At 45.8% G+C, this 144179-nt stretch overlaps 1 protein-coding gene, 3 long non-coding RNA genes and 2 pseudogenes across 7 annotated transcripts; 3 read left to right on the top strand and 3 right to left on the bottom strand.

Moving 5' to 3' along the window:
• Window positions 1-7561: 7561 nt before the first annotated feature.
• Window positions 7562-32948, top strand: LOC140847051 (uncharacterized). Its single transcript, XR_012126652.1, has 3 exons — window positions 7562-7791; window positions 32019-32084; window positions 32382-32948. It is a non-coding gene; the product is annotated as an uncharacterized lncRNA (long non-coding RNA).
• A 16652-nt stretch (window positions 32949-49600) lies between these two features.
• On the bottom strand, window positions 49601-76757 carry LOC140847043 (zinc finger protein 541-like). The gene is given in 16 exon segments (XM_073225828.1): window positions 49601-49863; window positions 54558-54697; window positions 57345-57450; window positions 57562-57740; window positions 57903-58046; window positions 60141-60229; window positions 60785-60860; window positions 62053-62156; window positions 62534-62676; window positions 63268-63331; window positions 69287-69611; window positions 70936-71095; window positions 71374-71432; window positions 73083-73444; window positions 73447-74879; window positions 76515-76757. Coding segments are annotated over 15 exon segments (3570 nt in total). The 5' UTR covers window positions 76745-76757; the 3' UTR covers window positions 49601-49863; window positions 54558-54601.
• Window positions 76758-79141: 2384 nt separating this feature from the next.
• Window positions 79142-79742, bottom strand: LOC140847170 (uncharacterized). Its single transcript, XR_012126863.1, has 2 exons — window positions 79609-79742; window positions 79142-79422 (listed from the first exon to the last, which is right to left on the bottom strand). It is a non-coding gene; the product is annotated as an uncharacterized lncRNA (long non-coding RNA).
• LOC108388089 (uncharacterized) lies at window positions 79549-110404 on the top strand. Of its 4 annotated transcripts, none has more exons than XR_012126861.1 (3): window positions 79549-80355; window positions 82750-82846; window positions 108594-110404. It is a non-coding gene; the product is annotated as an uncharacterized lncRNA (long non-coding RNA). The 4 variants fall into 4 exon arrangements; XR_012126862.1 differs by lacking the exon at window positions 108594-110404 and adding an exon at window positions 92969-94427; XR_012126859.1 differs by lacking the exon at window positions 108594-110404 and adding an exon at window positions 92501-92868.
• On the top strand, window positions 94433-101992 carry LOC108387434 (CD177 antigen-like; annotated as a pseudogene).
• Window positions 103908-105635, bottom strand: LOC140847040 (ras-related protein R-Ras2 pseudogene; annotated as a pseudogene).
• Window positions 110405-144179: the final 33775 nt, after the last annotated feature.

A 144179-nucleotide genomic window follows, 5' to 3' on the forward strand; every position in this document is an offset into this window, starting at 1 on the left:
TCCAGGAATGAAACAACACTAAGAGAAATATGTGACCAATACAAAAGGAATAACATTCGTATTATAGGGATACCAGAAGAGGAAGAAAGAGGAAAAGGGATAGAAAGTGTCTTTGAAGAAATAATTGCTGAAAACTTCCCCAAACTGGGGGAGGAAATAATCGAACAGACCATGGAATTACACAGAATCCCCAACAGAAAGGATCCAAGGAGGACAACACCAAGACACATAGTAATTAAAATGGCAAGGATCAAGGACAAGGAAAGAGTTTTAAAGGCAGCTAGAGACAAAAAGGTCACCTATAAAGGAAAACCAATCAGGCTAACATCAGACTTCTCAACAGAAACCCTACAGGCCAGAAGAGAATGGCATGATATACTTAATGCAATGAAACAGAAGGGCCTTGAACCAAGGATACTGTATCCAGCACGACTATCATTTAAATATGATGGTGGGATTAAACAATTCCCAGACAAGCAAAAGCTGAGGGAATTTGCTTCCCACAAACCACCTCTACAGGGCATCCTACAGGGACTGCTCTAGATGGGAGCACCCCTAAAAAGAGCACAGAACAAAACACACAACATATGAAGAATGGAGGAGGAGGAATAAGGGAGAGAAGAAAAGAATCTCCAGACAGTGTATATAACAGCTCAATAAACGAGCTAAGTTAGGCAGTAAGATACTAAAGAAGCTAACCTTGAACCTTTGGTAACCACGAATCTAAAGCCTGAAATGGCAATAAGTACATATCTCTCAATAGTCACCCTAAATGTAAATGGACTTAATGCACCAATCAAAAGACACAGAGTAATAGAATGGATAAAAAAGCAAGACCCATCTATATGCTGCTTACAAGAAACTCATCTTAAACCCAAAGATAAGCATAGACTAAAAGTCAAGGGATGGAAAAACATATTTCAGGCAAACAACAGGGAGAAGAAAGCAGGGGTTGCAGTACTAATATCAGACAAAATAGACTTCAAAACAAAGAAAGTAACAAGAGATAAAGAAGGCCACTACATAATGATAAAGGGCTCAGTCCAACAAGAGGATATAACCATTCTAAATATATATGCACCCAATACAGGAGCACCAGCATATGTGAAGCAAATACTAACAGAACTAAAGAGGGAAATAGACTGCAATGCATTCATTGTAGGAGACTTCAACACACCACTCACCCCAAAGGATAGATCCACCGGGCAGAAAATAAGTAAAGACACACAGGCACTGAACAACACACTAGAACAGATGGACCTAATAGACATCTATAGAACTCTACATCCAAAAGCAACAGGATATACATTCTTCTCAAGTGCACATGGAACATTCTCCAGAATAGACCACATACTAGCTCACAAAAACAGCCTCAGTAAATTCCAAAATATTGAAATTCTACCAACCAATTTTTCAGACCACAAAGGTATGAAAGTAGAAATAAATTCTACAAAGAAAACAAAAAGGCTCACAAACACATGGAGGCTTAACAACATGCTACTAAATAATCAATGGATCAATGAACAAATCAAAATAGAGATCAAGGAATATATAGAAACAAATGACAACAACAACACTAAGCCCCAACTTCTGTGGGATGCAGCGAAAGCAGTCTTAAGAGGAAAGTATATAGCAATCCAGGCACACTTGAAGAAGGAAGAACAATCCCAAATGAATAGTCTAACATCACAATTATCGAAACTGGGAAAAGAAGAACAAAGGAGGCCTAAAGTCAGCAGAAGGAGGGACATAATAAAGATCAGAGAAGAAATAAACAAAATTGAGAAGAATAAAACAATAGCAAAAATCAACGAAACCAAGAGCTGGTTCTTTGAGAAAATAAACAAAATAGATAAGCCTCTAGCCCAACTTATTAAGAGAAAAAGAGAGTCAACACAAATCAACATAATCAGAAATGAGAATGGAAAAATCATGACAGACTCCACAGAAATACAAAGAATTATTAAAGACTACTATGAAAACCTATATGCCAACAAGCTGGAAAACCTAGAAGAAATGGACAACTTCCTAGAAAACAACAACCTCCCAAGACTGACCAAGGAAGAAACACAAAAGTTAAACAAACCAATTACAAGCAAAGAAATTGAAATAGTAATCAAAAAACTACACAAGAACAAAACCCCGGGGCCGGACGGATTTACCTCGGAATTTTATCAGACACACAGAGAAGACATAATACCCATTCTCCTTAAAGTGTTCCACAAAATAGAAGAAGAGGGAATACTCCCAAACTCAATCTATGAGGCCAACATCACCCTAATACCAAAACCAGGCAAAGACCCCACCAAAAAAGAAAATTACAGACCAATATCCCTGATGAATGTAGACGCAAAAATACTCAATAAAATATTAGCAAACAGAATTCAACAGTATATGAAAAGGATCATACACCATGACCAAGTGGGGTTCATCCCAGGGATGCAAGGATGGTACAACATTCGAAAATCCATCAACATCATCCACCACATCAACAAAAAGAAAGACAAAAACCACATGATCATCTCCATAGATGCTGAAAAAGCATTTGACAAAATTCAACATCCATTCATGATAAAAACTCTCAGCAAAATGGGAATAGAGGGCAAGTACCTCAACATAATAAAGGCCATATATGATAAACCCACAGCCAGCATTATACTGAACAGCGAGAAGCTGAAAGCATTTCCACTGAGATCGGGAACCAGACAGGGATGCCCACTCTCCCCACTGTTATTTAACATAGTACTGGAGGTCCTAGCCACGGCAATCAGACAAAACAAAGAAATACAAGGAATCCAGATTGGTAAAGAAGAAGTTAAACTGTCACTATTTGCAGATGATATGATACTGTACATAAAAAACCCTAAAGACTCCACTCCAAAACTACTAGAACTGATATCGGAATACAGCAAAGTTGCAGGATACAAAATTAACACACAGAAATCTGTAGCTTTCCTATACACTAACAACGAATCAATAGAAAGAGAAATCAGGAAAACAATTCCATTCACCATTGCATCAAAAAGAATAAAATACCTAGGAATAAACCTAACCAAAGAAGTGAAAGACTTATACTCTGAAAACTACAAGTCACTCTTAAGAGAAATTAAAGGGGACACTAATAAATGGAAACTCATCCCATGCTCATGGCTAGGAAGAATTAATATCGTCAAAATGGCCATCCTGCCCAAAGCAATATAGAGATTTGATGCAATCCCTCTCAAATTACCAGCAACATTCGTCAATGAATTGGAACAAATAATTCAAAAATTCATATGGAAACACCAAAGACCCCGAATAGCCAAAGCAATCCTGAAAAAGAAGAATAAAGTAGGGGGGATCTTACTCCCCAACTTCAAGCTCTACTACAAAGCCATAGTAATCCAGACAATTTGGTACTGGCACAAGAACAGAGCCACAGACCAGTGGAACAGATTAGAGACCCCAGAAATTAACCCAAACATATATGGTCAATTAATATTTGATAAAGGAGCCATGGACATACAATGGCAAAATGACAGTCTCTTCAACAGATGGTGCTGGCAAAACTGGACAGCTACATGTAGGAGAATGAAACTGGACCATTGTCTAACCCCATATACAAAGGTAAACTCAAAATGGATCAAAGACCTGAAGGTAAGTCATGAAACCATTAAACTCTTGGAAAAAAACATAGGCAAAAACTTCATAGACATAAACATGAGTGATCTCTTCTTGAACATATCTCCCTGGGCAAGGAAAACAACAGCAAAAATGAGCAAGTGGGACTACATTAAGCTGAAAAGCTTCTGTACAGCGAAAGATACCATCAATAGAACAAAAAGGAACCCTACAGTATGGGAGAATATATTTGAAAATGACAGATCCGATAAAGGCTTGACGTCCAGAATATATAAAGAGCTCACACGCCTCAACAAACAAAAATCAAATAACCCAATTAAAAAATGGGCAGAGGAACTGAACAGACAGTTCTCCAAAAAAGAAATACAGATGGCCAAGAGACACATGAAAAGATGCTCCACATCGCTAATTATCAGAGAAATGCAAATTAAAACTACAATGAGGTATCACCTCACACCAGTAAGGATAGCTGCCATCCAAAAGACAAACAACAACAAATGTTGGCGAGGCTGTGGAGAAAGGGGAACCCTCCTACACTGCTGATGGGAATGTAAATTAGTTCAGCCATTGTGGAAAGCAGTATGGAGGTGCATCAAAATGCTCAAAACAGACCTACCATTTGACCCAGGAATTCCACTCCTAGGAATTTACCCTAAGAACGCAGCAATCAAGTTTGAGAAAGACAGATGCACTCCTATGTTTATCGCAGCACTATTTACAATAGCCAAGAATTAGAAGCAACCTGAATGTCCATCGGTAGATGAATGGATAAAGAAGATGTGGTACATATACACAATGGAATACTACTCAGCCATAAGAAGTGGAAAAATCCAACCATTTGCAGTAACATGGATGGAGCTGGAGAGTATAATGCTCAGTGAAATAAGCCAAGCGGAGAAAGAGAAATACCAAATGATTTCACTCATCTGAGGAGTATAGGAACAAAGGAAAAACTGAAGGAACAAAACAGCAGCGGAATTACAGAACCCAAAAATGGACTAACAGGTACCAAAGGGAAAGGAACTGGGGAGGATGGGTGGGCAGGGAGGGATAAGGGGGAGGGAGAATAAGGGGGGTATTAAGATTGCCATGCATGGGGGGAGGGAGAAAGGGGAGGGTGGGCTGCACAACACAGAGAGGACAAGTAGTGACTCTACAACATTTTGCTAAGCTGATGGACAGTAACCGTAATGTGGTTGTTAGGGGGGACCTGATATAGGGGAGAGCATAGTAAACACAGTATTCTTCATGTAAGTGTAGATTAAAAATTAAAAATTAAAAAAAAAAAAAAGAAAGAAAGAAAGAAAAGGGGGATTACTCCTTAACAGGATAAAACTATTGGTAAATCAAAGATCAACGCATGCTTTAAATATCCTTAATGTTGATCACTTAAAGGGTGTCAGATGATCAGCTATGGAGGTACTCTTTTCTGATAATATTCCTTTCTCTTAATTAAAAAAAAAAAAAAAAAAAGCAGTTACTGTGTGCTGACCTCCAATGAGTTCTGCACAGTGGTATAGAGGGCATGTCAAAGTGTGGGCAAAGGGTCTGTTTGTTTCTATGCAGAAGATCAAGGCCTAGCTTGGATACTCAGAAAATGAACTAAGATACGATATGAGGAGGAGCTTCCGGCATCAGCACTCTCTGGAGGACTCGTGCCGGGGGATGATCATCAAAAAGCCTCCACAGGGATCCGGACGATGCTGCGGTTGTGGCTGCATCCAGCCCACCGTCTCCTGGACTTGCCATAGGAATGAGGAGGGAGATGTCTAGGCTGGCATGTGCATACAGTGAGACAACAAATTTGACCGGATCTGTACTGTTGGAACTCAACCAGGAGTTGGGAGGGGTACAAGTTGTAGCACTCCAAAATCTCATGACTATAGACTATCTATGGTTAAAAGAACATATGGGATGTGAACAGATCCCAGAAATGGGCTGCTTTAATTTGTCTGATGGTTCAAGTACAGTTGGACAATATCCATCATATCATAGATAAATTTTCACAAATGCCTAGGGTGCCTAAATGGTTTTCTTGGCTTCACTGGAGATGGATGGTAATTATAGATTTGCTTTGTTTATGTCACCGTATTCCTATTATGTTAATATGTGTGGGCAAATTAGTTAGTAGTTTAAAACCTATACATACTTAAGGTACTATACAAGAAGATATGTCAAAGAAATAATCAATCCTCCCATGTTTCCTTCATATGCTACATCTATAGCTTTTCTTCTTCCTTCCTAATTACAACCCTTTAATAGAATTCGTGCCTCATATCGAATTTACCGAGTATCATAATTCCTCCAGGTGGTAAAGATACCTCGAGACAAGTGCTGGGCATAGAAGCCACAAGGCATAAATCTGCAAAGAAGTAAAAAAGCTAACCTTTGCAAACAATATGGCTTCTCTCTCACTTACCAACTTTACATTTCCCTGTATGGCCCCAGAAGATGACTGGTTAGCCAGAGACGGGTAAGATTCCTCAAGGGAGGAACAACCTAAGACAGGCACAGTCGCAGGGGGCCATCAGGTGAGAATTTGGGGATCAACAGAGGTGAGGCTCAGAACCTCACCCCCCCTGCTTTGAGAGAAATCTTCTGCATCCGTGGATGTCTTGCTGCCCTTGTCTAGCCTGGATTAATACTTGGTCCATAGGCACACACCTGATCATCTGATCATCTACATTTGCCTTCTTACAGCACTAAACTATGTTTTCTACCTTTATCTTGCATCTACCTACCACTTCAGCATTTTATTAAAAATAAAAATAATAATAACAATAGGAGAAATGTGGGATCAACATATAAATCAAGTACAAAAATCAAACGAATATTCATATTTGACCTGATTTTTTATAGGTCATATTGCATGATCAAAACCGAAAGTTTCTGTGATGAATGCGCTTGTACTGTTCACCATGTAAGAATTTATTCACTATGTAAGAATTCGTTCACCATGTAAGAACTTGTTCGTTATGCTTCAGAAGATTGGAGACTGCCGAGAATTAGGCTTGAGATGGATTAATGATTGTACATTGAGCGTTGACCCCCCATACTGAATTTTATTGTTGTTAACAACCATTTGATCAATAAATATGAGAGATGCCCTCTCAAAAAAAAAAAAAAAAAAGTGATCATGGTGTGCAGCCAGGTTTGGGAATCCCTGCTGTGGCTGACCTTGTCTTGGGAGTCACATGCTCACCACGTTCTCCCTGGGACATCGCTGGGTGAAGCTGCCCCCTTCGTCTTCTGTGCCTCCCACCACTGCCTCGCCTGCAGGCAGACCACCCGATCTTCTCCATAGGTTGGGACAGGGCTTCTCACGCTGGGATCAAGGCTTCTGGGAATCCCAACAGCGCGGCCCGAGAGGCGTCGGGAGGCAGAATGGCCCCGTCCACGGCGCCCTCTCTGGGGTCGTCGCCGCTTGGCAAAGACAGGCTGGGGTGGGTGATCAAACCACGCTGGGTGTCCGGGCCGGTGGCCCCAAGGCCCCCCACCGCCTTTCACCTTCTTGGCTCCTACTCCGGCTCCTCGGCGGTCCCACCTGCGAAGCCTCCCCTCTTTTCCATCCTCGCCTCCGTCTACCTTTTCGAACATTCGGCGCTCGCCCTGGGGACGTTCTCCCGCCCGGCGACCATCCCCTGCGTCAGGGCCGCACCCGGGGCGCATGGCGCCCCGTCCCCTGCAGGGCCTGGCGCCCGGGTCCGAGAACGCGAAGCCCTTTGGCCCCCTTCGCAAGCCACAGCACCGCTCCACGCAGCCAGCAGACTGCCTCGGAGCCTGGTAGGCGCTCCCCCAAAGCCCCGGGACTGGGGCTGGAGCGGCGCGCGGGGCGGGGCCTCCCCCAAGCCCGTCCTCCCGGCGAGGGCGGAGAGAGGAGGAGGAGGAGGGGGCGGTGGCGGAAGGGGGTCGCGGAACACAAACCCTGCAAGGTTTTTTTTTTTTCTTTTGCATTTAATTTAAAAATAATTTTTTTTTCTTCCCAAACCCGAGGGGTTCCCCCCGGAGCGGGCGCGGGTCTGGGGCCCTGGCGGAGGCTGCCGGGCGGCCCCCATGCGACCAGGCAGTGCGCTGAGCGGCCCGGCCGGTCGGCCCCTTCTGGGTCCCCCGTCTGCAGCCCGTGCGGGGCCATCTCCGAGACGCCGCGCCGACGGCTGCTCGAACATCAGGGTGAGTTTCTCACAATGTAGCAATTTCTCTTTAAATCTCTTAACTCTCTCTACCTGCGAGTCGGGACTGTGACAGGGCGCAAAAGTGAGGGTGTGGGGGGGGGAACCGGAGCCGGGGCCGAAACCCCCCAACACTCACACACTCAGCCCCCCAATCGGGGAGCAGCGACCGCTGCCTCCTTTTTCGCTCGGCGTCCACCACCCCCGGCAGCCCCCCACCTCCCGCGTCTCTCCCGCCACCACCACCGCTCCGATCCTCCGCGGACACCCCACCCCTGCTCCCCTGCCGAAAACCGGCGCCCGGGGCCTCCCCGGCCCTCCCGCCGGCTGCCGGGGATACAATGGAGCGGCGGAAAAACGAGACCTAACGTTCCACGGGGGGAGGGGCGAAAGACCCCCTTACCCCGATCGGGGACCCCTCCCCTGGCGTGCTCCCTGCCTTTCGGTGGAGAAGAGGGCAGTGGGGCCGAGGATGGTGATTTCCCGGCTGGAGGCGGCGAGCCTACATCTCCCCTTCTCACCCGTCCCTTGCGCCCCCCTCCCCAAATCCTTCCAGGGGTTCCCGGGGAGAAACGGCGCCTCGGGCAGGCTGGGCAGGGATGGATGCGGAAGGAGGCCCCTGGGTCTCCCCCTCCCCACCGCCCCTAAACAATGAAAGGAGCTGACTTGGTCCCCCACTCCCCAGCACTAAAAGGAGTTGAGCCCCCTCCCCCGCTTGCTGGCCAGTCCCAGAGGGGGGCGTTACGCGGGGGGGAGTGTGGGGGTAAAAGGACGGAGGTGAGCCTTACCCCTGTCACCTCCCGAGATTTGGGGCGGCCCCCCATCTCCGCCCCCTCGGCCTGGGAATGGGAGGTACCAGGCCCCGCCCGGGCACCGCGCTCGGGTGGTGACCTTTAGACAAAGGCAACCCTTTCCCTGGTGTGAGCCCGGACGAGCCGGGCCCGCGGCCTCCCCAGGCCCCTGCGGAGGGCGGCCAGGCCGCGGGCTCCCGGAGGGAGAGATGGAGGAGGAGGGAGGCGGGATGGAGCCATCTGGTTTCCCATCCCTGGCTGCCCTTTGGCTGCTTCCCCGGTTCCTGTCACGGGCGGCCGCGGGAAGACAAGGGAGCGGGGGCTGCCCAGGCCTTGTTCCGCGGCCAGCAGAGAGGGGCGAGCAGCCGCGGGGGGGCCGGCTCTGGGTCCGCAGCCAGCCGTGATTGGAAGGCACTGCGGCCCCCTTCCCCTCTGCGCCCCTTTGTTTTGCTTTGTGGTTCTGAGCAGCTGAACTTCCTTGGAGGTGGGGTCAGAGGCCACCGTGTCGGCTGTCGGGGTGGCGGGGATGACAGGTCACAGCCCTCTGGTGTTCCCAGCCCGTGGGCTGCTGTCTTTGCCCAGCCTTCTGTCCTGACAATTAGCCGCTTTTGTCGCACAGCCCTCCAGCAGAGCAGTAGCAGTCTGGGGAGGTGCTGTTTCTGCACTGGGGGATGTGTTGGCCTTGTGCTCACACCTCCTTTCCGAGGGTGCTTGTTGAGGAACAGTTTGTGGGACCACCCAAGACTCCAAGACCTGAGATTTATGATAAGCCCTGTCTGGGTCTTTCAGTCTCTTCTCTCACCTGGGCTGGGGATGGGGGGTGCAGTCACCTCTGACGTACCGGGTGGTGGGAATCGGGGACAGTGGACAGCTCAGAAACCATCCCTTCCCTTGTGCCCTTGTCCAGTGGGACTTGAGGAGCACGTTTACCTACCCCACCCTCCTCCCTGGCTCCCCAATTCCTACAAGCCGGAAATAACAACATCTGTCTACCCTGGGAGCTTTATGGATTGGCTGATTCTACCTGCATTATGAGTGGCCCCAGCCCAAGTTGGAAACAGTTATTCCCATTTTTCATACAGGCTACTGGAGGCTCAGAGAGGCTATATGACTTGCCTGGGGTCACACAGCCCCCATTTATACCTTCTCAAGTTTCTCCAGCTCAGCTCAAACTGTCAGGTTCTCCTCTACCCCCTCTGTGGCATTTTGTCCCTTTTGATTTTGTTGACATGGGTCTCAAATAGGGATAATACCTGGAAAAGGTGTTGGATTTTTTTTTCCCCCCTGAGTGCTGGTTTTGGAAGGGGTAAGAAGGACCTGGAAGCTTGGCTGAGGGCAGGATCGTTGCCCCTGGGGTGGGAGCAGAGTGTTTGCCTACAGAACCTGGGAGCTGGAGTTGGGTAGTCAGGGGAAGGAGGGCCCCAGGCTTGGCTGAGCAGGGCACGGGGGGCACCTGGGAGCGGCCCCAGTGTCACCCTCCTCCTTTTCCCTGCCCGGCTTGCTGCTGCTGGGAGGGCAGCTGAACTGTTGGGGACATTTGCGGTCACTCTGCCCTGTCAGCCTCCACGGTGACCTGATGCAGGTGGCAGGGAGCTTTCTGCCCTTGGCCCGGGTGTCAGACCCCCTGTCCCACTCTGTGACCTTAGGCAGGCCATTGACCTCACTGGTCCTCAGGTTCCTCTGCAGTTGGGCGTAATTAGAGTTCCTTTAATGGACCTTGAGGTGGGGGAAGTATTATCCAAGCATGTTAACTTTATTTCTCATTCAGCAGAGGGGATATGGCCTGCGTGTAGGGGCGGGGAGCAGTGTTGAGTGCTGGGCATTTAAGGGGGAGTAGCCTCCTCACCCTGGAGGAATTCCCTGTGCTTTGGGGTGGGAGTGGGGGGCAAAGGGGAGACTGTGAATAAATCCACTTTGGTGATACACCGCCTTCCAGCTCTCTGAATGGGCTCCTACCCCTTCAGCACTTCTGGTGCTAAATAAACATTTGCGGGGGTGGCTGGGGATGGCCCAGTGAGGGAGGTGGCACAGGTGATCTTGCCATTGTGCAGATGTGGAAACTGAGTCCAGGGCTGAGAGGGGACTCCAACCCAGACAGCAGGGGCCGGGCATGGTAGGACAGGGACTCAGTATTTGTCAGCAGAGCTGGAGAGGCAGTGTTTTGAGGGAGCCCCTGTGCCGCCTCTCCCCTGCTGCCCTCTTCTTGACGTGCACCCTCCTGAGAAGACAGGCTTAAGTAATAACAATTCCTAGGGGTGGAGTGGGGGGGGGTGGGGGGGCAGGAGAAGATGGGCATTAGGAAACACACAGATCTCGAGGGTGAGTGTTTCCTGAAAGTAGAAATTGGTTTTTTTGAGCGGGGAAGCATGAGTAAGGCCCACAGGGGACAGGCCTATAGGATCCCCACCCCCTCCTGCTGACTTCCTTCCCAGAGGCCTCCTGGGCCTTCCCAACCTTCCCTGGGGATGTGGGGTCTTCTCACCCCACCTGCCCTGAGGCTGTGGAAGGGCCAGGGGCTCCTGGGGCTGGGGTGAGGGGGTCTCCCTCCCAGGGTCCTGAGGGCCACCTTCTAGCCCCCAGCCCAGCCACCAGGGAGTTCGCACCAGCGGTCCCGGCTTTCCCCTGTGTGTTCTGACTCCTGGTCTCAAGAATGCAGGCTACTGGTGGGGGGAAGTTAATTGGAAACAGGAAAACGTGGCATTCCTTTCTAGCTGGCCCTGGCTTGGAAGGGCTGCCTTTCTCCCTGTCCCACAGCAGGGGAGAGGGTGAGGGCTGCGGTGGTCTTGCCCTGCCCCTTTGGGCCTTCCGCCCAGGCACCCTCCCTCTTGGTGGAAACAGCAGTTCCCTGAGCTACTGGTCCACGGATGTAAGCCGCCCCCCTCATCAGAGTGATCCCGCCCCACCCCACTTACTCTTCTGTTCATATCTGAGTTTTTCTTCTCTCTTTAAGGTCGGAGGGCCTGTCTGAGGCAGCTCCCAGAGTAGAATCTGTCACACTAGAGACACATGGGAAATGTTTGGTTGAATTGTCCCCAAGGATTCCCTCCTCATTCCTTCCATAGAAGTCCCTACCACCATTAGAGTTTTGTCCCCTCAAACTGAAGCCTTCATGACATGCAAGATCCCCCAATGGAGTTTTCTAAGATATTCCTAGTTTGGTGGCAATTAGTTTTGTGTACAAGTTTGTGTATTCACAGTGGCAGGGAATTTTTTCTTTCTGTCGTTCCCACCTAAACTTCCTGAGGGCCTACTGTGTGCCAGGGCCCTGGGGCTCAGTTAGGATACTGGGAACCAGTCCAGGAGGAGGTTAGAGATAAATTGTCCGCAGGGCTGGATTAGCTGCTGGGGGATTTGATTAATTCTGTCTGGGTAGTCTGGAAGGCTCCAAGGAGGAAGCAGCTTCTTTCTCTCTGCCTCATTCTTGTTTTCCAAGCCATACTTGCACGTGGGATAAATTAAAAACCCAAGCATAGTAAGTCTCTCCTTCCACCCCCTTGGCCTCCCTGGCCCCCCCAGTTTGCCTCCCGAGGGGCAGCACCTCAGTCCTGATGTTCTGTGCACACACATTTATATACCGTGTATGTCTTCAGAAACAGTTCACACGGGCCAGCTCACTCTGCCCATCATGCTGCACCTCGCTTTTGTCAGGTCATCTCTCTGGGAGACCCTATCGCACACCCTGTCTTCTTCTTGCCTGCATGATATTCTGCAGGGTGGGCGAACCCTCTCTTACTTAACGTGGGTGTGGAGGCATTTCCTTGCATGCAGAGCTGGAAGGTACACATCCAATCTTATCGGGAAGTGGGTATGTCTGTGAGATAAACTCCTGGAAGTGGCATTGCTGGATCAAGAGCCTGCATTGTGTCATTTGGTCTTTCTTGGTACCTTTGCAGCTGCACCTTGAAGGAAGCTGCTCCCCTCCTGTTCTGCACAGCCAACCTGTCAGTCCCACTGTCTTTACCGTCTTGTGATTTCCTTGCCCTCCTCCTTCCTGCCTGTGGCCTGGGTCATGTGCTTGCCCTTTGGCGTGGAGGTCAAGAGCATGGGCTCTGGAAGCCAACTATTCGTTGGTCCAAATCCTGGCTATGTCACTGCTGATTGAGTGGCTGCAGGCCAAGGGCTTGCAAGCTCTGGGTCTCAGTTTTCCTCTCAACTAGATGGGTTCATCTCACTACCTACTTTTGGAAGGCTGTTGTGAGGCATAAATAACACCCATAATGTGCACCGGCAGCCTTGCGAAGGTTGGTGTTATCTGTTTAACAGTTCAGGGGGTCAGGAACCCCTGTTTCAGGGCTGTGAACCCCTAATTGGCAGACATGGGAGGTAATGCTGGCTTTTCCACCTAATTGCAGTGTGACCCTGATAAGTGATCCCTTTTCTGGGTCTTGGTTCCTTCTCTGTGAAATGGGCTCATGATGGCTCCCTTGTAGGGTCTGGAATGAGATGGTGCTGTCTCCCCCATGCCAGGCTTGCAGTAGGCTTTTGGGAACTTGCAAGCAACTGATGTTGCTGTTGTTTTCATTGCAATGACTGTTCTCCGAGGAACCCATGCTGACTCCTCCACTCCGAAAGGTCCCCACTGCCTTCCCGAAAGGCACATGGGGAACAGTGTTGGCATTCTGAACCACAGGGCAGCAGAGGGCATACAGCAGACTGCTCTGGCATCAAGCGCGATGGTGTGACCCTGGGAACAGACAGGGCTTCCCCACTCTGTGCCTAAGTTTCCTCAACTGGGGGAATGAGAATGACAGGAAGCCCACTTCAGACGTGCTCATGGATGTTCAGTGCTTAATATGTGCCTAGCATATAGCAGGTGCTCAGGAAAATGTTAGTGGCCGTGGTGATGGTGGCTGTGCTGATGGTGGCCATGCTGGTGGTCACAGTGGCTCTGGTGGGGGAGTGGGGGCGTGATGCTGAGGGTGGTGGTGATTATCAGCGAATTAGCGAAGGCTCCCATGGGCTCACATCCCCAAGCCCTTACTGCCTTCCCCCAAACCCTGGGCAATTAATGTTGGCATTGTAAACAGAGGACATCCCCTCTTCTCACCCACTCCGTCCTTCTCTACTAACCCTTCGAAGTGCTTCTTGTGCTTGGAGGGGCAGGCGGGGGCTGACTTCTTGGTGACCCCCATCCCGCCTCCTGTGTCCCCTCTGTCCCAGCCTGGCAGCCTTGGCAGCACTGTGAGGGGGAATTCTGCAGCTGCAGGACCCTTGTTAATGACCCCTGGGGCCCTGGAAGGAGCTCCCAGTGGCCTCTGTAGCTTGGAGGTGGAGGGGGACTCATTCCTCCAGGATGCCCCCTGACGAGAGCTCCCTGGAGTCCCCTTTCCAGAGGGTGGGTGCTGCCTCTTGTCCACTGTGTGGTGCCGGGCAGGTGGATGCCCACCGCCCCTACCTCACAGGGTGGTGGTGACAGTTTGCTGGACTCTAACTTCCCTCCTGCCCTTCATGGCACCTCTGCCATCTTCACACACAGCGCCCTCAGGCTAGGTGGGGGTGGGGACCGCCTGGAAGAGTTCTTAGCTCTTTACCCTCCCCTGCTGGGCTCCCTTCAGCCTCGCAAGCTCTTGCCAGGCATGTCTACTCATTGCAGAGTGTGCCCAGTGACCTCTCACTTGTGCACAGTGCCCCTAATTTCACGGAATGTGTGTATGTGATTCCCCACATCATCTTACTGAAGTGTAACTTACGTACAATGAAGTGCACAGAGTTCTAAGTGTGCATTTTGATGAGTCTTGACAAACATGGCCACCTGCATAACCCACACCCCTATCAAGATCCAGAATGTTCACCTCACAGCCAGAGGTGCCCCTTCTAACCTTGTGATGTGGAGGCAAGTTATTGCCCCTCTCTAATCCCAGGTTAGAGAACCAGCAGTACAAGAATAATAACAGGTGTTTCTTTCGAGAGCCTTTGTGTCAATCATGTGAGGTGCTGCGTGGACAAGTGTACCTGGGTCAGCCTCCCAGTTTCCAGTCTTCTTTCTGCCCCTGAGCCAGGCATTGGGACAGAGGGGACACAGGAGGCGGGATGGGAGTCACCAAGAAGTGAGGTCCCGGCTGCTTCACTGGATTCTAAACCGTGGGAGAGAAAGTGCACCACATGTTCTCAGCTCCTGGGGTGCAGCAGGAGCCCTGTGGATGATTGTTGACTGGCTGGGGTAGTACTGGGTTGGGCTCAGGAGTAAAGTTCCCTCACGGGTCAGGAGGCCAGGAGGAGAAGGTGTGAAGGCAGAGGAAAGATTTTGTGCAGTTGGGAAGGAGCTCTGGAGGGCGGCCTGGGGGTGGGGGTGCCCCATGGTACTACCAGCTGGTGGGGGGGTGTCTCCCCGCCTCATCCCACCTGGGAGAGGTGCCTTTTACCTCTTTGGGCCCAAGATCTTAAAAGCATGGAGTGGTTCTTAATTTGGAGGAAGGAGCTTTGAATGCTTTTGGGAACCTGCTCAGAACCACAGACTTTTTCCCCTAGAAACACGCCCTTGGCTCTCCATCCCCAGATTTGGCAGAGGGTTTCAGAAGGGCTGTGGACCCATTAAGAGCTTTACACAGTTCCCTCGTTCCCCCTGCCAGTCAGCACCTGCCCATTCCATGATCCAGCTTCTGGCTCAGCATCACTGTTAAGTCCAGCTATGTTGCTGAGGGTACCAGGAGGACCTTCCCTTCTGGCGTCAAGCAGCCCCTGAGAACGTTTTTCTGCCTTTCTCTCAGGAGAGAAAGATCTTCTCCCCACTGCCACCCTGTGAAGTCTCATCCTCTTAACACCCTCCTGGGCCCGCTTTGGCCCAGGGATGCACTCCCAGCTCGCTGTCCAACCCTCGTAGACCTGCTGGGATATAGTAGGTCTCCTGTGAGCTCCTCTTCAGTCCTGGCTGCTTCACTGGGTTCTAAACCGCGGAAGAGAAACAGTGTACCCATATTCTCAGCTCCGTGTGCAGCAGGAGCCCTGTGGATGGTTGTTGACTGGCTGATGGACTGACAGATGGACATATCATAGGGATGGAGAAAGGGGAGTGCAGCCGATGCTGTTCACCTGTTGTTTTTGAGAAAGTGTCCTGCCTGTTTCCATCTCACCAGAGGTTAAAAATGCCAGTCCCCAGGTTCTCCTGGGAGTCTTGGTTGGTGGGGCCCGTGAGGGTCCCAGCCAGGCTCAGCTGCCTTCCTCCTTCCCCTGCGCCCATCCCCTCAGCATTTTTATCAAACCGTGCCTCTGAGCTATTCCTTTGCTCAGGAAGCCCACCCCCCAAATGCACAGCTCTGCCTGCAGGCCCCTCATTGGGCTGCACTTGACCCCCCACCCCGTGGACATTACCCATCCTGCCCTCTTTGCCTCCCCTGCACCCAGTATGCGCTCGGCAGAGGGACTGGGTCAGCCTGTGGGGCAAGACTGGCATGCCAGCTGCTCACTGGGGAAACTGAGGTTCAGTGGGGCTCAGGTGCTGCCTTCACCACTCAGCCAGCAGTGAAGCCAAACTGTATTCTGTCAGCTCTACACAGCTGTTGGTTGTAATGCACTCCCCTTTACAGAAATGGAAAAGTGAGGGAAAACGCGTGTCTCAGAGTTGATAAAAATGTGGGAAAGCCCCCATCCAGTCCTTGCCTGTGGTTTCAGGGGCCATTCCGGCAGCCTGTTTGCCGCCTCCTCTCAAAGCTGTCGTGTGAGGGGCTGTTTCTCCTTGTCAGACTTCTGTCTCTCTAGCTGGATGAGCAGAGGTCCCCAGCCTGTACCCTTCCCTCAGGACCACCCCTTCCCCAGTCCTGTTTTGCCGTTTAGACCTGTCAGCAGCCGGGAGCTCTCCATTTGCCACAGCGGGACACCGAGCCAGCCTCCGGGCCTGCTGAGCCCCTAGCCAGGCTCGGTAGCAGACTTGGGAGTTTTATTTAACCAGTTTCTAACATAAGTCATATTTTTTATTAACAAAAAATAAAACAGATACACACGTACATTACTAGGTATTATATGATGATTTTAAGTTGAGTAATATAATAGAAATATAATAAATGCATATATATATATATATATATATATATATATATATATATATATATATATATATATATATATACAGAGACAAACATGTATTTAAACACATGTGTATAAAACTCCCTTTTATTCCTATTCACGATCCCCTGGGCCTCCTGTATCCAGTGTGTATCCTTTTGTCCTCCTGTCCTGGCAGGTTGGTTGTTCTGTGTGTTGTTTTATTTCATACAGAGGATCTTGCTTTATTTGTCCTGTTTCTGCCCCCCACCATCAGTGCCACTTGTCCCTCTTGTCGCTTCCCCGGCTGTGGTGCTCCCTGGGGTGCCGTCATCACAGTTTGCTTAAACTTCTCCCCAGGGCCAGTGCCCGGGTTCACAACCTCCCTGTCATAGGAAGCAGGAGGTAAAGTGACTTGTCCATGGTCACACAGCTAGCTGCTGGCAGAGTAGGGGTTTGAATCCAGGAGCTTCTTTCTGGTTCATTCAGACCCACACAGGAGGGCCGTGGTGTGCCTGGCCTCAGAGCTCTGCCCTCACGGACAGTGGGGGGAGGGATGCCAGAAACACCCCCATCATCCCTGCCGTGAGACAGTATCTCGGGCATGCCAGTTGGGCTGGTGGAGGTCAGGAGGAAGCATTGCTTTTGGGGTGTGGTGGGGCATCAGGGCATCTTCCTGCAGGAGGGGGCTTCTGGGGACAGGCTTTTGGCTCAAGGCCGTTCCCAGCAGAGGGATGGCCTGGTGTCTGCTAGAGGCTGGGATACTTTGCTCAAAGGCCAGTTAAAGGTTCATGGGGAAGGAGGGCCCAGGACGTTCGATGTGGGGTGCCTTGGTTTTGTAGGTGGGAGGTAAGAGAAAGAGGAGCCCAGGGTGATCCAAGGTCATTGGCCTGAGCAGCTGGGTGGAGGCAGGTGTCCTTGAGACCAAGTGGAGGTGTCTCTGGCTTGGGGAATGTAAACCCCCTAGAGCAAAGCTCTGACCCCCTCATGGCTGGCTGAGGGATGCAGGGGGAGAGAGGTGGAAAATGAGTGAACTGAATAGGTCATGAGTGAGAGATGATGACGCTGAGTGGGAGCTGAAGCCCAGGGTGGGGCCGTTTCCTGAGAGAGGACCGGGGAGGGTGGAGAATCAGCCTGGGTGGCTGCCCACGTGTAGTGGCAGAATCTTTGGCTGAAGTAGAAAGAGGGGAGGAGGATTAGGAGGATTAGCCAAGATGGACCTGGTGGGGGGGGGGGGTCTTCCTGGCTTGGATGCAGCTGTTCTGGAAGCAGAGATCTGGGTTTGATGGCCAGACTGAAATGTGTGAGGAACTTGAGAAGGAGAAGGATGGCTTTGCGGATGGCAGGAAGGAAGTCAGAGAGCTTGGCAGCTAGAGATTTAAAGAAATCTTGCTACACTTGATGCCACCCTAGTGCCCTCAAGTGAAAGTCTGACCTCGCCTCCTGCAAAGCCCCACTAGTCAGGTGCCTGCGCTCCTCTCCCCGCCATCCTCTCCTGCGCTTTCACCCCACCTTCTCAGCCCCAGGCCTGTTCCTGCCTCCCCCGCCCGCCTGCACCGTGCTTGTCCTCTGCCTGCAGTGATCTGCCCACACTCCTTCCTGCCTCCTGCCTCCCTCTGCTTGGCTTCGGGCCTCCACACAAACACCCGCTCCTCGGGAAGCCTCCTTGACAGCCCTGGCCAACCCCCGTCTCCTCACTGTGTATTTCCGTGTTAGGTTTCATCCCCAGGCCGACTTGGAATAACCCCATAGTGGGTATTTACTGCACAAATGTAGGGCCAGGGAGACTTTACCCAGATCGTGAAGAGAAGAGCACATAAGACCTTTTTTGAAGGATCTGAGTAGGCTTAGAGGCTTCGTAGAGAAAGGAACGAAGGAAGATTCTAGAAGAGGCAGGAGGGGTTAGTACTGGGTTGGGCTCAGGAGTAAAGTTCCCTCTCAGGTCAGCAGGCCAGGAGGAAAAGGTGTGAAGGCAGAGGAAAGATTTTGTGTGGTTGGGAAGGAGCTCGGGAGGGTGGCCTGGGGGTGGGGACGCCCTATGGTACTACCAGCTGATGGGGGGTGCATCTCCCCACCTCATCCCACCTGGGACCTCTCCGGTGCCTTTTACCTCTTTGGGCCCATGGTCTTAAAAGCATGAAGTGGTTCTTAGTTTGGAGGAATGAGATTTGAATGTTTTTGGGAACCTCTTTCTCTTACCTCCCACCAACAAAACCAAGGCACCCCATGTCCAATGTCCTGGGCCCTCCTTCCCCATGAACCTTTAACTGGCCTTTGAGCAAAGTATCCCAGCCTCTAGGAGCCACCAGGCCATCTCTCTGCTGGGAACGGCCTTGAGCCCAAAGCCTCAGAACCACAGACGGGCTTGGCTCTCCACCCCCAGATTTGGCAGAGGGTTTCAGAAGGGCTGTGGATCCATGAAGAGCTTTACACAGACTGTGGCCCCAGCAGCACTGATGACAGCCAACCCTGCCCCGGGCACTGGTCTAGGCCCTTTGCAAGTACTGACTCATTTACTCACAGAAAGACCTTCTGAGGTAGGTGAGAGCACCCCCATTTCACAAATGAGGAAACCGAGGCACAGAGCAGTTAAGTGACTTTCCAAGAGTCACAAGAATCACACAGCTGCTGAATGGCTGAGCGGGGAATCCCTCCAGGCAGTCTGCTCCCCCACAGCCCAGGCTTTTAGCCATCAGGCCTCACTGCCACTTCCTTGCAGAGGCCAAAGTGAGAAGGCCCGCAGTCCAGAAGCCGCCTCCCCCTCTTTGCCCTGGGGTCCAGCTTGAGTCTCAGCTGAGAGATTGGAGGCCGGGCTCAGCAGGGTGACACCCCTCCCTCTTTCCTTTCTTACCCTCCTTTGTGTCTTCATTAACATAACTCTGGTGCCCCAGCTTCCTCCAGACAGCAGCTGTGTTGGTGAGCTTGTGAGCAAACTGGGTGAGTGATGGGTGGGTGACAGGTGGGTGATGAGCTGATGTGAGTCAGCAAGACCTGCAAGGGTGGGGGCAGGACTCCAAGGGCCAGTCTGGCTTGAAGCCAGCAGTGAGGCTTGGAATAAACAAGCACCCCCTCCTCTCTCAGCCTCAGTTTCCCCATCAGTGGGGAGGGGCCTAGTGCCCTCCTCCTGGAGGTTCAGTAGATGACCTCACCTGTCAACAGAAGTGCTGCATTTATGGCAACACCTGCCATTGTAGGTGTTTGGAAATTCAGAATATTTCAGACCAGAGCTCACACTGGATGAACCGTGAAACCCCCAAGCAGGGTGGGCAGCCCCGATCCCCAGACAGGCCGAGTAATATTACTGCTGCTTATACATCTGTGGCTGTGATGCTAAGAATATTAGTCATTGTAGGCCAGCTTTGCCCCCCAAATTAGTCAGAAAAAAAAAAGAAGGATGGTTTTTAGAAATTTAGGGAGGATGGAACTATAGCCTTGGGGTCACAGACCTAAATATCAGCTACCTGGTGGGACTGTTGTGGAGTTTAATTGAGATGGTGACTGGCACATGATAGGCATGTTGTACATGCTGGTTGCTATTGCCACCGTGGTTGTCACAGTTGTCACCACTAACCAGCCTGTAATGTGTACCTACTGGTGTGGAGAGATTGGACCGTGCTGTGGATCAGCAGTTTCCCAAACTTGAATGAATGTGCACGCGAATTCCTTGGAAATCCTGTGAAAACGCAGGTCCTCTTTCTGTAGGGCTGGGGCAGGCCCAAGACTCTGCATTTCTGAGAAGCTCCCAGGTGAGGCTGCCCGCTGCCCCCAGCAGGGGGCCCACACGTCTGAGTAGCAAGGTGCAGAGGGGGTGTTCGTTGGTTTCTGAGTTGCTTTAAGGGCTCTGCAAGTGGAATGGAGGGCATTGGACGCATATAGGTTAAGTTTCTTCAAGTTGTGGCTTTTGGGGTTCCCAAATTGAGGGCAGGTCTGTATTCATTATTATACAAGCAAAAAAGTCAAGTAACACTACAGAGGTCTGTTCACGGTCCCTACCTCTCCCCCCGTGAGGAGTTTGGGGTTGATTTTTCCAGCTCCCTTTCCTATGCGTGCGTTTTCCCCTTTGATCACACACACAAGCTCTCTACACCTTACTCTTTTTTTTTTTGGGTATCTACAATTAATCTACAATTACATGAGGAACATTATGTTTACTAGACTCCCCCCTCCACCAAGTCCCCCGCACATACCCCTTAGTCACTGTCAATCAGCGTAGTAAGATGCTGTAGAATCACTACTTGTCTTCTCTGTGTTGCACAGCCCTCCCTGCCCCCCCCACATTATACATGCTAATCGTATGGGCCCCTTTCTTCTTTCCCCCTTCTCCCCCCCTTCCCACCCACCCTCCCCAGTCCCTTTCTCTTTGGTAACTGTTAGTCCGTTCTTGGGTTCTGTGATTCTGCTGCTGTTTTGTTCCTTCAGTGTTTGCTTTGTTCTTATACTCCACATATGAGTGAAATCATTTGGTACTTGTCTTTCTCCACCTGGCTTATTTCACTGAGCATAACACCCTCTAGCTCCATCCATGTTGTTGCAAATGGTAGGATTTGTTTTCTTCTTATGGCTGAGTAATATTCCATTGTGTATGTGTACCACATCTTCTTTATCCATTCATCTACTGATGGACACTTAGGTTGCTTCCATTTTCTTGGCTATTATAAATAGTGCTGTGATAAACATAGGGGTGCACCTGTCTTTTTCAAATTGGGCTGCTGCATTCTTAGGGTAAATTCCTAGGAGTGGAATTCCTGGGTCAAATGGTATTTCTATTTTGAGCTTTTTGAGGAACCTCCATACTGCTTTCCACAATGGTTGAATTAATTTACATTCCCACCAGCAGTGTAGGAGGGTTCCCCTTTCTCCATCTACACCTTACTTTTAACAGTGAGCAAGTGTATTAGAATTGTTTCCGTGTCAACAATCTAGAACCCCAAGTATCTTTGATGAGACATTAAATTTCTTACCAGTCTTCTAGGTTATTCTGCAAAATTAGCCTAACATAAGAAATTTACTGCTTTAGTCCCCTCCCAGGATAGCAGCTTCCTGGTTTGGGAGCATATCAGGACTGGCTGCCCTTCTTCCAAAAAGCAGGGCCTGTATGATTAATATAATAATTCCTGGGTCAAATGGTATTTCTATTTTGAGCTTTTTGAGGAACCTCCATACTGCTTTCCACAATGGTTGAATTAATTTACATTCCCACCAGCAGTGTAGGAGGGTTCCCCTTTCTCCATCTACACCTTACTTTTAACAGTGAGCAAGTGTATTAGAATTGTTTCCGTGTCAACAATCTAGAACCCCAAGTATCTTTGATGAGACATTAAATTTCTTACCAGTCTTCTAGGTTATTCTGCAAAATTAGCCTAACATAAGAAATTTACTGCTTTAGTCCCCTCCCAGGATAGCAGCTTCCTGGTTTGGGAGCATATCAGGACTGGCTGCCCTTCTTCCAAGGGGGGCAGAGTTATTGTCTGTTTGCTAATGAGTAAATTAAGAGTCTGGCTTCTTGACCTCCTGGGTATTAAAATGCAATCTTTAGGATGGAATCCTTCCTGCCCTTTGCTAGGTTGTTTAGGGCAGCATCTGCATGCTGACTTGATTACCTGGGTTGCAGACGACTTGATTGAGGTCTGAGGGAAAAAAAAGAAAGAAAGAAAAGAAAAAAAAAGCATATAGGTAAAGTTAAAAAAAAGAAGAGGAAGAAAAAGCAGGGCCTGTATGATTAATATAATAAAGACAGGCTATGCTGAGTTACCCTCCTTTATCTGAGGAATATTCAAACAATCCAGGCCAAGTTGCTCCTGTCTTTTTGAGCTTTAATTAATTAAGTCTGGGTCTTTTTAGCGGACTTTCGTGGCCTTTTTCTCTTTCCACCCCACTCATCTCATATCAACAGGTGTTCAGAGGTGGAAAGAAGTCTGGCTTTAGAGCATTTGCATCTTTCCTCAGGGGTGGGGAGAAGTTCATCTCCATATCAATGGGCAATTACCTGGGTCACGGAGGGCTTATCTGTACCTGAGAGGGGAGGGGAGGGCTGGTTTTTGGCTTCTGCTGGAGCAGGAAAGAGAGAAACGGCGCAGACTGCAGCTTTTGAGCACTTAAAACAGATTTTACTTTATTTCTCCCTTTGAATGATTTCAGTTTTTAGAGGTATTTTGCCCTGGGATTTCCTTTCCTCAGACTTAAAATATCCAGGTTAACATTTTAAGTCCTCCTTGGGTTCCCTTTTTTATTTTATGTTCCTAATGTTTATTTTATGCCAGTTAGGTCAGCAGACAGCCATCATCTTGTGTACAATTCTGTTTTCTCCTGTAAGGAAATAATTTGGAACTAGCTAAATATGAGTATGAATATGCAAAGTCTGTCAACTGGAAAAAATATATTTTGAAAAATTTCATTCATCTTCGATGCTGGTAGGTACATGAGAATTACCAAACTCTCAATGATATAAAATTGGCTGTGTGTGATAAATCTTGTTACATCATTTCTGGGCATGAATTCAATTTACTAAATCACTATTTACTATTTATTAAAGTTAAATTTACAGAATTTATTAAATTCAGCCTAAGTACCGGGAATTTATAAGTGAATACAAGCACCCTCCGTCACTCCCCTCCTTCCCTGGAAGTCTGCTCTCTTCCCTTTCAGGCCCACTGTTTGAAAGCGAGTGATTCCTTTGGGTTATCAAAGGATTTTATTGAACAGATGGAAAGACTAGAAATCAAAGAACTCGGGGTCCTGGCCCTAACTCTGCCACTAACTAGGTGAGGCCTTGGACATGCCAACTAAACTCTCTAGATAAACCTGTCATCGTGCAAGCACACAGGATCTGCCTGAGCCTCACTGCTTTTCTGTGAAATGGGGAGAGGGATTTTACTGATACAGTCTCAGAAATCCTTGCTCCAAATGCCAGAGATCTCACTGCACTATGGCTGTTGGTGTTAGAACTGGTGTTATGGGGACTTGATTTAACCAGCAAATACTTTTGTCTATAATGTTCCAGTCCCTGATCTAAGTACTGGGGATACTACAGTGAACCAAACCAAGAAAATTCATTCCTTCTTGGAGTTCACATTCAAGGATAAAGAACAATTAACAAATACTTTTGAGCACCTACCATATGCTGAACATTACTTTAAATGCTGTATATATATTAATTATTTTGCAATAATCCCATGAAGTGGGTACTACTGTAATCAGTATTTCACAGTTGAGGGAACTGAAGCACAGAGAGATTAAATACTATGCTCAAGGTTATGTAACCAGTACATGGTGAATCTGGGATCAGAATGGAGTGTTTTGGTTGTAGAGTCTGCGGTCGTATCTACTATGGTGTACTGCCTCTGTCAATTACCCGTTTAATTTAATCAGTATTCAAGCTAGCTGGTGCTCCAGTAGGAAAAAAGGAACTGTAGCTTTGGTTGGAAGTCTGGGAGCTCACTTGGTCCTCCTCCTGGGGACTCCAGGTTCTGGTGGGATGGCAGGAGCACTGAGCAACTGTGGTGCATTTTACTCCTGGGTTCCCAGCCACGTGGCTGGCTGTGTCTGCTTGATTTGAGGTCACACTCTTCTCTGGCTCCATTGTTAAACCGAAGGCCTTCACCATCCCTGTAACTCCAAGTTACTATCAACATCGGCCTTTTGTAGAGAAGTTAGTAGTGGTGGACCTGGATTCAAAATATTCAAAATCCTACCTCTAACCACGGACTATTGCTGTTGCTTTGATCAACTTTGAATAATAGTGCCAGCAGCACCAGCAATAGCGGTGGCCTTTCTTTATTGAGCATCATTGTGCATTGTGCTAACTGCCTTATGCGTGTTGTTTCTGATCTCAGAGCAGCCCTCCTAGAGGTTTCTTCACTACAGCCTGGTCTTGGATGCTGCCTCTACCACATACTGGGCAACCTTGGTCAGATTGCTTAATTCTCTGAAGCCTTAGCTTCATCATCTGAAGATTGGGGGATAGTAATATCTATTACCTGTGGTTGCTCTAAAGGATTAAATATGAAAATAGGCCATTGTCTATCCCAGAGACAGTGATAACGACCACTATAGTTTAGGTTCTTGCAACTGTTAATCTGAAAAGCCAGATTTCATATCTCATGCTGAAGGCTGCCTTTGTGAGGGCGGGTTGTAGCTGCAGAGTCCCGAGTGAGGCTGGGATTTGTAGGACCCTGCTTCACTGCCAGTGGCTGTTTAGTAGCAGGTAGAACTAAACAGCCAGCAAACTGAACGGGAGGTGTGTTCTCCTTGTGCCGAGGGCGGGCAGGTGTTCCTTGAGGTGTGGCTGGGCCCATGCCCTGACACTCACAGGAGCTAGCATTGGTAAAGGGGCACGGATACTATCTATCCAGGGGTGGCCTGCCCTCAGGACCACCCTCCCCAAAGGACGGTGCCTGAGGAGCTGGGAAGGTGCTGAGCATGTTCATATGCAGGAGGCAACCTTGTCAGGAATGCGGGCCAAGTGGGATTATCCCATTTTACAAGTGGGAAAACCAGAATAGTGAGATCACGTAACTCTAGCATGGAGTAGAAGCCTGACTTGAACCCAATTAGTTTGCACCAAACCTCGGATAGGTCTAAATAGGTCCGTTTATTCTATACAGATGATCAAGTGAGCAATCAGCGTTTTAGCTTTACATTATTTTATGTGTCTTTTTACTTGAATTATGTGTTCCATTTGAGATGTGTGGTTTGGGCAGTATGCTAATGAAGATGAGTCTGGGCTATATTGTAGCTCTCCCAAGTGTATCTTGTATTTTTCCTGCTTGTCACTTGTCATTGTAATTTAATGACTGTGTACATGTAGTTATGTGCTCGTGTCGATCCCTTCATTAGACTGGAAGCACCAGGAGGCAGGGCCAGTGGACACCCCCTGCTTCAGCTTCAGACAGTAGGTGGATGCGGAGAGGGCAGTTAACACCCAGGGACTGAGTGGACCCCATTGTAAAAGTGAGACCTTTGGCTCTTCAGCGCCCCACACTGGAGGGAAGACAGTCAGAAATGAAGTTTGTGGGACCTTGCCTGGCTGTGAGTGCAGCACGGATGGGGGACGCTGCGTGGTACAGTGTGTGCTAGCAGTGTACTTCCTTGGAAGATGGACGGTGTGGAAAAGCCTGAAGGCTCAAGATAAATATGGAGAGTTCTCCTACTGTTCTGCTTTGCTTTTGTAAGCATATGCTTGTCAGTTAGGGCTGAAACTGAAGAAAACAGCTGCTGAGTATGGTTCTAAGAGAAATAACATTTTGGTTTTTTTAAGGCCCCTAAATTTAGAGTAAGCACAGCCATTTGGCAGATGTTGGTAGGAAATCTGCGATAGGCAGCCATTCTGGGAGCTGTATCAGCCATCCATCATCTATTGGGATTTGTTTCACCCTGTCAGAAGGCTGGTGGCCCAAGTGAAAGATCAGTCATAAAATGACTATGTCTTTAAGAGGAGTCTGGGCGAAGGGGTGTTTAGAGTCTATTTAAGCCATTGGTCATGATCCCTCCCAGCCCCTCTCTTAATTTCGTTTTCACAGAAGGAGGGGTTGGGAACATGTATCATTTTTTTAGGATGCTAGGGAAGTAGTCATGCCAGTTATATATTTAGGTTTGCTGTTCTCAGTCTTAGTCTGGAGATATTACTTAGTATTCTGGTAAATCAGGTATCATTCAGGGGACCTGGAGGAATTAAATTTTAACTCAGTCACTGGAATTAACTCCTGAGTTTTCATCAGCTGCTAGAAGAGAGGATTTGTTCCAAATTCCCAGGAGCCCAAAGAAGTGAATGTGTCTCACTAATTCCGAAAGAGACATCTGTCTGTCCATAAGTATCTGACCCTGCTTGCCAGGCATGTGATGATATTGGCTAAAAAACAATAGCTTTCTTTTGCTGAAATAATAAGTTAAAAATACACAAAATAAAGACTGAATTTTTCTGTGGCATATTCCTTGTCTATTAAATGAATTCTTTTTGAAAGAGAAAAAAAGAAAAGGGATGAAGGAAGTTGGTATTTTTTGAAGTCCTATTATGTGTCAGGCCCTGAGGTAGTCTGGGCATTTCCACAGTCCGCCCTCTAACACTGCAAGGTAAACTGTCCCCATTTGAAAGATGAAGAAATGAGACTCAGGGCAATGATGAAACTTGCCCAAGACTGAAGAGCTAGCAGGTGGTGAATCAAGGGCTGGGAATTCTGATTCCCTGAAACTGATGGAGTAGCAGGTGGCTAAGGGCACAGGATTTGGAGTGTGACCAGGCAGGTACCTGTCCTGGCTCAGCCACTCATCAGTGGTGTGTGTGATCTTGACCAAGTGCTTAATCTCTGTGCCTCATTTCCCACACCTGTAAAACAAAGACAGCAATAACATCCACTTGATAGAGTCGTGATAACTAAATGCCCTATTCATGTAAAATGTTTAGAATAGTCCCTGGTGTGTAAATGCTCAAGAAATGGTAGCTATTTTTGTGATTTTTGTTACAATGACTAACCAAACACCTTTATCACTCCTTGCTGAAAAGTTATATTTTCATTCATGGAACAGCTTGCTTTTGGATATGGAGTTATATTTCATTATGAAGTAATGTAAACTACTCTATCTTAGAATTAAATTTTCTTCTCAGCTTCCCAGCAAAGGTTAAGATCTGAATAAAGGTATGTGTAGCCAACAGGGATTCCTGATTTTGTCAGTGATTTGCTCTTTTCTCCTTGGTGTATGTAACCTTCTTCTATGCTGCCCATCCTGGCTTTAGGAGCAGCTAAACAAACATGAGAGGGAGAATTAAGCTGATTCTTGTCTTTTAGCTTTCCTGACTTTGTAACATGGTGATTAGGTACAGCAAATTCTCCTTGTTGCACTCATGGCTCGTGGCCACATCCTGACAGCCTGTCTTCTCAGTACACCTGTGGCACAGCTTACACCAATGGGCTTTATGGATTTTCTTTAGAGCTAATAATACCATAGGAGCTTATGCTTTGACAGGTCTGTGCAGATGGGAGCCTGGTTAGGGGGTGGAAGGGGCAGTGCTTGACTAGATTGAAAAAGAAGTAACCTAAGTTTGCTAGACCTTTGGCTCTGCATTCTCATCCCATTTTTTGTGACTTCCTCTACACATGTGGTGGAGAACTGGGAGTGGGACGTCAGCCTTATTCAGTTAATAGTGATGTGAAGGGGAGAGCTTGACTAGATTGAAAAAGAAGTAACCTAAGTTTGCTAGACCTTTGGCTCTGCATTCTCATCCCATTTTTTGTGACTTCCTCTACACATGTGGTGGAGAACTGGGAGTGGGACGTCAGCCTTATTCAGTTAATAGTGATGTGTAGCAGTTGTATGTTGGACACCGTGCTAAGCACTGGGAAATACTAAGATAAATATTTTACAGCCCCAGCTCTCAGGGCATTAGTAATTAATCAAGGGAGAGAAATGGAAGAGAGGATAGTGGTGTGAAAGCATTTATCATCGAGCTATATGCAGCATGCTGTGGGTGCAGAGAGGCAGTGGTACTAATCTGAGAGGCTTCACAGAGGAGGTGGCAAACTGGGTTTCCAAGGATAGGTTTTCCTGGGAGAAAATCGTGTAAGGAATAATCTTGGCAGACAGACATGATGAACCAAGGAACAGAGACGTGGCCGAGCGTGGTGGGTTAGGTCAACGATGGGCAGTTTGAGGTGGCTGGTTGAAGCACAGAATGATGGAACAGGAGGCTGGGGATGAAGGCTGGGCCTGAGAATGATAGGACCTTGACTTTGAATTTGAACCACGTTGTGCTGTATTTTAAAGCTTGGTGTTTAGACATGTCTATTTTAGAAAGATTGGTGTGAGGAAGGATAGAAAGTTCAGAAGAAGTGATGGTAAGTAAATAGTCCCAGCAAGAGATAGTGAGGCCTGTTGCATGAACGGAGTGGAATAGATGGAGATGTTGGGCATTTGGGGATAAAGGCATTAGTACTTAGTGAGCAGCATGAGGATGGACCCTTGCGGTCAGCCCACCTTTAGGACACGGGGAGAAGGAACAGAATCTCCGTGAGAGACTGAGCGGTGTGATGAAGACAAAGGGGAGGGTATATTTCAGCAAGTAATGGTGCTCAGCAGTGTAAATGCCTCAGAGGGACGACTGGGACAGGACTGAGAAGGGATTGTTGGTGACCCTCCTCCTGTTGGTGGAGAAGTCCTGCAAGGGTGGAGCAAACCCTGCATGCTTAACATGTTCAAGCTCCATGGCTTCACAAGCGTGTAACTAACAGTGACGTGCATGGGTGTAAGGGGATGTTCACAGACATCCAGCTCTCCAGGGATTTGGGTTGAGGATAGGGGAGAGGGAAGTTGGCAGTGCTAAGTTCAGGTGTCCCTGGCAGTACCTCTGCTTTCTACTTTCTACATTCTCAGGCAGCCCGCTCCTAATCCTGGACTCCAATCATGCCATTTTGTCTTATTACTGTCAGCTGACCATAGAAGGCAGCTGCTACAGCCTTCTCTTCAAGTTCCAAACTGGTACTCATTTCTAGCCATGGTGCTCGTAGAGGATGCTCTGGCATGTCACTCAGATCCCCTCTGCATTACTGAGGCTCTCATTGTCCCCCTGCTGGAAGTGTAGGCAGCTAGAAATACTCATCACCTGAAAATTATGCTTGGCTGAAGTCATTTCTTCAAGATCATAAACTCTGGGACAGGGACAGCGATTGTCGTAATGTAGAACGGTTCTACATTCTGACCCCATTTGTGCGATGACTGGTCAGTGGAGGTGGGGTGCAGAGGCATCCATGCCCCCAGGTAGGATAATGTTAGAGAGTCACCCAGCTCCAGACCTCCTGTGCGATCTGCTGGAGCTTTTGCTCTACTGCCCCGCTGCTGAACTCTTCATCTCGGTCCAGCCCCTCCATCACTCCCATCCTCCGCGGTGTGGATTCCCAGGCCCCTCCCCGCCCCGTCCATAAACTGCTTCTGGGTAAATCTCAGCGATGCTCAGTCTGTTTCTTGGGGAAGCGCCCTAATTCAATGAGCTTTTGCAGTATGGTTGCCTCCCAGGGCAGGTCGTCAAACTCCAGTCCCGCCGAACGTTGCTTCGGAGCCCCTGGGATGCGTCCCGCGGCAAGTGCCTCTTTCCCAGCGGCTGGAACGGAAGCCTTGGCTCTGGGCCTCCTTGGTTCTTGTGCCCATGCGGACCATCCACGGAGTGGAAAGTTCCTGGAAGCCAGCTGCCCAGCTCCTCCTGAGACCGCCCGGTAAAGCCCAGGGCTGAGGGAGGGGTCCGTGAGGGGGGATGCCCTCTGGGTGCAGAAGGTGGTCGAGCTCTGCCCCTAACCCCCACCCCTCAGATGCCGCCTGGGCTCCTGAAAGCTAGCAGTCACCATCCTGCCTCTCATGTCTTCCGTTTATATATATATATTTTTTAGTCAAGAGAAATGAATGTGAAAACACAATTGGATGCTTCAAGCAAACGTAGAACCTCTCTCAAAACTTGTTGCAGAAAGACCACCCAGCAAACAAACTACTGGGAAACACAGCTTGGAAAGAACAGCAGCTGCCACCATTTGTGGGCTTTTTAAATTTTTTACCCTTTTCCACATTTCTTTCTGATGGTATTTGTAATAAAACCTGCTGCTCTGATGGCCTAGTAGTTTAACAGACACAAAGTTTCTTTCCTATCCCGACTCCCAGGGGGCGGTGACTTCTATCTTGGTTGACAGCTCCGCGCTCTCCTGTTCCCGGGGTTCCGTGTGGGACGTCATTCACGCTCCTGGGCCAGGCCAGCCGGGGCAGAGCCGGAACTTCTGGCCTTTAGGCCTGCCGTCCCCAAGTGTGGAGTGCGGTTACCTGCCCGCGGCTGTGTGACAGTGGATGATGCTGATTCCAGTCTTTCTCAGTGACTTTAGTGCTTCAGCTGTTGGTTTTCTGTTTTTGTTTCGCTTTCTATGTGGCGTCTTTGAAAGCACATAGCAAAGGGCTCTTCTTGGGCCCGATTTACTAACAACCTTAACTTTAAAGAGCTCTCACCTGTCACACCAAACTCATTTGTCTCCTCTGTGATAAGTAGACCTGAAGCAGCCATTCTCCCTTTAAATGCTATGCGTGAAATTTGAAATTCCTCCCACTAAAATGGTTGTATTAGATGTTACCGGGTTGCTGACTATGTGTGAGGTAGGTGCTGGGCCCTCACTACTCATCAGAACTCTGCTAGGCAGACCTTTTATCTGCTCAGAGACTAAGTTGCTCTCCCAGGGCCTTGTAGAATCACACAGCCAATCAAGGCAAAGCTAGTGCAACCAGGTCTGTCTGACGCCTGAGCATAGACTGCCCCCCCGCCCCTGCCTCTCCTCCTTCATAATATTGGTAAAAGTGTTAACTAGAAATAGTAAATTCTTTTTAGGACAGAGGTTGCAGTCTTTTTAATTTGTTCCTTCGAGTATTGTTTAAAGTGAATTAGTATTTAACATTTAAATATTAGGAGATCTCACATTAAACAAAATGTTCAGTTTTTCTTCAAAAAAGTCTTTAGACCTGGCGATACTGTGCTCACAGTTTGAGGACAACTGGTTCCAGCTGGGTGACCCTCCCCGAAGGAGACATGACATCTTCAGTGTGTCACAGGCTTCAGCTGGCCCACTTCACTCTTTTACTTCCCTGACCTCTGTGGGTGTCTTAAGTTTGTGATTCTTGATTTAGGCCCGTAAGAAATAAGTTTCTGTCCAGTTAGGAATCAGGAGAGGTCAAAATTTCTGCCTCTGAGCTGAATTTTATAGGCTTTGATTTTTCTTTTCCATGTTTTGGGATAGTAATTCAGTACTAATCACAGCAATTACTGGCCATTTATTGACCACTCTCACATGCAGCTGACTCTGAGGGTTAGCAGACACCTCTTTGGTGGTAAGAACCTGCATAATTCTCCAATTTACTTTATATTTTAAATCCTGCAGGTGCTCTACAGGTACAGAGGAACTGGAGGCCCTGTGTGAAAGCAGATTTTAAAGGGGCAGTATTGTAGAGAGCGAGCATGAATCAAAGAAAAACATTCTGAGAGGGGAAGTTATTTTGATCCCATTTTCTCTTGGAAACCGTTGACTACCTTGCCCCACAATACAGGAATACTGCTTTTTAAACTGATGAGCAACTGAGAAATTTCAAAGAGAAAGATCTGAAGAACCAGAACCCCCAGGATGATGAGTCTTTCTCTTTATCCTGATGTACCTGCAAAAAAAGTATATTTCCATTTGAAAGTGAGAAATGTGTTAATTCTTTCTCACTGTTTCAGTGGAAGTCATGTCATGTCTCCTTTTGTCTGATTTAAGCACATTTCATAGAAATGTAAAGTAGAAACAAAATGGATTTTGACTAATTTCATGGCTGCAACTGAATTAAAATTTAATATTAATTAATACTAACACATGAGAGCCCACAAAGCTAAAGTTCTTATTTATTTGCTTTTGATTAAGACAATGCCTGGAATATTGTTTTGAATTTTTATTGTTTGTTTATTTTCTTTCAGCACCCTGCAGGGATCTTTGAGTTGGTGGAATTTGTTGGAAATGGAACATATGGACAAGTTTCTAAGGTAAGTTGACTGAGTTTGAACGTGGCTTATGCATGGTTTTGTTTCATAAGTGTTGAATAGTGGGGCTGTCTATTCTTGCTCATATATGCCCCATACAGATTTAAAATGAAATAATGTGTTTGTTAGTTAACTTCATCTTTTTAAATATATCTGTAGTTCCATTTCCTAACCTGGATTCTGGGGTTTGGGTATTTTCCTTCATTATGTTATCATGTTGATATCTGACAGTGAACTCTGATGTTGCATGTTTGAAGCTCTTTAAAGTGTTTCCTTTCCTTCACTTTTCATCACTGCCAGAACTGGTTTTCAAAGGAGCAGAAGATGCCATTTACTTGAGAAATCTAAGCTATTAAAGTCCTCACAGTGGAAGAAGGAGCTTTGGTATCGTCCTAGAGCGCGAGCTCAGTGGGTTCGGTGAGCAGTGCCAGGAGGAGACTGGCTGCCTGACTGAGCAGAGACCTAGTGGCAGTGATGCTTTTGGAAAAGAGGAAACCAAACTAGCCTCAAGAGAGAACTGAGCCGAGCAGTAAGACGTCTTTCCTGCCCATTTACTAGTTTTTGCTTACAGATTCACCTGGAAAATGCTTTTAAAAGGTATTTTCCCCCAGTAAATGGCCTAAAAAAAATGGTGGTTTGGAAGTGTGAGTTGATTCTCCTTCTGATTATCAAAAGGAAATGGAAATGAACTGTTTTTTGGACTAAAACTCAGGGGTGTTTAGTGAATGATCTATTGTAATATAAATACCTTCAGAACAAACAGTATCCTCATGATTATTTCGTGGGAAATATCCATCGTTTTCCTCAGTGGTTGTGATCTGGGATAGCAGTTCTGTTAGAAATTCTCTCTCTTGTTCTATTTTTTAAAAATCCTCCTGTGAGCCCTAAATTTCTATTAGGTAATTAAAATTATTGTACATAATATCTGCAATTATAGATACTAATAAAATTATTATCATCCAGATAATAATATTTCCAGTTCTACAGAATGTCAAGTGTATGTGTGTGCACTCATGTACACACCCAGTGTTCTTGAGAATTTAGTTTTTAAAGCACAATTATAAACAGGTACACATTTAAACCTTTATTTACCAGGTGTACTTTGGTGTCCACTCCAGGGGAAAATTTCTTCCTTGTGAGAAGCAATTTATTCCTAAAATGTCAACCCCCTGTAATTAGACAGAATGTAGTCTACGCAAGCTGTTCACTTGACATTGATCCTGTCTGACACAAGAAAGAAATGTGTCTCAGCAAATGCCTTTAAATACCTCCAATGCAGATAATTAGGTTGAAAGATTGTGTTACTGCACTTTGAGAAATTGGATTGAACTTGTGAATTAATGTGAGCTAATGAATTAGGGTCTGATTTAGGGAGAAAATTACTTCTGATTTGTTGTTGATAAGGAGGAGCAACTTTGTAGCAAGCTCTTGGTTTATGGTGTCATTTCTTAGAGCCATTCTGTTGGTCGTGCGCCTCTCACCTATAGAATACTTATCTGGGAGATGACTGGCAGCTTTGTGCACTAATCTTGGAGGTGGACTGTACACTTGTAGGAGAAGATACCGAGGAGATTCAGTTAAGGATGAGAATATTAAGGAGGAAAATCCAGAATTAACCCTAATTCTCTGTTACCTGAAGAAAAGAAAACAAGGTCTCCGATCTTTTTAGGGAGGAAAAATATTTACCAATTGTTAACATTATTATTTGAAAGGGTGCCGCTTTCTTAGTGGTTGATACAAAATTTTGGTAGTTCTCAGGCTGAAGGGAGACTGCAAAGAATGTTTGTGGTGAACACATGGGAGTTGGGGCTTGTTCTCTTTTCTCAGCCCTATGTACCATTTTGTAGCATGACAACTTTTCTGTGCATTAGTCAAGCAGAAGTGTAGTTAGAAATTCTTTGGGGACTCGTGTGCTTTATCTAAAGATAAATTAAATTAAAACGCCCTACTCAGTGAAGAGTTCAGTTTCTAAGCAGCCTAGGTAGTAGTATTAGGTGTTTCTTGCTCATGAACAGAGACACCTGGGTTTCCTGAGCCACTGATTCAGTCCTGCTGTTACCTGAGTTCTGAAGGATTAAAGCTTAATAAAATAGCAAAAGCTGAACTAAAATATATGTGAACCTGAAGGAAAATTAAAGAGCCTAAATAAATCTATAGAAAGTGATTATGCACATTGCAGGTTATGTTTAACTTTCATGGAATAGGTATATTTCTAAAATACTTTAGACATAAATAGAAATTTTATAGCCCTACAAAGAAATTTTTATACAAAATTCTGTGACATGTACTTTCTTTATATTAAGTATTAAACCTTTTATTTTATTGTAAGTCCATTTTGGTATTCCTTGATTCCATAAAATGTAGGAACAATTATATAGCCATTGTCTTTATTATATGGAAAGATTCATCATGAATTTTTTATAAGCTATCCTAAGAAAGTCATAATATAATTATCTACAAGTGGTTTTTAAAAAACATAATAAGACAATAAACCAAAAAAATATGTGATCTCAGGAGAATATTTCTTACACTGTATCTGCATATAAGCTATATACATTTGGATGTGGAAATATAAACATTTTATATAAAGGTCATTGAGTAATGTTTAGCTTTTCAAAGTTTCTTCTTGCCTTACTTCCGAGTCTAGCTTGGTCTGTCTGTCCTTGGAGGGCTAGATTTGTTTTCCTTTAGCATTTTTGTCCCAGGTGGTCAAGTGGCAATTCAGTATCTGTTTTTTACTGTATTTACTGGACAGAATATATAAATAATAAAGAGTAGTGATTTTTTGACAGGACTTTTGATGAGGAAACCATCTTCCTGGGCCCATGGCTCCCATTAAAAAACAAATCAACAAAAGGCCACGTACTTGTGAAACCTTCTGGCTGTTTACTGGTGTGCCACCTATGGGCATCTAATGGAACCAGACACGCTTTTGCTATAATAGGGTAATCACCTTAATGCATGTTTAATGTTTACTGCTAAAACACCATGAAATCTTAGCCATAGATTCCATGAATGAATATTAGTCTATCCTGTTTCTTAATTTGCCCTTTGAAGCATGTATTGGTTACTATAGACATGGAGACATACTTCATTCCAGGGTAACAATGTGAATTGGGAATTGGTGGATTCCTTGATATCTCCCAGGCTTCTCTTGAAAGGTTTCCTTAAGGTTGTAAAGCGTGAAGTAAAGAGGCCATGTTGGCGGCTGTAGTGCCTGTGAGAGCTCTCTGAGTGTGTGCATGCTCCTGTGCATGCCTGCATGTGTGTGTGTTTTCGAAGGGTTGCAAAAGTCTGTGTACGTCATCTGGTCCAATCTTTCCTCTGCCAGCTGTCTGCTCAGCCCATCCTCAGTCACCTGTGGTTGTGTGGAATGCATTGTCTCCCAGTCAGTTCATTTCCCTACAACTTTTTGAATATTCATTGTCATATTGTTCCATGATTCTACCTTCCTAAAATATTTACCATTCCAAACTGGTTCTATATCCTCAGAGCTTTTGAGAAAAATAATTTTTTTCTGCAAGAACATAGTCCTTCAGGTATTTGAAGGCAACTTCTCCCTCCTTCCCCCAAACACATACTTATGTCTTCTGTTCTCCAGGCAAAATAGCCTCAGTTGCTTAATTAATTCCATATATGACATAGACCTGAGGCCTTCATTATCCCAGCTTCTGTCCTGAAACTCTTCTAGTGCTAGTAGAGTGCTAAAAATAATGCTTTATACTTTTAAATAGTTTCCTACTTCATAAAACATTTTGTGTAGATTATTGGATTTCTGATTTAATACCTATTTAATGAGAACTTTGTTCTCACCTCAGGGTCTTTGTGGCAACAATTCTGTCTCTAGAACACATTCCCCCCACCCTGTTCTGACTGCCTCCCTCTGCTTCAGGTCTCAGCTCAGATGGTTGCTCCTCATGGAAACCGCTTTTGTCCTTACATCTCACACAGTCAGCCACTGCCTCTGCCTCCTTCACCCACAGACCTTCTCCATCACACCAACCTGTTTTGTTGTCTTCAAATCTTCATTATGACCTGAAATCATCTTACTTCTTTGTTTATGTATATATTAAATAATTCAAATGCACAAATAAGAGAAAAATAAGAATGGAGACTAGCCATTACTGTATTCCCAGTTTGGCACATAGTAGGTATTGACCATTGCAGGGCCCATGATTGAACTTTGTTTTCTTTAATAATTCTTTCATATTCAGTTTCAGTTTTTTCAGTGTTTCCCGTAAGATGTCAGGCTGCTTACTTAGAAATTCCTATTTGCGCAAAAGTCATCAGCAAAATGCTCTAGCTATTTTTTATGATGGGAGGTGGATGTGGATTTTATATTAAAGGAATAATTGATAGTTTGTAGAAGCAAGACCCATGCTGGATATGCACAAAATCAGGCAAATTGACTTTGGGGGGTTTGGTTTCCTGGAAGAGGCTCTCAAATTTCACTGTACAACATGAGTATTTGGGAAGCTATTAAAAAGGTATAGTTAAACTGAAAAAAATTTAAAGTACTGTTAAAAATGTAAAAACTCTATAAAAACAGATTTCCAGGCCCAACACCTGAAAGTTTGATTCAGTACATCTGGGGTGGGGTCCAGGAATCTGCACCTTTAATAAGTGTGTGGGTTCATTCTGAAGTTCAGGGTTTGGGGGCTGCACCTTCTGAAGTGCAGCAGAAATGATAGCAGAGTATCCTGTTGTAGGGCCACTATGAGTAAAGGCTAGTTCTAGTGCTGTTTGTAATCATTTACTTAGTATTTCCATGCTGACTCCAACTCACATGAACTGAGAAAAGTAAAAGAAGTAAAGATCATCACCTGAGATGTTATGTCAAGCAATTTTGACGTACTCATTAAGAGATTTGACTTTTGATGTCTAATTTGATGTATTTGTGATTGCAGTTTAAGGGTGCTCCTGAATAATTCAGCTCAAGACCTGAGAATCGATATGGTCAGAACTGATCTGATAGAGAAGAGAATCTGAGCCTGTTGCATGAGATTGTCTCATGTCTGTATATTGTGATCTCAGTATCTTCTGTTAAAGTAAGATGAAGCATTTTAATAATAAATGTATTAATAGTCTTGATATGGAGGTGATTGGGTGACATACTCAAGATACATTGTAGCTTTTCGTGGTCTGTTCTAATGAAACGTGATTTATACTATTCAGTTCTTGTTTGGTAAGGGGTATAGGAGTCTGTGTTCCTTAGATAATAGGATAATAGTGGCATTTTAAAAATCAAGAATTTGCAGTATAAAGAACACATTATTTCACATTCATTGACTGCCAATGGAAAAATAAAGGCTCTGTGCTTTGTGTGGGAGAATGCAGAGCCCACCAAGGTGGCTCCTACTCTACACCAGTGTGCAATTGTGCAACCAGATGACCTAATTAGGACTCAGTGCTTGCTGTGTGCTAAAGATTTTCATATATATTGTCTTACTCCTCATGATTTTATAGGGCAGGAAATGAATGCACATTTATTAAATCACATTATCACTTCAAGGCAGGGCTTTTTCAGCCTTGGCCCTGTTGACATCTAGGGTCAGGTAGGCCTTTGTTGTGGGAGGCTCCCCTGGATGTTACAGGGTGTTTTGTAGTTTCCCCAGCCACTACCTGTGAGGGGCCAGTAGCATCCGAAGTCATGATGATTCAGTCTCTCCTGACGGTGCCAAGTGCCTCTTGGGAAGCAAAATTGTCCCCAGCTGAGAACCACTTCTGTAAGAATAAGACAAAATAGCACAATTCTTAAAACTGGAATGTAAACAGAGACAGTGGAAGTATAGAATATGGAGAAATGAATGCTGCTCAGACAGAGTAGGGGTATGAATGGACTGGAAGGGGGATTTGGGCAAAGCTTAGAGGCCTTGGCATTTGCATCTTGGAGTGTAATTTAACATTTTCATAAGTGGAACATAATGTAGTAAAAATGACGTTAGAGCAGGACTGAGGGGGATTCCTGTCTGCTTCCATCTCAGTCTAGTTGTTGGTCTAGCTGTTTGAAGATAGCCAGCTTATTCCCAGGGTCAGGATTTCTTCATCTGTCAGTAATAGTACAGGGTAGAGTTGTTGTGAAAACTGAAGTGCGATGTGTGTGGAAGCCCTTGGTCCAGCACCTGACACCTAGCAGGCCTCCAGTAACCTTTTCTTCTTCCCCAACACATGTGCCAGTGGGAGCCTGGCTTACTAGTTCTTTCCAAGGTCATATTTTTGCAGATTTTATGGTCTGAAAGAAGCGTTCATGGAAGATAAAGTCAGAAACACAGAGATTTTTGTGCTTCACCTTCTATCTTTGATTTCTTGGTATTTCTGCATGCTCAGAATTGCATTATTCCTATAAATCCCATTGTTGATGTATCTTATATAGCACTTGATGTAATTGCCATTTGGGTAATGTAGTTGGTTTTTACTGCTTAAAAAATGCCAACTTCTCAATAATTTGTAAAGAAAAGTTAGATTATTAGGAGGAAATAAGAATTGGTTGTAGCATTCGGAAACTTAAGTGGGGTGAGAGTGGCTTTAAAATAACTGTGTTTTACAAACCTTGGGGGAGAATTGACAGTATTTACTCTTAACATAGTACATAGTCCAAGTAGAAAGCCTTTATTGTGAGGTTTGTAAAGAGCGTGGGCACTGAGGACCTCACAGAGGACCTGGGGGCCTGTCATGGATGGGGTTCTACCTCTAACTCGCCTAGGTTGTGCTCACCATAAACCACTTACAGCTTCAGTTTCTCTCATATGTGAAATGAGAATAAAATACTTCTGATTGCACCCCACCAGGTTACAGGTAAGGTTGGAACAAACTAAGGCCTATGAGAGTACTTTGGTAAGTGTAAACTGCTGTGTACACTTAAGTTTTGATGATTGCAATTGCGGTTCATTACAAGGTAGGTGGCAGAGTCCTGTATACCAGAGTCTAGGGAAGTTTATTTATATGTTGTTCTTTCTCTTCTTCATCCCTATGCTGTGTTTTACCAAGTAAGTGATATTCCCCTCTGGGTAGCCTGACTTTGCTATAGATTCATTCTCACATCCTCCCTCCCCCCCTTTCCTCTCCTGTAACTGTTAGAGCGAACAAGGGCCACTGGGTGGAGTGGAATTCTCTCTGGCTTTGCCTTTGCCTGAGCTTCGTGTCATTGATACTTGTTTAACCAGTTAGTCACATTTCCCAAAGTGTGTAATCAGCGGAACCCCAAGATCAGCTCTATGGAAGAAGAGTAGAGTGATTGAAGAAGTTTCATGGCCCCCTGACCAATCCTTCCTCTTGAACATTAGCATTTGTATTACTTTGCTTTACCCGGTATTTTCCCAATTTACTTAACTGTGGAATCTCCCCTTTCCTCTCAAGTAACCCTTACGAATGCCTCTTGGAAGTATTTCATCAAACGCTGAAAATCTGGATGGCTAACGTCCCCCTGGACCGTAGCCGAGTGCCCGTCTTCCCATTGCCGCGGCCTCCGTGTCATCCTATCCCTTCGGATCAGGGGACGTTTCATGTGAGGTGCGGCTTCAGGCCTGTCTCTCTTACTGCCTTATAAACCAGGCTCTTGGGCCAAGTCTAATGTGTCAATTGCCTCTAAAATGAATTTTTGTTCTTTTTATAGTAACACATTTCATCATTACAGTAAATTAATGATATGGGCAAGGGTACTAGTGGGTTTCATTCAATTAAAAATGTTGTAACTGCCAAAATACCCAAGTACTATTTTTCTAGAGGTGCAGAAACTGATTTTTAACATCAAGTGAATATTTAAAAAACACCTCTGAGGTGCTATAACTCATCCAAAGCGTTGTTCTGAGTCATAGGTTCCTTTGTATATAGCCAAGACTTTAATATTATTTAGTTATTATTTTTTAGTCTCAGAGAGCACTTTAATTGCAGTTGGCCAGAATTATAGGTAACAATTTTACTTCTCCCCAATAAGTAGGAGAAGCATTTAACCTTGAAACGCATTGGCTTGGTGAGCTTTCCATCCTTATAGATCACAATCTCTGCATCTAATTTGGCCCAAGACTGTACTACCTTCTTCTGCTATGATCTGTCCGATGTAATGAATTAGACGATTTCCATGTGAGCACAGAGGAAAGACCATTATGAGAGCCTGTGGGCCAAAAGCCATATGGAAGGGTCACTTTCTCTGCCAGGTGGCAGGGACCTCCAGAGCTGCTACCAAGACTTGCTGCAGGGGACTGACTGTGTAGGATTTCTTATTGCTACTAGTCACTGTTTTTAGAAATCATTTGGATAGCTTTGAGAAACTATATATTCTGGGCCCTTCTCCCGATTTGGTTTTGCTTGGTCTGGTGTAGGGCTGGGCAATGTTGGTTTCTAAAATTTTCAAGATGCATTTAATGCACAGCCAGAATTGAGAGCCCCTGGGCTAATGTATTGTCTTTCTGGTGGTCTAAGGACTCTTTTTGGTGTCTCTGCTTTGAGGGGGAGTCTCTGCTCTCATCTCTATCCTGGGGTTTTGTTTACCTCATTTAATCATTTATTCGGCATCAACCTTTATAATAAGCATCTGTTATCAGCTTGGCATATGTACACTTTCATTTGAAGTGTTTAGATTGCTTTAGTTCAAAATACTGTCATTCCATCTGATATTAGTGTGTTGCCAAAATGACTAGATGGGTAACACCCTGGTGACTTCTGGTTTTTAGATCTCATAACACCCTTAATGACTTAATGATTATAACGCAGTCTTAAGTAATTGAACAATGAATAGTTACCATGAAATTATCATTTCTTGAGGTTATTTATAACTTGTAAGTTAAAACTCTGCCAAGATTATAGGCATGGGATTTAGGGCTTTGCACAGTTTTTACTGTTTTGTACATGGGGAACATTTGAGACTCTTGAAAAGAATAACCAATTAATTGGGGTCCTGAGATTGAATTTCTTATCTCTGTGGTTTAACCTCAAATGTAATTTTACTGCATCCACCTGGATATTTTGTGCAAAAATAACTATCTGCTGTTGGGAGGAAATGCTCAGTCTACTAAGTAGGAGCCCTATTGGTGGTGAGGATCCCGAATGGAAGAATGGAGCATTGCCAGGCCCTCTGGATCAGCCAAGTACAACCTCTCCTGCTGAGCGCCGCGGCCCTGGGCACTGCTTCTCATGTGACCCTGTGGATTACTTTCCAAGGCGATGCACAGAACTGCTGTCTATGTTCCTGCCATCTGCAGGACGGGAAGAAAGAGTATCAGCTGGCTCACTGAGAACTCCTACTAAATACAAAACAGCTACCATAATAATAATGATAATAACACCAGTATCACCTTTCTATATTGGGAAGAGTTATGAACTAAATTATGTGAAGACCTCAGTTGGTCTCCTTTAAGGGGAAGGTGCTCTGTTGTTTTAGAACATTTGTTCCTAATTGCATAATACAGGCCATTGGGACATACAGCCTTTGGCAGGTTCCAGTTGATGCTTCTCTTCAAAATGTTTCTTGAGAAATTCAGTTTTGGTCTGTGCATCATAGAAGGCAGTAGAGAATCGACCCCCTAGCCCCAAGGGACATGTTCTAAGACCCGCAGCACATGTCTGACCCCCAGATTGTACTGCATCCTATAAAGGCTAGGTATTTTCCTGTACATACACCTATGATAAAGTTTAGTTTATAAATCAGGCACAGTAAGAGATTAACAACAGTAACTAGTAATAAAAACAATTATAACAATATACTGTAAATAAATTTGTGTGAATATGGTCTCTCAAAATATCTTACTGTGCTGGATGCACCCTTCTGTGATGATGTGAGAGTGACAACATGCTTATGTGACTAAATGAAGTGAAGTAAATGACGTGGCATCGTTGTGTAGCATCAGGTTACTGTTGACCTTCTGATGATGCATCCGAAGGTGCATCATTGGCCTCCAGACCACAGTAGACTGGGGGTCACTGAGACAGTGGAAAGCAAAATTGTGAATAAGGGGTGCCTGCTGTGTGAGTCTCCTAGCTGGATTTACTAGGAATGATACTATTTTCAGTTTTGCCTGTGTCATGTTCTCTCTCTCTCACTGTGGTACAGTATGCCCACCATAAAATACTGTGCAGTGTCAGGAAGAACCCTGACATTGCTGTGGAGTCACCACCACCGTCCAAATCCAGAACTTTTCCATCATCCTAAACTGAAAGTCTATACCCATCAAGCAGTAACTCCCCATCCACCATTCCCTGACCTCTGCCCAGCCCCGTTCTTTCTTTTAAGAAATATTCCCCACAAACTTAACGATAGAGGTGCTGGTTTCTGGAAGGTTTCCTGCAGCACCAGGTGCCCTGGAATGGCCTTACCTGTGTGTCCGCCTGCCGGCGGTCCTGTTCCCTAGGGCGGCTCTCCAGCAGCCGCGTCACCCGCCAGGTGGCTGGTCGCCCGGTGCCTGTGGGGCTGCAGCTCATTCTTGAAAGCTGAAGCAGGCTGAGGCTCTTGACTTTTCTGCCCTGTTTATACTAAATACAATGATCCTTCTCGGGTAGCGGTAGAGGTCGGTAAGACATCTGCAGGCGTTCTGTGTGGATCCTGAGTGTATTCATTTTTTCAAGAAAAATGTTCAGGGCCTTGGTTATTTTTATTACAATTATAAATGAGATTCCTCTTCTCCTTATACATGTATCAACTGTTTTCTGTTTTAGCTGAAAAATGGTGTTTTTGTTATTGTTTCCCCATAGGGAACTCCAGTATTTTAAACAATAACAGAATGATCTGGGTGGAGGATAGTTGGGGTGACCCTCATGCCCATCTCCCTGATACTCCCTCCACTCACCGACCCCCCAGAACTTAGGTCCTACGTCCCCAGTCCCAGGTTCCTCATGACAAGATCTGTGCCTCCCGCTCCAGCCTCATCTTCGGCCCATCCTGTCACCGAGCACTCTGCAGTGTCATGTTGCCCAGTACTCGTGTGCATGGCACACAGTTCCTGTTTACCCGTGCTAGCTACCCTGTGCCCTCTACACTTGGCACAGGCAGCTGCCCCCCTTCTCTGCACCCTGGAACACATGCTGATCTCTCAGTGCACCCACATCACTGCTTTTGTAATGTTCGGTCTGGCTGTTCCCATTCTAAAGTCTGAGCTCCTTGAGGTCTGGAATGTTACCTTCAGTTTTCTCTAGTGCCCCAAAGAGTAAATGGTTAAAAATATCAACTTAAAATATGCCACTCCTCTGTTTTGCTGAGTTGGGAGCACCCTGTCTCAGTGGAATTTGTGTCCTTTTCTCAACTGTCTAAGCATATTAACTAGGAGACTGACACTAAATAGAATATTTAATAGCCAACAGCCACTAAACACTGATAAGCTAAATAAAAAGTATCCACCTACCATACAGTTTAACAGAAAACAATAGGATGAGGCAAAAATGTTGGCCCTTCTTCCTGAAACTGACTTAATGATTCTAAACCTGTCCCTGTGGCTAAACACGGGGCTGCAGCTCCTGTGACCTCATAAGGATCGTTATGCACTTTGGGAGCAGAGGTCGGTTTCCTTTGGTTTTCCTTCTGCGATGTCTTCAGGACTGTGGGAGTTAAACCTTGATGATATTGATGATTACAACTGTTTTTATAAAACCTTCATATTCATTATTTCCTTCATCTTTGCAGTAGCTCCACACATGCAATGTAAGAGGTATGATTACCCTTGTTGTAAAGATGAGGAGCTTGAGGTCCCAGAGCTTATAAATGACCTCTCTGAGGTCACCAAGCAGGTGATGGGGCCTGCCTCATGGGCAGACAGCCTAAATTTTCTTAGCTCCACTCAGAAGTTTACCAGGAAGAAATCTGGGAAGAACAATCTCCTTAAATGTTGGGCAGGGATTGGATTTGTCCTGACCTTGCATTGCATGTTTGGAATTAGTTATAAGTAGACTGCTAATAAGTCTGATTTTATAATAGAAAGCAGTGTTGCCATAACTTTTTACAGTATGGCAGCCCTTCTGCAGCCCAGCAGGGAACGGACTTTGAGCAGCGCTACTAACGAACAGCAGGGGTGCATCCGCGTGCCCCACCGGTGTTGGGCTGTGGAGGGGCGAGCCCGCCGTCCAGCGGGCAGGCTGCTCCCTTGCCCTCTCGGCCTGGTGCCTGGATGAAACGCGCTGCCATCTGGGAGGAGCTGAGGGCGGCCTCTGGCCAAGACCCAGGAAGGAACCGAGGCCACAGCCCGACCCCCCTGGGACAAGGAATCCTGCCCACGGCTGCGTGTGAGCAGTTAGAACACCGAAAACCAAAACTCCCGACTGAATCCCAAAGCCTCTGTTGGCAGAGCTGGAGCCCAGAGGCTCCATGCCTGAGGGGCTTTCTCAGCCCTCAGAACCTCTCCTGGGCCTGGAGATTCCAGAGCGGCCCAGCCCGGGACCCGGGACCCGGGACCAACCGCAGGCGACACGCCCCTGACTCCGCTGGTCGGGTGTCCAGGCTGCGGAGGCCTGGCGCGCGGCGGGCTTGCACCCCCTTGCTGTACGAGATCAGCAGGACCACCTCCGCCCTGGTGCTTCCCACTCGCCAAGCCTTGGGCCTCAGGAAGGGCTGTGGCAGGCGCGGAGCCGCTGCTCTGGGGCCACCGTGCTGACAGTGGGGGTGTGAAGCCCAACGGGACTGACAGATGTACAGGAAGTGACGCCCAGAAGCTCAGCCCCTAGCAGGTTTCAGTTCCTTGTCCATTTTCTTACAGAAAAGGGGACAAACTCCTTTCCTTGGGCTTTGCTCTCACCACTGACCCAACGGGCGGTGAGGGATGCTTCGTGGGATAACACGTCTCGATGGCTGGGCTTATATCTTAGAATAGTTTTAGGTTCACAGCAAAACTGAGCAGGCGATGCAGACACGCCCTGCCCCCCACATGCACAGCCTCCCCCACCATCAGCATCCTCACCAGATGGCACGTCTGTTACCACTGATGAGCTCATGTTGTCACAGGGTAACCACCCACCCACAGCCCATAGCATCCCTCAGGTCTCACGCCTCATGTACATTCTGTAGGTTTGGACAGATGCCCAATAGCGTGTATCCTCCATTACGGTATGTTGTACAGAATATTTCACTGCTGGAGAAATCCTGTGGTCAGCCACTCATTTCTCCTCCTCTGAACACCTTGCAACCACTAGCCCATAGTTTTCTTTCCCAGAATGTCATGCAGTTGGAATCATACATTTTGTAGCCTTTCAGACTGGCTTCCTTCACTTGGTAATAAGCATTTACATTTCCTCCATGGCTTTTTATCACTTGATAGCCCATTCCTTTTTAGTGCTGAATAATATTCCATTGTTTGGATATACCAAAGTTTATTTATCCATTCACCTACTGAAGGACATTTGCTCACTTCCAAGTGCTGGTGATTATGATAAAAGCTGCTGTAACCATCTCTGTGCAGATTCTTGTGCAGACATAAGTTTTCAATTCATTTGGGTAAGGAAGGTGCACGATGGCTGGATCATACAGAAAGAATATGTTTAGTTTTGTAACAAACCACCAAGCCGTCTTCCAAAGTGGCCAGGCCATTTTGCATTTTGCACCAGCAGTGAGAGTTCCTGTTCCTCCACATCCTTGATACCATTTGATGGTGTCAGTGTTTTGGGTTTTGGCTCTTCTAATAGGTGTTCAGTGGAAACTTCGTTCTTAAGATGTTGAGGGAGGTGCAGCAACCTGGCTGGGGAGTCAGACAGCACGAGATCCTCCTCTGAGCCTGTCTACCACAGCCTCAGTGTCCCGGACAACTCACTTCCCTATAAAGCTTAATGAATAAGAGCTTTGTGAATTCCCTTTCTTCAGAAGCCCATCAACCAATATTTACCATTTGTCTGTCACGGGCTTGGTGTTTGGGTTACAGGAGTGAACAAATATGACAGTTCCTGTGCCCAACAGAGCTCCTATCTTGTGAGGAGACAGAATCAAACAGCGAATCATAAATTATTTAACTACCATTGGGATATAAGAGAGGGTAACACTAGTCACTGTAACAAGCCAAACCTAAAATACCAGTATCTTAGCAGAGGAGTTTGTTTCCCACCCATGTAAATGGCCGATGTGAGTGTTCCTGAGCAGAGTTTTGATTTCCTGTATGGAACGATTCCAGAACGCCAGCTTCTTCCATCCTGAGGCCTTACCATTCTCTAGGGCAACACGGTCCTCTGCTTCCAACCCAGTCAGGGAGAGAAAGAGAGAAGAGAATCTACATCCTCTTATAAAAGTTGCTGACATGGAAGTGACACACGTTATTTCTGCTCAGATGTCTTGGCTATACGTAGTTATGTCACACGTGGACGTGAGGGGACTGGACAGTAAAGTCCCTGGTGGGTGACCCCCTCACACACACAGTCCACTGTAGGAGAGATAGCCACTTGTCTGGTGAACAGCCAGGCATCCGTGTCACATGTGGAAAGCAATGTCGAGGCACTCACGTGAGCACGTGCAGCAGGGAGCGTGTCGTACCCCCTCTGACCAACACATCGTCTGGGGCGATGGACTCCGTGAGTAGAAAGACCTCTCAGAGTTCTGAGTGACATCAGCGGACACATGTGCACATGCCCTCCGGAAACCAACCAGCGGGGTTCTTGGCTGACCTGGTCAAGACATGCCCATAGAGAGCAACACACCAACGTGGCAGGCACCATGCTGCCTACCCTGCCCTAGGCCTTCAGACAGGGTACAGGATGTGGCCGTCAGAGACCCAGGCCCACCACCCTGTGGTTTCTCACCCAGTGTTTTGCAGAAAGGTCACACCCAAAGCCTATTTCCTCCTCCCTTGATGGGGGGGGCAGAGCCGACTGTCTCCCTTGCCCTTTCTCATTTGCGCTCCTGCCCTACCTGGGTGTTATCTCTGACCCACACACCACATCCAGAACGTCAGGGTGGCCCTGGGCTCTGCAAAGGGATTCAGAGCATGACCTGGCTGTGGGACGGACATGATACCATGACGCTGGCTCAGTGTCACAGAGCATGTGGGACCTTAAGCAAGCTGATCCCAGGACTGTGGGTTTAGGCAGAGTAGGGTGAGGGCCTCTGGAAAAAAGGAAAGCAAAATAACTACAGTCAGAACAATGTAACAATATGCAAAGAAGTCCCTATTGAAACTCCATGTTAAGCATTACGTGAAATCAGGGTCACACTAATTCTCTAGGGTAAAGATACTAGACTAAGAATATAGACATCTTCAGTGAAATCAGTTAAAGCTCAAAAGGCCAGGAGCGACTTGGCTTGGAATGTTTAGGTGTTCCCCAGGTAAAGAAAAGTATCTCAGCATAACCCATGACTTCACTGTATCAATTAGATCACGACACTGTAAAATTTCCCTTAGCCTGCTAAAAGGCCCAGCTTAGTTTTAACTGTACCTGTATGCTGTGATTCCATCTCTAGCCCTAATCAAGTAAACTGCAACCTGGGCAGAAGATTAATTTGGTAAGCAAGCCCAGCTATAAATAGTATTGCACACCTATTAAGGGCCTGGTCTGTGCCAAATATTTGAGATGCACAAATCAATGGAGCTCACAGTCTAATGAGGATGACACATATCAAACTCAAATCATATAATTGCAGAGGGATAGGGAACTGCAGTAACTCTGGGCCTCGGGGAAGGCCACCCCGGTGACACTGAGCTTACAAGCATGGGAACTGCCAACGTGGGCAAGCAAAGAGGAGGCATGGGGAGACTGGGCAGAGGAGACAGCTTCTGTGAAAGCCCAGAGTCAGAGAGGGTTTTGCCGGGTCTAAGAAGCTGAGACAATTCCAGAAGAGTTAGAGATGGGAAGACAGTGATAAGTTCCATTGAGACCGGATGTGTAAGGCTTCCTAAAAGGCCATGTAAAGACTTGGGCTTTTATCTTCAAGCTGATGGGAAAGTTTTTAAACCTTAGCCTGGCATGATGAGATTTTTGTCCAATGTGTAGCTGTATGACCACTTCATGGAGACAGAATTGGAGGAGGTAGTAAACATAACTAACAGACTACCATTTTCTGAGCCCCTAAATGCCAGGCATCATTCTGAGTCCTTCACGGGGGACTGCTTCTCACAATGAATCCGTGAAGGTGTTTGCATCATTAGCCCCACTTTATAGATGAGAACACAGGCTCAGAGTGTTAGCTAACTTAATTAGCAATGTGCATCAAGCAAGATGTGGAGCTGGGGTTCAGCCTGGGCAGGCCCTATGTCCTCACCTGGGATGGCTGTATCATATTTAGCAATAGTACACTAAACTATACTTTAAATGTATTAAAATAAAAATGGCATGGACAGACCACTTAGGAAGCTCTTGACCTCTAGGAGAGAGAGGAATTGCTTGGAGTGGGATGGTGACAGCTGGAATTTAAATAGGTGCGTGGAATGTCCTTCTCCAGAGACATACCTGGCTCACCCCTCCAGGCTTGCGCCAGTCCTCCTTTCTCATTTATACCTCCCCAGACCCTCCTTTCCAAAACTGCTGCACTCCCTCTACATTTTACATTGTCTTTTCCCCCCTCTTCGATGTGTAGTATTAGCCTTGTTATGTATTTTACTTCTTAGTCATTTTTACCATCTGTCTCCCCCTAGAATATGTTCTGGTTCTAGCTTCTAGTGTTTTTTCTGCAGTATTTCCTACTTTTCCTGCACTGTTTGTATTTTTCTGGAGGGATTCCTATCATGTCTTTACACCCAGAGCAGTATCTATCTGGCGCCTAGCGGATATGTAATAGATATTTTTGAATGATAATGAACACATAGACACATACAGAACACAGGAAGATAAGGAAGACCGCAGCCCATTGCCACTGGACACAATCCCAGGGTCTCTGTTTCTGTAAGGGGATCCCAGCTCTGCCAGCTTAAGCTCTCTGACTTTGGGCAAGTGACTCTCTTTATGCTTCTGCTGATTCCACTGTAAAAAAATTTTTTTGAAGTAAGGGTACTTAACTCTCAGAGGTATTGTGAATTTTCAGTGAGTTCATATGTTAAAAATGCCCAGGCAGAGCCTGACTATTAGGGCTCAGATATTGATGATAATTATGATGATTATTATTGTGGCTGTTGTTCTTCTATTTATCTGCACAAAATAGCACTAACAGAGAATCGACATTCTTTTCAAGAACTTATGGAACAGTGGCAAAAGTTGACCCCTTACAGAGGTACCAATTTCAGATTACAAAATAAATTAGTCATAGGAATGAAGTCCAGCATAGAGAGTTTAACCAATAATATCGTAGTATCTTGGTATAGTAATCGGGGGTAACTACACTCCCCATGGTGAGCCTTTAGCAATGTATGTAATTATGAAGTCACTATGTTGTGCATCTGAAACCAATATGATATTGTAAATCAGCTATATACAAATAAAAAATTAACAAAAAATATAAAAATCAACCACTTATGAGTCCCCCAAGGAGACATCAAAATATTCTGTAGATTTACTGTCACACAAACCATGTTCTCTGACTATGAAAATTGTATCAGAAATCAAAAATTGAAAGATTTAAAAAAACACCCCACAAAAATTAAAAGTGAAAAACACATTTTAAAATGAAAAAGAAAGTTTCTCCATAAGTCCTTAGTTTCAGGGTAACAACAACACCGAAGTTATGAAATATTTAGAAACCGAGGGAGTGATTCATGTTGCTCACAGTGATCCTCAGCCATGTGTTGCATTGTTTTGCCATTTTGCTGATGAGTCTCAGAAAAGTGAAGGTGCTTGTGCAAGGTTGCAAAGCCAGGAAACTGTAGGGCTGGGATTCAAACCCCGGGTCAGCTGTCTTCCGAGTCGGAATGCTTCATCTCGCTGCAGCAACTTGAGTTTCACATAAAATGGTAATGATCTGTATGTGATCAATATAAGTGGAATGCAATAAAATATTAGTCTTTTGATTCCATGTTCTTGTAATATTTCTTTACAGAAAAATAATGCTTTTGTTTAAGTAGCAACAATTTTCATGGGCAAATAATAATGGAGTGTGTTTTTCTTCTAACCCTCTCCTCTTGAACACAGTTTGAAAGAGTACTTGAATGGTAATGCTTTCTCCCTCTGAAAGGCTGCTTGGTTGAGGATAAGGTCAGGCCCTTAGAGGGTGGGGACAAGACCCCTGCAGGGCTTGAGAAGGTAGCCTCAGGAGAGGCTGAGAAGGTCCTGGTAGGACCGAGGGCAAACCTAACCTCCATGCCAGTTTGGTTACAGCCAGTCCTGCCCTGAGACAGCAGGAGAAAGGGGGACTCTTAACCTCATCCTGACCAGGGGATGCTTTCTCATGTCACCTGACTGGGTGCTGGGGTGGGGATGCCTCAGTAGCTTGTGCATTGGCCACCAGGCCACTTTATACATCCCTTCGAGAGGAAGTGGGCCCTGAGTTATAGACATAGCCCAGCTGCAAGCTCTGGGCTTCCTATATAGTATTTTAAAATATAAATTTGCAAATAGAAAACATAGTATTTAGTTCAAATATGTTTTTATAGATATGAGAAATTAAACATTTTAGGGGCAACTCTTTTAAACTATCTTATGTGGCAAATTTGTTATTAGCTTCCCTTCACCCATCCTCAGAAACCATCAATATTTTGCCCATCTTGTTCCATCCACTACTCCATCGCCACCCCTCTTTTATTTTTCAGTTGGAGAATTTTAAAGCAGATCCTAGATGTCATTTGGAGTACTTACTACTCCAGATCTCATAACTAGAAGGCGGTGACTCCCGGATTCAAGCCTCTGCGGTCTGGCTCGGGTACCCATGCCGGGGGGTGGGGAAGGTGGGGGTGAGAAACAGGGCCGCCGAGCAGACCACTACAATGACGTTGTTATTACAAATCACTGTACCTAACAGTCCTCTTGGGAAACTCCAAACTATTTTTGAATCTAGGTGCTCCACATAATTGCATAAGGGTGTGAGTGTGTGGAGAGTGGGTGCAGGACTCAGTATTGAAAGTGTAGCATTTCATTGATACACTCATGAAACTCCAGTTTACTGCAGGGGCTGCTTCTCCCCTGAAACATATTTGTAGAAATCAGTATTTGCGGATGCACTCTGCTGCCAGTTCAAGAATTTAACATAGCGGGGATCAAGCATAGGGGACATCTGACTGAAGGCCCGAGCCCGTGGGGGTCTCCTGCTATACTCCCATCAAGCGTGAGGAGCTAACTCATTAACTACAGCATTTCTGGAGTGATCAAAGGCTTGACACTTATTCTTGACTGTTTGAAAATATACCATTCTTAAGGACTATACAGAACTCAACTCAAATGACTGCTAATGTCTCAATGGTACTGAATCAACACTTGGAGTTGACTGAGCCCAAGCAGAGAGCTCAGATCCTGAATTAGGTCCTTTGTGATCTGTGGAGATCAAAGGAAGATCTTGGGGAAGGACGTGCCCTGCTTTTAAAGCCTGGCACCCTTTCTCTGCAGGAGTGAGGCACCAAATAAGAAATTCTAGACGTGGGGCTGGTGGTGCAACAGTGACCCCATTGGGAAGGCCCACCCCACCGAGGGGCTCCCTCCCTGGGCCTGGGGGCACTGAAGGGCTGGCTGCAGGTGCAGCAGATGGCCCGGACAGACGCACTGGGCGTGAGCTCTAGGAAGCCTCTGTGTGAAGCGGTTGTAAGTTCCCTGGAGGGAAGGAAGGAGGAAGAGCTTTCAATGAACCTGAACACTGCTTACTTTTTCCGGTCAGTCAACTGAACTCTCAGAAAGCCAAGAGGAGAGGGTGAGGCAGGATTAGTATACGGCTTGATTAATTTTCACTAATAGACAGTATCTTTTAGATTCTCTACTTTGTAAGATTAAAACTATAGCTCTCCTGCCTTCCCTACCTCTTTTTATTTTTGTATAGCAGGCCTACAATATTTCACTCTGTTATGTAACTACACTTAAGTCTTTAATGCTTTATCTAAAGGTTGAACCTAAAAACTGAAAATCAAATGATATTAATATTTGTGACTCACTGTTCCTAGTGGAGCTGATGAGGACTATGGTTCAATTTTCTTATTTATATCGCTTTCTATTTTCATGGAATTTCCCAATGCCATTCTTTCTCCCTCCCTTTTGGCCCTTGAAGCGCAATTTCAATTTTTATTACGCCCCCAACCTGGTTCACTGCGTGCCCCTTTCCCCCAGGCCCTCCTCCCCAGTGTCCTGCGTCACCCTGCTCTCTAGGCGTGCTGCTCACCTGTCACCCTGGGAATTTCCTGCTTTGCATCCACTGGTTCCCCCAAATCATCCCGACTTCACGCTAAGGCCCTTCCTTCAACTTGGTTGCACATGTCTTCCATTGTCTTCCTACGCTCCTGAGTCATTGAATGTTGGAAAATGGTGTTTTTTCTGATCTTACATTGGGTCCACGATTAGGATGAATGTAGAATTCTAGGACGACAGTTATTTCCCTCCGGCTCCACTGTCAGGGACGGGAGGATGGGTAGTGAGAATGGGCTGGAGGGAAAGAGTGACCCATCAGTAGAGTCTCATTTATTGTCCACCTTCCAGGCTGGCTCCTGAAAGGCTGATCCCTATTCCTCTCGAATTCCCATTCCTTCGTCGAAGACCAGTTTTCTCTTTTCTTCTCTTTATATGAAGGCACATTTTGAAACAATTCAAATTCTAAAATTTTCATGATTTTATGGGAACTGAGAATATTTCCTGGTTCATCTTCTAATTAGTTTTTGATTTTAAAAATAATCTCCAATTGCCATGATCTTTTTCTTGCTTTTCTATAGCATTCTCTTCTTGTTTTATGGATGTATTTCCTTGACTGTCTTTGGAATATTCGTAGTTTCCTACTGCCTGTTGTGCATCCCCTCAGGTACAACCGTCTTGCCTGCACTCCTCTTGGTGGGGGTTGCCCGCGTCTGTGACCTGTGACTGTCCAGTCATAACTGAGAGCCAGGCCATTAACCGGCTGCATAACAACGCTCTGTGTGGGCTTAGTTTTAGGACAGCTGAGTGGGTTATGGCCTGACTGTGGAGTCATCTTCTCTGAGGTCTTTCGGTTTCTCCACAGAAGATGACTGCAGCTTTCTGGGTTTGCAGGGGCAGGATCTGAGGTGATGGGGAGGAAGGAGTGGGGAAGGGAGATGAGGGAGAGAGAGTGTGGGTTGGCAGGAGGGAGGGGCAGGTGATGGGGATCAGCGGCTGGTGGCTCCACACACAGGCTTTCCAGTTATCTTTCCTGCCCAGATGTCACACTCATCCTTTGTCCTACAAGGGATCTTATTAATAAGGTACGAGACTTTTTTTTTTAGATTGTGGATTTATGCCATTTTTAATCTCTTGAATCTCATTTTAATGGGGTTGATGGAGAGAGAGGTCATCTTGTGTGGTCAAGGAGAAGCCGTAGTACTGATTTCTACACCTGTATTTTGAATTGTTATTTGACAATATTTTATTCTACTGTCCATTTTATATACATTGGCCTAAAAATTTAACATTCATCTGTGTGAGAATTAATGAAACTCAGGATGCTAGGAGCGTCTGTGTGTCCTACACTATGACATCATTCTCTTTATTGTCCTCGTCTTAGCCCCCTGCTCCTGTCTGCTGTGATGCCAGGCAGAGGCTCAGGGGCCCGGAGGCGGGCAGCTCCTGCTCGTCAGGCAGCCCACGGCCATCAGCAGCTTCCGAGGTGTTTCCCCTCCTTCCTCGGCCTCAGTGCCCACAAATAAACTGCGGGGGAGATCCGTTTATTCATGGCTTTGAAAATAAATTGTATTTTGGTAAGTTAGAGTGGCCACAATGATCGTGCCTTGCTTTTCCGTCCTGGAAGCCCCAAACATCCCAAATTCACCCCTGAGAATTACAGAAAGCTAAAATGAGGGTGCTCATTCGTTTTGGGTGCCTTCCCCTGTGCCACGGCTTCTAAGGAATTTTAAAGAATGCTCACTGGCTGGCCTCCCTCTGCGATCGAGGGCTCCGGGGGGGCTTATTTCACCTTAAACCCTGAACATTGTTGAAAACAGGCTCTTAACCCAGTTCCTCTCCTATTTTCTATTTGGCCCCGTGAGAATATAGATGTCGTGTTCTGCAAGATGAGGAAGAAAAACCAGGTGTTTAGGGTGTCTGTGCTCAGCAGCTTAGGAAGACTTATGCTTTATTGATGTTCCAAGCGTCTTCATGAACATTTAAAGTAAATCAAGCTGTTAATTCACAGATTTTCTCACTGTGATGTTCCTCCTGGAAAATGAAACAAATGGTATCCATGGTTCATTGTGAGTTGTCAGAAAGTCTCCGTCATTCCTATGCAAATTTCTTTAGGCACTGCTCACATTTTTATTTAGTAAGAAGTTTGGGGGTTTTCTGAGCAATGCATACCCAGATGGGAAGTTTTGAAGCTCCTGTGGTTATTAAAAAGTTATTGGAAGTTGTAGGTTTCTGCTTTTTTTTTCAAACAGAGAGTAGTTTTCCAAGTCTTCCTTCAGGTCCTAGAAAGAGTCAGACCCTACATCCATTCCCATGAGGTTTCCCCAGTGAGTCCTGGTAGCGGCGTGTTACCTGTAAGCTGAGGTTCCATCTGATTCCACCTAAACCTATTACCTGTGTGTGAGTGTTGGCCAGTCATTTCTCTGTGTCCACGTCCCTTATTTGGACAGGTGTCCCTGAGAGCGCTGTCCATCATCCCCCTCTATCGGCTCACGGATTTCCCAGGAAGCTCGTCCAGCCTCATCTTCAGAAACCTGGAACATATTTGTATTTATGAGAAAGCATCTGAGTGGTGACCCGTGTCCATACTGTGATGGTCTTTCCGGTTAGGCAGAACACTGTTCTCTGGGCTAGGAGAGTCTCTTTGAACACAGAGTGTGCTGTGGTGTATATTAAACCAGAATGCAGCTGGGCATAGGGGAACGGCTAAAAGGGGGGTACTGGCTATCAAGCTGAAATACGCGTAATTCGGTTGACTACAAACTACTTTTAACATGTGATCTGGCACTCAACTTTGACCCCCATATATAGATGCTGGGGACCCCTCTTGGAGGTGGCTTGCTGTGACTGCCCTGGCCATAGGTCCCACCTTGACAGTGTGCATCCAAGACCACGGTGGGACTTAAAAGGGAAGAGGGGCTCCTCAACTTCTAAGAAGAGGTGAATGAAAATCCAAATGGGTCCCTGGAAAATTATTTGTCCTATGTATTTACTCGTTCATCATATGCTGTTGTGCACAGCACAGGATGTAATGTGAGAGCTGTGGATGGCTTAGATACGGGTCATAAACACCGCCCTTTAGGGCACTGATGAACTAGTGCTGCAGGGACGGTAGTTATGAAAATAGCGAATACAATGCAAATGTAATATATTCTAATAGAAGCTGCTCTTTATAATACTGATTGTGCTTTTATTATACATCCTATGATAATATATTAAGGTTAAATTGTCAGACCAACTCATTCGAATATATTTAATATGGTAAAACATATAATAACTTTAATGTAGTGCAAAATGGGACACATTTAAATTGGGTGAGTAGAATCATGTGGCACCACTGATTTTACGTAATTATGTAAATAAATATAAACTAATTTTTGAATTAGATTTGGCAACTTTCAAAATAGAACTTTAAAGAATCTTTAATGGAGACTTCTAACTTGTGAAAGTGATACAGGCATAGTTAAGATGTATATTGTTTTATTAATTTCTAACCAGTGCTTAGGAACTGAGCATATGGGCATGTATGTAAATGCACAGGGTAATTAGCAAGGCCTGGGTCATTGTTCTGATTCCCTCCACCTTGTCAGAATCTTTTCTAATTTCTTCTTACTATTGTTATCTAGATTAGTTATTCTAAAAGTTATTCTTTAAAAAAAAAACAAAATAATAACAAAAACTGTTAGTGAGAGCTCGAACCATGGCCAAATCAAAATAAACAGTGCATTTTATGAATCAAGAGCCTGAAGTTTCATTGATAATACCTGATTTTAAATTCTTTTTTAGCTTTGCCTGGAAAATATTTCCCAGAGTGTACATGAAAAATTTTTCCTCAGTATTCCTGATATCTGGTAGGGACACAGGATCATGGCAGGTATTGCCAAATATTCTGGTTAATACTAGCTGTCCCAACAATCTCTAAAACAAGCCAACCCTTCAGTGGCTCAAGTATGACAGTAGTTTATTTCTTGCTTATGTAATGTCCAAAACAAATATTGTTTTTATAGTCTTTCAAAAAAATTTAATTGGAATAAAATTGATATGCAGTATTCTATTACTTTCAAATGTCCAACACAGTGACCCAGAGATTACATACGTCACCAGATGCTTGCGACACCAAGTGGACTTCCCCATTAGCATCCAAGATGCTATGATATTATTGGTTATATTGTATATGTTGCACTTCCTACTGCCAGGGATCAGTTTAGAAAAAGCATGGGCCCCAGTCCTGACCAATTGGACCCAGAGGCATTTTTCTGGAGCCCGTTACAAGCTCTCCCCGCTCTTCAAAAGGGACACGAGGAAGGAGGGAGGAACGTGCTCTTTCCTGTGCCCTCTGGTTTGGACCTCGGAGCAGGAGGGGGTGATCCTCATCCCTGCTGCCATCTGCATGCTGAGCTGGCCCCTGCTGGGAGACCCTGACTTCACCCCAGACACACTGGAACCCCCGTCATGTCCTGACTGCTTGTCACACACTGCTGACTCTTCTGTCCTTAGGGCCCAAAGCAGTAGCTAAAACCACCTCTTTGCTTATTTATTCCTGCTGCTCTCCTGCTCCTAAAATGTGAGCTTGCTGAGGGGAGCACCTGGGTCCCTCCTGTGTCGCTGTGGACCCGCTGCATGGACCGGGCGCGGACACACACTGCGGCAGGCACCTCAGGGCCGGCTCCCAGAATGCACAAGGACGCGGCCCCTCCAGGGTGGAGACTCAGCTCACGCATTTCTGGGGCGCTGGTGAGTGGCAGGAGCCCTAAAGCCTTTGCTGCCTCAACAGGCCAGAGAAGCCAGAAGACAGCTGCTTCAGAACAAAACTTAATAGGGTTTACAGATTGACATGGACAAAAAAAAATAACAATGAGCCAAGTCATCACAAGACTATGGTATGCAGGCAGAGGGCACACGTAAAGGGACCGGGGCCTCTGGCACCAGCTGACGAGGATGCCAGTGTCTGCTAATGCCAGCTACTCTGCAAGCTGGATTGGTCAGTGGGGGGCAGGGGAGGTGGGGGTGGAGGCAGAGGGATGCCCTGAATTCCTCAGGGAGGCGGAAGGGAGAGGTGACGGGACCCGAGGTCCTCATCCCAATGATGGGCTGCCTGACCCTGGCTCACGGCCCAAATCACCCCTGCAAGGGGCCCATGTCAGCCCCTGTCTCCCCTACCTCCTCCTCCTCCTCTTCCACCTTAAAGGCCTTCGCTGGCCTCTCCTCCCCGACAGTTGTTTCCATGGGGTCCTGAACTCGGGGCCGCTTCATGTGGGCATAGCGAGTCCACATCTTGTCAAACACCCTGCAGAGTCAGCAGAGGACACGGGTCAGAGCAGGGGGAAGGTGGGCTGAGGGCCCATGGGGACAGAGGGCAGGCTGTGTGGGTGCATCCGGGGACAGGGCTGGTGCCCACCTCTCACACTCCCCACAGGGAGCGCCTTGGCCCTGGATGCACCCTGGAGGCTCAGGGGTCTGCTTAGGAGCAGCATTTGGGCTGGTGTTGGCCACAGATTGTCCCCTGCAACTCTCAGTCTCTGTCTTCAACTCAGGGGTTGGATGGTGGTTGCATCTCTTCTTAGGGCTGGAAGTGGCCTGCAGAAGGGGCAGAAATGATATCAGGGTGCCGACCTTCCACCCTTCTAAGGGAGATGCTTTCCCGTGTAGGGGCCCCTTCCCCACCCCGTCTGGGTGGTCAGTAGCTCTCCAGACCAGCACTAAACTCCAGTGAGACCGCCTTGCCCCAGAATCCCCTACCTTTGCTTCTGTTGGGTCTGACTCGGCCAGCTTCCTTTTGACGCTCTTTTTCAGTCCCGGGGCCCGAGAAGATGTAGTAAACCGGACCCTCTTTTTCCAGGTGTAGTAATACTCTACACACTGGGCCACCGACTTTGTCTGGACCTGGTGAAAGAAAACAGCAGCGGGCATTGGGCACTGCCCCACACGCCCCCTCGCCATGGGGCTAGGCACTTCCTGAAAGCTCTCCTGGAATTTCTCTCCCCTTGGGCTTGGCATGCCCCTGGGCTACAAGGAGCACAGAAGCACAGAGTCCTGCTGCTGATGAGGGGCTCAGGGTGACGCCGCCATAGCCAGCACTGTCCAAGCTCTGCATGCTCTCTGAGCCCCAAGTCAGTCCCGGGAGGCCTTCCCTACGTGAAGGTGTACACGAGGGCTCCCTACACAGGTTCTCACTGTGACGTCAGGCCTAATGGCTATGCATTTACCAGCTGGGACTCCCTGCAGCAGGATGCCCTCATCAGCAGATACCACAAAGCCTTTGCAACAGCCAGGCAGAGCCCTGCAGTGCAGAGGTAGGTGGCCCACGAGAGGAGGAGGGGCTTTTGAGGGCACAGTCAGATCCTTGGGCATTCAGACCCCACCATGTACTCTCCCCCCACTAAGAATGGACCCCATTAATAATAACTTCTGTAAAAGCAAAGCAAAACAGGGAAGTTTAATTGCTCTAGGAAGACCATTTCTCAGGAAAATTAAATTGGCCATTTAAGATGTGGGGCTCACTTCAGAAAATACTTTCTCCATATGAAATTTTTTCAGCTCTGTATATCTTCAAAGACTAGGAGCCAGAGTAGTAAGTCCTCTGCCTAAGAAATATCACTACGTTAGAAAAAAAAAAAAGAACTTGGACTTCTGCTTCCAAACAAGATGGAGCAGCAGTAGCTACATTGACCTTCCCATTCAAAACAATGAGAAGAAACAGTCAAAATGTCTGAAATGATGTTTGGGAAGACGCTAGGCAAGCCAAGAACAAGTCTTTCTGAGAGACAGAAAATAACCTACCAGTCCCTACACACTACACCCTGAGAGAGTTTCCAGGCCACGGCCTGGGGAGAGGGGTCCAGGCAGAGCCCGGTGGGCTTCCTGAGCTGAGATGGGAGGGAGGATTCTGGGAGAACAAGACGGTGAGAGTCCACAGGACAAGGCAGGACAGGGAAGAGAGCTGCTCAGAGGAAACTTCCAGAGATCTGGGGGTCGCTCCCCTTGAGCATTCAGCAATGTGCTGACCAGCACGTGCGTATGAGGTGGCCCAAAACTGGGTAAAGAACTGCCTGGAAGAAGTAGATGAAAAGGCACTTTCTTGGCAAAGTTCAATGTACACCTATCATGTGAGCCACTCATTCCTTTCCTAAGTATTTACCACCCTCCCCTCCACCAACACTACTTGGTCATGTAGAGATTTGAATGTGAATGTTCACAGCAGGTTTATTTATAATTGCAGATACCTGGAAACCCCGCAGATGTCCCTCAATAGGGGAATGATTAAATGAACTGTGTTACATCCACACAATGGAATACTCCTCAGCAAGAAAAAGGGTCCACACAATAACATGGATGAACCTCAAAATAGTGATGCTGAGTGTAAGAAGCCACACAAGGCAGACAAGCAGTGCACATGCTGCAGGATTGATAGAAAACACTGGAAAATGCAAACTAACTTATAGTGACAAAAAGAAGATAAGGAGGTGATTAGGGACAGGGGTGGTAGGAAAAAGAGATTTACCACAGGGGCAGGAGGAACCTTTTGGGGGTGATGAATGTGTTTCTTGATCATGGTGATGGTTTTGCAGGTATAAATATGTCAAAACATCAAATCTTACATTTTGGTTACGTGCAGTTTTGTGTGTATCAAGTTAAAAGAACAAAAAACATCAGCAGACATTAAGTGTAGTATGTTCACATCCTTTTCTAAATACATGTGTATATGCACATAAGATCTGTATGGGCAAATGCCTGAGGTGCCCAACCAAAGTCAGAGGTCATCATTCAGAAGTAGGACGACGGGGATGGATATGGAGGGCTTTGAGCATGTGATGGCATTTCTGTACTATCTGGAGGTGTTCACATCAATGGCTTTATAAACTACAAGCAGTTTACAGTGTGAACAGCATGTCATTCTAATAGGCCCTCCAGCTCTGGCTCAGCTCAGCGGTGTGAGACGAGGCCTTGTCTACACCAGCCCACCCATGTACACCTTACCATCTTGTGTATCAAGGAAAAGTTGTTCTTATGAGCCTGGAATGCCTTATTAAACAGCTCCTTCTCTGTGGGGGTCCAGACGGCTGAACCTATCGGAGAAACAGGAGAGAAAAGGACAGTTCTGCAGCCACAGCCATGGCGGAAATGCAGCCTGCCCTTTTTAAAGCTGTCATTACCGAGTACCAATTATGTGCCAAGAATTCTGTTTTATCTCATACAATCCTTAGAAAACCCTTACCAGGTTGGGACCAATACTATCCCCACTTTACAGATGCAATAACAAGGCTTCCATTGGTTAACAGACTTGCCAACGGGAGGCAGGGACCCCCAGTTGCCTGACTCCCAGGCTGGGGTGCTCAGCCACTGCATCTGAGCCCACCTTCACCTCTCCCTGGCCAGGGGATCCCTTTCCTGGCTGGGCACAGCCCCTGAGGGAACCATTGCACTGGAAGGGGGAAGGGAGGACCCAGCCAGGAGAGACAGGCACCCACTGAGGTCCCTTGGAGAGGAAAGGCCCTTCTGGAAAGGCAGGAGAAGGAGGGCCCCAGGAGCACGCCCAGGGGCACAAGCAGAGCCTGCCCCCAGACCGACTGGCTCTCGGGTAGTAGCCGGGCACACCCACTCCCGCAGCCTTGCTCCAGTACCTGCGTAGTGGTAGTCAGCCAGCGGGTGAGTCGGTGGCTTCTGGGGTCCGTTGAGTAACAGGGTCTCTAGGGCCACCTGGAGCAGGAAGGAAAGCAGGCTACTTTTGAGGGAGGGAAGGTGAGGTGGAGGCCTGCCTTCATCCTTACATTCATTTGAAAAGCACTGACAGGCCCCCCTAAAGCCTCCCTCGCTCCAGGGCTACTCAGTGCGTGGTGGGGCCGTGGACTGGCCGCGGCCTGTGAGCTGCAGTGGACGTACCCTCTCCGTCACTACACATACTGCTGAGTGCGGCTGGGGTTTTTCTCAGTAGGGTTTTCTCAATGAAGGAAGCAGTGTGCGGATTTATTCTGGCACCAGCTCCTTCCTTCGTCAAGGACTGGCATTTGTACGGGGCCTGCCTGTGCCACACCCCATTGTATTTCCTTCATAGCAGTAACCACTAACAATTTTTGAAAACAGATTTCCCTTTGTCCTAAAATTAAAATGTAAGCTCCACGGAGAAGAATTTTGTCTCGCTCACCAGTGTAAACCCGATCGGGATGGGCCGTGGAACCTACAGGGCCCAGTGCAGAATGAACACTCAGGCCCCTTTTAGAAAATTCATTAAATTCAAAAATGGTGGAGGCAGAGCATTAGACCAAGGGGTCCCCAAAGCCGGCCCTGCCCCAGGACCACAACACTCATGAGGGCCAACACACATGTGATGGTACCTCGGCTGAGCACCTACTCTGCGCCGCCCACTGCCTTGCAACCTGAGTAAAAGTACAGTTGCCAACACTGACTCCTGGGGCCCTAACTCGGGTGATATGACCTCCCTTCCCACTACTCAGAGTGGGACTTTATATTTTCTAAACTACAGGATTGTGGAGCGGGTCCTTGGAGGACGCAGATATTTTTGTTGCATCAGGGGTTTTCGTACATGGGTTTTTAATCAAAAAGATAAAACTCCATCGATAAACCAGATCAGTGCAGGACCTGAGTCAGTCTACTCGGCTCCGCTCCCCCTGCCCCTGCGATCTCGGAGGAACCTGGTGCTCTGCTGCTGCCCCAGGTAAATAACTGACTAACTGGGCCCCATCTGCACACTTGCCCTACAACTTACAAGGACATCAACCCCACAGCCACTGGGGAAAAGGATGGGTTGCATTTTTCAGTTTTCATGAGCTGCAAAGCCCGCAGATGGCACATTACATGCACCAGATCCCCAGCCTCAGCTCGGCAGGGTCATCCCAGGGAACCGCCAAGCCCGCCCCTGCCTCCAGCTCACCAGGACTTCGCCCTGGGCCTCGTGCAGGCAGTGCAGAGCGAGCTCCAGGTTCGTGCCCCCTCCTGGCATCGTGCTGGAGCAGGCCAAGTTGCAGAGCTCAGTCACTGTTCCGAGCAAACGTCCCCAGCAGAGCATGAAAGATGGGAGACACAGGGAGTCAGTGAATGCTGGGGAGGAGACATCCCCAAAAGCACAGAGAGGGGCTCCTTGTCCCTGTCTCCCTCACAGCTCCCTGAAAAGCAGGCAAAGGGAAGGACAGGGAGGAAGGGCAGAAGCACTGCTCCTGGCACCTGCTCAGGATGACCTGGCTGGTTACCGCATGAGGAGAATGGGGGGTGGGAGGAGACGTCCTGGTCCCACAGCCTGCTAGCCCACCCAGGGATACTGCTTCTTGGTCCAGGTGAGGACTGGGAGGAGGAGCTCCTTGGAGATGAGGGAAGGAGGGGTACCCATGGGAATTTGGCCCCCAAGTCTCAGCCACCTCTATCCTGTGTTTCTGGATTGCTCATCACGTCATCCGATGGCTTCCAGACCAGAGAAGCTCCATGTTCACCGGGCTCGGTCGTAGGGCGCTCCTGGAGCTCCGGGATCTCGGCCTGAAACTCGCTTCCTATTCGGATGCATCTGAAATGAGGCCACACACGAGACATACACATGTGACTAAGATGTGAAATAAGACGGAGATGTGTGACGTGCCCTGCTCTCAGGCCACAGCCCTGCTCTGTGGAAACCTCTGTCATCTCCCGGATGCATCTGCTGAGTATTCCCCACCCCTGACAGACATGGACAAGTGTTCTAGATAACGTCCAGCTACACTTCCTTCCTCCAGTTTTCTTTATCACCAGGTTTCTCCCTTAGGTACCCCTCTGGGGTTCCAGGACAGGGGAGGTGTATGCTGATGGCTGGCATGCTTCTACACCCGTGGACACATCCCTCTAGTCACATTCCATGGATACTCAAGCCTCACATGTCCCATCACCAATTCTACCAAGAACCCCAGGGTCCTGGGCATTTGTTCCCGTGGGCCCAACTATGGGATGCCCAGAAAGAAGGAATATTGGAGGAACTACCCACAAACACCCAGAGAAATCTACCACTTCTCTCCCAGAGAGTAGCTATCCCCCCTGGGAGGAAGGAGCTCTGGGGGAACACAAGGAGGGTAAAAATATCCCCATTTTGGAAGGATCCCCAGGTTCTAAGTCTGTTCCAACTCACGGTCCGGTGCTGAGCTCTGTGTCATCCTTGATTGCACAGATGCCAGAAGAGTCATTCACTTGATCTAGAAAACACACAACAGAAAGCTTCAAGAACACTGACTGGAAGTGATGGAGGGGCCCCTTCTGCCTGCCTTTGTAGAACAGCTGAAAGCAGGGTTTCCAAGATTGCAAGGTCGGGAGCGCCCTCAGAAAACTATCAATAGAACTACCTGATGATCCAGCAACCCCACTTGTGGGTATAGTCCCAGAAGGACTGAAATCAGGCTCCCAGGGAGACACCTGCACTCTCATGTTCACTGCAACGTGATTCACAATAGCTAAGAAGTGGAAACAACCAAGATGCCCATCGACATATGAATGGGTAAAGAATGTGTGGTGTATACATATAATGGAACCCTACTTAGCATTGAAGAAAGGAAATTTTGCAATACGCAATAACATGGATGAACCCCTTGAGAACATTAAATGAAATAAGCCAGTCACAGAAAGAGAAATACTGCATGAATACACTTAACGTGTAGTATCTAAAACAGTCAAATCCATATAACCAAACGGTGGAATGGTGGTGGTCAGGGTTAGCATCATGGGAAATGGGGAGTTACTAACCAAGGAATGTAAAGTCTCAGTTAAGCAAGATGAATAAACTCTAGAGATCTGCTGTACGGCACTGCCAACAATTCCATATTGAACACTTAAAACATTTGTTAGAGGGTAGGTCTTATGTTCACACTTCTTGTCACAACAAAAACTGTGCAAAAGATCATGTGGAAGAGGACTAGGACTTCTGAAAACACAAAGAGTAAAACAACAAATTAACAGGTAAAAATTATTTTAAAAGAAGTTAAAGTCTCTAGAAGTTATCCTAAAGGTATCCAGCATTTTAAGAAATATTCATTCAGGACAACTGAGTAAATGTCAGTAAGAATAGTGATTTTGCGGCATCTGAGCCATGACTTGTTCCCTTAGGTACCAACCCCATGCACTGTGTATCAGGAGCTCTACTTGGAGGACTCTTCTCCAGGGAGGTGCAGCCAGGGACACAGGGGGCACCTCTCCTCCCAGCTCTCATGCCTAAAGAACTAAAGGAAGGTACAATGAAAAATGCTCATCAGAGAATACTATTAACAGGTACAAATTGTTTTTTTTTAAGAACCAAATGGAAATCTTGGAGTTAAGAACAATAACCAAAATGTAGATTTGAGCTGGCAGAAGTAACCAGCAGCCAACTTAAAGCTAGATCCATGGAGATTATGGATTTTGAAGAACAGAGAGAAAAATAAATGAATGAAGGACAACGAAGAGCCACAGAGAAATGTGGGGCATCAATAAGTGCAGCAACATGTGCAATGGGAATACAAGGAGGAGTGGAGAAAGGAACAGAAAAATATCTATAGTATTTAATGGCACAAAATACCCAAAATGTGATGAAAAAACAATACATACATCCAAGAAACTCAATGAACTCCAAGTAGCATAAACACAAAGAGCTCTCCATCTGGGCACATCATAGGCAAAATACTGAAAGCCAAAGATAAAGATCTTGAAAGCAAAAAGAGAAAAATAACATGACATACATGTACACTATAGTAAGATTAACAGCTGACTTCTCACCGGACATGATAGCAGTTGGAAGGCAGTGGGACCACATGATCTCATTGCTGGAAGTAAAAGCTCAACCAAGAATCTTATATCCAGCAAATTACCTTTCAAAAATGAAGGTGGGAAAAGACATCCTTACGTAAATAAAAACTGAGGAAACTTGTTGCCAGCAGACCTGTCTTACAAGGAACATTAAAGGGAGAGAATTATTCAGCCATGAAAAGATATGAACTTCTGATATACACAACATGGTTGAAACCCTAAGCTTTCATGCTAACTGCAAGAAAACACAAAGAAACACACATTGTATGATTCCCACTTATACGAAATGTCCAGAAGAGCCGAGCCTGGAGGACAGAAAATTCATTTGTGGTTATCTACAGCTTGGGACAGGGTCGGGAGGGGAGTAACAAGAGTGACTGCTGAGTACAGGGCTTCCTTGGGACATGATGAAAATATCAGAAAGTTGATGGTAGCAACGGTTGCACAGCTCTGTGAATATGCCAACCACCACTGTGTTGTGTATTTTAAAGGGATGAATTGTATGACATGTGAATTACACCTCCACAATGAAAATAAATACTACAGGAAGTTCTTCAGACTGAAAGAGAAAGTGACATGAGATAGTAATCTGACTCCAAACAAACAGACAAAAAACACTGGTAAATGTACTTATATAGGTAATTATAAAAGTGAGTATAATTGTATATTTTTTCTCTTTTCTTAATTGACTTAAAAAGTAAATGCATAGAACACTACTGTTATAGGCCTGTAGTTTATATACATGTATATGACAACAACAGCACAACAAAGGGGAGTGAAGCACACAGCATTGGAGTGAAGAAATAACACTCCATACAGTAACTCAAGTCCACAGGAATAAATGAAGAGATGAGAAATGGTAACTAAAAATGTTATATAACAAACTGTAGAAAGAATGCTTGCTTTCCTTTATTCTCTCAGTTTTCGTTTTATAATACAAATCCGTATAATGTAAGAATTAATGTATTGCTGGGTTTATATACCCACACACATACATATATTATGTAGATATATAAATAATAAAAGCAAAAGGGTTAGGAGAAATTGAGCTCTATAGGAGTAGCATTTCTGTATTTCACTGTAAGTTATATACATCTGAACAGATTCTGATGACATTAAGATGTAATTTTACGTCATAGAGGAACCACTAAGAAAGGACTAAGAAAAACATGAAAAGCTAAAGGAATTAAAATGTTACAACAGAAAATACTTAATACATAAGTAAGCCTGAATAGAGGAACAGAAGGAGGAAAAGGCAAGGGACATACAGAAAATGAAATGCATAATGACAAATGTAAACCTCCCTATATCAATGTAACATTAAATGACACTGGATTGAATAAACCAATCAAAATGCAAAGTTTGTCACATTAGATAAAAAATGTATGATCCCAAGAGGTGAGGCTCAGAACCTCACCCCCCCTGCTTTGAGAGAAATCTTCTGCATCCGTGGATGTCTTGCTGCCCTTGTCTAGCCTGGATTAATACTTAGTCCATAGGCACACACCTGATCATCTGATCATCTACATTTGCCTTCTTACAGCACTAAACTATGTTTTCTACCTTTATCTTGCATCTACCTACCACTTCAGCATTTTATTAAAAATAAAAATAATAATAATAATAGGAGAAATGTGGGATCAACATATAAATCAAGTACAAAAATCAAATGAATATTCATATTTGACCTGATGGTTTATAGGTCATATTGCATGATCAAAACCGAAAGTTTCTGTGATGAATGCCCTTGTACTGTTCACCATGTAAGAATTTATTCACTCTGTAAGAATTCGTTCACCATGTAAGAACTTGTTCGTTATGCTTCAGAAGATTGGAGACTGACGAGAATTAGGCTTGAGATGGATTAATGATTGTACATTGAGCATTGACCCCCCTATACTGAATTTTATTGTTGTTAACAACCATTTGATCAATAAATATGAGAGATGCCCTCTCAAAAAAAAATAAAAAAAAAAAATAAAAAAAAAAGATGTATGATCCCACTAATATTATCTATAGGAAACATGGTTTATTTTAAAAAACACAAGCAGTTTGAAAATACAAGGACACAAAATATATACCAAGTAAACAACCTTAAAAGAGGCAGAATGGTACTGTTAGGCTAATTAGACTTTAAACCAAGAAACCTAGAGATTATGATAAAATTATTGCAGTGATGATAAATAACATTGTCGTCATATCATGAGAAAAACAATCACACCATCAGGAAGTTATGACAATTACAAGCATATATGCACCTAAAAACAGAGTCCAAAAATACATGAAGCAGAAACTGACACAATTGAGTATGAAATACACAATTCAAAACAATAGTTGGAGATTTCACTACTTGCAGTAATGGATAGGACAACCACACAGAATAAAACAAGACAAAGGAACATTTTTGGTGCATTCCACCCAACATCAGTAGAATATATTATTCTCAAGTGCACATGGGACATTCTTCAGGACAGAACATATTCTAGCTCATAAAACATGTCTCAATAAATTTGAAAGGACCAACAATACAAAGCATGTTCTGTGACTACAGTAGAATTACATAAGAAATCAATAAAAGGAGACAATTTGGAAAATTCACAAATATGTGGAAATAAAACAACACCTCAATAATCAGTGTATTTAAGAAGAAATCAAAAGAGAAATAAGGAAATATTTTGAGATAAAGGAAAGAAGAACATAACATACTAAAACTTATGGAATGTGGCTAATGCAATGCTCCAAGGGAACTTACAGCAGTAACTGTCCATATTAAAAAAGAAGAAAAATCTAAAATCACTATGGTCAGTTGATTTCCACAAAGGTGCCACACCAGCTCAATGGGGGAAAGAATAATCTCTTTAACAAGCGGTGCTGCAACAACTGATATCCCCATGCAAAAGAATGAATTTAGACTCCTACCTCACATAATATAGAAAAGGTAACTTAAGATTGATCGAAGACCTAAATGTAAGAGTTAAAATCATAAAGCTCTTAGAAGAAAAAGGAGTAAAAGTCAGCATAATTGCATATTTCTTCTCTTTTCTTAACTGACTTAAAGTGACTTTTGGTCAGGCAAAACCGTACATACAACACCAAAAGCACGAGTGACAAAAAATAAAAACTCTTGTACCACAAATGCCATAAATAAAATGAAAATACAAGACATGATACAGGAGAGAATTCCCAAATCATATATCTAATAAGGGACTTGCATACAGAATATAAAGGGAGCTCTTACAACTCAGTAATACAAAGATAATAACTCGATTTTAAAAAGGGGCAAAGGATCTGAATAGACATTTCTGAGAAAATACACAAATGGACAATAAGCACATGGGAAGATATCAACATCATTAGCCATTGGAGAAATACACATCAAAACCACAATGAGATATCTTATGCCCACTAGGAGAGTTATAATTGAAAAAGCTAAGAATCGTTGATAAGGATGTGGAAAATTGGAACTTGCATGCAACGTGCATGGAAATTTATTCCCATGGCTCAGCCATTGTGGAAAACAGTCTGGTAGTTCCTTCAACTGTTAAATATAGTTACCCTGTGACCCAGCAATTCCACTCCTAGGCATAAACTCAAGACAAATGAAAACCTTTGTGCAACAAAAACTTGTATGTGAATGTTCATAACAGCATTATTCACAATAATGAAAAGATGGAAACAGCCCAAATACCCATCAGCTATAAATGGATAAAATGTTGTGTATCCACACAACAGAATATTATTCAGCCATAAAAAAGGATTGAAGCACTGTATATGCTGTAACATGGATGAACTTTGAAAGCATTATGCTAAATGAATAAACTAAACACCAAATGTCACATACTGTATGATTCCAATTATATGCAATGTCCAGAGTACGTGTGTCCATGATGATTAGAGATGATTAGTGGTTGCCCAGGGCTGGGGAGATGGGGACTGTGGGGGGGCGCAGGGGTGACTGCTAATGGATACAGTGCTGCTTCTGGGGTGATGAAATTGCTCTAAAATTACATAGTGCGATGGATGCACAACTCTGAATTTACTAAAACACACTGTATACTTTAAATGGGTGATTCATATGGTATGTGAATTATGTACCAATAAAGCTGCTAACAAAATTTTTCAAATGGACAGGCAGAAGGGTGGTCAGGCTAAATGGCCTCTATATTTTCCTTCTGCCTGTAAAATTCTCAGCACCTAGAAGGCTGCTGGTTTCACATGGTCCTGAGATACCTCTGAGCAGCCATGGGTCGCCCAGGCCAGACACAGCCGCAGGCCAGAGAGAACGCCTGGACCAAATGCTACACGCGGAGGTGGATCTGGCCCACCGCTGGCCTGCCGTGTGATGGTCAGAGATGACAGGCCCCAGCCTCACTCACCAAGCTCAGTGCTGATGAGTTTGTCAGGACCAGCCTGAGTGGACAATGAACAGAGAGTGCTGGAATCCAGTCCAGACCCCTCCCGGATGGGGCTGAGCACCGGGGGCGGTGTATCAGGAGAGCGCGGGCACAGTCCCTGCAGGGAGTGGTCCACCAGAAGCACCGGAGACCGCAGGCAGCTTTGGTGGCCTTCTTCAGGGCCCAGCCCCCCAGAGGCAGAAGGGGCGGGAGGCAGGAATGATGCCTTGGGCTGCGGGCACTTTCTCTGCTTCCTGGGCTGGCTGGTCTCCTCCCCATCTCTCTCCTCCTGGTCTCCGTCCTGTCCCTGGAGAAGAGAATTCAAAGCCACAAGGGGTGACTTGGGGCCACATGTGCACAGCTCAGTCTTCAAGGGGGTGCGAGCACCGGCAAGGGCACTGCCCACAGAGCCAGAGGGCAACATAACACCCAACACCCCTGTCTGAGCCGGGCTCAGCAAGGGAGCCGAGCGCGGCCACCACGCCCGAGCCAGACCCCGGATTCTCGGCCTGGATGGATGATGCCAGAAGCTTCCTCATGTGCCCACCCCCCCAGGGAGAGGCCCTGATACAAAGGGTTTTGGAGATGTATGAGGCCAGCGTCAAGTTGGTACAATGACTGGCACTTAGAGATGGGGCCGGAGATGCAGTGCAACAGTACGACAAAATGAAAAATGACCGCAGCTCCATGAGATGGACAAGCGGATCTATGAATCCTGTCGCCCGCCTGGAGGGGGCTTCTCCAGGTGGGACCCTCCAGTACAGACTGCAATGGCTGATCCCGTGAACTTACATCTCTTACCCACCTCCACACAATCTCCCCTCTTTCTGCCAATCTTACTGCTCCTCATTCCCCAGGTCTCAGCTCTGACCTCCTCCTCCAGAAGTCCTCCTTGACCTCCTCAGGCGGGGTCTATGGTGTCCCCTCAGTCCCTCTGCTCCCCCTCCCAGCCCAGCCCAGTCTGAGTCCTCACTGCCTAGCATGGGTTCATCTACTCGCATGGACTGGGAGCCCCAGGAGGCCAGGCTGGGGCCATCCCTGTCACCACGGTGTCCCCAGTACTGCCCCCACAGGGCCGGCCCAGAAGGTAAATGAATGAATGAATGAATGTGCAAGCGAAGCTATTCTAGAGAGAAGAATTTTTATGGCACTTGGTTTGGGCTCTGCCCATGGCTTCCACTGGCAGGTTGTGCAGGAAGCAGTGGGAAGAAAGTGGACCAACCAGCACCCACCTGGGCTGTGCTCCCCGGGGGCCGGCTCACTGGGCCCAGAGGCATCCCCAGAGGAGCTGAGCTCATGCTGCCTGGGGGCTTCATGGCTCCTGGGGGGCTCTGTGCCTCCACCTCCACCCTCAGTGCCTGACTCAGAGGCTTGAAAAACTCTGTGCCTGACACCTAAACACAGGAAGAGATGGCAGAGTAAGAGTAACCGTAGGCAGGCGGCAGAGAGGCTGCTCCAGGCTCAAGCGCCGTCCTGCCCCCCAGAGCAGCGCAGCCTGACCCCTGGTCCCTGCCCAGGCTTCCCTGGGAGGGTGCCTCCATCCTGAGATGATGACACCCAGCCACTGACTCCCTCCCCCAAAGCCTGTGAGCGCCCTGTGAGCACAGAACCTACTGCATGTGCCCCTTCACCTGCTGGTCCTGGTTCCCTCGAGGTGACAGCCACTGGTCGTTGGGAAAACACATATGGCTGGTCAGCCCTTTCTCTGTATAAAACATCTGGCTGCAATTCTTGCAGACATACGTGCTCCTTGGCTCTGCCCAGTCTGCAGGGCCTCCATTTTGCTGGTTACTGTGGAGAGACACGGCAGGGGGGAAGAACTGGGGAAGGGGACTCCACCCCTGTATTCTCTGTTTTCTTCTTTTTTTTTCTTTTAAGTCTGATCCACTGACAACTCTCGATGAATCCCCAGAAATGGAGATGATACCCCCTTCCTTCATGGCCTGGCGGGCACCTCTTCAGGGCTGAAGCATCCAGAGCTCACTCGCCCAAGGCCAGCACATAAAAGCCCCCAGAGGAATCCCGAGGGGTAACCCCCAGGCCCGGCAGGGAGGAGCTTCTGAACTTACCATCCGCCTGCCGTGCTCTCCTCCTTCACTGGATCGGGGAGCTGGTAGGTATTTCCACCCTGAGGATGAAAATACATCTGAGCCAAAATATCAAAAATGAGGCACATGCAAGAACTAAAACTACAAGGTGCCGAGAAGAAAACACAGGTGTGGCTCCGTGACCTTGGATTAGGCCATGCTTTCTTGGATGACACAGAAAGAGAACAAACTGGACTTATCAAAACTGAAAACTTCCCTGCATCAAGGGACACCATCAAGAAAGTAAGAACCCACAGAATGGGAGAAAATCATTACACGTTATGCATCTCATAAGGGCCTTGTATGTACAATACATAAAGAACTGTTACAGCTCAACAAAAGTAAAATAACCCAGTTCAAAAATGGGCAAAGGATATGAACAGACACCAAACCAAAGAAGACATGAATGGCCGATAAGGACATGAAAAGATGCTCAGCACCACCAGCCGATAGAGCCACGTGAGTCAGACAGTGATGAGGCAGCACCTCACACCCACTAGAATGGCTACGGTAAAAAAAAAAAATTGGACAATAGCAAGTACTGATGAGGCTGTGGACAAATTGGAGCCCTCGTCCACCGAGGATGGGGATGTGAAATGGCGCAACTGCTTTGGCAGCTTCTCAGATGGTTAAGCACAGAGCTACCCCATGAACTAATTATCCCACCCCTAGGTCATTCCCAAGAGAAATGAAAATGTATGTCCCCACAAAGACTTGTACGAATGCCCACAGAAGCACTATTCACGATGGCCAAGTGGAAACAACCCAAATGGCCATCAACTGATGAATAAATAAACAAATGCGATGTATCCACACAATGGAGTATTATTCATACATAAAAAGGAGCGAAGCCTGGCATATGCTGCAACATGAATGAACTTTGAAAACATTATGCTGAGTGGAAGAAGGCAGACACGAAAGGCCACAGTGTATGATTTCAATTATATGAAGTGTCCAGAGTAGGCAAATCCATAGAGACAGAGGTAGATTCATGGTGCCAAGGGCTGGGAAGTTATGGGGAGACCTGGGGGGACAACTAAGGGTGTGGGGTTAATTTCTGGGGTGATGAAAAATGTGGAAAAAGTGGTAATGGTGCACAACCTTTGTTAGTATACTAAAAATCACCAAATGGTGTGATTTAAAATGGTCAATTAGATGGGATATGAATATTAAAGCTGTTTAAAAACAAAGAGGATGCAGCTGTCGGGTGCTAGACCTGAGCACGTCGCAAAGAGAAGCAGCTGACTGCCTGGCACCCAGGTCCTCGTGGCCACCACCTGGGAAGGAACCAGGCTAATGCTGCACAAGTGCTGACACATGTGGGCACCCCTGCCCCACAGCCAGAGATGGCATCTCATGCAGGAATACTGAGGGGGAAGAAACTCTACCTTTATATCCTCTGAAGAGTTTGAGGGGCAAACCCAGAAGGAAGAGAAGGACAAGAGGAAAGCAAGCAGAGAAAACTCAGTGAGGAAAGGTGACACAGGGTGTCCCAGCGACTCTGCAAAGCCTTCATCCTGGCTTTTTTGCAGGGAAGGTTGGTGGGGGGCCATGATATCTCTGAACCTTCACTTCCCCACTGTAAAACTGGGTCTGAGGACTCACGGACACTAAATAAAATGTCTGGACACTCATAAATTCGGAAACAAGTGATGAGTGAGTCTCTCATCTCACAGCATAAAGTCAGGTACCTGGATCCTGTTGGATATAATCAGCTTGAACTTTGAGTCCTGCGGGGTGTCCACTGAAGGTCCAGCCGATGAGGAGGCCATGGCCACCTGGCTGGGAGAGGCCTCATAGTGTGTATCCATTTTCACCTTCTCCTTCTGGAAGTCCAAGAAACATTGGGCCCACATGTTGCCAGAGAAGAGCCTGCGGCCTCTGCCCTGGGAGCAGGCCGGGCCCTTTGCACCTTTCATGGCCCCCAAGGCCAGGCCATTCTCCACCTGGGCCTGCTTCCCTGGGAGCTGGGCTCCGGCAGGACTGTCCCCACTCAGCTGGGTCTGCCATGGGCCCCCTGTGGGGAGGATGTCCCCCAGGTCTAAGGGCCCAGAGAGGAGACATCTGCGTTCCCAGGGGGTTCCCATGGTACAGGGGCCACTTTTGGTCCTCCCTTCATGTCCCGTCTATTGCTGCCGGGCAAGGCCTCCCTGGGGAAGGCGGGCGTGGTTTTTCTCTTGTGGGGCGGGGATCCCTCTGCCTCTGGGTTTGCAGGGCCAGGATGGAAAGAGTCAACTGTTCGTGCCAGTGGTGGGGGCTGGTGTGGCCGCGGCCCCTGCAGTGGCTTCAGCGCAGCCTGCTTGCCCTCAGGCACAGCATGCTGGGAGGAGGCCACAGCCACCTGGGAGCCAGAGATGAACACCTGGGACTTGGTGATCATCTGGAACACCTGCATCTGCCCTTGACTCACCAGACACTCCTGCGACTTCAGGAACAACTGCCCGGAGAGCGGCGTCGTGTTGTCAGATGACAGCCCACTCAGCTTCAGGGCCTCCTGGAGGCCGGTCTCCTCCACGTACTGCTGTGAACAGGAGTCGCTGTCAGAATCGCTCTTCTTGGAAGCCCTGGTGTCCCCTTCCTTGCCAGTATATCCAGGGCCATCTGAGGCCTCCCCAGGTGCCTTCAGGTCGGTGGGGGGGAGGGGCAGTGCATCCTCCAGACTGCGGCCACCGCTGGGCGAGGGCTCCCCTGTCAGGGAGGTGCTGCTGGGCCTGGACCCAGCCTCGGAGCCCTCCTGAGGGGACACGGAAGTGGGCTTCTGGATGGCAAACCCATCATTCCCTTTGCTCTCGGGGCAGCCTCGCAGGTTCTGGAGCCACTGGAAGTTGTGATTTGAAGGCTCAGCGCTGGCAGGCACTGCCTGGCCTTGGAACAGAGACAGGCTGGCCGGCAGGGTCCCACCCTCCTGCCTGCTCTCCAGGGTGGGTGGTAGCTGGGGTGGCCGCTCTGACTCAGCTGGGTCTGGGCCACCATCCTCTGCTACCCTGGAGTGAGTGGCTGTGAACCCAGGGGCAGGCTCCTTCCACAGGGGGTGACACTCCTCAGGAACATCACTGCCCAGGGTCCCTGGGGCCACTGGGGTGCAGGGGTAGGGCCCCAGTGAGGGTGGGGAGGGACAGGCTGTGTTTTTCCCTTCCCCGTCATCTGAGGGCCCAGCCAGGACCGGGCCGAGAGAAGAGATCTCCTGGTGGACTATGCTGCTTACAATAGAGCACAGGGGCTCTCGGTTGGGCAAAAGGGGGCCCGGGGTCCTGGCTTCTGGAGGCACCAGGGACCGCAGGCCATGAGCAGGCTGGCCAGCCACCTCGTGGGCAGGAGAGGAGGCCCCACAGGCTTCTTCATTGGCGGGGGCCTCCTTCAGGATGCACAAGCCGTGCTGGACCTCGTCATGTCGGCGCAGGGAGCGGTCATCACAGTAGCTCTTGGGGCAGCCCTGCTCCATGCACACAAAGGGCTTGGTCTTCTGGTGGGTGAGCATGTGCCTCGTCCTGGAGTCACACATGAGAAGGGAGTCAGAGGTCACTGGGGCTCAGCCTCCCACTGCAGGGTCCCGAGCCTGACTCCCCCCACAGTGCTCCCAAGGGACAGTGGAGCTCAGAACCACAGTTGAGAGCCTGTACTCAGCCCCCAGCTACGGTCAAAGCGTCTGGAAGGGGTGCCCCTCTCCCTCACCGTTAAGCAAACCCCTTGTTTGAGAGAAAAATCAACAGAAGGCAGGCTAGAGTTCCCCAGAATGGGTTCCCAAGGAACACCAGCCCCCTAGAGTGGCTCCCCGAGGACGTGGGCTCAGCTGGCCAGTCAGTCCCGACAGAGCACCATTTGCTTCTTGGAGGTTCAGTGGAGCAAATTTAAAAGCCACATAGCAGGTAGATAGATAGAGGGTCATCTGCTTAACCTGCCATGTCTCTGAAATATAGTTGCCCACAGAACTGTTTTTTGAAATAGTTCCTCTTAGTGCCCTCAAGAACCAAGTTTTGCAGAATACATTTGAGGAAAAGCTCATTTGGGGAGCATCCTGCCTTTAACAAAGGAGTCTTTCCCCTATCATAGAATTCCTATAAGGAGACAGCTGCCTGAAACCCCCCACAGGAAAAAATACAATTTACAGATGCCCAATCAGAACATTCTAGAAAACAGTCAAATGTGCCTCCTATAAAATAAATGAATACAAATATGTCCTATGTTTATGTCATACTTATATCTACATTAATAACATAAACAGATGAGTAAATCACCCTCCGCCTTCCCAACACCCTACTCTGGACAGTTCTAATAATGCGGCACACAGGGCATGTCTGATAAATGACAGAGCCCTTCCCCAAAGGGCGGCTGTGGCCTCCATCGGAGGAGAGTGGCAGAGACCCAATCTCCAGCTCCCCTGTTAACCGGTCTGTGACATGAGCAAATAGCTGCCTTTCCTGGTGGGGGGAGCTTGGCAAGAGGATGAATGGGAAGGGGGGTCAGTCAAAGCCCTGTGGGAAGGCCAGGAGCGTATAAAATGCAATGGACTGCCATCTCCCACTTGCCAGTCTCTTGGTTTGAGGAAGTCTGTCTGTCCTTCCTCACTAGCAAGAAAAGCTTATCATTTACCAGATATTAGGAACAAAAGGAATTCTGCTCCAGACTCCTAATGGGCTTTCTTTTAAAATCAAGAGTTAAAAAAAAAAAATCAGGAGTTAAAAAAGAGAGACGAGTTAATGTGCCGTTGCCCCATTCTATGAACAGGGATTTTGGAATCTCTCATGCCCTGTGGAGTCCCGGTACATGTTCCTCAAATAAACACGGGCTGGTTCTCCTTCAGGCACCTACCACTGTCTCCAAATATTTCTCTATAAAGTTAACACGATTCCCTCCATGACAAAATTGCCTCAGGACGTCCCGTCTGCAAATCAAGGCAGTGATTTTTCTCATTGGTGTGACTTTGGGAGCTCGCAAGGGTGACCTGTTCAGGGCAGCGGCAGACCTGTCCCCAGACACGGAGTCCTCGTCTAAGCACGGGTCACAGGGACCCAACACCCACAAGGTGTGTCAGGCTCATCTGGGAGGCGATGAGAATGACCTAGGAACATGCCCCCTCCTCCCCAGGCCCCTGCACAGATGTTGGTGACCAGACTCCTACATACAGGTGGTCCTTGCGCTTAAAGGCCTTGCTGCAGATTCCACAAACGTGTTTCCGTTCCTGGCTGTGCGTCAGGTAGTGCTTCCTAAGAGAGCTGGCACGGCTGAACACCTTCCCGCAGAGGCTACAATCCAGAAGCAGCTTCTGAGGTGAAGTGTGATGCTGCTCTTCTTTCCCTGCGCTCCTGGAGGTGGCCCTGCCTCCTTCGTCACCATCTCTAGGCACCTGAAGCATGGCCAGCCTCAGGTCTAAACAAACAGAAGGAGAAAGCCCACATTAGAGACACCTGGGGACACGGAAGAGCTCGGCTAAAGCGCTCTCCGACACTTAGAACCACAGTAGACGCGGGAAGAGAGGCCCAGGAACCCTTTCTCCATCTCCAGTACCTTAATTCACAGAGAAAACAAGATGTAGACCGGGGAGTGGGGAGAGAAAGGAGCCTGGTCTGGCCAGCTGCAGTACAATGTCCAGTCAGTGGCCCAACTGTGGTCAGTTGTGGCCTGGAAGGATTCTAAGAACCAGGTTGCCGTGGCTGCGGGGGCCTTATGACATCATGGCTCTCTCAGAAGGGCAATCCAGAAATACATCATCCAAAACTTACAGAAGGATAAATCCTTTCTCCCAGCCACTTTTACCTTTGGGTTTTTAAAGGAAATAATGTACACTTATATGAGGAGTTAACTGCAGGGTAATTACCCGCAGCATTGCCTTTCCTGTTAGAAACAGCCTGCTACCTGATCAGAGAGCATGTAGGTGACACTGTTATGGTTTAAATGGTCTAGGACATAAGCATTTAAGGTAAAACTGTGGAAAACTATCTGATGACATGAAAGGACATTCATGCCTTAATACTGAGAAAAGAGCAGCCTGTTACAAAACAAAATTATCCTAGTCTTTAAAAAATAAAAATAAATTTTAATAGAGAACAGAGAGAATTGAATAGACTGATAGGATTATGAGCCAATTTTATTTTCTTCTTCTTCGGTACTGGAATATGTCTCCATGCTTTCTGTGTCCCTTGGTAAAGTGATAAAAGGTATTTTAACAAGTCATGTCACTGAGGACCAGACTGGGGGTGTGCAGGTGGCAGAAGGGACGTCTTCAAACATCCTGAGGGCCAGCTTGGGAAGGAAGGAGCAGATTGCTTCTGTCCTGCAGAGGAATGGGTCCCTGCAGAAGCTCCCATCTGGGACAGAGACAGCTTGGGGACCAGGAAGCAAGGGAACCTGACCTCAAATCTCCAGAACCTAAGGCCCTGGGTGCCAGGACTCTGCAGGCTCCCTGCTGGGCTCACAGACACTCAGCAACTGTCTCCGGTATGCATGGAAGGTTTTTCTACCCCTCAGATTGGTCTTTCAGGCGGAGCACACTGCCTCATGAGAGGGCAAGTTCTGAAATCACCCTTTATCTGGGACTCTGCAGAGGTGGGGGCCAAGAATCCAACAGGCCAGGTTGTGGGGAGCGGAGGGGGCTCAGCTATAGGAGCCAGAGTGCTCAGCCTCTGAGCCTGAGAGCCAGCAGAGAGACTGAGCAGGAAGGAGCCTGGGGTGACTAAGGGATAGGGGTGCACGCTTGTTAAGTGGTCTTTGAATACTTAGAATTAACTTAACACAGGGAATTTCCTGCTCTGATTTCTCCCTGGAATACCCGTGTCTGGGTCTGGGAGCAGAGCAAACAGCTTCCTTCCCAGCCCCCAAGGTGGGATGAGGTGTTCTCTGTTTGCTAAAGAGTAAGTTAAGAATCCTACATTTTTAACTTCCTGGGTATTAAAATACAATCTTTAAGATGGAATCTTTCCTGCCTTTTACTATGTTGTTTAAGGCTGGGCCTGCATGCCAAATTAGTTGCCTAGGTTAATTAGGGACGGAAGGAAAAAAAAACAGCATATAGGTAAAGTAAAGATGGATTAAGCTGGGCCTGGAAAAACCTGGACTGGATCACCAACGGAAGAACCAAGCGGCCCTGGGAAGTCTTGGAGTGTTGAGGGTTTATTTTACACCTGCGGGCTCATACACCTGCGGGCTCAGAGGGGAGTAATCTCCCAAGGTCTGAGCCCTGAACAAAGGCAAGGGGAGCAATACATATCTTTCTGCTTTCATAGCTGCAACATTTCTGCAACATTTCTATGTGCACAGCAAACGAGCAAGCAAGGGGGAGTAAGTGCCTGGCAGAGCCGGGAGTGAAGCTCGGGGGAAGTTAAGGGAGTTTCTGTTGTCTTTGCGAAGAAGAGCAGCAGAAGCAAGCCACCTGGGCCAGATGTTGGTGACCAGACTCCTACATACAGGTGGTCCTTGCGACCTGCAAAGGGGGGTGAGCCCTGTCAGTTACACTGCTCTGACTGCAAACATCCTGCCTCGTTTTTTCCGGAGGCCCTCCCCCTACTCTGACTACACCCAAGCTCCCTGTCTCACAAGGACTGGCGATCTGCATCAGCACATGCCTCCGCCCTCCTTGCCAGGTCTCCTCTCTGGGAAAGTCTTTGAACTCATTGGAGGGTTGAACTCTGACTCCAGGACAATGGAGAAGTGCAAATGTGGTGACTGGGGTGTCAGTGTGAAGAACCCCATTCCCCCCAGGTAGACTTTTCCTTTCACATTCTAGTTTGCATGTCCCTCACACACAATTCCAGCGTTTAATTGCATTGCTTAAATTGATTTTAATTGTAGGGAGGTTCCTGGATCCAACCATGGCCCCACGGTCCTACCCCCCACCCACCAATGTCCTGGTTCCCGGATTGTCAGTTGCTTCAGCTTCACTGGCAGAACTTGCGTCCACCCCACTGGAAAATGCTTTTCACTTGAACTGTTTTCACTGTGAGGAAGAAAACATCTTTCCCAGCCACAATGGTCCTCGCAACTCTGCAACACTGTATCTTGAACAGTCTGAAACACCCAGATAGGTAGGATGCAGACCTTCACGGAAAAAGGAGATAAAGTTAGTGAACAAGGGACCTGTCAGCAGGGGGCGGGGCTGACCCCGCTGACCCCGCCCAGCTCAGGGCTCGGCCTCACCCGCCCGCCGTCATGCACAGTCCGTCCCCGCGCACGCCCCGCCCCCAGGCCTCCCGCCTCTTCTGCCGCGCGCAGGTCCCCGCAGACCTGCAAGCTCCCAGCGCGAGGCGGTGGAGTCCCGGAAGAGCGTGAGTCCCTCCGCCCTCCGTCTGCCATACGCGGTCCGGGGTCCCTCCGGTCTGTTCCCCGTCCACCACCGTGGTACCTCCGACGTCGCTGCGGCCGCCCACGCGCAACCCTCGCGGTTCACAGTCCCCGTGAGGCCGGGCCCCGCCCCTGGCCTCTCTTCCACGCCCCTTTCCCGTCGTATTCCTGCCTGAAGCCCTTCCCTGGCGTCTCGGGCCTCCCGCGCCTGGTGACCTTCCGCGCCTGTGCGGCTCCCGAAACGCAGCGCCGGCCGCCGAGCTCCAGGAGGAGGCCCAGCGCGCCCGTCGGTCTCCTGCTGGCCCCTCCGGCTGACCGCCGCCCCAACCGCCTCCCCGCGGCCTCGGACCGGGCCCTCTGCCCCCCAGGCCGCCCCTGCGAGGCGCCTCTTCCCCGAGCGCGGTGCTGGGGGCGAGCCGGGATGCCTGGGACGCCCGGGCTCGAGCCCTGGTTCCGCCGATGGTGAACGTGCTCTCCCGGAAGGCCGGCGCCCGGTGCCTCCGCGCCCCTGGGCTCGCGGGCGGCGGCGCTCGGGAGAGGCCGGGCCGGAGCGGCGGGGACAGAAGCGGAACAAGTGCGGAGGCCGGGAGGCTGCGGTAGAGCAGGTGCACGGAGAGGACGGGCGAGCCCGGGAAGGAGCAGGCGGCGGAGCCGGGGAGGCTTAGAGGCCAGCGGGACCTCCGGGTGGAGGTGAGCCCCCGGGGAGGGAGGCCCTTGGGGGGCGGCAGGGACGAGCTCGAGGGGGAGTCCAGGGAGGGTGCGGGCTGGGAGCCGTGGCCGCAGGGCGGCGTGGTGCAGGGCCCGAGAGGACCGGGGCGGCCCGGAGGCCGGAGGAAGGAAGCAGAGCCGCCGGGGGTGCCGGAGAGGGGACGGGGGGCGCGTGACCGGGCGGAGGGCAGGGGAGTGACTGCGCTGGAGAGTGTAAGAGGGCGGGCGGAGGGCGGGAATGCGGGGAGAGTGGGGACCGTGAGGAAGGCGGGGGAGAGGGGGTAGCGGGAGGGGGACGAGTTGCAGTATGCGGTGCAGGGGGGAGAGGAGGCACGGAAGGGAGAGACAGCAGGAAACGGGAGGGCAACTGAATGCGAAGCAACCCAGCGGAAAAACACAAAATCAAAGAGAAAAAGAAATAGGGATATGGATATAGAAAATAAAAGATTGTCACACAACATTAGAGAGGCAGGGGTGGAGGCTGACGGGGCGGTGGTGTTGAGGCTCTGGATCCTGGTGATTGCTCAGTGATTAAGTTGTGATACATTGGTGGCTTTAAAAGTACATCTAAAATTCGTTTCAGTGGTAGAGATAATACTGAGAATTGCAAAACTTCTATAGTAGGCTTGGGCGATTTATATTGTATGTCAGAAAATAGCTTAAATTTGCAACTTTTAGCCTGAGTGCAGTGACCTGACTTGGTCAGTGGTGGGTCACCCCCTTCCGTTTTCCTGGTGTGGGTTAGAGGTTGGGAAAGACAAGTGTGGAGGAAACGACTGTCACTGTACGGTGCTCTTTTTAAGGGTACAGTAAAATGACTGCTTTGCTTTTTAGTTTCTTTATAATGGAATTTTATATATGTACATACATATATAGACACTTAACATTTAATTCGTAATTTGGTAGTTTGAGATAAATGTTCTTTCATTTTCTACTTCCTTATGATTCTCAAATAAGTTTTGGTGGCCTTTAATGAACTCATGTCATTCTTTTATCAGGATGATATATTCTAACATTTACTTTTAACTTCAGAATGACTTAGACTTGAAAAACTAGACGTCATTTCCTTTTTAAACTTGTTTGTGGTTTAAGTCAGACCTGCAGTCTCTGTCCCCTGTATCTTCTGTCTTGGACGTGTTCTTTGGTGACCAGTTAATAATTTTAGACTGTTCGATTGGTAGTTGGTAGGGGTGTCAGTAATGTTTTAAGAGTCAAAGACTAATTTAACCAGTTTTGTAGTACTCAGTTTTCTTCCCTTTTATGTGATTTATTAACATAGTGAGCTGTGACCTCAGAGTAGTTGTTCCCCTCTGGTCTCTCTTGCCTTTTTTCTGCAGTGTTGAAGATGTGCCGGATTGACTTGGAAGCTCTGTGCAACAGAGCCCAACTATGTCTGGTGCAGCAATATTCTCAAAACAAAAACAAAACCGCACCCATGTGTAAAGCTGAAATGAAAAGGAAACACGCTCAGAACTTACTTCTACAACTTACTTGTTCAGTGTTGTGCACACCTGTAGTCGCTTTTTCACAATTCTGCATTTTAAAAACATTTCACAATGACTTTCTGGAAAGGAATTAAGTGTTGGTATCAGGGTGAGAACCTGGATGTGTAATGCTGACTTGTGGATGTTACTTCGGTCGCAGCCACAGATGGCGGTATGTGCATCTGAAACACACAGAGGACCCCCGCACACAAGCACAGGCCTGCCATGCACTCCATTCTCCCATCTTTAAAAGCAAACGTTATCGCACACACTGCAGCAGTGGGGACCCTGGCTGTCCCCACACCCCTCTTCAGGTCACAGACCCGGTCTTGATCACACCCCATGGAGGCCTGACAGCCCTCCCTGCAGCCACCCCCAGACTCAGGAGAGGAGGCTCAGCGCCCTGGTGCTTACTGCTGCACACAGATGACGTACATTAAGGCTGGTCCCGTCTCACCTCCGGGAAGGAGAACCTCTGGTCAGGTGACACTATATAAAGGTTTTCACACCGATAGTAACATGTAACTCCGTTTCCAGGAAATAATTGTAAATTATTTTAAAAATACAGAATTGCAAAAACATAGCTATACATGTGCAAAATATTGAAAGAGAGTCAGTTGTAATCTCTGAGCAGATTTCTTTTTAATTCACCTTTATTGATGCGTAGGTTTTTGGTTCAGAGTGTGCAAGGGCTTCCCAGGAAGGCAGGATCTGAAGAGATGGTGGAGGAACTCACTGGGTGGCCTAAGGAGGTTACTGTCCCCGAGTCCCTCCTGAGCAGTGGGCAGCAGGGGACCATCCTTTCCACACCGGGAGGTCCCCCATGTGGTTGTGGCAAAGGAAGGGAATGCGATGATGACTAAGCATTAAACGGCATGTTTTCCACATTCAGAATTGGCTTCTAAGAAAGACTCACGTTCCCTGAGGCCAAAGTCCGGAAAAAGAGGAGGAGGACGGCAGAGAAGGAGCCGGGAATGGCTGTTCCTCAGGTAAAGCCCCTACCCTTTGGGTGACCTTCTGCCTGTCCTTCCTGAAGGGCCCTTCCTGGGTCTCCCTGAGCTCTGACCCTGACTGCGTGACCCCTGGTCACTCCACTCGCCCCTCAGCACCTCTCATCCCCACTTCGGTTCCATATCAGCTGACCCAGTGACATGGGGCTTGTGCGGGGGACGGGGCGTCAGGGTGGGTGGGCAGCAGGGACGCGTCCGGGGCTGCACCTGGATGCACCGTCAGCTCTCTGTAGCCCGCATGAAAGAGGCTGCAGGGGAAGCCACGTACTAATGTTCATAAATATGTGGTAAGTTGTGGGAAAGGAGACCAAAGAGGGACAATCTTTTCAGCCTGATTTTTAATATATTTGAAGCTGGACACGTGAGTCACTGGCCCTAAATCTTAATGATTGGGAAACACCATCAGAGATAGAGGGTGTGGGATTCTATCATGCATTTTAAACTATGGTGTCCACCTTTCCAGCACAGATGGCTCCTGGTCGTATGCGTGGTAAGGGCCTGAGACTTCGGGTAGTTCAGCACTTTGCACGGTACTCCGGGTGCATCCTGGGCCGCTCCCTGAGCTTGAAGGAAAGCTTCCATTCTCACTGTTCTGTGTGTGCCTTTCATATAGGGGCCTCGTGTTTACTCTTCCTGGTTCCTTCAGTGTTTATCTTCAGAGTTTGTCAAACGTTGTCAACGACTTTTTTCCCATTAACAGAGATGATTGTGTGTTTCTTTTCCCTTCCTTCCTATTAATGGAGCGCATTAGCATTGAGTGGTTTTTGTATGTTGAATATTCCTAGCCGTACAGGAATAATTCCACTTGTGGTCTGTACTGGTTTGAATGTGCTGTTGAGTTTTATTTGCTCGTATGTTAAGGATTTCTGCATCAATGTTCTTCAGAAATATCGGTCTCTTCTTTTCTTCCTGTCTCTTTTTCTGGGTTTGGTGTCAGAATCATGCGATTCCATACAACTGTTTCTGAAGATTTATAGCAGGATTCGTATTTATTCTTCTGTAAGTATTTGGTAGGCTTCTGGGGGAGCCTTCTGGTCCTGGGTGTGTGTTGGAGGTTTCTGAGGACTGCTTGACTCTCTCTCGTTGTAACTGTTCACATTTTCTTTATTACTTGGTGATGTGGTCTGCGAGGTTTTATGTTTCTCTGAATGTACCCATATTTTCTAGGCTATGTAATTTCTTGGCATATAATTGTTCATAGTACTTTCTTATAGACCATTTGCAACATTTCTGTGACACCTGTTGCAGTGTCCCCCTTTCATTTCTGACTTACTTGAGGGCTCGTCGTCCTCTCTCTCTCTCTCTCTCTCTCTCTCTCTCTCTCTCTTTCTCTCTCTCTGTGTGTGTCTCTCTCTCAGCCTAGCTAAATGTTTGTCAGTTTCTAAATCTTTCAGAAAACTTGTTCTCGGTCTCTTGATTTTTAGGTAGTTTTCCTATTCTGTTTCATTTCTCCCTGCTCTGATCTTACTCCTGCTAAATTTTGCTGCAGTTTGTTATTTTTCTGATTTCTTGAGGTATAAAATCCTATTTCTGATTGGAGACCACTCCTTTTCTGTAATGTAAGATTTAGCACTGCAGGCATCCTCCTCAGTGCTGCCGCCACTACGTCCCCCTAGTTCGCTGTGTTGTATTTCCATTTTTATCATGATAGTTTTAAAAATCCATGTTATTTCTTCTTTGACCCATTTATTGTCTAAGCATGAGGTGTATTATTTCCCCATGTTGTGGAGTTGTCTGTTTTCCCTCTGCTATCTGTTTCTAGCTTCACTGTGGATAGAGAAGATACATACTGTTATTTCAATCTTTGGACATTTCTGGTTTGTTTTGTGTCATAACATGTGGCCTGTCCTGCAGAATGTCCCACGTGTGCTTGCGTACGTAGAAGGTGCCCTGCGGCTGCCAGGGAGTGTCCTTCCCGGCTGTCGGCCCGTCGGGCTGTGGAGCTGTGTGAGTCCTCGGGCTCCTCCTTGCCCGTCTGGTTGGTTCTGTCCATATGAACACTGGGGTGTTGGCTCTCATACTATTTCTGTGATGCTGTCTCTCTGTCCCTTCCTTCAGTGTTTGCTTTATCGGTGTGAGAGTGCAGGCACATTTATAATGGCTGCATCTTCCTGGGAATGGTCCCTCTTGCCATTATACTGTCCTTTGTCTTGTGACATTTCCCGTCTGGTCTCTTTGCTGTGCTCTGACACGGCTGCTGCTGCTGTCTGGAGCGTCCCAGTGGCATCGAGGATCTTTCCCTCTTTCCTTGTGAGCCTCTCCCTGTCCTGAGATTCGTGCATCTGTAGTTTGCCTGGACAGCGGTGAATGGCAGGAGCCCTGGGAAGTGCCCTTTTTTCCACCATAATTTCAGAAGAAATGCGTCCAGTGTTGCAGTGATCATGGTGTTTGTTGAAATTTCTAGTGTAATAACAGTTTTTTTCCCCAATAACCTTTCTTCATGATTTTTCAATTGTTCAGCAGTTGTTTCTAGTGTTTATTTGTGGTCTTTTTTTTTTTAGTAATGAGCTGTAATGTAATATGTAAAGCTGATAACTTCCAAAGCTCGAGTCATTATTAGTGCAGTAAACAGTCTATTTGGCTTTGTTTAATGGCTACGTATTTAAATTTGAGTGGATAAAATTATATTTTTGTATATAGATATTTTATAGGGAGTGAAGTATTGTCGATTTTTTTCCTTGTACTTTTCCCTTGTCCTATTCAATGATGCTGACAAACTGAAATAAGTACCATTGGTTTATTTTCATTGTCCCAAAGATGGTGAAATACATACACATAAAAATGATGATAAAAAAAACAATTCAAAAATTAGTCGAGAGACACTTTTTCCCACAGCAGGTAATTGGTGTATTTGTAGGTACATGTACAAGTACATAGATGTGTAAGACCATTGTTGTTTTAAAAGACATCTTATGGTAAACAAGTTTATATTTTTAGCAATGGAAATTATATCTTCAGTATGTTCCTTGGCCTTCTACCTATTTCTTCCACTGTCCTGTTAATTATTTAAATGTACTTTTTGCATGCGTATGTGTGCATGCATAATATCCTTTTATGCAGTCCCAAGTAGTTAACCTTGACGTTATTTCCAGTTTCCTGGTAGAGGACCCTCTGTCCGTGTACTTTAGTGCTCTGTTACTTAGCTGTTGGATTCTTTCCGTTTAATTGTAAAGGTCGACCACCTGAGTTCAGGCGCTTGCTGTGTTGTTTCTTAGCTGTTGGACCAGAGGCCAGTTCCTTACAGTGTCTGTGACACTGGTTTACCTCTGTAACATAAGATGGGCAGAGAAATTCCTCAGATGAACTATTAACGCTGATAACATTAGTACATGTAAAGCATTGAGTAGCACCCAGCATGATAGACGTGTTAAATAAAGCCTTTAAGCCTTTAAGCCACTGCTCCTGCTGTCATCACAATGTTTAGGTTCCTACTTTTCTTTTTTTTGTTTTTTTTTTTTTGGTATCATTAATCTACAGTTACAAGAAGAACATTATGTTTAGTAGACTCCCCCCTTCACCAAGTCCCCCCCACATACCCCATTAGTCACTGTCCATTGGCAAGGTAAGATGCTGTAGAATCACTACCTGTCTTCTCTGTGTTGCACAGCCCTCCCTGTGACCCCCCAATATTATACATGCTAATCGTATGGCCCCCTTTTTTTTCCCCTCACTTCTCCCTCCCTCCCCACCCTTCCTCCCCAGTCCCTTTCCCTTTGGTAACTGTTAGTCCTTTCTTGGGTTCTGTGTTTCAGCTGCTGTTTTATTCCTTCAGTTTTTCCTTTGTTCTTCTATTCCACATATGAGTGAAATCATTTGATACTTATCTTTCTCTGCCTGGCTTATTTCACTGAGCATAAGACCCTCTAGCTCCATCCATGTTGTTGCAAACGATAGGACTTGTTTTCTTCTTATGGCTGAATAATATTCCATTGTGTATGTGTACCACATCTTCTTTATCCATTCATCTACTTATGGACACCTAGGTTGCTTCCATTTCTTGGCTACTGTAAATAGTGCTGCAATAAACATGGGGGCGCATCTGTCTTTTTCAAACTGGGCTGCTGCATTCTTAGGGTAAATTCCTGGAGGTGAGATTCCTGGGTCAAATGTTATTTCTATTTTGAGTTTTTTGAGGAACCTCCATACTGCCTTCCATAGTAGTTGAACTAATTTACATTCCCACCAGCAGTGTAGGAGGGATCCCCTTTCTATACAACCTCGCGAACATTTGTTGTTTGTCTTTTGGATAGTGGCAATCCTTACTGGTGTGAGGTGATATCTCATTGTGGTTTTAATTTACATTTCTCTGATAACTAGTGATGTGGAGCATCTTTTCATGTGTCTGTTTTCTTCTTTGGAGAACTGTCTGTTCAGCTACTCTGCCCATTTTTTAATTGGATTGTTTTTTGTTTGTTGAGGTGCATGAGCTCTTTACATATTTTGGGTGTCAGCCCTTCATTGGATCTGTCATTTATCCCATACTGTAGGATGCCTTTTTGTTCTATTGATGGTGACCTTTGCTGTACAGAAGCTTTTCAGCTTGATATAGTCCCACTTGTTCATTTTTACTTTTGTTTCCCTTGCTCGGGGAGATAATGTTCAAGCAGAAGTCATTCATTTTTATGTCCAAGAGATTTTTGACTATGTTTTTTTCTAAGAGTTTTATGGTTTCATGACATACATTCAGGTCTTTGATCCATTTCGAATTTACTTTTGTGTATGTGGTTAGACAGTGATCCCGTTTCATTCTCTTACATGTAGCTGTCCAGTTTTGCCAGCACCATCTGTTGAGGAGACTGTCATTTCCCCATTGTATGTCCATGGCTCCTTTATCATATCTTAATTGACCATATATGTTTGGGTTAAAGTCTGGAGTCTCTATTCTGTTCCACTGGTCTGTGGGTCTGTTCTTGTGCCAGTACCAAATTGTCTTGATTACTGTGGCTTTGTAGTAGAGCTTGAAGTTGGAGAGCGAGATCCCTCCACTTTATTCTTCCTACTCAGGATTGCTTTGGCTATTTGGGGTCTTTGGTGTTTCTTTATGAACTTTTGAACTATTTGTTCCAGTTCATTGAAGAATGCTGTTGGTAATTTAATAGGGATTGCATCGAATCTGTATATTGCTTTGGGCAGGATTGCCACTGTGATGAAATTAATTCTTCCTAGCCAAGAGGATGGGATGAGTTTCCATTTGTTAGTGTCCTCTTTAATTTCTCTTAAGAGTATCTTATGGTTTTCAGGGTATAGGTCTTTCACTTCCTTGGTTAGGTTTATTCCTAGATATTTTATTCTTTTTGATGCAATTCTGAATGGAATTGTTTTCCTCATTTCTCTATTCATTGTTAGAGTATAGGAAAGCCACAGATTTCTGTGTGTTAATTTTGTATCCTGCAACTTTGCTGAATTCTGATACCAGTTCTAGTAGTTTTGGAGTGGAGTCTTTAGGGTTTTTTTATGTACAATATCATGTCATCTGCAAAGAGTGACAGTTTAACTTCTTCTTTACCAATCTGGATTCCTTGTATTTCTTTGTTTTGTCTAATTGCCGTGGCTAGGACCTCCAGTACTATGTTGAATAACAGTGGGGAGAGTGGGCATCCCTGTCTTGTTCCTGATCTCAGAGGAAAAGCTGTCAGCTTCTCGCTGTTCAGTATAATGTTGGCTGTGGGTTTATCATATATGGCCTTTATTATGTTGATGTACTTGCCCTCTATACCCACTTTGTTGGATGTTGAATTTTGTCGAATGCTTTTTCAGCATCTATGGAGATGATCATGTGGTTTTTGTCCTTTTTGTTTATGTGGTGGATGATGTTGATGGATTTTCGAGTGTTGTACCATCCTTGCATCCCTGGGATGAACCCCACTTGGTCGTGGTGTATGATCCTTTGGATGTATTTTTGAATTCCGTTTGCTAATATTTTGTTGAGTCTTTTTGCATCTATGTTCATCAGGGATATTGGTCTGTAGTTTTCTTTTTTGGTGGGGTCTTTGCCTGGTTTTGGTATTAGAGTGATGTTGGCTTCATAGAACGAGTTTTGGGAGTATTCCCTCCTTTCCTATTTTTTGAAAAACCTTAAGGAGAATGGGTATTATGTCTTCTCTGTATGTCTGATAAAATTCCGAGGTAAATCCATCTGGCCCAGGGGTTTTGTTCTTGGGTAGTTTTTTGATTACCGCTTCAATTTGTTTGCTGGTAATTGGTTTGTTTAGATTTTCTGTTTCTTCCTTGGTCAGTCTTGGAAGGTTGTATTTTTCTAGGAAGTTGTCTGTTTCTTCTCCTTTTTCCAGCTTGTTAGCCTATAGGTTTTCATAGTATTTTCTAATAATTCTTTGTATTTCTGTGGGGTCCGTTGTGATTTTTCCTGTCTCGTTTCTAATTCTGTTGATGTGTGTTGATTCTCTTTTTCTCTTAATAAGTCTGGCTAGAGGCTTTTCTATTTTGTGTATTTTCTCAAAGAACCAGCTCTTGATTTCATTGATTTTTTTCTATTGTTTTATTCTTCTCAATTTTATTTATTTCGTCTCTGATCTTTATTATGTCCCTCCTGCTGACTTTAGGCCTCATTTGTTCTTCTTTTTCCAATTTCAATAATTGTAATGTTAGACTACTCATTTGGGATTTTTCTTCCTTCTTTAAATATGCCTGGATTGCTATATACTTTCCTCTTAAGACTGCTTTCGCTGCATCCCTCAGAAGTTGGGGTTTTGTGTTGTTGTTATTGTCATTTGTTTCCATATGTTGCTTGATCTCTCTTTTTATTTGGTCATTGATCCATTGATTCTTTAGGAGCATGTCGTTAAGCCTCCATGTGTTTGTGAGCCTTTTTGCTTTCTTTGTACAATTTATATCTACTTTTGTATCTTTGTGGTCTAAAAAGTTGGTTGGTAGAATTTCAATCTTTTTTAGTTTACTTAGGCTCTTTTTGTGGCCTAGTATGTGGTCTATTGTGGAGAATGTTCCATGTGCATTTGAGAAGAATGTGTATCCTGTTGCTTTTGGGTGTAGAGTTCTATAAATGTCTATTAGGTCCATCTGTTCTAGTGTGTTGTTCAGTGCCTCTGTGTCCTTACTTATTTTCTGTCTGGTGGATCTATCCTTTGGAGTGAGTGGTGTGTTGAAGTCTCCTAAAATGAATGCATTGCATTCAATTTCCTCCTTTAATTCTGTTAGCATATTGTTTCACATATGCTGGTGCTCCTGTGTTGGGTGCATATATATTTATAATGGTCATATCCTCTTGTTGGACTGAGCCCTTTATCATTATGTAATGTCCTTCTTTATCTCTTCTTACTTTCTTTGTTTTGAAGTCTATTTTGTCTGATATTAGGACTGCAACACCTGCTTTTTTCTCCCTATTGTTTGCATGAAATATCTTTCTCCATCCCGTGACTTTTAGTCTGTGCATGTCTTTGGGTTTGAGGTGAGTCTCTTGTAAGCAGCATATAGATGGGTCTTGCTTTTTTATTCATTCTATTACTCTGTGTCTTTTGATTAGTGCATTCATTCTATTTACATGTAGGGTGATTATTGAAAGATATGTACTTATTGCCATTGCAGGCTATACATTTGTGGTTACCAAAGGTTCAAGGTTAGCTTCTTTACTATCTTACTGTCTAACTTAACTCGCGTATTGAGCTATTATAAACACAGTCTGATGATTCTTTATTTCTCTCCCTTCTTATTTCTCCTCCTCCATTCTTTATATATATTGGTTGTTTATTCTGTGCTCTTCTGTGTTTCCTTTGACTTCTTTTATGGGTAATTGATTTTATTTTTTGACTTTAGTTAGTATTTGGTCTGCTTTCTTTGCTGTGATTTTATTTTCTCTGATGACATCTATTTAGGAGTGCTCTCATCTAGAGCAGTCCCTCTAAAATACCCCATAGAGGTGGTTTTCCCTCAACTTTTGCTTGTCTGGGAATTGTTTAATCCTTCCTTCATATTTAAATGTTAATCGTGCTGGATACAGTATTCTTGGTTCAAGGCCCTTCTGTGTCATTGCATTAAATATATCATGCCTTTCTCTCCTGGCCTGTGAGGTTTCTGTTAAGAAGTCTGATGAAAGCCTGATGGGTTTTCCTTTCTGGTGACTTTTTCCTCTCTCTAGCTGTCCTTGTCCTTTAAACTTTAAAACTCTCCTTGTCCTTGATCTTTGCCATTTTAATTATTATGTGTCTTGGTGTTATCTTCCTTGGGTCCCCTCAGTTGGGAGTTCTGTGTGCTTCCATGGTCTGAGCGACTATTTCCTCCCCCATTTTGAGCAAGTTTTCAGCAATTGTTTCTTCAGATACACTTTCTCCCCCTTTTTCTCTCTCTTCTTCTTCTGGTACCTCTATAATGCGGATATTCTTCCATTTCGATTGGTCACACTGTTCTCTTAATATTGTTTTATTCCTGGAGATTCTTTTAACTCTCTTTGCATCAGCTTCTCTGCGTTTCTGTTCTCTGGTTTCTATTCCATTAACAGCCTCTTGCATCTGGTCCATTCTGCTTTTAAGTCCTTCCAGAGATTGTTTTATTTCTGTATTCTCCCTCCCTACTTTGCGTTTTTCTCTGCAACTCCATGAGCATGGTTATGACCTTTATTTTGAATTCTTTTTCAGGAAGATTGGTTAGGTCTATCTCCCCAAGCTCCTTCTCAGGGGTTGTCTCTGTTAGTCTGTTCTGGATCAAATTCTTCCGCCTTTTCATGGCGATAGATGGAGGTAGTTGTGGGGAGCTGGCGCGTGTGTCAGCCGGGAGAACATCCCTTCTTGCTGGTTTGTGGCCTTCCTCTCCTGGGAGAATGGCGCCGCCTAGCGGCTTGTGCTGGGCAGCTGCACAGAGACAAGGCATGCTGCTGTGGGCGTGGCCGCTCTCAGGCTGCTGCTCTGCTATGGCGGAGCCGGGCACAGCAGGCGGGAGGTTGTTTATCGCCCTGAGGGGCCTCAGAGCTGCGTACCGCCCAGGGGGTTAGGGCGCTCGGAGTTCCCCGGGATTCCCAGCTCCTGGGCTGATTGCACCGGGATGCTTCTGTCCAGCTGTGAGGCTCCTGTTAGGGTTAGAACATTTTAAGGGCTGAGAATATTCACTGTTTTTCTCATTCAGTGAGAACACACTTTGCGTTACAGATCTTAATCCTCCTCATAGCTGATGAGTTGTGGATAATCATCACACCTACTTTACAGAAGACGATGATGGAGTTCAAGGACGGAAAGTTAATGTCCTGACTTTGTCCTACACTGCTGGGCCCCGGCCTGCCTTTCCACTCTCATCATCTATCACTCTCCTCTTCTCCACTACAGTCTAGCTAACTGCTTTCTTTCTAATCCTCACAGAAGCCAAACTTGGTCTTATTACATGGTCTCTGTACTTTCTCTTCCTTCTACCTAGAATGCTCTTTCCACATATCTTTCCAGGGCAAAGTCTTCATTCTGCTCTCAGCTCAAATGTCACCTCCTCAGGGAGGCCCTCCATGGTCCCAGCTCAGTCACTTACTGTCCCATCAGCTGGTTCTCACTCTCCACCCAGAACCCAGCACTGTATTTTGTGCTCATGTATTTGATTAGTGTTGGTCTCTTTCACTACGCTGTGAGCTCAACAGAAGCAGTGGCTTCATTCTTGAGGGTCTTCCTGTATCTTTCCACCTAGGACAGTGCCTGGCACGAAGTCCAGCTTCGGGGAACATTTGTTGACAAAAACAAGATGCTTCATTGATTGCCTAGGATCCTATGTGCCTATGCTCCCATCCTTTCCCTTCCTCCACCAGGGACAAGCTCAAGGCCACCCAGACCTCTGGAGGGCGCCATTCACACAGCAACAATGTACAGACTTATTGAGGGCTCTGTGGTCATCTTTTCCTCCGTATTCATTCATTCAAATATATAGTTACTGACCGCACTAAATTCACATTGGTTAGTGGTATAGATACAGTGGAGAAGAGAAACATGTTTCTATATGGCAAATTTTAAACTTGCAAACAAAAATAAAAATAGAAAGCATGGAATTGTCAAAAAAAACACGATTGTAATACCTGTTCATTACTATTTGCTCTACTACTCTTCTCCCCCTTCTCCTCTCCCTTTCCTCTCCCTGTCTTCCTCCAACCCCGACATCCAGCCTTTGCCGTCACTGACAAGTGCCCCCGATCCTGCCCTGTCTTTCCCCTACCCAGTGAGCTAGAGCTGCTTTGCCCTGGTTTGCAAAGGCCGATTGTTAAATACTTAGGACATTTACAAGCTGCTTGTAGAACTATTGGTAGCTTAAGACAAGACAATGTAGGAGTATTTACGCCACAGAAATAGGCCAAGACACAAGGCTGGTTTTGCTGATGCTCTTCTCTGAAAATCTGGTTTTCTCGCACATGCTGTTCCATCTCCTTCTGGCAAAGACACTTGGCTTGGTCAAGGAATAGCCCAAGCCTTGCATAAGTGTTTAGTCAGCCCTCCAGCCCCCTCCTGGGTGGAGGCAAGTGGAGACCCTGGTCCTAGTTGTGCTGGGAGGGCAGAGGAAAGAGCCCGCAGGTAGTTCCTGAAAACCCAAGGAAAAGGTGACCAATATAGGCAGGAAAGATGAAGAAGGAGAAGTAGGACTCTGGCGGGCAGAGGTTAGGGGAGCGGGAACACGGGGAGAGGCCGATGCCCACCACACAGTGTCCTCACAGGTGGTTGGGCGACTTCCCCACCTGGGGCCAGAAGGTGGCCAGGTTCCTATGAGGGATGAGGAAACTGCCCTGTCAAACCCCACTGAAACTGATGGCGGGCTCAGGAGGAAGGCGGGCTGGGCAGCCGGAGCTGTGGGGCTGGGGGCCAGGAGGCCTCAATTTCTGTCTGTGGAGGGGCTGGTGGCTGGGCTCCTGGGTAGGAGAAGGGGGAAGGGCCCAGATTTCTTGGCCTTTAAGCCCTTGAGACTCAGGGTGGGCCCAGGCCTCCTTTAGCAAGGCCTCCCTTCCCCACCCTTTCCTGGGTTGCCCTGGCTGAGGCTAGATAGAAAGGGTTTGGTTTCCTGGGAGAAAGAGCAGGTTGGAGAGTTCCCAGCAGCCCTGACCATGAGCCCTGCCCTGCTGGCCCTCCTGGGTGCCGTCCTCATGTGGCCCTGTGAGTGAGGACCCCCACCTTGGGGAGGGCATTTCCCTGCAGGATGCACTAAGGTGGATCTGCCCTTCCCATCTCAGGAGTGCAGGCGCTGACCTGTCAATGGGGGACATTCGAGGCTCTGGAATATATATCCCAAATGCCCCTCCAGTGGACGGCTGGCAAGAGAGTCTGTGAGAGAGATGATGGTTGTCAGGACATCCTGGTGCTCATTGAGAATGGGGAGAAGGCCCCTCGGGCCCCACGCCAGAGTCCCCTCTGTCGGGCAGAGACCTCCCTGACCCTGCCCGGTCCCACCTGCCTTCTGCGCAGGACCCAGAGACCCCTGTCCTCATTCCCAGAGCTGTCTGCCTCCCCAGCAGGGGCCCCCCTGTGGGTGCCCAGCTGCCTCCTCCTCCTCTCCAGCCTCTCAGCCCAGGCCAGGATGCAGAGCCTCCCTCCCGGCCACACGAGGGCTAGTCCCAGTGGCATGTCCCCCTCTCCCCATCCAGGACCTCTGGTGTACATAGTGCTCACCAAGGGCTGTACCCAGGCCAGGAATCATGAGGCCCGCATCACCAAGCACGACCCAGGCCCCGGCGTGTCTGTCATCTCCTACACCCGCGTGTGCCTCCAGGATACCTGCAATGACCTCCCCACCACCCTCCCTCTCCGGGATCTGCCCTCCCCCACAGGTGCCCAGGGAGCAGGGGGAGGGAAGGGGGCCGTCAATGGGGGGCAGAACCCGAGCTGAGGGTTGAGGTCCTTGTGCCCCTGCCTCCGTCCCACCCATGCTCCCCGGATTCCCTCCCTGAGTGCAGCTCCTGTCAGTCCTGAGCCCCCACCAGCTGCTCAGACTCTGCCCACGGCCCTGGCCTCTGCGCCCATTCTCTTCCTTTGGGTTTGGTTCACTCACGTGCTATTTAGGGTTTGGGTGTCCTCTTCCTCCGCAAATTGTTCTGTAACTTCTCACTGTCCTGTCTGGGATCACAAATTGGATTTGGGGTGATGTGTAGACCCTCTGTGCTCTGTGGAATAGTTTGTGACCTCAGGTTACCAGTTTCATGGACTGTTCAGTGGCACTTGGGGTGAAGCCTTGCTTCCTCCCACAGTGTGCCTCCCCATGTGTCCCCCCATATGAGTCCCCAGTGCCCCTCCCCAGGCCTCCTGTCCCCTCCCTCTCTGCCCCTCCCCAGCCAGCCGTCCTTAATCCCCAGCTTGAGGCCGGCAGGACAGGAGCCCGAGGTGGGCACTCGGGGGTGGAAGAAGGAAGCTGATTCTTGGGCCAGCAAAAGGCAGGTGGGGAAAAGGCCCCCAACCCCAGTCCAGAGCCCTCAGCCCTCCCGTCCTGTCTCACCCCCAGTCCCAGTGTCTGTGAGGTGTCCAGTCTGCTTGTCCCCAGCAAGCTGTAGGTCTACCAGAGAGGAGACCTGCCCAGCTGGGACCACACACCCCTGCAGCAGGGAACTGGTGTTTATCGGAGGTAAGCCAGGATTCAGGGCCCTGCGGGCACTAACTGGGGCAGGGGAAGGGTTCTGAGGCCCAAGATCGGCCTTGAGGAGGGGGACCGCTGAACCTGGGGCCTGGGGGATGGCAGGCCTGGCTCCAGGTGCTGTGGCCCCTGTGGACGGTTAGATGGTCCCAGGGGCAGCAGCTCCCTCTTTCCCTCTCTCCTCCTTCCCCAGGGGGCATCGGAACCAGTGTCAGCATCCAGGGATGCGTGCCTGAAGAAGGCTGCAACTTGTTTAAAGGGACTCAGCATATCGGGCCCTTGGTAATGACTGAGAACTGCCTTCCTAGAGGTGAGGACCTGACAAGAAGCCGGGCTGTGACCCCAGTGCAGCCGGGCTCAGGGGCCCCTGGAGAAGGCCTGCCCTCAAACCCATTCCGAGGCCAGCACCCACACGTCACTTAGACGTGTAGGCAAAGGGCAGGATGCTCCCGGTGGGCACTTCTCCAGGGGTGCCAGTGGAGGTGTCCAGCTGAGGGGCAGGGTGAGGCGTGTGGCCCAGGGGACAGGTAAATAGGACGGAGCCCAGGGTCCTGATGGGAGGGCAAAGGGGCACAGGGGGCCGGATGCCCCACCCTTTGGTTCCCGAGCGAGTCCAGGAGCTCTTCTTGCTCCTGGGTTCAGATTGGGAATCCCTCAGTGCTGCTGGTCCTGCCTCTCCTCACCCCTGACTTGGGTAACTCCGGGCCTCCACTTCCCTTCGCCTGCCCCCACCACAGCTTCATCCCCACCCAGGGGACGGGCTGCCCCAGCAGGCCTGCTGCTGGGGATAGAAGACCAGAGAGAGAATCAAGGGCCTCACCGTGGCACAGAAAGCAGCAGCCAAATGGGGACACCGGGAGGGCCCCCAATACCTTGTAAACCATGCCATACCCACACAACAAACATCTACCACATACACCACACACACAACTGCTCACAGGCCATACACACACTCTACTCAGCAGACAAGCATACCAGGCACATAACACATACCCCATATTATCCCAAACCCCGACAAATGGAGAGAGGCAGCCATTCCGGGAGATGGGAGAACAGCTCCTGCCAAGGAAATGGGGTGGGGGAAGGCCCAGTACAAAAGCTCAGATTGCCCAAAACAGGCCAAGGCGGGAGCCCATTGAGGAAGCACCGAGGCCTGGATTGTGGACAGCCTTGACTGTCCTGTGGACGTGGGCAGCGGTTCCAGGAGAGCAGTGGGGTGAAAGTTTGGGAGAGCACAGCCTCCCAAAAAAGCCTGTGTCTGGATTGGAAAGATGCAGTTCCTGGCTGGGCTCTTACTGAACGGGCTCTGGGGATCATTACATCTCTGAGCCTCTTTCTTTGAGTTCAGGGAGGATGGGATGATCCAGACAGCTGGGGGCAGGGGAGTATATGCAGAGGCCCTGGGGTGAGCGAGCGCCTGCTGTGTGTTCAAGGAAGAGTGCAGAGGCCAGAGTGGCTCCAGCAGTGTCACCAGGAGAGCAGAGCTGGGTGTGGATGGAGAGGTAGTGGTGCCCAAGCAAGGAGGGCCTACGGGCCATTTAAGGACTTAGAATTTTTATTCTGAGCGGGATGGAGAGCTACTGGAGGTTTCTGAGCAGAGATGTGAATCGCCTTACTTTTCCTGAGGATCCTTCTGGCTACTTGGTGGAGGACAGAGCTTGGGGAGGTGGGGGAGACGGTGGGAGACCCACAGGGAGACTCAGGAGGAAGCACCTTAGAACCAAGGTGTTTGGGACCCTGGAGGAAGCCGCGGACATAGTTAATAAGTGGTTCCAGAAGTATGTTGCAGTTTAAGCCAAGGATCTGCTGATGGGTGCAACGTAGGGTGTGAGAGAAAGGGACTGTCAAGAGTTCCAGCAGTTTCCATGGAGCAAGGGCAAGAAGGAGGTGTTGTGGCCCAAATGGGGAAGATGGGGGCTGGGGAGCGCGCCCCAGGCTCAGGGGCCATTTTGTGCTTTCTGAAGTGGGGAAATGAGTGGCCACCTTCATGGGGCTGTTGAGAAGGTCACACACGTCTGCAGCTGGTACATCTCAGTGAGGAGCTTCTGCACCGAGGCACGCCTGCGTGGGGCTCATGGGCTGGCCCTCACAAGGTCCTGGCTCACAGGTTTGCGACTGCACCCCTGAGGCCCACAGGGGTCGAGGAAGCCGAGGGTGGTCATCCACCCGTCTGCCCATCACTCACCCCAGGAACCAGAATGCCAGTTCTGAGCCCAGCTCTGCCAGAGACTAGTGGTGGGGCATTGGGCAAGCACCGTAACTGTCCTCTGCCTCTGTTTCCCATCTTGAAAATGGGCACGGCGATGGGCGTGGCTGTGAGGAATGACAGAGTCCAGGTGAAGTGAGCCCCTTGGGAGGCTTATATGGGCTGAGCCAGGGAGCGGGACAGCTGGGCACCAAGTAAATGCCCAGTGCACATGTGGCAATGGAGGACTTTTGTTAGGAATATAGCATTTCCCATTAAAAGATACATGGCATCGGGCTACCTTCCTCATTGTCCTCATTGGTGAGGACCTTGATGCCCGGGAAGGGGAGCTGAGTTAGTCAGACTCGGGCTCAGAAAGAGCCCCAGTTTCTCTCATCCCAAAGGCAGAAGCAGCCCTCCTCCAGCAGCGTCAGGGAAAGTTCTCTGCGGGTGTTTGAACCAGAACAGCCTAAAGGATGGGAGTGGAACTCTGCCTTCCGATGTTTCATCAATGTGAGATTAGGGGACACTGGGGCCAGGTCGCCAGGACTGCAACCCAAGGACGTGATCACCTTTCCAAGCATGACACCAGGAAGGACAGACGTGGCTGGGCCCTTGGCTGGAACAGGCCCTGGTATTCCTCCTCCTCAGGTTTACTGACCTGTCACCGGGGAAACATGCAGTGGACTCATCATAACCTGTCTCATGAACCTGTCACGTGGCCCCGCAGAGGCAACAGGCCTGTAATACTGCGGAGGTGTGTCGGGAGACGCTCCTGCTCATAGATGTAGATGAGTGCTGTACAAGCCTGCGGTCTCCCCACCCTGGATTCTGTCCCATGCATTTCCTGCCCGATTCCCCTTAGGCCAGGAGTTCTAAGCCCAACTCTTGCTCTTCTGTGCCTCAGTTTCCCAGTCTGAAAACAGGGCGAGGTGATGGCAAGAATACCTCCTGCCTGGCTGGGTGATGGTGAGGATATAGAGGCCGGTCCAGGGGAAGGGCTGAGCACAGAGCCACCCACCAGGGTAACCTCGGGGAAGTAAACCTTCACTCAAGGTTTACCGAGCACCTAATGTATGGAGGGCATGTTGTAGGCACTTCAGATCCCACTGTGCCTGCGTCGCTGCAGCTTTAAACACAGAGGATAGTAGAAAACAACAAACAACAAAGAACAAAGACGTAAGATATGGATGGGCAGGTGAGAGCTGTGGAGAGAGATGCAGCAGGGAGGGAAAAGGGAGAGTGAGATGAAGGTTGTGAGTTGAAAATGGGTGCTCGGGGGGGCTCACTCCGAAGGTGACATTTGAGCGACACCGTAAGAGGTGGCAGCGCTCGCGGAGGGCTCAGGCACCGGCCCCAGCCTGGACCCCGCACTCAGCAGGACCTGGGCTCTTGTAATCAGGGATGCTGAGCCCACCCTCTGCCTGCCTGCTGGTGATGAAGAACCCGGGGCTCGGCCTCCCTCCCAGCCCAGCTTTCGCCGTCTCACCCTCAGGACACACGTCACTCATCCTGGGGAGCACAGGCTGCAGCTTGGACCGGACGGAGCGTGTCCCCACTCTCCATACACTCGGGGCCGCCCGGCGTGCTCATCGCCTCCTACGCCCAGTTCTGCTCCTCTGATGGTTGCAGCAGGGCCAACGGCACCAGCGTCCTGCTGAATTCCCTCCCCCATCCAGGTACAGGATCCCAAGGACAGAGCGATGGGCCCCAGAGTCACAGAGACTCCAAGGCTCAGGGTAGGTGGCTGCAGAGCTGTGCACCCTCAGCTTTCTCTCTGCTCCCCAGCTGTGCCTGCCCCAGGAGACCTGCAGGGTCCTGCCTGTGTGGAGGTCTCTGGGACCTGTGCAGAAAATTCTAAAAATGTCACGTGTCCTAAGGGCACCACTCAATGTTACAGTGGCTACATTCATCTCAGTAGAGGTGAGTACCGAAGGGCAGGTTCCAAAGATGTGTTGGGGTCCTGGATTCACTGGTCCTGAGGTGTGAGGGTGCTTGAGGCCCTGACTCATGGGTTTGTGGGTGGAGGGGGCTGGGAACCCAAATGCCTAGGTCTCAGGGAGGAGGGGACTGAGAGTCTGGTCTCCTGGTCTGAGGCTGGAGGGGGAGCGTCTGGGACTCCCAGGCCGTAGGAGGTTTAGTGGCCCACTTTGAGTCCTGTCTGACTCAGTGTTCACTCTCTAGGTGGGGCGTCCTACACAGTGAACATTCAGGGCTGCATGACCCAGCCTTCCGGCTCCTTGTTGAACCATACCTCTGATACTGGGGTCATCTCTGTACACAAGAGTTCTGATGGGAATGAAACTCTCCCCCAAGCCAGAGCTTCCCCTCCCCTGTCTTTGGCTTGGGCTGTTGGCCTTGGTCTATTTTTAGCCCTTTGGTATGGGGAACCCTCCATGCTGACCCTATTTCCAGACGATTCTTAGCCCCTGCCACACCTCCGCACCCAACCCTCCCTTGAACTCATAATGGGACCAGCCTTGGATGCTGAATTATTTCCCAGTCCTCTCCATGTATTATTATCCCCCCACACACCCACACACTTTATGACCTGATAACCACTTAGGGAGGGGCTTGGGAACATTGAACTTGCCCTATGGACATTCAAGCAGTGGCCACCTGTGTCTGATAACACCATCCTTTCCCCACACGGGGTTTCTCTACGTGAGGGGCAGGCAGGACACCCAGAGATCTAAGAGTGGGTCAGATTGCCAGCCTTCCCCTTGGCACTGGCTCTGTCCCCCTTCCTACAACTCCTCTCAAGCCACTTGAAAAAAGAAAATCACTTTCTGGCTTATTCTTCCCTCCCACCGCCTCCTCCCTTCTCAGTCACATATCTTCAGCTGCCTGGATACATTTCTTTGCTTCTATTTTTTCACCTTCCACTCACCCTTCCTTACCCGCTTTCCATCGTCCCCCTTCTCGAACATCCCTCTTACCAAAGTCGCCAACATCCTCTTCCATTGCTACACTTGCCCGGTGCTCCTCAGGCTGGTGTTGCGGCATTGGACCCAACACCGTACTTCTTTCCTGGCATCAGCCCCCTAAGGGTAAAAGCAAATCAAAAAGGAAAGAAAACTTCATCTTCCCTGGCACAAAAAGGGAAAGAGATCCCCCTTTATTTCAGAGCATTTTCTATAGAAAATGTGTCATTGAACTTCTTTCTCTATCTCTGAGAGATAGAGAAATCTTTAAAAAAATTTAATAATTAAAGCCTCTTGCCAGCTTTGAAATGTAATGGCAAGGAAGGTCCCGCCCCCATCTCCCAGGGGTTGGGGGGTGGGTAGGAGCCTGAGTCAGGCAGGCCCCTCCCTCCAAGTTGCAAAACTATCTCCATCAAAATATGAGAAGTTCATTTTTCCTTTGGAGAAAGCCAATTAGCTGACACAGCCGGCCACCCCATTACCAGGTGAATTTAGGATGAAGTACAGGTGACAAATGGTGCTGTCCAATCCTCTTACTTGAGGACTAGCTGTTGTTTATCTTGAGAGCGTGTGTGTAATGGCTTCTGTCTCTGCCTGGCCACATAAGGGGTCAGCTTTCTTTCTGTCTTTACAGTTCTTAGTGGATAGCCTGTGATGCTCATCCCATTCTGGCTTTAATGCTCAGTCAGTCATACAACTGCCTTTGATTCCCTCTTCTACCTGTCTGGAGGGTTTGGGGGTTGAGAGGCGCCTTTCCTTTTAATCACATTCTCCTGGCACCCCCAACCTGATGAATTTGGAAGACATCATCCTGCTCGTCACTCCTGTTTTCAGCTGCTTCACCAGCCTTTAAATGTGGCTGTTTCCCAGGGTCTGTGCTGGCTCCTTCCTCTCACTGCCCACAAGCCCTCCACTCCCCGTTCATGACTTCTCTTCCATAAGCACGTGCCTCTCAAATCTCCAACTCTTAGCAGGACCTGGCTCCTGAGCTCCTGGCTTGGATGCCAGCTCCCTGTTGGACATCTCCACCTGGAGGTCCCAGGGGAAATTCTCATGATGGGCACAGTTTGTGTTCTAGCTGCCCAGCATGTAAAGGACTCTGCTATATTTAGGGAGTTTTCTACCTCTCCAAGGCAAAAGCCAGAAAATATTAAAAAAGAATGGACTTGGTTGCTAAAGGGGAGAGGTGGGGGAGGATGGGTGAGAAGGGAGGGAGAAGGGGATTGTGGGGTATCATGACTGGTACACATGGTGTGTATGGGGTCATGGGGAAGACAGCATAGCACAGAGAAGACAAATAGGGACTCTCTGGCATCTTACTACACTGATGGACAGTGACTGAAATGGGATATGGGGGGACTTGATAATAAGGGTGAATGTAATAACCATGTTATTTTTCTTGTGAAACCTTCATAAGAGTGTATATCAATGATACCTTAATAAAAATAAATAAATAAAAAAGAAAGAATAGACTAAGCGTGATTTAACTGTTGGACAAAATTTGTCACTGTTTAATAAAGCTGAGGATACACATACCTTAATGACCCAGCAATTCCATCCCTAGCTATATACTGTACAAAAATGCACACTTACGTACAAAGAATTTGTATCAGAATATCATAGAAGCTGTCTTTGTAAAAACCTTTGTGAAAACAACCCCTCCAGCACAGCATGGAAAGAAAATTAGAAAATACCTTTATACTAATGAAAACAAAAATACAATATACCCAAACATTGGGACTGGGCAAAAGGACTATTAGGAGGGAAATGTGTACCAATAAGTGCCTACATTTAAAAAGAAAATGATCTGAAATAAAGACCCTAACATGAACACCTCAAGGATCTATAAAAAGGAAAGCAAGCCTGTCACAGCAGGCCTGACCCGTGCCAGCCTCGCTGAGCCCACAGTCCTCTTGCTCTCCAAGCTCCCACACCAGACGCTGCCAGCCCCTCCAGCCAGCCAGACATCTGCCCACCCGAAGACGGGTCCCTCTGCAGGCAGCTCCTCCCTCCACGGCTTCCCTCCTTCAAGGGGCAAATATCCATTCACACTCCTGGTCTCACCAGAAGGTCCCTGTCTCAGGGGTGCTCCATGCACCTCCAGATCAGGTGAGACTCCATTCCATGCTCCAGATGCTCCAGACCCTTTCCCTCCATGGCCCTTCTCCCCATTATAATTAACTCCTCAGTTCTGTGATTCTGTGAGTGCAGGGCCCGGGTGTGTCCTGTTCTCTGGAGTTCCCAGGGCCTGACACGTCACAGATGCTCAGTAGATAACCGTTAAATTGATGAGAAACCGTAAACTGGAAGCATGTCACCACCTGTGTGACACCCGGGGAGAGACCATGTTCCCTGAGACCCAGGGGCCCTGACGCCAGCCTGGGAGGAGGCCAGCAGGTGCCTGCCAATGTCCCAGGGAAGGGCCTTTATCTCTTGTCGAGTCAGAAGGGAGGATGGGGGCTGCACAACAGTGAGGGCTCAATGCACATTCCCAGACAATGGGCGCCCCTCCCCACCTCTTCCTTGGAGTGACTGACCTCCCACGAACTCAGGCCCTCCACCCCAGGGGGGATTACCACTACGGGAGGTGAGAGCCCCACCTGACCGCAAAGGCCACGCCCCATCCTGGGGGACCCTGTCTTTGGGGACACCAGCTGTGGTCCCCTGAGGATCCTGGGGAATGAGGGGAACGTCCCTTGCAGGATGGGACAGGAGAACCCAGGGTCTGCCTTTTTTTTTTTTTGATAACATCAGTTTTAATTCTAGCACCTGAAGGGTACGCTTTATAAACTTCATGGGACTGTTGTGCACATTCAATAAAGTGACAACTGTGCAATACCACTTAGTATCTCACAGTCAGGAATGTACTTTTGAATTGTTTAAACACAATCCACACAATTAAAAAATCAGAAGCCATCCACAGTTACACTGTCAATTAAAAGTCTTACACTTCCTACTTGGGGATATCTAAGTGACTTCAGATTCTCATCCTGTTGTACTCTACGGGGAAGATGTCTTGAGTAGGTATGTGACTGACCAAGGGTGGGTACAACCAGGACCAGAGCAGCAAGCAAAGTTCTACCACAGTTTCTGTAGTTTTCACTTTTCTTTTTCTTTGTCAGTTAAAAGTGAACAGTGAGAATTAAGTACTTATCTGTACATATACACAAGGTATGCTGTGAAAACATATTTGCTTACAAACATATAAAAATACTTGTTAACTAGTTTGATAAGAAAATAATATGTAAAAGTATGTAGCAAAAACATTAATCATCTCTGACCCTGGAAAGATCAATTCCATATTTTCTATTACAAACAAAAAGTTTTAGTATTGATTTGAATCCTTTATCCAGAAATACTTGAAAAGGAAGACAGACAAAAATTATTTATTTTTACTCTCAACATGGCTGTGAAAAAAGTTAAACTAAAAACCAAGAGCATTGAAATGCCTAAGCCCAGAATGAGTCCAAATATTTGGCCACATGGAATATTACCATCTTTCAGAGTGGGAGTAATAATAAAGGCTTTATATGCACTTTCTAATCTATAAATACAAAAGCTTTTTGGTATTTTGGCCACTGGAAAACAAAGGCTAGAGCATCAGTAAAAGTCTGAGATATCTCACTTTTGTGGATTCAGTTCAGTGTATTTAAGGTTACCTTAAGTTGACATCAAAATTTTCAGAGACAGGCAAAAATTCACATTTTAAAAAAAGTCCTATGTTTCTATTTAGAGTAACAATAGGCAACATGATTCCAGAAGTTAAAAGTTATTTCACAATGAATGACTTCAGCTTGGCAAACAGCTTAGGTTCCAAAACTGATTCATCCCTATTAAAATATAATAAGCCCTTAAAAAAGAATTTATATCTTACACAAATACATATTTTCAAAGAATCAGATAATCTCTGAAGCAGCCTTAGTGTTTCCTTTAAATCTGTCTTGAAATGAGCATAGGATTAGCTTCACAGAACGGATGAGCCAGCTTCTTGGTCTAAGGCTACCATGGTGATCATTTGTCTAAGGCTAGAAAGGTACCAACGTGATGTAAACTGTTAAGGAGAAAAGGAGAAGAGGGCTTTTCCTGGCAGTTAGTAGCTAAAACTCGAGGGATTCTTAGAAAATGACACAATGGCAGCCTTTCTTATCTTTTTCTTTCCTCGTTGGCTCTGGTGAAGGAGGACATTCCTGCTCTTGAAATTTCCTTACAACCCGGACAAGTTCATGGAAAGCTTGATCCACATTCATCCGAATCTTTGCTGACGCCTCCATGTATGTCACCTTAAGCTGTCGTGCTAACTGCTGTCCTTCCTCCTGTGTTACCTGTCTTTGATTATCCAGATGTGCTTTATTACCAATTAAAATCATTGGAAACTCATCACGATCCTTTACTCTGAGAATCTGTCTTTGAAACATGGATTTCTTCAAAACTGCCTCTATCTGACGGAAAACACCGAACAGGAAACCCTCGCCGGTTCGCATATACTGCTCTCTCATGGCTCCAAACTCTTCTTGTCCTGCAGTGTCCAGAATATCTAGCCGGGCTGCTCTGTCATCTATCATGCACTGCTTTGTATAGGAATCCTCAATGATTGGATCATAATCCCTTACAAAATAGGACTTCGTTTTTTCCCAGTTTATGCCACACCTGGATGAACTGGATGGTGAGCGCCGACTTGCCCACGCCGCCTCCGCCGACCACCACCAGCCGGTACTTCTGGCCGGAGCCGTCCCGCCAGCCGGCTGCGGCCATGGGGACGCCGCCGAGCCCGCCCGTCCGCGCCGAGCCGCCGCCACCCTAGGCCCGGCTCCAGGGACGTGTGCGGCCGGCGGGCTGCGGGCGAGGGGCCGGACGGGGTCCTGCGCGCCGGGAGCTGCAGGAAGGACCGCTCCGGTGGCGCCCGGGCTGGCCGGGTCCCGCCCGAGGCGCGGATGAGCAGGATGACCGCAGGGGCCGGGGTCTCAGTGGCCGAGGTCGCGCTTCTCCGCACGTCTCCGCAGCGCCTCCAGGGTCAGCTTTTGCTTCCACCTTGCAAGGGCTGGGGGTACCCTCGGGAACCTCCCTTCCCCTAACAGAGGAGCCCCAGGACCCCATGTCGGAGTCTCCAGGTGGAGCTGCTCCAGCCCTGGGCCCTGGAGGAGGCCTAGAGCAGGTGATGGCCAGGGCTCTGTTGAGGGACCACAGGGCATTCTGGGGCCCAGTCCCCCAGGCCAGTGCCCTCCCCCAAGGGTTTCAAGAGACACCCCACCAGGCCCTCCTTTTAAATCTCAGGAACAGAGAGCCCATCCTGAGGCAGCACAGTCCCCTGTGGGGTTGGTCACCCGACAGTGGGTCAGGAGTTCTCTGCACAAATCCTGTCCTTTCCCTGGACTCAGCCTGACTGGGGTGGAGTTAGGCAGCCTGGGGACCCACAGTGACCAGCCCCTCCTCCGGGGGTCGTGGCCCACCTCTGCCCAGCACTCAGGGCGGCCTCATCCCTTTGAGCCTGGTCAGCCTCCCTGGTGCAGCCCCGACATTGGCAGCAGGTCTCCTCGTGCCCTCCAGGGGCAGCATCGGACTCCGAGACGACACAGGAAATTAACACAGGAATCTGGCTTTGATGAAAGAGGTGGAAAAGGAACCTCATTTACATCCCTTTTCCTAACAGAACCTGCATGACCCTCCCACAGGCCTGTTCTGTCCAGCCGGTCCTTGTAACAACCTGGGAGCACCCTTCCGTTGTAGGGGACGCTGTGCAGCTCCCTACCTCACCTGGTACCACGCATGGGGAAGGCAGGGTGAGTGACCTCAGGGAAGTCCACCAGGCAGAGGACACGGGCTGCCCAGCATGTCCCGGGAGCACACGACAGGCTCTAGAGCCACGGCTCAGCCAATAGCCATGGAGAGGCAGGGTCTCCCTCCATCCTCACCCCTAGCAACAGGGAGCCTCCAGCCACCCAACCTCCCGCAACTGTCATCTCTTCCCACCACACACAGGGGACCTCCCTCTTCATACCCAGGACCTGCACTCCTCAGACACCGGGTCCTGGGCCTGTGCCCGGGGTCAGAGGCCAGGCTGCTGACGCCCAGGCACAGAGGGTGGGACCCCTCGGGTGGGACCCCTCCAGACCCCTCTCCCCTCCCCTCTCCCCTCTCATCACCCAGCTGGCCTCTTTCTTGCCCTGCATTCCTCTCTGTGACCTGCCTGCTGGGAGTCTCCTCCCAAAGCATTTAAGATCAGCTGGAAGACCTTGGTAACCAGCTCTATTTCTGTGTTCAAAGGGAAATAATCCCTTGGGTTTGGGGACTCCTGGGGCTGTGTGTATGGTGTTGACAGAACCAAGGTCAGGACACAGCAGAGGTCACACTGGGGTGGGTGGGCGAGCTGTCCTCTCAGGGGGAGGGGCGTCTCCATCAGCCTTGTTATCCACAGTGTGGTTATCAATGTGACCAGCATCCTCTGGTGGTTATTAAGACACAGACTCCGGTCCCCCAACACCTGCTGAGTCAGAAACTGCATTGGAACAGGGTCTGCACAGCCTCCCTGAGAGCAGGAGAAGGGGACAGGCTGTCACGCGCGGCACATCACAGGGCCTCAGCCCGGCTCAGCATCCACGTCGCCTGCGCAGCTCCTAAGACAGCATTTCTAAGGTTGTCACCTGGGCATATGAAAGTGTTTTCAAGTCGCACGGATGATTTCGATGCACAGTGGGGACATCCTGCGACAGGAAGTCCTGATGTAGCCCCCAGGCTCCTGCTCTGGAAGAAAAAGCCTGATGCCAAGGTGCGAGGACTGAGGGGAGGCTGACTGTGAGCCGAAACCAACGCCACAGGCTTTTGCTTATCCATCAAGGGCGTGCTTGTGTGAGTGAGTGAGTGTGAGAGTGAGTGTGTGTGTGTGGGAGGGGGAGTCACAGATGAAGAGGAAGAGGCCTCAGAAATCCCCCAGCCAGATGTAGTCAAGGGGAAGAGGAACCACGTGGGAGGCAGGGCTGAGGGGCGGGGAGAGGGAGGGTGTCGGGCTAGACCCCGCCCCGGCCCACGTGACCCCACGAAGCGCTCCGCCCCAGGAGGACAGAGGGAGGAAGGCAGGCAGAGCCGGCACTTGGGGACTGCAGTGCTCCGACAGAAGCTCTTCTCACAGAGGCAGGGACAGACCGGCAGCGGACACCCTGGTGCCGTCCGAGGGCCGGTCCCCTGGCAGGGGCTCCTGCTGGCGGGTGAGAGGGCACGATTCCCGGGGAGAGGGCGGCAGGATGGGAGACAGAGAGCGGCCGGGATCTCCGGGGGCGGACAGGGCTCATAGAGGGGCCGCGGCCTCCCTCTGCACCTGAGCAGAGAGGACAGGGGCACAGGGGCGGGCGGGGCTGCGGCTCAGCTGCTGGAGGGTTCATGGTCCGGAAGTGGTCAGAGGCAGGGAAATCTCAAATGCTGTGAGGTTTACAGGTTATTCATCTCTGAGTATTGAATTATGAAAACTGAGAAGAAAAATAACAATGTGAGGTGACACTAAAATAAAAATAAAACCATAACCAAAGGCTAATAAATATCGCCCTTTCTCACCAACCTCAGATTTTGTCATATAAACCCCAGGAGGGACACAGAAGGCCTGGGAACATTGATTCATTGCTGCCTGGATACTTGCAGCCTGTTCCACCGCTGGGTGCAGCCAGATCAGGTGGGCGCTGCCTCGTGGGGCTCACGTTGTATGGGGAGGGAGGCAGACACGCAGGGAGATCTAGGATGTGCTGTCAGGGGCAGACAAGGCCGTGGACGGAACAGAGTAGGGGCAGGTCAGAAAGTGGAGATGGAAGGTCTTCAGAGGAGATGGTTAGGGCAGGTGTCTCCCAAGGATGCCCTCAGTGTGTGTGGGACCCAACCGGACAGACACTGGGAAGAGCATTGGAAACAGGGGCCAAGGGGCTGAAGTCATGGAAGTCATGGTGGTCGTGCTCCTGACCTTGACTAGTAGGAGACACACACACATACCCAAGGCTGAAGGATGAAGAGACCTGCTCAGGACCCAGGGCCTCATCTTTCTATCCCAATAATAGGTCCCCATATTGACGGATCTCTCCCTCTTCCCTCCTAGGCTCACTCTTAACTTGGAACCTGCCCACAACTGCCCAGCTCACCGTGGAGTCAGTGCAGCCCAATGCTGCCCAAGGGCAGGATGTTCTGCTTACTCACAGTCCTCCTGAGAGTCTTCCAGGCTATGCCTGGTACAAAGGGAAACATATAAATTTCAACTCTACAATTGTATCATATGTAATAAACACACGAGCAGTTACCCCAGGGATCGCATACAGCGGCTGAGAGACAGTACACCCCAATGGATCGCTGTTCCAGGATGTCACCCAGGAGGACGCAGGATACTACACCCTACAGGCCTTACACGGAAGTCTTCTGAGTACAAGAGCAGCTGTCCAGCTTGGTGTCTGCCGTGAGTGATTCCTCTCTGACCTCTGGGTGTTGGGTGGGGTGAATTGTACTTCACCATCAGTAGACTGACTGGTAGAGCTTTCCCTCACGTACTCACCACCCCCTGCTCCCTGCCTGTCCCCCTCATTCATTTCTGGATTCCTAGTCCCTGCAGTGCCATTCACGGGGTTAGTGTGTCTGGTCAGTCATTATCACACAGCAGGACAGAATGCCCCACCTGCCTCTATGGGGCCTGAGTCTAGAACTGGTTATTTGAGATCCCTTGAGATTCTATGTGAGTTTTTGGAAATTTCTTTCTCTACAAAATATTTCATTGGAATGTTGGAAAGGATTGCATTGAATCTGTGTGTCTCTTTGGTGGTATCGTCATCTTAACTATGGTAGGTCTTCCTGTTTGTGAACATGGGATGTCTTTCCATTTATCAGTGGTTTTGTAAATTTCTTTCCACATGATTGCTAGATTTCCCTACACAAGTCTGTTCCCTCATTGGTTAAATTTACTCCTAAGTATTTTATTCCTTGCAAAGTTATTGTAATTTCAATTATTTTCTTAATATCCATTTTGGATAGTTCATTTTTGTGTGGAGAAACACACCTGATTTTTGTATGTTGATTTTGTGTCTTGCAACTTGGCCGAATTCGTTTGTTAGTTCTACCAGATTTGTGGAATCCTTGGGGTTGTCTACATGTAAGTTCATGCCATCTGCCAACATATGTACATAACTGTACTTTCTCCTTTCTGATTTGGATGCATCCATTTCTCCTTCTTGCCTGATTGTTATGACTGGGGCTTTTCTACTGTGCAAATGGGACACTGAAAGTGACATCCTTGTCATCTTCCTATGAGGTGAGTGTGAGCAATGAATGCTCTGGTCCCACAGCGCCAAGGGTCCCAGATGCCCCCAGCCCACCCCCTGCTGATCTACCAGGTTCAGAAAACAATGGCAGAAAGGGAAACAGAAGGTGATGGGAGGAGGGAGGACTTGGGAGTCAAACCCCCTGGCCCAGCCCGGTCCTGCCTAGAGCAGCCCCAGGTGGATGCAGGGACTGGCAGGTGCTGCACAGGTTCTGCAATGGTTTGGCCTCTTCTTCTTTTACAGTGTCTGTCACTCCCCAACACGAACATTTACTGCCTCATCGACCATAAAGCAGATGTGGCTTCTTAGTTTCCTCCGTCAGCTGCTCTTTAAGAGCTGTGGCAGGGTCCGCCTGACCCCACTCCCTGGCTAGGGTCACAAGCTGGAGCCTGAGCCAGCAAATCAGCTCTGAGCCTGGGGATATTCAGGGATCCGAGGCCAGGTTCCCAACTCTCCTGATTTCTGCAGACCCTGAAGGGCTGCCCTGATCCCTGGGTGGGCCAGACAAAGGCTCCCATCCCCCCAGGAAGTGGGGGAGCTCCCAGGGATGGTGACCTGACCCTCCTCCACCACCTGAGAGGGTGTGAATAAAGAGGACCCTTCACCTCTTTTCTCATTTGTTCTGAATGGGAACTTGTCTTGGCAGAAATTCACCTGAAACTCTGGTCCCTTCTCTCCTGAGTCACACAGGGGTAATTTTATATCTGTTCTTGGTAAGGAGGAGGGTGAGGGGTGCAGATGGGGTGGGGCCATACTAACAGGAAAGGAAGAGATCACAAGAGCTGACCCAGCCAGGGGCGCACCCCCCATCTGCAGCCTGCTTAGGACCCCGGGCCGTGGCCCCCTCCCAGTGTTTGCCCCTTTGCAGACATGCACTGGGTCTCAGGTACAGAGAACAGGGGGCCATCTGATGTCTGCAGGAAGAGGAGCAGCCACGGGCAGCAGCCATGGGCAGGACCCACACCTTTGCACACTTCCCCTTGGCAGCTTCTCTTTGCCCTGAGCATGGTGCTCCCGGCCCTGCTTCCCATCCGCTTCCCCTTTCCTCCCTGACGTGGACCTCATTGAGACATGCGTCCAACCACATATGTGGGCCCATGTCCCAGAGGGAGGGCTCCCCCACTAACCCTCCCGGGCTCCCCGGCACAGGGCCAGTGTACCTCCTCCACTGGGGCCGCGGACCTCCTCCCACTGGTCCTCAGCTGCAGCCCCCACCACACATCCGGGCCCGCAGTTCCGAGTCCTTCCCTGAGGACCTGGGGCGGGTGCTGCTCCCATGTAGGGTCTGAGCACCGAGGCACAGAACCCACAGTCTCCAAGGAGGTTCTCCCATTGCCCGAGTGTCCCTGCATGAGGCAAGAGGTAAGGAAATGACCTACAAAGTGTCACATCACCATTTAGCTCAGATGCTCCTTATTCCGACGCACAGGTGTTGGGTTAGGCAGAGCAATGCATCTTGTTGATTTCCTATTGCCACTGAAACAAATCACAACAAACTTCATGTGCAGTTCAGCACAAATGGAGATGTCCCCCAAGCTGCATTCTCTCTGGAGTCGTTTCCTTGGCCTATAAGCTGCATTCCTTGGCTGGGGCCCTTTCCTCCCTCTTCAGAGCAGCAGTGCAGCAGCCTGAAGGCTATGATCTGCTTCCATCCCACGTCTCCTACTGGCTCTCCTGCTGCCATCTCCCTCCCTCACCTACAGGAAAGGTCCCTTGTAATTATATCAGGCCCACTGGGTAAACCACTGCAACCTGCCAATCACTGGCCCGAATTCAGTGTGTAAGTTTCCTTATGCACCATATTCACACACGTGGGGGACAAGGCTGTGCCCGTCACTGAGGGCCCATGTTCCGTCCTCTGCTCCTCTCAAGGCCATGCTCATCATCTTGCTGGCCTAACTGCTCCTGGGCAGCCTGAACTTGGTCACCCCGACTGTGGGGCAGTTCCTGCGGTGATGCCCATAGCCCCTGACTGCCCTCGAGGGGTGGAGACAGGGCCAGTCCACGCTCCCTGAAGCCCTGTCCACCTCTTGCTTGTCATTAGTCCTCATCTGCTAAGGTGAAAAAGTGCCTCGATCCCCACTGGACCATCGGGTCCCCCGAGCCATTGGGTAGCGGGATTGTCAGCACCATGGACAGCGCTCCAGCTTTGTCATTCCAGGGCTGCAGCAGGGAGGACACCCTGGGAGGGGCTGCTGGAAAGGCCGCCCATTTCTATGGGACACCAGACACCAGGAGGCAGACTGTGTTACAGGGAGAACCCGATTCTGCTCTGATTTGTAAATCAGGAATCTCTGCGCGTCCACTACAACTCCCGCATGGCTGATCGCTGCATCGTAGTAAGGCCTTGGGGAGGCTGAGGGCCTGCTGGGGCCTCTCAGGAAATCTCTCTGCCCCTGAGAGTCAGGCCACTGTCTTGTCTACAGCAAGGAAGGGTTTGTGATGAACCTCTGGCCCTCGGTCCTGACCTTGGAAACACACCTGTTACCCACATGGAGCAGCCCCTGAGACCCAGCCTAGACCCGCAAGCAGCCAGTTGCATAAGCATCCCCCCCAAAAAATTTTCCTATTTCCTTTCTGTTATGTCTTTTTATTTGATTATTGCTGTGAGGGAACATACTCTGTTTGATTTTGATTATTTTAGTATTGGTTAGATTTTAGGTAGGACATCAGACATAAGCAACAAAGAAAGGTCGCCCTCCGGCTCCTCCAGGCTGAGCCCCGCACCTGGTGTCAGACAGAGGCCTTTCCCCCATCTGCTGTCTCCCCACCGAGCCCGTCTACCTCTCAACGGACAGGGTGGTGTGAGGACCAATCTCCCCAAACCAAAGGGCTCCACTTGACTTTAACCCCAGGAGAAGAGAAAAGACTGGAGCCTTCACAGCCACCCCATCTTCTTCATTCCTGTTTATGTTCTACCCACAGAACCAGTCTGACTATATAGACCCAGCCCTGCCCTTTCCGGGGTCTCAGGTCCAGTGTGTCCATGCACGGTACCTTTGTAAAGTTCACCTTGCTGCTGTTATCTTTATTTCTTTCCTGTTCTCAGTTGCGTTCATTTTGCTCTTATTTGTACTTTCTTACGATAGGAACTTTGGTTGTTGATTTTGAGCTATTTCCTTTTTTTCTAACTTGTAAGAATTTAGGGTTAAAAATTCCCCTTTGGGCACTGCCTAAGCTGCATCTCACAAAGTTTGGGTGTTTCTCATTTGGTTTTTGCTTGTTTAACTTAGTGTACTTAACTTAATTTTGGTGCTTTTTCAATTTCCTTTGAGATTTCCTCTTTGACTCTTAGATTATTTAGATACATGCTGTTTTGGAGATTTTCCAGTTGTCTTTCTGTTTGATTATTGCTGTCAGGGAACATACTCTGTTTGACTTTGCTTATTTTAGTATTGGTTAGATTTAGATCGGACATCAAACATAAGCAACGAAAGGATGAATTGGACTTTCTTTCCTTTGGCCATTCTTTAAGGAGAGGTCAGCTAGCAATGAATTCTCACAGCTTTCCTTCATCAGAGAATTTCCTTATTTCCTTTTCACTTCTGAAGGGTAATTTTACCAGATACAGTATTTGTATTCTAGTGTTCATAGTGGACAGTTCTTTCCTTTCAGCATTTGAAAAACGTGCCACTTCCCTCTGTCCTCCATGTTTTCAGATACAAAATCTCCTGTCATTTGAGTTAGTGTTCCTTAGTAGGTGATACATTGTTTCTCTGGCTGTTGTAAGGTTTGTTTCCTTTGTCTTTAGTTTTCAAGGGTTTGCTATAGTCTTAGTGTGAATTTGTTTAGGTTTACCCTGTATTAGGTTCATTGAGTTTCTGAAGACATTACTTCTTAAAATATTTTTTGAGTCCATGTTTTTTCCCCTCTAATTCTGGCACTCAGGTGGTACAAATATTAGGTCATTGTATCATTGTCCCACAGATCCCTGGGACTTTGTTCATTTTCTTTCCATCTATTTTCTATTTTTCAGAAGTAGTAGATTCTGTTGATCTGTTCCCAAGTTCATTGATTCTTGTCTATCTCTATTATAGTATTCAGTCCATCTATAAGGTTTTTTTTGCATCAGTTATTCTGTTTTTCAGTTCTGTAATTTCTATTTGGTTCTTTTTTCTAAGTTTTATTTTCTTACTGTGGATTTCAGTCTTTTTCAAAAGAAACCATCATCACTTACTGAAGTGTTTTTATACTGATTGCCTTATAGAATTCTTGTCGGATAATTCCAACATCTGATTCATCTTGGAATTGGATTCAGTCGATTATCTTTTCTCATTCAAATCGTGGTTTTTACTGGTTCTTGGTATGACAAGTGATATATTTTTTTATTGCATCCTGGACCTTTTGTTATTGTGCTAGTAGACGTGATCATATCAAATCTTCAGTTTCAGCAGGCAATCGCCCTATTTCAGTTCAGCGTGCCAGTGGATTCTGGCCTATGTTGGCAGGCTTTCATTCCCATGACAGTGTAGGTTCAGAGCCCAGGTACTGCTATCCTGGCCTGCTTTGCTCTCTGGCACTGCTGTAACTCCCACTCAATCCCTGTTTGTTCCCTGCAGAGCAAGGGTCTCCCTTGGCTGCCTGGGCCACTTTTTGCCATCAGGGAAGTGAGGGAGCAGTTGTTAGGCCTGCATTTCCTTATGCCACTAGAAGGGGGACAGAGAGAGACAAGGCTCCAACATGGGGCCCCGGTAGTTGGGTCAAACCACTTCCAGTTACCCAGTTGTCAGGTGGGGGCTGGGACAGCCCACCTTCTTGCTGCAGCTGCACCAAATCGACTTCCATCCCACAGGTGCCTCAGTTGTGGGCCAGAGGTTGGGGGGCCGTCTGCTAGGTCTCTGGTAGGCCGCCCATAGTCTTTTGGCCAAAAGGACTAGACTTCGGGGATTGGCTCTCTATGTCTCTGGCAGTTCCAGTTTTCAGGCTTCTCCTGTGCTTCACTGGGGTTATATGGGAGATAAAAAAGAAAACCCAGGGAATTCACTACCTGGCTGCCTTTTTCTTTCCAGCTTTCAGAATTCTTTTACCAATGTTTGTTGTTGGATAATTCCCAGGAATTTAGTTGTATTTGGAGGACAGGAGCAGGGATGAATGTGTCTGTTTAGAGGGAGCAATCTCGTTCCAGAATGGGAAGATCAGGTCATCTCCTTGTCTTAGCTACTATCATTGTTGTAAGAAATCTCCACACACTTAGTAGCTTAAGCAATGCAAATTCATCATCTTACTGTTCTGGAGGCCAGAAATCTGACATGGTCTCACTGAGCCAAAATCAAGGTGTCGGCAAGGCTGTGTTCCTAACTGGAAGCTGGAGGAAGGGGGAGCATTTCTTTGCTTTTCATGGCTTGCAGAGGCTGCCCACATTCCTTGGCTTATGGCCCCCTTCTTCCATCTTCAAAGCCAGTAAAATAGTATCTGTGTGACACTTGCTCCATCATTATTGCTCCTTCTGAACACAACAGGGAAAGGTTCCCTGATTTTCAGGACTCATGTGATTAGACTGGGCCTCCTGGATAATCCAGGATTATCTCCCCATTTCAAGGTCCTTAACCCACTCAGATCTGCAGATTCCCTTTTGCCATGTAAAGTAACATATCCACAGGTTCTGGGAATTAAGACATCATTTGGGAGTCATTGTTTTTCTGACCACACTACTCAACTACCTTTTTATGTTTCCATAAATGAATTTGATCAATTCATTCCTTAAAGAAGCTGCCTAATTCTGCATTATTTACAATAACCAAGATATGGAAGCAACCTAAGTGTCCATCTACAGATGAATGGATAAAGAAGAGGTGGTACATATATACAATGGAATATTATTCAGCCATAACAAAGAAATCCTGCCATTTACAACAACATGGTTGTATGTAGAAGGTATTGTGCTCAGTGAAATAAGCCAGGTGGAGTAAGACAAATACCGTATGATTTCACTTATTTGTGGAATATAAATACAAAGCAAAACAGAATGAACCAAATAGCAGTAGACTCATAGACACAGAGAAGGGACTGGTGGGTACCACAGGGGAAGGATTGGGGTGGGTGGGTGGTGAGGTTTGTAGAATAGCCTGTTTTTCCCCCTTTGAGTGCCCTTCACAACCTTGGGGAACATCGATTTATCACACATACAAGAGTGTGTTTCTGATGTGTCTTTTCTGTTCCACTGGTCTCTGTATCTTGTCTTTATACTAGTACCATGTTGTTTTGATACAGCTTTTTAATACGTTTGGAACTAAGAAAGTATGAGACCTCCAACTTTGTTCTTTTCAAGGTTGTGTTTGCTGTTCAGCAGCCCTTGAAATTTCATACAAATCGAGATGGATGGATGGATTTCTTCAAAAGATGCTGTTGGGATTTTGCAGGGGTTGCACTGTATCTGTCCGTTTTTTAGGTAGTGTGACATCTAGACAATTGTGAGTCTTCCATCCATGAACTTGGGATGTGTTTGCGTATTTGTGTCTCTAATTGCTTTCAGTCATGTTTGCAGTTTACAGTGTACAGCTCTTCTGTTCTTAGGCTAAGGTTATGCCAAACTGTTTTAGCCTTTTCAGGAATTATTTCTTCATTTCCTTTTGGATATATAGAAACAATTTATTTTTCTGTGTTTATATCTTGAGCATTTTTTAACTCATCCAATACTTTCTACAGGTTTTTTTTTTTTTGGTGTGGAATCTTCAAGGTTTTCTCTGTTTCCTCATGTCAACTGTGAACAGAGATAATTTGCTTCTCCTCTTTCTAGTTGGTTATCTTTTGTTTCTTTATCTTGATTATTTCTTCTGGCTAGGACTTGTGGTACTGTTTTCTAGAAATAGGGCAGGCAGCATAGGCTTGTTCCTGCTGTTAGAGAGATGTTTTCACTCTGTCATCATTTCATATGACGTTAGCTGCAAGCTCTTTATGTGTGGCTTACTATGTCAAGATTTTTTTTTTCTGTTCTTAGTTGACTGGGGGTTTTCATCAAAAGGATTATCTGTTGACTTATTCATGAATTTAAATGAATGACCATGGGGGTGTTTTACTCATTCTGTTAATAGGGAGGGAGTATTACGTGGAATGATTGTCATATGTTCAACCATCTTTGCTTGCCAGGAATATATGCCCTCTGGTCATGCTGTACAGTCCTTTTCATGTGCAGTTAAAAATGGTTTACAGCTGTTTTTTTTTGGGGGGGGCACAGTTCTTTTTTTTAATTAAAGTATCATTGATATACAATCTTCTGTTGGTTTCAAATATACAAAACAGTGGTTCAACAGTTACCCATATTATTAAATCCTCACCCCCTCTAGTGCGGTTACTATCTATCAGTGCAGTAAGATGTTACAGAATCATTGACTATATTCTCCATGCTGTCCCTGTGACCAACTTACACTGTGATTGTGAACAATTCTTATTTTATATTACCATTATAGTACAAAAGACAACATCTTGTGTGACAGTGAAATGATGTAACAAGGTTTAATATTGGTTATTCTGGCTGCCCAGAAGTAGAGAAATATAAATTTGCTGAAAAATAAACCACAAAATTTTCTCAAGCCTTAGGATTAAACACTACTTTAATTAAGCAAGCCTCTCCACATCATTTTTCCAACTGATAAAGGTTGAAGAGGGATAAAAGATCTCCAGTTAGCAGTGGCACTATCCCTCTAGTGGCCATTCTGCTAGGCCTGTCCTCTAACACTCCAGAATGAGAACGACCACACCCTGGAATCCATATCTCTAGAAAATACACCTGTTTTGAAGGGGGAATGTCCGCCCATGAATAAGACGTTGCCTCTCTGGAGCTCACACTCTGAACCATCTAAGGTTCTGCATCACTGTTCTCCCTCGGCTATTCAATTAAGTACTAAGTTTCTAGAATCCCTTATAGCAAATAAAAACTGTTTTTTCCTTTGCTTCTCACACCTAAAAAGAGGTATGAATTATGGGGTTTCCTGCAAATCACCTAAAACCTCTTTGTGCCACAGTTTCTTTACTTATAAATGAACTTACCAAATGATGAACATAGTAACTAATGCCCTACTTATCCCACAGGATGTTGGGCGGAGGAAAGGAGCCACTTATTAATAGCATTCTGTGGGAAAAAGTTAAAAGGATTATGTCAACTCAGGATATCACTTCTTAACGTTGACATCCTCATTTTCCTGGCCAGCATTCCATAGTTTTCAGAGTCCATGCTTAATCTTATTTAATCCTTACAAGTGCAAGTCACAAAACTAGAAAGGAATATGGCCCAAAACAATCTCAGTTCTTTGGACTCCTAGTCTGGTGCTCTTTCCATTAACCATTAGCTGCGTCCTGATTTCCTTAATGATAGTCTGTCTTGAGCACAATCTAAACATCCTCCATCGCCCCCCATCCACCGCCCCCACACACGGAGACTTGCAACTTACTTAAATGGCCAGTTAACTTCAGGGCACTCTATCCTGCTAAACTACCCCGATCTCCACAGTCTTTCAAAGTAGAGTGTACAAAGAAAAGCCCTGGTGTGCAAGAAGAAAATATTTATGAATACATTCATAATAGTATCTAACTACAGCAAACTAATTATTTAAGCTTTATTAATACTAATATTTAACATCCAGACTGACCTAGCACTCTCACTGGGTCACTACTCTTGGAAGTCAGCTGTCACATGCAATATGCGAGATGTTTCCAGGAACTAATGGTAAAGCCGCACACAGTTCAGCTATTCATTTTCTTCAAAATGCATGCCATTCACTGGACAATCTTAATTGCTACAAACTTTACCAACCAGTTAATTGCTACAAGCTTTATAATTTTTAGTAAAGACAGGGAGAATGACCATGAAAAATTTTGTTCTGCAGTGATGCATTTGTTATCGCCTGGGAAAGGCTTAAAAAGAGATAACCTAACAGAGAGGAGACACACATTTTTATTTTACAATGTTCTATGATGAGAAATGTCTGGCAAAAGTGTACTATCTAGCACTTATTTCTAAAACCAAAATCAAACAACAACAAAAATCCACTTAATCTGCCCCTTCAAGGTGAAGATGACACCTTCAATCAGTGAGTGAGAAACTCATGTTTATGGAGAAAGTTTTGAAAATGCATTGACTGGAAATGGTTCCAGTATTGTGATTACCTTTTTTATTATCAAAACAACATGCTTCACCTATAAAATCTTTGCATTCTTGTAAAACTAAGAAACAGAATCTTAAAAATCTGTTTAAAACTTCTAAATGACACTTCTTTGTGGGTTTCAACCCACTTGTTGAAGATACAAAATGCAATACCTTCCAATCGTCCCAAAAGGACTAATTGACTTAAAGTGTAAATTCACTAGTTGAACTTGCTTAAAAAGCCTTTGCTTCCTGGTGAATGGGATTAGAAGTATCATAATTTAAAAAATGCAATCAAGGATGCATTTCCTTGCTTGAATCTACTTTTCCTGACAAGTATCTTTTCCAGTTATGAAAGCCAATCACTTTAACTGAGAAGTATAATTTTTTAAATATACTTCATTTTCATTTCAATCTTTTAGTATTTCTATTCTAGGGCATGTTTTATAAAGGAAGTAATAAGGTACATGCAAATCATTGTTTTAAAAATATTATATATATTAAGAAAGTCTAAGAAAAATATTTGGCCCCCTGGTTGGTCTATTACCATAGAGGAATTGTCCTCCTTTGGGAACATCACAGTTGCATATAGTATGGGAAGGGAATAAACAGTAAGGTCAATAGGAATTTGGGCCACGAGATTTCCATGCAGGGCACACCTGTCTTTGGGAGTTCTGGCCTCGGGGTTGGTGGGGATGGGGTGAAAGCATTAGGTCTTTATTTGCCAATTTATACCTGGTGTAGCTTAGGGGACACTCCTGGATCGTGCATTTAAAGTCCTCAACTCATGCTTCATAGTTTTTTTCCTCTTGATATTTGCAAACCTGCCACTTCTAATATCGTTGGGGTCACTCAGTGCCTTCTATACTGCCATGGATGTTTGTGGGTAAATATCTATATACATGTATTTCCCCCAAGAACAATCAAGGTGGTGTCGAGGGGAACCATATGCACACGACAGTCTGCACGGTATTTTACAGCAGCATTTACCTAGGCAAGAGAACTAAGTTCACTGCCCAGTCCTAATGAGCAAGTTTCCTTTTTATCTTAATTATTCTTAACCATACTGCTTTGGGATCTTCTGACTCATGTCATGTTACTTGGAAAGATTTAGAAACTGTGATTTTATGAGAGGGGGTTATGAAAATACAATTGTCCTTGAAAGGCTTTTCCATTGAGTTCAAAAACACTTTACACGGCCTGGTATTAAGATGCCCAAACCAACCGAAGGGGTTAGAGCGAAGGGTCTCTTCCCCCAGTGTCGGTGGGTGTTAGAATTGGGAGGATCGCAGAAACGGGAGGAGAGTGTTAAGAAGGGCTCCTGACGCCCAGCAAGGAGGCCGCGACAAATTTTTGAAAAAGATGAGAAAAGAGGTGGAAAGTGGGTGAGCAGCGGCGGTGGGAGCGCAGGGGTGATGCTGGGGGACGCCAAGACGAAGACCCGCGCCGGTGGGGAGGGGTCGGGGGAGGCACAACGGTCGGGCCGCAGGCGCAGGGCGGTAAAGGGCGTTCGCAGCCGAGGGAGAGCGGCGAGAAGGCTGCAGGGGTGGCGACGGCGGCGCGCGGGGCCTCACGGACTGGGGGCCCGGGTCGCCGTCGGGCAGGGCCGGGAAAAGCCGGGGATCCCGCCAAGCCCGGGAGCAGCTAGGCCGCGCAGACGGGCAGGCCCGGCGGGAGCGGGGCCGAGAGGCGGCGGCGCGGAGTCGCGGCGGGGCCCCCGGGGAGGGGCCGCGGCCCCGGGACCCGAGGGAGGGAAGGGCGGCCAGCAGGCCCCCGGCGCCCCCGGCCCGGTTTACAGCTGTTTTGTTGTTGATTTTTACATCATCCATCAGACATAGTTGAGTATTCTCTTGGGTTTTCTCATTAATCTTGCTATGGGTTTCTCAATTTTGTCAGTCTTTTCAGGGTACCAGCACTTGATTTCCTGCAAATTGTTATGAACTTTCACACATTTTTTTGTCTCACTATTTTGGGGGTAGTCATTTGAGAGCTGCAGCTTTTGCAGTAGTTTTGTGTAGATTCCAAAATAATTTTTTCTGTGTATATTATTGTTAATTTAGTGTCTCCAGGGTAGTGAGTGCCTGGAGTTTACTGCTCTCCTTTCTTGATGGCTGTGTCTTTTTTATTAAAGAGAATGTATTAAGAGACTGAGGGATATGAGTTTAAGTATTTACGGAAGCCCAGCAAAAAGGACACTATGTTTTTAACAAAAAACAAGGGATCTACCCTTGTCACATTTATATGTGAAATTTAAGCTTCTTTTTAAAAACTAAATTGTGTAATTCGTGATGAAGTGAGATTCCTTTTTGAACTCATTTGATTGCGTCCTTGAAATGCTCTGACTTGTAAAAAAAAAACCTCGTACTAGCTTTGCTTCCCAAATAAACTCTGACCACCAAGCCAGGAGAGGAACATTCAGAACCCGTCTCCCTACTTTGTTTTACTGGTTGCAAGATTTTATTGTCTATGAATGTGTATGTACAGAATAAACTCATCCATCATTTTTGATGGGCATTTCTTGTTTTTTTTCTTCTCCAGTCCTGCTGAAAACATTGCTCATATCTCCTGGAATATCTCTATATGTTTCTCCTGAATATATTCTAAGAAGTGGAGCTCATGGGAGATTAATCTTAAAAATTTTTATAGTAAACGTTGCAATAGAGAAAATCTTTCTCTGTGCAACTTCACATATTGTCCCTTTTAAGTCTCTTCCATCTTTTCCCGTGCTTATAATTCCAAAAGTCAGAAATGGCATGGTATTCTCCTATTTTTTAAACAGTTCTTTTCTAAAAAGAATGGTATTTTAGTTGCCCTTGTATAATTACATTTGTACAGATGTGCAAGCAGAAGCTCTGCTCCTCCATGTCCCTTGGCCCTCTCCTCCTCTCCTGCCCTGCCCCAGTGCAGACCTTTCCTCACATGGGAGCTTAATCGGGATGAAATACACTGTCGCTTCCTAACACATTAAGTTTCTGCTCCTGAGTTCCCAGTTTCCACAGCACTTCTTTTACCCTCTCTCCTCGACAGTGCAGTAAACACACTATAAAAATGCCCCCCCTTTTTAAAATTTTTATTAAGGTATTATTGATATACACTCTTATGAAGGTTTCGCAGGAAAAAAATGTGGTTACTACATTCACCCATATTATCAAGTCCCCCCCCCCCCAAACCCCAAGGCAGTCTCTCAGGACTCTCTAGTCTGTTCCATTGGTTTATGGGTCTGTTCTTGTGCCCGTACCAAATTGTCTTGATTACTGTGGCTTTGAGGTAGAGCTTGACGTTGGGGAGCATAATTCCCCCAGTTTTATTCTTCCTTCTCAGGATTGCTTTGGCGCTTCAGGGTCTTTTGTGTTTCCATTTGAATTTTACAATGATTTTCTCTAGTTCATTGAAGAATGCTGTCGGTATTTTTTTTTTTTTGGTATCATTAATCTACAATTACATGAGGAACATTATGTTTACTAGGTTCCCCCCTTCACCAGGTCGCTCACACAACCCCAATTACAGTCACTGTACATCAACATAGTAAGATGCTGTAGAATCACTACTTGTCTTCTCTGTGTTGCACAGCCCTCCCTGTGCCTCCCCCCACATTATACATGCTAATTGTGATGCCCCCTTTCTTCCCACCCCCTTATCCCTCCATTTCCACCCATCCTTCCCAGTCCCTTTCCCTTTGGAAACTGTTAGTCTATTCTTGGGTTCTGTGATTCTGTGGCTGTTTGGTTCCTTCAGTTTTTTCTTTGTTCTTATACTCCACATATGAGTGAAATCATTTGGTACTTGTCTTTCTCTGCCTGGCTTATTTCACTGAGCATAAGACCCTCTAGCTTCATCCATGTTGTTGCAAATGGTAGGATTTGTCTTCTTCTTATGGCTGAATAATATTCCATTGTGTATATGTACCACGTCTTCTTTATCCATTCATCTACTGATGGCCGCTTAGGTTGCTTCCATTTCTTGGCTATTGTAAATAGTGCTGCAATAAACATGGGGGTGCATCTGTCTTTTTCAAACTGGGCTGCTGTGCTGTTGTTATTTTGACAGGAATTGCATTGATTGCTTTAGGCAGGATGGCCATTTTGACAATATGAATTCTTCCTATCCATGAGCACAGGATGTGTTTCCATTTATTGGTTATCTTCTTTAATTTCTGTCATGAGTGTCTTGTAGTTTTCAGAGTATAGGTCTTTCACTTCCTTTGTTAGGTTGATTCCTAGGTATTTTATTCTTTCTGATGCAATTGTGAATGGAATTGTTTTCCTGATTTCTCTCTCTGTTAGTTCATTGTTAGTGTATAGGAATGCCACAGGTTCTGTGTATTAATTTTGTATCCTGCACCTTTGCTAAATTCAGATATTAGATCTAGTAGTTTTGGAGTGGAGTCTTTAGGGTTTTTAAACTACAATACCATGTCATCAAACAGGGGCAGTTTAACTTCTTCTTTACTAGTCTGGATGCCTTTTATTTCTTTGTGTTCTCTGGTTGCCGTGGCTAGGACCTCCAGTACTATGCTGAACAGAAGTGGGGAGAGTGGGCATCCTTGTCTTGTTCCCGATCTTAAAGGAAAGGCTTTCAACTTCTCACTGTTAAGCATAATGTTGGCTGTGGTTTGTCATATATGGCCTTTGTTATGTTGAGGTACTTGCCCTCTATACCCATTTTGTTGAGAGTTTTTATCATGAATGGATGTTGAATTTTGTCAAATGCTTTTTCGGCACCTATCACCTATGGAGATGATCATGTGGTTTTTGTCCTTCCTTTTGTTGATGTGGTGGATGATGTTGATGGATTTTCTAATATTGTGCCATCCTTTAAGCAACAGACTGTTCTCCGAATCCACTGAATGATTCATAATTGAAGGAAATGTAATGAATTAATTTCTTAATGACATGTCACAACAGAATCCACATCAGAGAACGTATATGAGAACTATGTCTCAGGTACTTTGAAAACTCTGCTGTAAGTACTCCTGTGGCTCTCTCGTTGGGTTCTGTTCTATTCCGTTGGTATGTCTCTCACTCCACAAATACACATCTTGATTACATTTTAATCCAGTATTAGAAGTCCTAAAATGAATGAGTGTGAGTCCAACCATCCCAGTGTATTTATTTTACTGATTTCTATCTTAATTCTGCTGTGTGCTGATGGTATACTTTGTGTGATTTACCTCTTAGGTTATTTAGGTTTGTTTTATGGTTCCTAGTATGATCTATTTTGGTGAATGTTCCATGTGCACAGTTAAGTGCACGTTGTTTTATGTGGTTGTTTGTTGTGTGATATTTCATAAATGTTAACTTAATACATAGTGTTGTTTAGCTCTTACACATCAGGAATCAGCACTTTTTTTTCTTTTCTGTGGTAGGGGTAAGGATTCCTTTACACATAAAAATGCATAAGACGTCAGCACTTTTTCTTAAAGAACAACATGGTAAGCATCTTAGTATTGTGGGTCATACATTTTCTGTCACAACTGTTCAACTCCACTGTTACACTGTGAAAGCAATCATAGAGAATATGTAAATGAATAAATGTAACTATGATTCAGTAAAACTTTATTTACAAAATCAAGTCATTGGCCCATGGATCATAGTTTTCTGCCTCCTGTATCCTTTCAATGTTTGATTTACTTGGTTTAGCAATTACTATATGAGGCTTTGACATATCCATCTATAGTCATGGATTTATGTATTTTGACTTCAATTCCATCATCATTTGCCTCATGGCTTGTAAAGATCTTTTGTTTGAAGCATACATGGTTTGCAGTTGTTATGACTTCAACTTTCTTTTAGCCAGTGTCTGCATGTCATTTTCCATTTTGCTTAAACTAATCCATGTCTCTATATTTTAAATGGATTCCATGTAGGCAGCATAGTTCTTACTTTATTGTTAATTCTAATTTTAAAAATTCTGTCATTTAATTGGGATGATTAGGCCATTTAAATTTAATGTAATTATTGACATCAGTGGATTAAATCTATCATTTTGAAATTTGTTTTCTATTTGTTCCAACTTTTTAGTTCCACTGAGAGTCCACATAGACTGTCCTATGAGTGAGGAGTTTGGCACTTGGCCAAGAAAACTTATGCATGATTTTTCATGTCCAACTATTGACAATTACAAAGGCTTTACCTGGCAAGACTTTCAGGGGAAAGTTGCCCTCTCCACAGGAGACTTGGTGCCCAGTCAGTGCATTACAGTCTCTGAAAGGAGTTGCAATCAAGGAACTCCTGATTGGCCATGCTTATGCATATATACATTCCTTGATGAAGTGCCTCTACTTATTTTTCTTTATCAGAGATCCAGGAAGAATAATTTTCTCCACTTTGACTTAGTACTCAGTATTTTTCTACTTCTAAACCATCCCCTTCTCCTTCCTCCCAACCCCCCGCCACACCTCCAGAACCCTTTTAGCTTCTGTTCAGAGGTTCCTCAGCAGTGAGATGATTTTCATCTGTGTCTATCTACCTGAACATCTGGTGGTGAGGGGAAGTTAAGAGGGGAGTATCTATACTTTCCCCTACCATCTCAGTAAGTAATTAAAGGCTTCACTGTTACTTTCTTTTTGTCTTGTGATTTTAATTGGCTATTCCCACATCTGATGGTTCAGCTCTTTCCAGTTTAGCTGCACTAGTGACAGTGAGTATATTAAATTTATCCTTGTATCTGGAGCTCCCAAGCATTACAGACAGGCTTGCCTGCCTAAAGTAAAATAAAATTTTATTTTAATAAAATTTTAGCTTATTTCTCATTACCTAAGTTTCCTGGGATGGAGGTGGTGAAGGGAGCCTTTAATTTCAAGCTTTTTGTTTATTCTTTGACTGCAGCTAACTGATGGCTTCAAGAAAATGTCTTGTTATGATAAAAGTGATATTCTTTCCAGCTTTCTAAATCATAAGAGTAAACAGAAATGTCTGGCCACCACTTTTCCTAGCTTGTGAGAGCTGCTGAATCATTCGCCTATTATGATTTTCTCCTAGGAATCTTGCCAGATTGGTAAATCCTATGCCATGAGAGAGTAGCTCCACCCAATGCCTGTGCTCCTTATCTAGTTTCATATTCCATTCCCTTTGACCCAGCATCCTCATTATCCACTCTTATTTACTCTATTTTGCTTCCTGCCTGGACATGTTAGCTAGATCCAGCAGCTCTTTTGGTATGAAATCCCCCCGCTCAACTGTTAGCAGGCACAGCACTTTTCCAACTGCATACACTGATGTTTGGGCCTGCAAAGGGGTCTGACTTACAAGAAGGGAGCTTATAACAGATCCAAGGGAAAGAAAACGTTGTTTAGTATATGGGGGCTTCTAAGTAGTCTTCAAATAAGGGGAAGCTTTTATTTTCAAACAAGGGGAAGTAGGCTCCTTCTTTTGTCCTATATGATGCAGGAAAACCGAGCATTCTGTCTTCAGATATCCCCATTCAAAGCCTCAGGGTTCTATCCCTTACATTTCCAGGTCCAAACGTTTCCCTCTGTCTACTTAGAATGCAAAAGATGAGTGTCTCAATTGGTGCCAAAGAGACTATCTGACTTTCCAAATTTATACCAGATTTATGAATGGGTCTGTGCTTGTCATATTCTCTCCTCAGTTCATCAGCAGTCTACCGAAATAACTAGTCAATTCCACAGTCCTAATTTTTAGCAGTTTCTTCCATACTTGAGATTTTGAGATTCATCCAACACCTGAGATTTTGCATATGCAAATATAATACATTCCTTTACTCCTGCAAAATATTTTGATTTATCACAGATGCATATTCTAGCAATTACCATGCTGGTGCATGCCAGGGCCTATCAATTGTCCACCTGCCATCAGTGATGATACTCCCCAGGTCAGTCAGTATTTGGCTGCGCCCACCATGTAATCTGAAAAGCAAGGACAGTCTGTTGTGGCCTATGGATCTGAGGTCAAGGTAACTATCATTAAGCCAAGGGGAAGTTTCCAAGAAAGGGGAAAGTTGTGTTTCTAGCAGCCTATGTTTATAGTAGCTAGGTGAAGGAGGCACTGGCCTGTAGATGGGAACCTGAGGGTGATTCTGGCAGTCCCTCATGTCAACGAAAAGCACAAGGAAAAGAACAAGGGTGCAATATCCTTTGTAAAAAGACTGTTAGCTTGTTCCACTTCCCTATGTGTTTTTATTCACTAACACTGATAAGTCCTTATTCTTTAATTTGATAATAATTGCATTTTACACTAAATATCCTCAAAAGAAAATTAGTTTTTTTGGATACAGTTGTCTATCCCAGCATCTTGAAATGTGGTGCTCTTGAAGACAGCTTTGACCTATATGGTTGATCATCTCCTTTGCATCTGGAATGCTCTTTTTTAGTCTTTTCTTTTTCCCTTATAAAATATGAGCTCAACCTAGTTTTGGTAGGAAGTAATTCTTCCATAAGCCTTTCCTTTACACACAAATTTATAGTGAACTTTTCCTTTTCTCAGATGTTGGAGAGTAATTCTAGCAGTAACATTCATTTAGATATTATTTCAGGGTAGCACATATTATTATTACTATTTAATCATTTTTTCCACATGTTTTATCTACACAATTATTTGTTATAGGTAAATTTCAACTTTCTTGGAGCAAAGGAAACCTAATTTATGTCTTTTTAAGATTTTTCAGAATTAAGCTAAGTGTTCCATCTATGAGAGCATTGTATAAAGATTTCAGAGTGAGGAATCAAGTCTCTTTAATGTGTCACTAGCATATGGCACAGGCCCTGGCACAAAGAAGCACTCAGTAAATATTTTCTAACTGAATAAATAGACTAAATTAAATTATGTTAAGTATATATTCTGGTATGCCTGTCTGTTTGTATATGGGTGTTGATATAAAAACACACAAATCTGATAACTTAATTTTTTATTTGAAACATTTTCTAAAATGGTAGGTTATTTTTTCCTCTAAATTTACTTAGTCTGCTTTAAATTACTGAGAAAAGTAGCACTTTTATTCCTGTTATAAGCCACATAGTGATGAGCATTCTTGAATTTATTTCTCTATTTCTTATAACCACAGACCGACAGATGAGTTTGAATCAGATTCAAAATCTATGGGTACTTGAAAACACATGGGGCCAGGCTGCAGTTTGTGGGGGACTCTATAGCTGCAGGCACATGACAGCTAGAAATTAGTACACTATTTTTGGTGGTAAAATTGTTTAAGCTGAGTTTACTCACTCTGTGAAATAACCCTGGAGCTGAAATTCTCAAGAATTTTGTGAATCTTAAGGATCTTTATGAAATAACTCTTGAGCTGAAATTCTTAAGAAAATATTGGTGAATGTCAACCACCTTCATTTATTTTCCTTTTGTGTACATCTTTATGATGTATGTTGTTGTCAGAATAGCAAGTGGCTTCCTTTGAGGCTGTTCAAGAGTAAACGAGACTTGGCTAGTGCACCAACATAGCCGAAGGAAGAAGCACCTGTGCCTGATGAGAATATTCTTCCATTTCCAAGAAGCTTTGCAGGGTAGTTCTGCAAGATCAGATTTGTACAACATACAAAAACAGGCATTAGAATGCTTGACCAGATCGGATCCTCTCAAAGTGTTAATATCAGACTCATTTTTATTAGTGAAAAATAATAAAAGACAAAATATTAAGAGGCAAAGTCTCTCTTTTTTACAAATGAACTCCCACAGGGGAAGACTGTCAACTTTATTATATGCTCCCTTTCACTTTGACTTGACTTTTAGTTATTTCAAAGCCCAGTTCATTTAGTTTATACTACTTTGACACCAGACTTTTCTCATCATTTTTTCATTTAGCTACTATCCGATCACCTGCTTAGAAACCTTCTAAAAGGCCCTTTCATTTTTATCCTTTTCTCTGTTATGTGCCTCATCTGTACAGAAATATAGTTGGGCAATTTTTCTCAAATCTGCTTCAACTCATTTTATTCCAAACAGTGAAATCATATTAGTGAACCCCTAGTTGCCTTGCTTAGTGAAAATACACTTCCATATTTTGTACAAGCAGTTCTTTTTGAATAAAATATATTTATTTCCCACCTTCTATCATGTGCGCTACATACCTCACACCACACCCAGTTTGTCATGTGCCAAGTCACTTGTCAATATTCAGTTTAGTTATTACTTCTCCTGACAATTCCAAAACAGCAACGAGCTCAGGCCTGGCCTGCTTGGGAGAATTGAAGGGTGGTTCTTGATTCAAGTAAGCTTTAGAGATCTCAGAAGCAATAATCTGTGAATTTTCAATTTCATGATTAACATATAATGTGACACCCTTGTTACCATGCCTTCTTTTTTCTGACATGGTAAGCAATTGCTGACCTTCTCTTCTACCTTAAATTTAAATGTCCAGAAAACAGTATGTAATTGTCTGAACAAATTGCTCATTTCTGTTGTGTTAATCTCTTTCATGTCTAGCTATATTTCTGTTTTCTGGTTTGCCTAGGATTGAGCTGTTTTGGGTTAGATATCTGCCATACTGATCCAATCAGTGGTGACATGTAACATGACCAGCCACTTACAAGGACCATGGTGAGGCAGTGCCCCTGATTCAAGAGTGTGGGCATGAACAGGACAAGCCTTGACTGACACCTTCATTACTTTCTCTTTCTTGATTCAGTGAACACATGACATCACTCCTATGCATACATTTCCTATAATGTTCCACCTACAATTGTCCTACTAGAACACATTTAGTAATTCAGTATTTACTGACTACCTAATATGTGTCAGGTAAATTTATGTTTATTCATATTAGGATAAATTAGAGCTGTAGAGCTGAATAAGATTCAAAAAACCCTTGATTTTAACTTTCTTAGAGAGCTAGAAAGACTATCAATTACTTACTGATAAAGTAGGTGCATAATTAAGGAGATTTGAGAAACGGAGGAGATGAGAGGTAAGCAGGTGAAAGATCATATAAATCTTTGACTATTACAATAAAGAGTTGTTTTACTTTTGTTAAAAAGCCCTTGGATATTTTTTAATTCATGGCTGTATTATGATCTAATTTCTGTTTTAAATAATCACTTTGGCTGCTGCCTGGAGAATGCATTCAATGGGATTAAGGTTAGAAGTAGTACAAGTAAGTTATGAGATTAGTGATCTGATCCAGATGAAAAATGATTGCATTCTGAATTACATTTGGAGGAGAATGTGATGAAAATAAGTTATATTAGAAATTTTAAAAGAAGAACCGAGAAAATTTAGTTTTTATGGGGTTTTACATAGTAACCAACAATTAGAACCTTAGCAACTGAGAAGACAGTAATCTTCTGAGAGAGGAAATATTCTCTCTGGAGTAGATTTGTCTGGAGAATATCTAAGGTAGTAGGGGTAAACAGATTTCCTGTTTCAGCCGTGGTTAATTTGACATGCCCCTTAGAAATCCAAGAAGAGATGTTGAGAAGGCATTTGTAAAAATAAGATTAGAACACATTGGAGAGAATCAGAGTGCGGTTAAACATTTGAGAGTCATGACTTTGATGGATTTTTAAATTAGAGACCAGAGAGAAGAAAGACTAGTAAAGGAGACAGAAAATGTGTCTCATGAGATGGGGGAAAACACAGATAAACCTTGTTTTGTTGGAATATGGTACCTAGTTTTCATAATTGAGGGTGTATCAAAATCCCCTGAAAATTGTTAAGAGATTGCTGTGCCTACCATCTGCGTTTCTGATTCAGGAGATCTGAGATGGGCCCAATGGGCTGCTTATTTTTTATGTTGTCAGGTATGCTAAAGGATCTGACTACATTTTTTGATATTCAACTAGTCACAGCTTTTAAGCCCAATCCTCCCTCCTTTGCCCACATCCAGATAACCTGCTAAGAGATCTCAGCCTCTTCCACTTTTGCTTTTGGTGAGAGGTTCAAATGCTGAAAAACATCTGCCAGTGTGAAAGGAGCTTTACCTGGACCACCCCCAGTGGCAATAAAAAGCCTAGCCAGTCTCCTTCCCCTGTTCTCACGGGCTGTTTTTGGACCTGCTTGGGAATCATTCTGCTCTCCCCAGAAAGCTTTTTGATGTGAGTGATAAACCTTTTTATACCCTTTTAGTACGTGTTTGGTTCATATACTTAGTCTCAGTTTATGAACCAAACCTGGGGCAGTGTCAATCCTGCTGCTTCAGGCGCCATAGGGGCTGCTTGTACTGCTTCTGTGAAGACCACTATAAGGACACTTATCTGAAGACTAGCATATTTTAATAAAGAAGGAGAGGTCATTCAGATTAAAATGCTGGTAAGAAATCAAGTAAGAGGATGACCGAAAGTTCACCATCAAATTTAGGAAGATCATTTGTAATCTTAGTAAGAGCTACTTTAGTGGAATGGAATAGGGATATAATGAAATGGAATGGAATTGAGGGTACACGAAAAGTCTTATTTCAAGAATAGCTTTTAAAAATGTTAAGGTACATTTCTATCCTCAAAGAATGATCTAAAATAAAGGGAGAATGATCATGTCATAGGGAAAGGGGCTGCTTGTTAATCAAAGTCCTTGAAAAATGACCATGTATGCCACAACAGAACTGGAAGGTTTATTCTTAGACTAGAAAAGGGAGAATTCTTAGATCATGTTAGAGAATTCTTACATCCATATTAGAGGAGGAAAATGAAGTTGGTCTCACCTGACTGTGTCTCTTTTCCTAGTGACATATAAGCTGAGATCATCACCTCAGTAAAGAGGGAAGGACTGTGGAGAAATAGTCACTGGGAGAGTGGAACAATGATTTTCTAAGGTATCTAAGGTTTATTTATTAATCTTTTGCAGTGATGAGTACTTATCTGAGATGTGTGGTCATAAGTTTAAAAGGAGACCAAGTAGTACCAGGAGCCAGTATTGAGGAGTATACATATGATTGCAGTTCTGAAGTCAGGCCTTCTGGGTTCAGATCCTGTTTTCACCACTTGTTAGTTGTGTGACCTTGAAAAAATACTTAACCACTGAAAAGGCTCACTGCCTTTTATAATATTAGTTTGACATGAGAACATGTCAGCTTTCAAAGGTCTGAATACTACTGTGTACAATTTCTTGCTGTAGTGCAGAAAATTACTATAAGTAATAAACATTTTCATACACTTAGTATATGTGTGTGGCATCATCAGTCTCAGTATGTGAAACCAGCTGTGAGCAGTGTCCATCCTACTGGTTGGCCTATGGCAGGCTTGCCTAAATCCTATAACAAAAGGGATGGCCCACTGACTATCATAGCCTAAGCATGGGATTTCTTCCTGGAAAACTGGGGTTCATTACAGATAAAAAACAATAAGAATGTCACGTCCTGATTGTTTATAGTTCATAATGCATGATCAAAACCGGAAGTTTCTGTGATGACTGCCCTTGCACTGTTCACCATGTAAGAACTTACTCACTATGTAAGAATTTGTTCACCATGTAAGAACTTGTTCGTTATGCTTCAGAAGATTGGAGACTGTTGAGAATTAGGCTTGGGGTTGATTAATGATTGTGCATTGAGTCCCCTATACAGAATTTTATTGTTGTTAACAACCATTTGATAAAAAATAAAAGAATAAGGTCACGTTCTTAAGTTTGTCAAACCCTCTCATCCCTGTTCCCATGGTTACTTTACTTTTGTGCCATTAGGAAGATTCAGATTGGATAATAAAAATATAGTTGGTCACCTTGGATAATTTAATCAGTATTTTGTTAGAAAAAGCTCTTCTCCTGGGAAGGCTTTCTGGTGAGTATTAAATGTGATAAAATAGTCTTTCCCAAAATTTAATCATTATCTAATATTTCAATCTTGCTACTTCTAAAACACTGACTGTCTAGTCTATTACCTCTACCAGAGCAGCTTCATTGGCATGTGATCTGTCTAGTTGCACAAACCCCATACTAGGCAGAGTCCCAGGCTTTGTTTAATGCTTCACTTTCTCATCTTGAAATTCTGTGAAATTGAGTTTTTTAAGTAAAGTCTGACAGAACATCAAAGCATGCATGTGAACAGAGGAATCACAGTGGATGGCAAAACCCTCACATGGTGGTGGTCCAGCACCTATCAATACCATCGGCATGGTGGGAAGCATGAATGCATAGCAGTTGGTGTGGTACATAAACATATGCCTTGGGGCAGCTCAGGGCCCTGCGGGAATTTCCAAGACAGGACCTGAGACCAGATTGGAGATGGCATTGGCTAAGCAGCAGAAAAAGTGCCAGCAGCAGTGGCTATGGGAGAGAGGTGGGGCTCTGCATGGATGTCAAGACCTGACATGGGAGGCTGACTTGTTCATCTACTTGCAGAGCCTGTCCTCGAGGCATCTGTAGTAATATTAACCCTCTAGTCTGAGCATTATGCCAGAATCTGCCTGCAGTCAAGCAGTAAATTATGTTAGTAAATTGCTAGAAAATAAAAGTGTACATATGGATATTGCAATAAAGAATATTGGCAGTTATTAGAACACTTCAAAAAGTTTAGAATCTCCAGTTTCATTCATTTCAGGAATGACCTTTAAACATCAGAAGATAATTTTTAATTATTTCCTTGAAATTCAAGATACAGCACTAGAATGCATAGACAGGCGTTTGGAATTACATATAAATCATGGAGTTGCTTTGTTTCTTACATGACCTCCACAAGTTACAAGAAATGTCAGAGGAAAGAATAAAATACCTTTATATAAATTCATGTTTAAATTAAATTCAGACTGCAAGAAAGTGGTTGGTACAAAGAGTTAAATCTTTTTTGAAAAAATGTTCTGCAAACAATATCAGGTCCAGATGTACCAAACTTTATTTTTTGAAATAATTTATTAGAAATTTATCCTAATATTATCACAGCTTATAAATATTCTTAGTTCCAGAAACAGTTTATCAGAAGAAAGATCCTTCCCCAAATTAAAAATTATCAAATTTATTTGCAACCTTACGTTTATCTAGAGTGGTGAACATTGCTGTCAGTCACATCAATTGTAAATAAAATTGCTCCAAATATAAATTTTGAGGATCTAGCAAATGAATTTTCAGAAAAGTGAGACAAAAATCCTATGATCAGTCAAGATGCTATAGTAAGAAGTTATTACTTAAGGTACTATATAAAACTATAACACCATTATTATTTTTGCAATTTGTAAGTTAATATTTCTCATGTAGCAGTAGTAACCCTGTTATGTTTAGAATTACATTTAATAATAAGATCTTTGAGGAAAAAGCTTTATATTTTTGTACTTTTAATAACAAGGTACTATGCAAAGGGTCCTGCATCTTCATTTTTTTTTTTTTTACATAAGATTAAAGTTTATGTCTTTCTTACATAAATTACAGTTAGTATCAGCAACCGAAACTGGTGTGGTGGCTCCATGAACATCAGAACATAGGCATACATGTTTTTAATCCTTTTTTTTTTTTGAGAGGGCATCTCTCATATTTATTGATCAAATGGTTGTTAACAACAATAAAATTCAGTATAGGGGGGTCAATGCTCAATGTACAATCATTAATCCATCTCAAGCCTAATTCTCGTCAGTCTCCAATCTTCTGAAGCATAACGAACAAGTTCTTACATGGTGAACGAATTCTTACATAGTGAATAAATTCTTACATGGTGAACAGTGCAAGGGCAGTCATCACAGAAATTTTCGGTTTTGATCACGCATTATGACCTATAAACAATCAGGTCAAATATGAATATTCGCTTGATTTTTGTACTTGATTATATGTTGATCCCACATTTCTCCCTTTATTATTATTATTTTTTTTATTTTTAATAAAATACTGAAGTGGTAGGTAGATGCAAGATAAAGGTAGAAAACATAGTTTAGTGCTGTAAGAGGGCAAATGTAGATGATCAGATGATCAGGTGTGTGCCTATGGACTAAGTATTAATCCAGGCTAGACAAGGGCAGCAAAACATCCACGGATGCAGAATATTTCTCTCAAAGCAGGGGGAGTGAGGTTCTGAGCCTCACCTCTGTTGATCCCCAAATTCTCACCTGATGGCCCCCCTGCGACTGTGCCTGTCTTAGGTTGTTCCTCCCTTGAGGAATCTTACCCGTCTCTGGCTAACCAGTCATCTTCCAGGGCCATACAGGGAAATGTAAAGTTGGTAAGTGAGAGAGAAGCCATATTGTTTGAAAAGGTTAGCTTTTTACTTCTTTGCAGATTTATGCCCTGTGGCTTCTATGCCCAGCACTTGTCTCGAGGTATCTTTACCACCTGGAGGAATTATGATACTCGGTAAATTCGATATGAGGCACGAATTCTATTTAAGGGTTGTAATTAGGAAGGAAGAAGAAAAGCTATAGATGTAGCATATGGAAGGAAACATGGGAGGATTGATTATTTCTTTGACATATCTTCTTGTAGAGTACCTTAAGTATGTATAGGTTTTAAACTACTAACTAATTTGCACACACATATTAACATAATAGGAATACGGTGACATAAACAAAGCAAATCTATAATTACCATCCATCTCCAGTGAAGCCAAGAAAACCATTTAGGCACCCTAGGCATTTGTGAAAATTTATCTATGATATGATGGATATTGTCCAACTGTACTTGAACAGTCTGAGAAAAATCAGACAAATTAAAGCAGCCCATTTCTGGGATCTGTTCACATCCCATATGTTCTTTTAACCGTAGATAGTCTATAGTCATGAGATTTTGGAGTGCTACAACTTGCTCCCCTCCCAACTCCTGGTTGAGTTCCAACAGTACAGATCCGGTCAAATTCGTTGTCTCACTGTATGCACATGCCAGCCTAGACATCTCCCTCCTCATTCCAGTGGCAAGTCCAGGAAACGGTGGGATGGACGCAGCCACAACCGCAGCATCGCCCGGATCCCTGTGGAGGCTTTTTGATGATCATCCCCCGGCACGAGTCCTCCAGAGAGTGCTGATGCCGGAAGCTCCTCCTCATATCGTATCTTAGTTCATTTTCTGGGTATCCAAGCTAGGCCTTGATCTTCTGCATAGAAACAAACAGACCCTTTGCATCTTCATTTTTTATTAAATAATGTAAATTATTCAACTTTTCCTACACACAGGTCATCAATTATTTTAAATCCTACCTCTACTTATCCTCTCATCTATGTAGAGTAAACTTTGAGATGTATTGTTCAAAGTTCTAATATTGGGAGAACTTTTCATCTTTTTGAGGACTATCCCTATGAAAAGAGGTGTTCCAACATGTATATGAGATTTCTATCAGTTCCCGCAAACAGACGCTTCTAAGTAATATTGCCAAACTTTTAATTTAGATGCCATATGGTATATCATTGGGTATGATAACCTGCCATAAGTAAATTATGCTTTATTTTTAAAAGTTATCTATAGCCTATCTATACAATAATCAGTGAAATAGAATGTAAAAATAAGGTGGGCCTGTCAGATATGACTTATAAGTTGTGTGATCTTAGACAACTCACTTAATTTTTCTTGGCCCAAATTTATTTATCTGTAAGATAATGGACTTGTTTAGTTGCCTTTTAAGCCCCTTTATGGTTCTAAAATTTTATATAGCAAAAGTATTTTAAAATATTTAATCACAATGATGGTTGATTACCCAAACATAAATGCCATTAACCTCAAAATTTAAGAGTTATAATTTTGAAGCAAAATTTACAAGTATTGACTGACTTAATGTAGAGTGTCATGATTTACATATTCTGGGACTCTATCGCAGAATTATAGATCAGCTTCCAATAATTAAGTGGTCTAGTTTTATAGAGGAGTGCATGTTGTAGCTGAAGTAAAGCAATATAGACCTGGATATATCAGTGACAGCTTAGTTACAGCATTTTTTTTTTTGACACTCTAAAGTTTGGCATTTGTCATATAACCTATAATCCCATTTCCTTCCCACTTCTTCAACTCTCCCACTTCCACATGTGTAATTTATATTCCAGAGAGCGTAGTACTAACCATAAATTTTTTCCCTGAAAATTTTTTTCACTTTAATTTATAAAATCTTTCTGAAATCTAGTATTACCACAAGAAGAGTCATGCATTGAAGAAACTTTCCCATTTCTTTATAGCAATGTAGAAAATGCATTTGTTGTACTAAGGATGGAGCAACCAGTAATAACAAAGTGAGTTTCTTCCTATTTCCAAGGTGCCAGAGGTCATTCATTCAGGGGCTGACTGCTAGGTATGGTATAATGTTATCTGTTCTTGAGCAAATTAGCTCACAGTTCCGTGGTGAAAAGCCCCAAATAGAGCATTGTGTTTGCTTAAATAAATGTGGTAGAAATCAACAGCTCTGACTAACAGACCACAGTGCTCACAATGCGTGTTTGTTTCTAGTATTTGTAATTTCTGGGTCTGTTTATTCTGCATCTACACATTCTTTGTTTCCAGACACTCTGCTGATTTCTGAATTGAGGTCAGGCTGTTCTTTCTAACACTGCTTTATAAACAAGTGATGAGATATGCAGTACCCCAGGATAGATCAGAAACTTCTAAAGTACTGTATGGAATTCTGGGCACACTGCACACAGCCTTTGAGCAGATAGATTTCAGATCAGTCTTCTCTTTCTCAATTTGACTTTACATGATGGAGGAAACCATGTGGACAAAATTAGGAAATTTAGAATATTAGGACAAGAAACTCTTCTAGAATAGAAAGCATGCTATGCTGTAGAGTCCTCTGTTGGATATGATGTTGGCCAGAACACTTACTGAAATTAAAGGGAAAAGCATAGTTGTAGTCATTTCCTCCCTTTTTTAAAAGTCATTCCATACTAGAACAAGAGAAAAAGTAACCTGCTCCAAATTCTGTCAGTGGATAAATTACTAAATATTCTAAGAGAAAACAGCAACAAAATTAATGCTTTATAAATGAGTATGACATCATTTTAAATGAATCACCCAAATAATATTTGTTTTTATTCTGAAATAAAGTGTTTAGTTCAAAATCACGTCATCCAAAATTACTTTTACTCAGACTCTATTTAGAACTTGAAAAATGTCATTAGCAATTTATCATGGAGTATTTTTGGAAGAATGTGGAGTAAAGAGAGCCTAAATCTACCTTATCTCAACTATACTCTTTCCCAATCTACACTTCTTCACAGGGCATTTCACCCTGAATAACAGAAACTGAAGTGAACACTTTCCATACAACAGGGAAGAGAAAAATAACAAACGAACAAACAAACCCAAAACAGCAGGAGAGAAAGAGACATGGTAAAGGAGGGTAACCCACCCACCCTCAGCACAGTGACTGGCAGAGGGAAGGGGGAGGGGTGTCCCTGAAAGAGCCAGGCATGGACTCCCTGCCCTGAGGGGCAGTAAAAAACCTTGCCATTTAAAGTACAACTAGACCATAGTGGAATAACTTAAGTTTCAAAATCAAATACCTACCAGTTAGTAAGGAAACAGTTTGAGGCAATCTGGGATCAGAGGAGCCAGCCAGTGCAATTGTTTGTGCTCCTTCTGTACATCTTAGTGTGGCCCAGAGCAGGAGCTAGGTACACACACCAATCTCTGGTCTGGTCGGCCCCCTCATCCCCACCCATACCCAGGTACCCTGTAGGAGATCCAGCAGTCATGCCCTACTGCTCACTGTTACCCAACCACTGGAAAATTCCCTGGCTCACAGGGAGGGTACACAAATTTGTGGGCTGGTACTACCAAGAAAATTCCCCAGAGCACTTTGGGGGGACACACATGTGGGACTGACACTTGGCCACCAGTGGGACTTGACAGGTACCAATGTGGAAATTCTCCAGGGCAGGCCAGAGAGTATAGGGGCTGTGGGGTAATGCGTGTGTGTGATATCTAATCCTGGTCCCAGTGGGACCACGGGTGCTGATGAAGAAATTCCCCCTGGAAACCCAGAGTGTGCAGAGGCCTCATGGGAACATGCAACAAACACAGTGCCTGATCCTAGCCACCAACAGGAGGTAGGGCACTAACATGGGAATTCCCTTGAGCAGCCATGAAGGGACTGAGGGGAAAAGTACGCAGAGCTTGATTCCATGCTGTCAGCAAGAACCAGTGGGCACCTGTCATGGGAGTTCTCTGGAGTGGTCCTGAGCAAACCAGCAAACCAGCATGTTCTTGGGCATGCAAATGAGGAGACACTAAGGCCTCAACTGGTGTCAATTTGGGAGTTACCTGGAGTGTATCCCCAACCCGCTGCTGCCCCATCACCCTCTCTCTGCCAGCACAGAACCCACAGGTGACCACCCATGATCTCCTCCAATGGACCTTCAAGGCCTTGACCCCAGGGACCACACCCTCAGAGCCCCAGCACCATGAAAAGACTGCCTTACACTTGTCAGCCTCCAGCGTGCCAACACCACAGGCACACAAAATATGCACAGGGCACTCTTCCCCAGAAGGCCAATACTTCAAGACTTGGAGACTGAGCCCTTTCAGTGAATTCATAGAACCAAGCACAGAGAGTCATATGAAATTAGAGGAAAATGCTGCAAAGAACAGAACAAGAAAAGGCTCTAGAAAAGGAGCTAAATGAAACAGTTAACCAGACTACCTGGTAGAGAGTTGAATGCAGTGATACTCACTGGATGTAAATAAACAATAGCAGAACTCAAGGCAGACCTCAGCAAAGAAATAGAAATTGTAAAAAGGAACCAATCAGAAGGGAATAATCAAATAGATGAAATAAAAATTGGAGGGAATGAACATCAGACTAAAGGATGCAGAAGAATGGATCAGTGACTTGGAAGATAGAGTAATGGAAAGCACTCAGGCTGAACAGCAAAAGGAAGAAAGAATTAAAAGAAATAAGAATAACATAAGAGAACTTGGGACATCAAATGTCTTAACATCCGCACTGTAGGAAACCCAGAAGAGGAAGAGACAGAGAAAGAAGTAGAAAATTTACTTACAGAGATAATAGCTGAACATTTCCCCCAACTGGGGAAGGAAACAGTCTTCCAGGTCCAGGAATCACAGAAAGCTCTAGATACGATGAAACCAAGGAGGTCCACACAAAGACACATTTTAATTAAAATGCCAAAGCTCACAGACAAAGAGAGAGTCAAAAGCAGCAAAAAAACAAGAAAATGCAATAAGTTACATATAAGGGAAACCCCATAAGTTTAACAAGCTGATTTTTTGGTAGAAACTCTACAAGCCTGAAGAGAATGGCATGATATTACCAAAGTTCTGAACTAAAAAACCTTCCAAACCAGAATACTCTACCTAGCAACGTTATCCTTCAGAATTCAGGAAAGAGAGCTTCACAGATAAATATAAGTTGAAAGAGTTCACCACCTCTAAACCTGCCTTACAAGAAATGTTAAAGGGACTTCATTAAGAGGAAAAAAAAGACCCAAAGTAGAAGCAAGAAATTTAAGAACAGGAAAAATTTCCATTGGTGAAGCAAACATACAGCAGAGGTAGTAGAACAGTTATTTAAAAGCTAATATAAAATCAAAAAGACAAAAGTAACAAAAGCAATTACATCTAAAAATTAAGAGAATCATTTAATAAAAAAGGAGTAAAGATATATATATATATAAAACATGAAGGAGGAAGAATAAGAAATGTAGTGGTGTTAAAATGTGTTCAAATGTAAGTGATCATCAGTTTGTTATAAATTGTTGTATTTATAGGATGTCCTTTAAGATCCCCATGGTAACCACAAACCAAAAACTTATTATAGATACACAAAAAAATAAAAAGAAAGGAAGCCAATCATAACATTAAAGAAAGTCAGAAAGCAAGAGAAAAGAGTGAGAGGAAAAAAGGATCAGAGAAGAACAAAAACAACCAGGAAACATTTAACAAAATAATGGTAAGTACATGCATATCAATAATTACTTTAATGCCAATGGCCTAAATGTCCTATCAAAATACCAGATAACTGAATGGATTAAAAAACCAAGACCCATCTATTTGCTTCCTGTATCTCATTTCAGACCTAAAAACACACACAGACTGAAACTGAAAGGATGGAAAAATATATACCTTGAAAATAGAGATGAAAATCTGGTGTTACAATACTTACAACAAAATAAACTTTAAAGCAAAGAAAGTAACAAAAGATAAGGACATTACATAATGATAAAGGAATCAGTACAACAGGAAGATATAACAATCACAAACATCTATGCACTGAACATCGTAACACCTAAATATATAAACCAAACACTAACAGAACTAAAGGGAGAAATTGAAAGCAATACAATAATAGTAAGGGTAATTACACCCCATTTATATCAATGGATCAGCCAGACAGAAAATTAAAAAAGGAAACAGAGGCACTGAATGACACATTAGAACAAATGGACTGAAAAGATATTTACAGGTTATTCTACCCAAAGCTAAAGAATACACATTTTTCTTAAGTGCACATGGAATGTTCTCCAAAACAGATTGCATATTAGGATATAAAACAAGTCTCAAAAAATTTAAGATAGTTGAAATCAAGTATCTTCTCAGATCATAATGGTATGAAACCAAAAATCGATTACTAGAATAATACTGGAAAAAAAACATGAACAACATGTTTCTAAATAATGGAACAGTGAACAGATCAAAGAGAAAATAAAACAATACATGGAGACAAATTAAACAAAAACACAACAGTTAAAAATATATGGGATGAAGCAAAAGCAAAAAATTATATGTCTACAAATTGGACAACTTAGAAAAATGGATAAGTTCCTAGAAACATACAGTCTTCCAAGACTGACCCAGTAAGAAATAGAAAATTTGAACAGACCAATTACTAGTAACAATATTGAACTGGTAATCAAACAACTCCAAGCAAATAATCCCAGGACCAGATAGCTTCATGGGTGACTTGTACTAAACATTCAAAGGTGAGCTAATAGTTACCCTTCTTAAAGTATTCCAAAAAATAGAAGAGGTGGGAGTACTTCCAAACTCATTCTATGAGACCAGTGTTGCTCTAATACCAGAACCAGACAGTACAAAAAGAAAACTACAGACCAATATCCCCCATGAACATAGACATGAAAATCCTCAACAAAATATTAGCAAACTGAATTCAAAAATACATCAAAATTATCATTCATCTTGACCAACCAGGATTTATTGCAGAGATGCAAGGATAGTACAATATCCACAAACCAATCAATGTGATGTATTACATTAATAAAAAGAAGGATAAAAACCATATGAGCATCTCAATAGATACTGAAAAGCATATGAAAAAATGCCATATCCATTTATGATAAAAAAAGTCTACAAAGTGGGTATAAAGGGAACATACCTCATCATAATAAAGGCCATATATGACAAACTCACAGCCGTCATACTCAATTGTGAAAAGAGGAAAGTTTTTTCTCTAAGATCCGAACAAGACAAGGGTCCACATCTCATCCATTTTTCAAAATAGTACTAGACATCCTAGCCATGGAAGTCAGACCAAAAAGAAAAAATAAAATAAAATGCATCCAAATTGTTAGGGAAGAAATAAAACTGTAACTATGTGCAGATGATATGGTACTATATATAGAAAACCCTAAAGACTCCACCAGAGAGCTATGAGAACTAATAACTGGATTCAGCAAAGTCACAATACATAAAATAAATATACAAAAATCTGTTGCATTCCTATATCTAACAATGAACTAACAGGACAAGAAGTCAAGAAAACAATTCCATTTACAATTTTATCAAAAAATAATAAAATGCTTATGAATAAACCTAACCAAGGTGAAAGACTTGAAAACTCTGAAAACCATATGACACTGATAAATGAAATTAAAGGCACAAATAAATGGAAATCCATCCCATGCTCATGGATAGGAAGAATTCATAGTGTCAAAATGGTCCTCCTGCCCAAAGCAACTTACAGACTCAGTACAATCCCTATCAAAACACCAATGGCATTTTTCAATGAGCTAGATCAAATAATCTTAAAATTCGTTCAGAAAAAAAAGACCCTGAATATTCAAAGCAATCTTGAAAGAGAAAAATGGGAGTATCGTTCTCTCTATAAAGCTACAGTGATTAAAACAGCATGGTACTGGCACAAGAATAGACCCATTGATGTATAGAATAGAGAGACCAGAAATAAAAAATCCAGGCAAATATGATTAATTAATGTATGACAAAGTATCCATGAATATATAATGGGGAAAGACAATCTCTTCAATAAATGGTGTTGGGAAGACTGGACAGCTACATGTAAAAGAATGAAACTATCACTATCTTACACCATACACCAAAGTAAACTCAAAATGAAATAAAGACCTAAATATAAGACATGAAAGCATAAAACTCTTAGAAGAAAACAGACAAGAATATCGTGTACATCAACATAGGAAATTTTTTTATGGGTACATCTCGGGCAAGAGAATCAAAATCCAAAATAAGTAAGTTGGACTACATCAAACTAAAAAGCTTCTGCACAATAAAGGAAACCCCCAGCTAAACAAAAGGCCATTGATACATATTTGCCAATGATATATTCAATAAGGGGCTAATATACAAAATACATAATGAACTCATATAACTCAATAACAAAACAAATTGTCCTAAAAATGGATAGAGGATCTCAATAGACATTTTTCCAATGGACACATACAGTAGCCAACAGGAGCATGAAAAGATGCTTCACATCACTCATCATCAGGGAAATGCAAACCCACAATAAGGTATCATCTCACACCAGTCAGAATGGCTACTAAGTAAAAGACAGGAAATGACAAATGTTGGAGAGGATATGGAGAAAAGATAACCTTTCTACTCTGTTGGTGGGTATATAACTGGTGCAGCCACTATGGAAAGCAGTATGTAAGTTGCTCAAAAAACTAAAAGTAAAAATACTGTACAACCCACCAATTCCACTTATGGGAATTTACCCAAAGTAAACAAAATCACCATTTCAAAAAGATTCATTCACCCTCTGTCCATTGCAGCATTATTTACAATAGCAAAGATACAGAAGCAACCCAAATGCCTATGGATTGATAAATCAATAAAGAAATGTTACATATATACAATGGCATGTTACTTGGTCATGAAAAAGAATTAAATCTTGCCATTTGCAGCAACACAGAACTAGGGGGTGTTATGCTAAGTCAAATGAGCCAGGAAGAGAAAGACAAATACCATATGATTTCACCTATATGTGGAATCTAAAAAACAAAACAAAACAAACAAAAAAGAACAGAAAAAGAAATAGACTCATAAAGAGGGACAACTGACTGTTGATTATCATATGATGGAGGGTAGGGGGATGGAAGAAATAGGTGAGGAGGATAAATAAGTACCAATTGCAAATTGTAAATTAAGTTACTTACAGGAATGGAAGTACAACATATAGAATATAACCAATAATATTTTAATATCTTGGTATGGTAATAGGGGAACTACACTTACCATGACTAGAATCTAATAATATATATAATAACATATTA

This window comes from Manis javanica, chromosome 17 (genome assembly GCF_040802235.1).
Source record: "Manis javanica isolate MJ-LG chromosome 17, MJ_LKY, whole genome shotgun sequence".
NCBI classification, from domain to species: Eukaryota; Metazoa; Chordata; class Mammalia; order Pholidota; family Manidae; genus Manis; species Manis javanica.